The sequence below is a fragment of the Corapipo altera genome, unplaced genomic scaffold (assembly GCF_003945725.1).
Source record: "Corapipo altera isolate COAL_440 unplaced genomic scaffold, ASM394572v1 62, whole genome shotgun sequence".
Lineage (NCBI taxonomy): Eukaryota > Metazoa > Chordata > Aves > Passeriformes > Pipridae > Corapipo > Corapipo altera.
The window spans coordinates 5,381,198-5,523,165 of record NW_020884894.1 but is presented as its reverse complement, the minus strand read 5'-3'; the positions used below and the strand labels follow the sequence as shown (position 1 = coordinate 5,523,165).

The window sequence follows — 141,968 nt, the reverse complement described above, 5'->3', positions numbered from 1 at the left end:
GTATCCATAGATTTTCAGACGTGGAGGCTCTTTTCCACTTCGTATCAGCGTCACCCAGAAGAAGGCGAGCTGGGGTGCCCCTCCACCACACTTCCCATGCACAGGGCTCACATCACACAGGTCCCCAGCACCAGCAAAGCCTGCACAAGGGTGCAGATGCCTCTTACCTATGTAGTAGTAGGTGAAACACATGGTCATGAGGTTCTTGGCAGGGCTGAAATCATCCATCTGGTGACACCTGACATGGAGGGAGGATTCAGTGAAGACACCCAGTGATGGAAAATCAGCCTCATGGCTCTGATCTCAGGGGCTTTTGGTGGTTGCAACAAAGCCCCAGACTCTCCCCAGGACTTACTCAAACAGCACGAGGGCGAATGACTGCATCAGGCGGTAGAAGGTCTGCTCTGAGACACACTTGGAGTTGCAGCGCTGCAGAGACAGAGCCCAGGGATCAGCACAGCAGCAAGAACAGCCTCAGCCCACCCTGGGACCTCCACCATGGGACATGGGCAAAGAGTACACACAGCTTGGCTCCCCCTCAGAAACAGCAGTTTGCCTCTCTGGATGGTTCTTTTAGGGAATAGGGCATTTCCAAGTGCTGGTGGGATTCAATTTTAAATAAAACAAATCAGTTCTTTCCCACATTGCACTAAGTACGTATTCATCTGCCTTGAGATGCATTTATTCACTCCTGTACTCCTTGTGCTGAGGTTCCTCCCTTTCCTCAAGTTTCTGCCCTCCAAAAATACTGCTTTGGGGTACAGTAAATTCCCCTGGCCTGGTTTGATCCCTGTATGGGCCATTCACTTAAGAGTTGGACTCGATGATCCTTGTGGGTCCCTTTCAACTCAGAATATTCTGTGATTCTGTCTGTGATTCTATGATTCTGACCCTCCTGCCCAGGCTGTTCAACAGTCTAGTGAAGGATCCCTGCTCCCTCCCCCTCACTCCCCTTACCTGGGCGCTCACATATCTCGCGAACCACTCCCTGCCCTTCCCATTCTCGCTGCTGCAGAGCTCACCAAACCTGGCCTTCTCCTCTTGGTCCAAATCCTCTCTGAAATGAGGAAAAATTTAAAAAACACCATTGAAGCTAAGGATGTGACCGGCGTCCCCCAGCCAGCCAGCACAGCTGCGCTCCCCCACATCATCCCTCAGCAGCAACAACCTGGCACTGCGATGCCGGGAGGAAGGCAGAGGAAGAGGGGAATGGAAGCATCCATTTTGTCATCCCTCGGCTTACGCTGCTCTTTTATTCCTCCCTGGCAGGGAGGGAAACTAAAGGCAGAGGGAGAAGGGAAGAGCCAAGGACGGCGCGAGCAGAAACTGAGCTCCAGAGACAGGCGCGGTGCCCCAGAGCGAAAACAAGCCCTGTTGCTGCTCATCACGCTCCGTCTGCTCGATCCTGCTTGACGCGCTGAGACACCACGTTACAGAGACCACAGGGATGGGGACAGAGCCCAGAGGGGGTCCCGGGGCATGTGTGAGCCACCGGCATTTGCACGGGCATCAGCAGAGATGTGCAGTGTGGAGAGGAGATGGAGACCCCCGGCACGGTGAGCCCCCTGGCACAGCGAGCCCCTGGCATGGGAAAGGGGACAAAGAAGAGGGGAGGGAAGATGGGGGTGGAAGATGAGCTGGGATGTGCTCAGGAGAGGGGTGCAAGCCAAAGCCTGCATGCCCTCTTAGCTCTGATGCTGTGGAGCAACAAGGTGCATCAGCCAAGCCCAGGGAAGGACACAAACCGATGCTCTCGGAGTGGGAAAGCAGCCAGATCTCATTCCATGGGATGTTCCCTGGCAGCAGGCTCATCAGCACTCACTGGCCCTGCTTGCTTACCCCCCGGTGAAGATCTTCTCCACGTAGTGCCGCATGAACTCCCGGCGCTCGGCCATCGCCTCGTCCCGCGCCGACTCCGTGCTCTGGCTGGAGGAGAAGGACTCGTTGGAGGAGGAGCGGTGGTAGCCACTCCAGTGCCTGGGAGAGTCACCCATGTCATTCTCGCTGTCCGCCGACTCGGTGGCATCGCTCTCCTCCCCGGCCACGTCCCCTGTGTCCCCCAGGTGCCCGTTCCCTGCATCTCCCAGGTGCCCGTTGTCACTGGGGGCAGTGGGAGGAGCGGGCTCTGAGGGGTCGCAGGTGGGTGTTTCAGCATCAAAGTCAATGAGGTTCCCCACAGGCACATCTACAGGGGCCTCCATGGCTCTCCTGGGGGATGTGGTGGTGTTGGAGGGACTTGCTCCTTGTCCTTCTGCCCCTCACTGAGGTGTGAAGGCCATCGCAGGCAGGATGCTGGCTAAGGCAGGCAGGACCTTCTGAGGGGGCACAGGTTAGCACAGGACATCTGAAAGACAGAGGGAGGATGAGAGTGAGGACAGGTCCCCAGAGAACCACCACCATGGACCTTGGGGAAGGCCACCACCTACGATGTCCCCAGGATGTCCATCAGCAGTGGAGGGAAAGGACAGGGACACACCAGGCAGACAGGGCTGGCTGCTCTCCATCAGCCACGTGAATCAGCAAACCCATGCAGTGCTCATGTGCTTTCAGCACAGTTCAAGAGGGTTTTCCATCCTTTAGCCCAGAAAAGAGACAGTTTGAGTCCGAGCTCCATATGTCATATTTGGGATGTGACATCTCGTGGTCTGACGGGCAAAACTGGGCTGGCGTGAGCCAGCAGCTGGCAACACACTGGGGATTCTCCAGGGCAGCCCTGGAGAAACACCCTCCTCTCTCCTGCCTTCCTCTCTGCTCATGGGTCTGTCTGACCCCGTTTGGAAAGGGGATCATCTCCAGGGTGGAGCATCCCAGCGCTAAACACACATTGACTTAAATGGGGAATGGAAAGGAGATGCTGGACACAACAGAAACCGTAATGGGATGAGGACATAAGGTTCTGAACTGCAAATAATTACTTTTGGCATCCAACCCAAGTTGCAAAGGTCCTACAGAGGAGGTACAGAGGCCACAGGCAGCTCTGCTCCAGGAGCACCTGCTGGCAATGGACCACAATGCTCCAGCACATGCCCATCCCAGACAGCACCTCGGCAGCTGCTGTGCAGCAAAAAGGGCAAAGAAAGGGCTGCCCTGAAACTGCTTCTTCATCACAGAGTCACTCACGTCCTCTGTGAGAATGTTTCTGCCCCAGGAGGTGGCAAATGATGGCATCTGAGAAGGGACCCTGGTACAAGCAGCCCCACTGCAGCGTCCAGGCACGGGGCCAGTACAAGGTGGCACAGGAGCAGAGACAGCAGCACAGGTGACAGGTAACAGTGACAAACCTAGCACGACAGCAACATTGACACGGCCCCACTGCCTTCCAGGGAACTGAACCCAGGACACAGGCAACCAGCCTAGAGCAAAAGTACCCAGATTTATTAGCATACCCCAAAGGACAAATGTCCAGTTCATCAGACAAAAAAAGAGTTCAAAATAAAACCAAATCTGACGTGTTTCACTGAGCAGAACACAGTGTCCCTGGGAAAATAACCCCCGGGGTGCAGGAGGAGCACCTTCCTCCTCCTCCTTCTCATCCCCAGGGACCCCTTGGGGCAGTGGGGTGCTGAGACCCACAGGGGAATAAAACACTGCACCCTCTCTGAGCATCAGATAGCTGGGAAAGTCCCTTGTCCCACAGTCCCCAGGGCTGAGAAATGGCAGGGACAGAAAGTCAAGTCACCTCAGGTGGCAGAAATTTGGACACCAGCATGCACCCACCACAAGCAATCACCTCCCCCTCCACTGGCAGCCTGTTCTCCCTGCTTCCCTCACACCAAAGACACTCTCTCCTCACACACACCTGAACCTGCCTCCTGGGAGAGCCACGTGGACACTGCTGCGCTCAGGGAGCTGCCAAGGCCTCTCCCTCTGTCGGGAGAGGAGCAGCCCAGAGGCTGCGGCACAGCAGGGACTGGCGGGGTGCCCGTGGGGAGCCAGCCAGCTGCAGCCCAGCTCGGCATTCCCGGCAACCTGACACCTCCAACCACCCCGCGAGCTGCAGGGACCTCGCTGTGATCCATCCATCCATGTACCCACCCATCCATGCATCCATCCCTCTGTCCCCCACCCTTCCTGCTCCCAAGGCAGCTGCAAAGTCCCTTTTGGCACCGATGGAGAGAAGGCTCTGGGGAGACCTGAGAGCCCCTTCCAGTGCCTAAAGGTGCTCCAAGAAAGCTGGAGACGGACTTAGGACAAATCCTGGAGTGACAGGACAAGGGGGAATGGCTTCACACTGACAGGACAGGGTTAGATGGGATATTGGGAAGAAATGCTTCCCTGGGAGGGTGGGGAGGCCCTGGCACAGGTTGCCCAGAGAAGCTGTGGCTGCCCCATCCCTGGAAGTGTCCAAGGCCAGGCTGGATGGGGCTTGGAGCAGCCTGGGATAGTGGAAGGTGTCCCTGCCCATGGCAGAGGGTTGGAATGAGATGAGCTTTAAGGATCTCCCAGCACCCCTAAATCCTGCATGGTTTCCCTCTGGGGCTTTTTCCAGGTGTGCTGGACGCTGAGGTCAGGTTTGATGAGGGACCTCAGCAATTCACACCTGGGAAGTGGGGTCCAATCTCAGTTTGCTGTGATGGAAATCCCGGAGGGGAGCAGAATTTGACTAGTCTGAGGCCCAGCTCTCCTTACTTCCCAGCCACAAGGCTTGGATCCCCATGAGCTCCTTCCCACCCTGTCCCCAGAGCTGGATGACAAACTCAGATAATCCCTGTTATCAGCTCAGGCTGTGGGTGACATCCCACATAATGACAATGCTCGAACCCTCACTCACATCTGCATCCTACATGGAGACAGTGCTCCAGCCTGGAGCTGTCAGGATGATTAAAAACTGTAATTAAAGTGAAGAAACCTCTGGATGTCTTCTTGTAGCTGCAGGAGTCCATCCCTCCTGTCTCCTTGCTCCCTGGTTGCTGGATGGCACCTGGACACGTAGCTCAAGGGCTCTGAGAGCCCCAGGGACATTCAGCTCCAGGAAAGGGGGAAAGACACAATTAATATTCTCGCAGGACTCAGCTTGGCAGTCCAGAGGGGATGGCTCTGCTCCCTGGGACACTGTGCATGGACACAGGCACGAGCTCCGCAGAGATCTCCGGCAGTGCATCCATGCCCTGCCAAGGGATGTGGATGCCAAGGGCTGTGTTCATCCCGCTGCTGTGCGGGGGCAACAGATGCTCCTGCAGCACGTGGGCAGCATCTTGCCCTGACCAGGGCAGGGCTCGGGCTGCTCTGCAGCAGAGGTTGTTTAAACACATCCCATGTTTCTGTTTCTCAGCTGTGTCATGAGACAAGTCCTTCCTGACCTGCGGGAAGAGGGTCAGAGCATTGCTGCCTCCTCCCATCCCACATCCTGTTGCCCTGGGGAGGATGCAGCCCTGATGCAGAGGGATACACAGGGAGTCACCACTGCTGGAGGGACAGGGAAAAGTGCCATTTCCCAGTGCTGGCACTTTTCCACACTGCAGCCCACCATGGAGATCCACATTTGTCCGCTCGCCCTGTGCACAGCACACCCAAGTCCCAGGGGCTTGAGTTGCCCACCATGAAGCTGCTATGTGGAGTCTGACACGGGAATGCCACTTGCTCCCGCTGGGTACACCACACAACCATCCCCCTCACTGCACCCACGGGTCTGTCCCAGCCAAGCACGTGCCACGGCGGGCACTGAGCCAGCCTGTCAGGGCTCTGCAAAGGCACCGTGGGCAAAGCTGTGTGCCTGCCAAGGAAAACTCCCTGTGCCGTAAGGGAACAGCCTGTTTCCTCCCAGGGAACTGGTCAGTCTTGTTCCCCTGTGTCTCTCCCACAGGGAGAACAGCCCAGCCACAGGGTCATGGCTGAGGGACGCAGACCCATTGAGTGCCAGACCCCTCAAACCACCCTATATCCGGAGGTACCGCAGCTACCCCATCCCAAAGAGCCCCACAGATGTTCAAACACACAAACCTCCTTGCTCAAACACTGGGACTTTGGAAAGCTGGAACTCCCCCACGCTGGGTCTGCCTGTCCCTGCTGTGGATCCGCTCTGCTCCCTGCACTGGCAGCAGGGACACACTCCCTGTTTGTCAGGGCTCGAGCTGTGCCCTCGCTGAGGCGCAGCCGTGCTGCAGCACTGCCCAGGAATCACTGCTCTGCAACTTCATAAAAATAATTCCCCGAATGCCAGGGGGGCTCTGAGTTGTGACCGGTGCTCAGCTGCGCTGGCACAGGTGGAGCAGAGACCACACACACTCGGTGCATGTCAGGGTCAGCACCCAGCTCTGCCCTGAGCCTGCACTGGGGTCCCTGCCCCTGATGCAGGAGGATTTTTGGCACGTGATGTGTGTTGGCCGACTGGGTCTTTTCCCCAGCGGCATCTCCTCTCCTGACCCCAGTGTCAGGGCACTGCTGCCGGGTGGGCAGCACAGGCAGGATCTTTCCCCTTCCCAAAACCAACTTTAACCCACACGGGGCACTGTATTGAACCATCTCGCTCGTCCCTAATAACGGAGCCATTTCCAGGGAATCTGAAGCCCAGCAGCTCCCAGCTTGCTCCGCTTCCCAGAGAGCCCTTTCCCCCCGCTGCCATCAGACACCAGATGGCAGCTCCCCATTCGCCTGGACTTCAGAGGGGAATTAAATGTCTCTTGAATAGACCTGCGCTACGTAAGCCGGGCTTTTGTGCCGAGCAGCGGCTTCTCCTTTCACACTTGCAGCAGCACAGCCCTAACACCCCCCACGACACACACACACATCCCCAGGAGCCCCAAAACGCAGCTACTTATTGCACAATTCCCATTTTCACCAGCAAAATTCCATCCCGGGGGGCCAGGCTGTATTTTGGAAATGAGCTCCCCAAAAGGCACGGATGGTTTTCCCTGCCCTGAACACACTCGGTCCCCCACTCCCACGGCAGAAGCTGCCTCCAGCCCCTGTGGATGGGTTAAGGATGCAGTCGCCACGGCAGCACAGCTGAAGCCTTTTGCTGGTGGAGCCTGGGGACCCTCGGAGGACACGGGGACCCTCCATCCTTCCCAGGCAGGACGGATGGGTGCATCCAACCGATGTGCTGAGTTTAAAAGGAGGTGGGTGCTGACGGAAAAGCAGGTTACCACCACCCGGCGGGAGATGGGGAAAGAGGACGGATTAAACCCCAGCCGTGCCGAGGCCTGTCCTCGCGCGGGGTCACAGCGGAGCTGGTGTCCCCTGTCCCCGTCCTCCCTCCTTCCTTCCCTTCGCTTTTACCTGCACCCAGGAGCCTCGGAGCAGCCTGGCTCGCCGGTGGGTCAGCAGCATCCGGCAGGGCTGTGTCCGGCGTGGGCGCCGGCGGTGGATGCGGGGCAGGGACGATGCGATCCCTCCCTCCGGAGCCCCGGCGCATCGCGGGTGCCCACGCAGCACGCACGGCTGCGCGCACAGCTCGGCTGGCGGCTCCCGGGAAAGGCAAGGGAAAACCTCATTGTGTAATTTGGCCACGGCTTTCACGGCCGGCCGAGCGCCGATGTCTCTCCCGAGAGCCGCGCCGGCCCCTTTTCCTGCGGCAGCGGGCCAGCGCTCAGCCCCCGAGCGAGCAGGGCCCCCCGGGAGGATTCCCACACCGAGACCGTCACCCCCCAAAAACAGCCTGTGCAATGCCCTGTTCGCTCAGACATCCCAAATGTTAACCAGAATCAGGTGGTATCCCCCTCATGGAGGAATTCCCCAGCCCAAACCAGCCTGTGCACTCACATATCTGACATAGTAACCAAAATTAGGTGGGGTCCCCCTCAAAGAGTTCTCCAGACCAAAACATCCTGTGCAAGCCTCTGCACTTGCAGATATCCAAAATATTAACCAAAATTAGGTGGGTCCCCATCAAAAGGGAATTCTAACACTCAAAGCAGCCTGTGCAAGCCCCTGTGCATAATGACACCTGAAATATTAACCAAAATTAGGGGGAATCCCCATCAAAGGGGGGTTCTCCAGCCCTTTCCATCACCTTTAGCTGGTTTTTAAGCCTCCCCATCACTCGGACCCCTGAGGATTTTGAGTACCTGCTCTGCTCCTCCCAGGTGAGACACTATGGGGAAAAAAAATGCCAAATGAGATCAGAGGCGGGAAAGTTGCAGTGGGGAGGAGGAACTGGGTGGTGCAGCAACGGGACAAGGGCAATGCTCAGGGGAATTGCTGCCTGCTCGGAGGCAGCACCACTGGGGTCCAGCTTCGTTCCTGGCCCCCCAGAGAAAAAGCTCCAAGGTTTTCGTGGCAAAAGATGGGACAGAGGGAAAGGGTGAGAACTCTGGGAGGGATGTCCCAGAGGGGGTGTTACAAGCCTGAGTGGCAATTCTGGGGTGCTTTCAATGACGAGGAGTCTCTAATACAAAGAGAATTAAATGACTGTGTAGAGGAGGCCACCAACCCCTCCACTTCTGCCCTTGCCAGTATCTGTGCCAGGGCATCTCAGCCCTCCCAAAAGGACCCAGGCAATGCCTGCATTAGCCCAGCAGGTCTCTCTGAGGGTTGGGGGAGCAGCAGCCCCCGTCAGGCAGTGGAAGGCACTCCCTGACTGCAAGGGGAGGCTGGAACACCCCTCCCATTTGTGTCAGCCCAGTATCCTTAGTCCTGCTTTTCCTCCCTGCTCCAGCATCACCCCAACCCTGAGCAGAGTGCTTTTCCATGCATCAGAGCATCCCCCATGTACAGGGAAACATTGACTGCTGACCCAGCACACCCTGAAAGACTGGCAGCAGTAGCCAGTCCTGTTCTGATCCCCTTGGGGAGCAAAAACCAGGCTTGACTGTAAGAACAGCATCCTCCCCCTCTGGAGATTCCATGGGGGGATGGCCCATGGGCAGCAAACTGTATGAACAAAGGGAAATATTGCTGGGATGAGGATTGCAGCATCCCTGGCAAAGCCTGGCCAAACCCAGGTGCTGCCACATTAGGGCACCCTTGGAAGAGAGTCAAAGTCCTCCACGGGCATTTCAGTCCTCTGGAGCCAGGCAGGAGTGAGGGAGATGAGTGAGTCATTCCTGCCATGGATCATCCTCGTCAGGAGATCTCAGATGGTGCCAATTAGTGTGAAACTGCTCATTGCCCTCTTCAACCCCACACAGAGGGGATGCTGCCCCCCCCCCCCCATCATCATCACATCAGCCCACGGAGGAAACAAGGCGCTTGTGACACAACGTTTTAGCTCATCAGAAATCCGAGAGCATCACTAATCGACTGTCTGCCAGGGGTGATTATTATAATTAAGCCAGACTTCAGAAATTGCAAGTGACGTGTAAAAACACCTCCCAGATCCCCGATTTTTATATAACACAATGGGGAGGGTTTTAGTGCCTCCCCCTTGCCTGCTCTTGCTAGTTCGGTTTTCATGTGGATGCCTGATCTTTATTTATTTATTTTTATGTGCTCTGCTGTTGACCTAGGATTTGAAGCACAGGAGATGGAAACCCCAGCAGTGCACCAGCACACATCCTCCTGGCACCTGGAAGCGTTCAAGGCCAGGTTGGACAAGGCTTGGAGCAACATGGTCTAGTGAGTGTCCCTGCCTGTGGCAGGGGGTTGGAATGGGGTGATCTTCAAGATCTCTTTCAACCCAAACCATTCGATGGTTCTAGTAAGTTTTGTGCCTCTTCTCCCTGTTTCACCTCCACCTCCTCCACCTCAACTCACAGCCCTCCCCAGGAATTATTCCCCTTAACAAGGTGCTGGGAGATCATCTGCCCTGTTACTCTGCCATGGCTGGAAGCAGCCAAGGACCAGGGCAGCCCATTTCCACCAAGGGTCATGTTGGGTTATCAACCCTCCTGCACCCATATGAGATGTCCACGATTTTTTGAGCAGCTTGTGGAAACCTCTCCATGGTGGTTCCCCCAAAAACACTGTCACTCCTGGTAGGGCAACCCCTCTCCAAGCTCCATCCTCAGCCCAAAATTATCCCCCACAGCCTCCCTGTTTGGCAACCACATCTCTCCTCCAGCACCCTCCTCCCTCCTCAGTGCACTCAGAACCCATGGGCACCCACAGCCCCACCAGCGCCGGGGTTGCAGCTGCAGCGTTGGCACAGGGAGAGCTGCCTCTGACGTGGGTGTTCATCACTCCCTTCCCTCTCTGCAGACAAAGGCTCCGGGGGTGGCTGTGTCTGTCACACACGATAAGTGCCCTATTTTCCCTTCCCCATCACAACACGGCACGACTCCAGCAGCAGCAGTGACACAGCCGAGCTCGCATCTGCCAGGGATGGGTCTCCAGCACCAGGAGGGAGGCAGAGAGGAGGGTGGGTGCTGAGCAGAGAGTGACACCCCCACCTACTCGGCAGCTACAACAGGAAGCAGCTCTTTTGTGGAAGTTACTAAGGTATTGGGCAATTTTTTGCTTCACTCCCTTGTGCAGAGGGGCCAGGCACAAGGGCCAGGGGAAGAACAGCAGCTCTGAGAAGGAGCCAGGGTTTGGACAGCAGAGGGACCATAGAATAACAGAGTATCCTGAGTTGGAAGGGACCCACAAGGACCATCCAGCCCAAATCCTGGCCCTGCACAGGCCCAGCAATCCCACTCTGTCCCTCAGAGCGTTGTCCAAATACTCCTTGAGCTCTGTCAGCCTTGAGGCCGTGCCCACTGCCCTGGGGATCCTGGTCAGTGCCCAACCACCCTCTGGATGAGGAACCTTTACCCAATATCCAACCTAAACCTCCCCTAACACAACTTCATGTCATTCTCTCAGGTCCTGTCACAGAGAAGAGGTTTGTGCTGCCCCTCCACTTCCCCTCATGATGCAAAATCCCACTGTAAGGAATGGGGGCAGAGCAAGAGCAGGGAAAAACAAAATAAAAGCTCTGATAAAAGCCCCAAAGCCAAGGTCCTGTAACACCAATGGCCAGGCTGGCCCCACAGTGAGAGCTGAGTCTCCCAAAAGAGGGGCAACTGCTCTGGGTAGAGCTGTGCCACCAGCACAGCAGAGCTAAAGCACACAGAGAGGGACAAGGGCAACAGGATACTTCAACATCACCAAGTCTCTTGCACAAGGATAAATCAATTTGCATTAAAAAGACCCACAACAGGAAACCATCCAAGCCCCAAGGGATACTCACCCTCCTTGACCTCATGGGCTAAAAGATTTGGTTCCCAAGACAAGGAAGATATCAGGTTCCTGGTGCTGATCTGGACTCCAGAGCCTTCTCCCAGCCCAGACTCCCCTGCCCACCCCGCAAGCTCCAGGCCACTCCCTGAGCCTTCAAACCCAACACCCCAACACCAGCACAATGCAACAGAGTGTTGCCACACCATGTATGGTTGTGACACGGCTGCTAAAAACCTAAATAAGCTGCTCTTCCAGACTGGCCCTCTGCAAATCCCTCCTAATCCAATCTGGTTTATGGCATTAAGTTGGACCCTCCCGTACTGAACGCCCCTGTTTGCACAGCAGTTGGGAAAATCCTTCTGTTTCCTTATTCCTGGTTGACTCTCCAGTGCAGAAGTCACCAGAGCTTCCTTCTCATCATGTATGGAAGTGGCTAAGGACAGGGATATGCCTGCACTCCCAGCTTCACATCCCACTGGCACATCACCTGCATGTCACATCACTGGTCTGGGCATGGAAAACCTCCCTCTGTGCTGGTGTAAAGAGCCAGACAGAGCCAGGAGTTCTCCTTTGCTGAGATTTATGTGTTTTTAAAGAGTTTTCTCCACCTTATCCAAACACAGGGGAAGACCTGGACAAGCCCTGTGTTGACCTTCAGCTTCTCTCTAAATCTCAGCTGGGATCCAGGTTACAAACCAAGCCCCAGACCATGGCAATTTGGTGTGTTGTTCACACAGAAGATGCCAGAGCACACGGATAGGTTTTGGGGATGCCCTGCCCTCCCTGAGGCCATCCCACACCTGGATCCCATTCAGGAGGACATGGCTTACCCTTCTGCTGAGCAAAGCAGAGCTTGCCACAGGCTGTCAAAGCCACGCACCTCCATGATGCTAATTCCTTCAGGGAGGAAAAACCCTTCCCGTGTCTCCCCAGGGTCCTCTCAATGAGCAAACATCTGTCACAGCACGTGTGCTAGAGTTGCTCAGCAAGGCAGGCGAGTGAGGATGAAAGTGTTATAATTACCCTCAGCCTCCCTGGAATGTGCAGAGCACCAAAAAGTTATGCCACAGAAAAGGAAACCTATTTTTTCTTTCATAAAAGGAAAGCTGAGCCTATTTATAATGGGAAACACAGATGGCTGAGCTCACGCAGGCTTGAGCAGCAGGACTGGGGGGCTCCTCTCCCTCTGCTTCCCCTCCAGACACACCCAGATCATGTTTGGCTCCACCAAACTCTCAGTACAGGAATATCCAGGGCCTGTGTGGGCATTCGTGACTGGCATTCGTGACTACCATCACTTCCTGCAAGTCTGCATGGCCCTGGCAAAGAGCTCCAGGGGAATTCAATTCCCGGTAAACCAGTCCTTGGGAGCACGGAAAACCACACGTGGCGCACCAGCAGTGGCAGAGCTGGGAGGAAGGGGGTTGGTTTTGATCCCTCCCGCCCGTGCCAGGCAGCGGGATGGGTGAGGAGCGGGTGTGGGGCTGCTGGGAGGACAAAGGTTGCAGCTCAGTGTTCTGCTGTCCCAGTGTCACGGGGCTGGGGACCTCACCAGCATCATGCGGTGGCTCCCAGAGCTGCGTGAAAGGAGCCTTGGCATGGCAGGATATCCCTTGGTTCATGCAAACCAATGGGATTCACAGGAAAAGGCAGCCTGGAACTGCAGCTCAGCACTGGGCAAAACCCCACTGTGCCTCCACCAGCCTCCCCAAAACAAGCTGTTGGTGACACCTGCAGTGCTTGTGACACTTCAGCGCTTGCCCAGCACAGCACTTGTGTCCCATGTCCCCTCTCCCTTTCCCAGCTCAGTTACTAGAAGCCATGGATAAGCATCACCTCCAACTGCACCATGTTCCTCAGGCAGAGTGTGGTCCCTCACCACTACCCCACACACAGGAGAGGAGGTGGTGGGAGCCCCAGGATCCCCAGAGCATTTGGACATGAGCACAGGACGAGTGCAGGGGATGCTTAGGAGAGGGAGAGGCCACAGCACCAAAGGGAATGTCACCAGCTCAAGGGGACAGATGACTCGAGCCCAGGAATGCAGGTGTTAAGGGCGTGACATGCTGGCAGAGGACTGTTTCCCAATTTCCTGCTTTTATTTCCAAATTCTGACAAAGACTAGGATTCCTGAGAAAGCCACCTCACCCATCCTCTACTGAGCATCCTGTTCAGGTGTGACCTCCCTGCAGACCCCCCTGCTCTCCGTGTTCTCCTTCCCAACATCACCAGCACCTCTGCAATCCCCACCTTGCAACCCAGAGCATCAGCATTGCCATCGACTGCCCTGGTCAGCAGCAATGGGCAGGAACAGGGAGGACAAAAGAACCATTGCATTTCCAGAAAGGGAATCACTTTACCCCCAGGGAACTCCATCCCCAATTGTTTTGCATTAAGAGCTTCCAAATTCATGAGCAACATAACCAAGAAAAGGATAAAAGCAATTAAATTAACTCCAGGAGCCATGAGAGGCAACTTCACCTCACAGTCCTGCAGCTCTCTGTGATGCAGCATGTTCCTCCCAATGGGATCAGATGGGATAGGACAGGTTGAGATGGAATGGGATGAGATGCCAGCCAGCCAGTGCCAGTCACCTCCAAGTGATATTTCTTAACACAGACCAAATCTACCCAAACCAAACTCATTTCAAGTTGGAGTTGGAGCAAGTTGATCTTTAAGGTCCCTTCCAACCCAAACCATTCCATGATTCTATGATTTTACTAGCACCCTCCAAAGCTGCTTCCCCAGCACAACCCCCCATGCTCTCTGGAAGTGCCTTGTGCACTGTTATTTCCTTCCCAGCTCCAGCAGCCAGCAGTGACTCCCAGCTCTCTGTTTGTGTAAAGCTCCATCACATACCGGATAACAGCCCAACAAGGAATTTATAAATATCGTCTTTGGAGGCAGTAATTGTCACTCCAGCCATCTGTTAAACTGGGACCAGGCAGCAGTGGAGGGACAAATCCAGGGAATGGATATGTCACAGCGATGCTGTGGATGAGCCTCTGAGGGGGAGCAAGGGAAATACCACAATGTGGGGTCTCGTGGGAGCTGCACTTTGATCACTGACCCCTGGGGTCACCCTTCTCACCACCCGAAAAAATGCCCAGTTTTCAAACTACACCAAATACGCCAACTGTTACCATTCCACACCTCCTCCTTGCCATGGGAGGTGCAGGTCAGCACCCAGTATTTCCTCCCAGCAGACTCCACCAGCTTTGGCAGGTGGGATCAGCTGTGACACAGGGTGACACCCACCCTCCAGGCACCCCAAGGGGTCTCTCCAGGCCCAGCTCGCTCCCCAGGTTGCACCCCAGCCCCAAAATGCCCTTTACATTCAGCCCCAGCCCGCTCCCCAGGTTGCCCCTCAGCCCCCAAATACCCTTTACCTTCAGCCCCTGGACGGTGCCTCCTGGAGCTGCTCCTTCCCAAAGTGCCTGGCAGAGGCGATGCCCTGCGTGCCCAGTCCCGGGCAGACACAGCCTGGCGTGACAGGGGCAGTTCCGCCACCATTTACCGGTGTCCAATGATTAGTTAAAGCTGCAGCTGACAAAGTAAAGGCCAAACAAGGTGAGGCCGTGATGCACCTGGTGCTTTTCCCTCTCCCCGGGTGCCACCCCGACGTGCCGATGGAAGCTCCCGGAGGCACCGTGTGCTAAAACACAGCCACAGGCAGGACTGGAAAGACCTGTTGGTGCTCCTGCTGCCAGAGCCACGAGGACACAGGGCTGGGACAGGAGGTGTGGCAGAGGCCAGCAAAGCTGGTGTCACCACCCCTCCTGCCGTCACTGACACCCTGTGCTTGGCAAAGGGTTGGAGACACTTTAGCAGCCGGCTGGATGCATCCCACATCCCAGAGGGTGAGTCCAAACCTATTTAACCCCCTGTGAGGCTGTGCCCACTAAGGGAATACAACCATTTAATCTGTCTGGACGCCCCTGGCCTGTGGCTGGAACTCCCAAATGCTTGAGGAGTAACCCCTCATCCCAAATCCAGAGTGGATGGGATGCCCCAAGGCAGCTGCTTCCAATCCTCATCTCCCCTGCTCCAACTGCAGCACGAAGTGCCTGCAAACCAGAGCAGCCAGGGGGGAAAAAACCAGGAAAAAAAAGGAAAAAAAGGTAGCTTTATTTCTCCCTGACATTTAATAACCTTTATTGTCCTCTGAGCGGCAGTTTCCCATTCCAAGAGCCAGCAGCACGGCTGATCTTCCTCCAGGCTGGAAACTCTTTGGAGCCTGGCAGCTGCCCCATCTCCTCACCCTGCACTGACAGCCAGGAACCCCAAAGGGTTCAAAAGGCACAAAACAGAAGGAAACGCTGTGGGATGCTGGGATTGGGCTGTCTCTTCCGGAGCTCACTGTAAACCCTTCATCCCTGCTGCATCGCACAGCTCCGGGATTCACCCCACAGCATTCCCAGGCTGCTGGGGGTATTTTTCAGCACTGAGGTTGTACAAAAGATTCCAGGGACACAGCGGAGCATCCGACAACACGAATGAGGTATTTACCAGGCGAGGGGAAGAGTCCCTGACAACTCGCAGGAGGCAAAAGCAGGAATTAATGGTGCTGCAATTCCCACTGCCTCCGTCATTAGGGAAAGAAAATGCATTCGAGCAGCCTCACTCGAATGCACAAAGTAATTTGTTTTGAATTTAATGTCGTCCCGCTTCCTAGAGATGGGCTGAAGCTGGGAAAAGCCTCTGGTTGTATCAGCCATGCATCAGGGAAGATGGGAAGCAAAGGAGGGGATTTGAGGAGTTTTATAGAGGGGAAAACTCAGCTAAACCTGTTCCATGCTGGTGCTGCAAGAGGCTGTGGCTGCTAAAGTGTTACAGACATCATCACCCAGAGCTGCTGGCTAATAAAATTCCTAAAATCAGCTTAATATTGAATATAATTTTTTTATGAAGGGTGTCAGGAAGGTTTTCTCCTGATCACCAAACTCTGCACCACTAAACCAAACGTTGCAAGACAGCGGTGTCGCCTCACCTGAAAGCACAAGTTTTGGGGAGGACAGGAGAGGGAGGGGGGAAAACCCAGTTTTACCTGGGATTTAATCCTCTACTGGAGCCCTGAGCTTTGCACAAGGAGGTTGGGATTTTCCCCAGCATGACCTGCTGTGTTTCCTCCTCGGGGCCTCTTGTTTGCACAGGCGGCTGGAAACGTTTCCTCCTCCCGGCGCCATGAAAAACTCCGGGGGGAGCAGCCCGGATGGGCACCCACATCCCCGACTTCCCAGATCCCCAAAACACCACTAATTCAGGAATCAGATCGGCCCAGATCACACCCCCCCCCCTAAAACCTGCAGAGCTCCCCTGCACCTCCTGCTTCTGGCTTTTAATCCAAGAGCACGGCGGGGCCGTGTCAGGGTTGGTAATTCAAGTCAAATCTCCAGGTGCTGCTGGAATACAGAAATAATAAAATACAGACCTGGGGGTCCCACGGCAGCAAAATCGCTGGGTTTTTTCCTCCAGGGCTGGAACAAGGAAGAGATAAACCACGCTTGTTCCAGAGCACAGGCAAACAGCTGCTTATCACCACGTTTGCAGCCTCAAGGCTATTGAACAGTGTCAGGAAAAGTATTATTCCTCCCCGCTCGCGGGAAAGTTTCTATTTTTGGCCCCTCCGTCACAGGGAGCTGCTGCCTGCACCCGCTCTGGGCTGGGAGAGCAGCCAGCCCTGCATCCCCCAGGATCCCTGCAGAGCCCCTTCCTCCCCCCTGCCAAACAGCTCAATTTTGAGTAAAATAGAAACAGTTTTGGTTAAAACTTCAGTTCACTTTGATTTGATTTTTTTTTTGTTTGTCTTTTTGCCCTTGAAAGTGCATCTCTTCTGGGAGATCTCATTGGCATCCCAGGGGATGCTCGCCTGGCTCGGAGGTGTGACCCAGCCTAGAGAGGAGAAGGCTCTGGGGAGACCTTAGAGCTCCTTCCAGTGCCTAAAGGGGCTCCAAGAAGGCTGTAGAGGGACTTTGGACAAGGGCCTGGAGGGACAGGACAAAGGGGAATGGCTTCACACTTCAGGGAAGGGTTAGATGGGATATTGGGAAGAAATGCTTCCCTGGGAGGGTGGGGAGGCCCTGGCACAGGTTGCCCAGAGAAGCTGTGGCTGCCCCATCCCTGGAAGTGTCCAAGGCCAGGTTGGACAGAGTTTAAAGCAACCTGGTCTAGTGGAAGGTGTCCCTGCCCATGGCACGAGGTGGAACTGGATGGTTTTTAGGGTCCCTGCCAACCCAAACTGTTCTGGGATTGTATGATACCTGAAGGGCAGCTGCAAAAGGGCAGAGCCAGACCTCATGCTGGACTTTCCAGTGATGCTTCAGGGGGTTCAAGGTGGAAAATGGTGGATTCTGTGTCCTTGAGGGGAAGGAAAAAGACGCAGCTGATCAGAGCCAGTGCTGGTGACAGCCCTGCATGATGGGTAAGACACCGCCAAGTCCTTCTGCCAGCATATCTCTGACAGTCTCCTCCCTGCACAATTCCCTTGGCCAGAGGGAAGAGATCCATCCAATTCATCTCTCCAGTGGCTCTACTTCCCAGATCTCACCAGCTCACCTCAGCCACAGAGCTTCCACCAACCACTGCAGTGCCCAAATCCAAACCGTCAACACATGGAAAAAGCACAGTTTTGATGATTACGTTCTGTAGAACTGCGAGATCTCTAATTGAGGGTAAAATTCCATCCAGGGTGCATTTCAGCACTGAAAATAGCACAATAAATTAGCTCAGCTTTTTCCTGGTTGACTCAGCTAATCCTTCAGCCGCCGACAGACAGATTTGATTGTATCGTCTCTCCTTGGGCTCACTTAACGCCAAGGCCAAGTCGTGGCAGCTGCAGCAGATCTCTGCAGAGCTGCTGCCTGCAATATATAATCTGCCTTTATTTCTGGCTGCACCACGGCTCGGCAGCAGAGCTGAACAGAGGTCGCTCCCGCTCCTGGCTTGATTTATGAATATGGATTTTGTTGGTTAAGCCATTAGGAGCGGTGATGGAGCAATTCCGCCTACATCCTGCGTGCCTCATTTGGAGCCCGCTCCGCAGAACATTCCCCGTGTCTTCCCCCTGCAACGCTGTTCATGCAGGGAAGATTATATTAAGGCTTTGTCTGTAATGCTGTAATTCCACCTTGCCTCCCTGAGCCCTCTCCAGTGGGAAACAACCCAGCCGCAGGCAAGGAAGTGGTTGGGAAAGGAGATTGCAGGGGACTCGTGCCCAGCAGGAGAAGCTGATATCCCGCCCTAGAGGCTTAAAGGAAAGTGTTAAATCTGCTGAGACCCCAGCGGGGACCCTGCTCTGGCTGTTTGTGGTGCTGCCCCAGCGCCTCCATCCATCCCAGGGGACCTGGGGATGCCTCAGCTGGGGTAGCCGGAGTGGGGGGATCCATCTGGCTCTGCTCCGTGGGCAGCTCCCCTGAGAGCAGTACTTAAATCCCCCAGGCCAAAGCACGGGAGAGGAGAGTTACCATCGCAGCTCACTGAGCGGTCGAGCATCGCTCCCCGTGGAAGCCCAAACCGGTTAGATCCCTCTCCCAAGGTCGTATTCCCTGTTCCCGGGTCAGCACGTCCCAGCCCCAATCCAAAGAGCTTTGTACCAGCACGGGGTAAGAAACAGGCTGTGCCCGAGAGGCCTCGCTGTGCAATTAGAGAAAACAAAGAGGGAGAGGGGAATTGTACGTCCAACCCGGCAGGGGCCGGGGTACAGCTCCTGCTTCCTGGCTCCAAGCCGTGTTTTTCCCCAGCGCTGCCGTATCCACTTGTTTTGGAGAGGAAAAGGCTCCCCCCCAGCTGTCCCCATGTCAGGCACCGTGTGGTACAGGGCCAATTTGGCACCTTCTCCCTAACGAACGAGCACCAGCCAAGATGTGGTCATGGATGAAACAAGCACGTTATCCATGCGGGAGCCTTTGGGAAGGGTCCCAAGCGAGGGCAGGTTTCCCTTTTACAGCAGGCAAGATGCTTTGAAAGGTTCCCAAGGACTATCCAAGACCCCTCTTTTCCACAGCGGCAGAAAATTAAATTTCCGTGTTATTTATCCAGGCAACTCACAGAACTCCTAAATGGAGCAGATCCGTCACAGCCACCCAGCTCATCACTCAGCAGCCATCCCCTCCTCGTTTGTTTTTAATTAGCAGCAACACGCAGGGGCTGAGCCAGGCAGGTAACGGAGCTCGGCTGCTCCAGCCGGGATCACGGAACGTCAGGCAGCTGGTTGCAAATCACCCCACTAATAGGCTGGGAGCAGGGGTGGGATAAACACACTGGAGCTGGTAACAAGGTCACTGCCAAAAGGACACTTGCTCCGGGAGCTCAGGTGTTATGGAAATGAGGATTGAGGGACACGGGGTCAAACGAGAGTGTGGGAAGAGCTGTGACTGTGGGCACGGGGTGGGTGGGGAGATGTGTCCCAGGTCGTGACTAATTTTTGTTCCTGCGGGTGAGGCAAGGTATGAGAAAGCCCCAGGGAGAAGCCAGCCGCTGGGGAAAATGCTTCCAAGAGAGGTGAGACACAAAGGCTGAAAGGGAGAGGGAGAGGGGAGGGAATTTTGGGTTGTGCCCCAGGTACTGGAGCGACAGACCGAGACAGGATGATGGGAACTGGTTTGCTTGGGAGCGGGTGGGAAGGGGTGGGTGGTGTGACAGCACAGGGGGGGAGCAGGAAAGATGCTTCTCCCAGCCTGACCCCGGAGCAGCCCACATTCCTCACTGGGAGCCCCATCGGGTATGATTTTGCCCCCCCAGCTCCCTCCAGCAGCACCCTGCCCATGCTGGGGGGACACTGGGGACACCAACAGCCTGGACCGACAGACCAAGCGAGAGAGTGACCTGGGCTGACAGTGAGAGCCAGCACAGGGTGACAGGAACGGGGAAAGAGGGTCCCAAGTACCATAGGTGCCCTCATATGTCCCATCCAGGGGATGCCTTAGGGATCTCAAGTCCTATGGGTGCCCAGTCCTGAGAACCTAAAGGTGCCAGGGTGCAATGTCTCCGTGTGGATGAGTGTGGTCCCATGCATGTCTGTGTGGAACCCAATCCCATGTGGATCCTGGTCCCGTGTCCATGTCTGTGTGGATCCCAGACCCATGAGTGTCCATGTCTGTGAGGATACTGGTCCCATACGCGTCCGTGTCCATATGGATCCCGGTCCCACTCATGTTACTGTCCGTGTCCATGTGGATCCCGATCCCACAAGTGTCTGTGTCCATGTGGATCCTGGCCCCACTCACATCCCTGTCCGTGTCCATGTGGATCCCCATCCCACACGTGTCCCTGTCTGTGTCCATGTGGATCCCGATCCCACTCACGTCCCTGTCCGTGTCCATGTGGATCCCGATCCCACACGTGTCCCTGTCCGTGTCCATGTGGATCCCGATCCCACACGTGTCCCTGTCAGTATCCATGTGGATCCCGATCCCACACGTGTCCCTGTCCATGTGGATCCCGATCCCACACGTGTCCCTGTCCGTGTCCATGTGGATCCTGATCCCACACGTGTCCCTGTCCGTGTCCATGTGGATCCCGATCCCACGAGTGTCCGTGTCCGGTCTCCCGGCGCCCCCTGGCGGACACGGCGCGGCCTCGCAGCGCCCGCCGCGGCCCCGGGACCCTCGGTGTGACTCCAACGGGCTCTGAAAGGACGATGTGACATTAAACCCCAGTCCCACGGGCAGAGCCACACGCGTGGGGAGCCAGGAGCGGAGCCCATCACCCACAGAGGTTAATGACGGCAGGAATGTGGCAGCGGGCAAAGCGAGGGGAGACAGCTCTAAGGAACCGCAGAAGGATCTCAGGAGTCTTTAATTAGCCGTTAATTAACCTTTTGCACTGTGAAGAGGAGGAAGCAAAGCCCTGCTGGGAAGAACACGCACCAAGTTGCTCATTCTCCTCCAGGCGATGCGCTGGGATGATGCAGAGAGGGGAGGGCAGAACCCCGTGTGAACAGACCAACGTTCCCCCATTTAGGTGCCTTCCAAAGGCTTGGAAACTGGGAAATGCCAGCCCTCGGTTCACTGAGCAAGATGGGTAAGGTTCTTCCCTCTTCCCCTGGTCCCCAGATTCCACACAGGAACTTCCAGGCTCTGTCCCACTCCAACCCTCCTGCACTAGGAGGAAAGGCAGGTGATGCTCCCCTCTCAAGCAGGGAGGGAGCTCGGAGTAAAACACATGGCAGAGAAGCAGAGAACAGTGAAAAATTCCAACCCTCCCAAGCAGAAGTGCCCAGCATTGATCCCTCACACCTCCCAGCTCCTTTGGAAGGAGAGGGAAGGTTCCAAGCCAGCATTTGGGAGGTGCATGTGGTTGGTATTCAGCAATGCTGCCACTTGAGAAACTCCATTTGTGCTCCTCCAAGGCCAAACATATGGTAGGAGTTACTGCACACTTTGTGGGTGTGTTTTACTCTTCCCTTGCTAAGGCTGGAATGACTGTGTGATCATACATATAACACTCAGTCTAAAGGAGTGGGGTCAGATGAGCCTGTAGCACCAGAAAATTAAGGCATGGGATTAGGGGAAGGCATTGGAGGTATAAAAATATGTAAAAAAGGGGAAACGGAAGAGGCCAGACGTTCACAGAGGCACTGGGGAGCTCTAACAGTGCACTCAGCCTGGATTAACCACCAGCACTAAGGCAGAGCCATTTCCAGACTAGGAGTTCATGCCAAACTTGGGTAGTTTAGTGCTCCACAGCCAAGGTTTGCTCTCAGAAATAATCATCTGCCAAGTAACTTACCTGCAGAATGGGGCTGCAAAACTCAAAGCACAACATCCACTCCAGGAAAGGCAGGACAAGGGGAACTGGGGGCTCCAACTCACGTCCTGGCACAGGAGCATGAACGGCTCCATGGTGGCAGCTGAGCTCATGCCACAAATTCTCCCATTTCAACATAATCCCTCACTTGGAAAAGTAGTTCAGAGCTGAAGTGGGTGTGAATTTGAAGTGTAAGAAATACAGACGACTCTTAAGTCTGATGCCACGAAGAAGGGGGCTGACACCATCCCCCTCCTCATCCCTCGTGCTGGTTTTGTGCCAGCTGATCCCTTTCAGATCAAGTGGAAGGAAGAATGGAAAAAAGTAGTTCAGGATTACCTCATGCTGCCTTTCAGCAAGGGAAAGCTGTGGCTGGGAGGGCAGTGAGGGTTCAGGTCGTTAGTTCTGCCACCCCAGTCTCTGCTGCAGGAGGGGGTCGGGCACCACAGGCACCCCAGGGAAGATGCAGGAGAGAAGAACAGGAAACAGGGACAAAGGAAGAAGCAGGATTTCACAGCATGAGGTGTGTGTGGGACGTGCCTGACATTCTGAGGAAATCTTAACTGCTCACCAAGTACCAAAACGAGGGAAAATGAATTCCTATCACACACTGGAAGACAGGCAGCTGCATGTCAGAAGGGTGGAACCCACCCAACACCTTCCTTTGGGACAAAACAAAACAAAAAAACCAACCAACCAACCAAAAAAAAAAAAAAAGGAAGCAAACAGAAGTAAGTTCACAAAACATTGCTTTTTATTATTTGAAATTGGAAAAGGCTTCTCGGGTAACGATGGTCAGGTGTAAAAGTAACACACACGTTTCGCTCAGTTTTCCAAAACCCAGGATGGAGTAGGCCAAGTGTTGGGTTTATACATCCCATTCCTCTCAAACTCACCAAGAAAAGGACAGGCAAAACCCCTTCCCTTGAACAGGGGAGCAGACTGGGCAGGTGAGGTGTTTAAACCACAAGTTACCATGTTCCACAAGGATATTTGTGGCATGAAACCAAGGTGCTGGATGTCAAATGGTATTTTGGAATGAAAATCTCACCTTTTTGCTCCCACTGCCCTCTGTACAAAGCAGGGATCTGGTGTTTCACCTTCATTTTTAGTAAGTACCACGGGATTACTTTACAGAGACTTATTTACACTCAAGGCCTACAGGAGATGCCCAGATTAATCCATCAGTGTCATGTTAAAGTGGTGAGTGCAAAATACACACGGAAACAGGGAAGGAGGAGTAACAATCAATGAAAAAAAAGTGCAGAATGCTTTAATTAAGCTAATAAACACAGTTGATCTGAGTGCTCTTTGCCTCAAAAATTGAAAAGACTGCAATCCAAACAAAAACCAGAATCATACATTTTAATTCAGCACACAAAAACCCCAAAGGTCAGTGGCACTCACAGTTTGGTACCTTATCTTCCACTTCACATCTCAAATATTATTTTTCACTGTCCCACTGGTAAGTGATGCTGTCTGAGGGCAGCACAATCCTTTGGCAGCTGAACACAACGGAGGGTTATTGGCCACATGAGCAACCAGCTACAAGAGAGAGTTAATCCATTATCATTCCCTAAACTAGCAAATTGAGATTAGACAATCCATTTCCACACAACACTCAACACTCCCATTAAGTTCCACTAGTTTTAAATTAATAAAAAGCAATAAAAAGTCATTTGTTTAAAAGTAAACACTGAGCCAGCTGCAGTTTGGGTTTTTTCTGGTAGCTGACACCTCCAAGCACATTTGCACAGGAATTCCCTTTCTCCCCAGTACGTTTCCCAACAAACTGCCCTCTGACTACTGCTGTCCCATTCCAGACTCCTATGGCAGCATTGCTGTTCACTCCAGAATGAAGCTCACACCCAAACTTACAAGTAATTCCATCCTTTTTCCTCCTCCTCAGTAAAAACCAGCCTGACAAATCCCCGTGCACTGCAGAGTCTCCTACAACCACAACGCCGGAGCACAGCACATCCACAGCTCTGAAATCAGGCCCAAGGCAAACAAACTGGCTGCATGAGGAGCTTTGATGCTCCTGCTTTCCAGCTGGCCAAATCCATGTGTTTTGACAACACAGAGAGCAGGACTGAGGAGCACAAAACAGTCTGAGCACGTAAACCACTCACTTGTTCCTGAGCCAGAATTCAGCCCCAGGTCTTGCTGTGGCCATTGGGGCTCTGCAGCCTCGTTGCAAATGCTTTTGTTTAATGCAAAAGGCTTCTGCCAAGAGTATTCCTACCCCTGACAAGTTGTTTTCCATCTTCGCCAGCACTTTCCACCCATCTGGGATCAAGAAATCAAGCCAATTGTCCCCAAGATTTTCCACAGAGCCAACAGGACGAGGAGACGTCAGCACCAGGAATTTATCGCCATCTGCAAGGCCCCACCACACATTATCCCTGTCAACAGCTCACAGAAAGATCCCAACAAGCTGGAAAACTAGGGTTTGGGAAAGAAGCAGGGTATGCAGTGAAGACATGCTGTGCATGTGGTACAGCCTGTACTGAAGATGAACCAGCACAGCAAAAGCTTGTCCAGTCAGCACTGCTTCCCTCGAGGAAAGGCAGGATCAGGACACTGGTCACGTCCCCCTCAGTCATGGGTGATCCTCAGATCCAAACTGCCAGCCCCTAAATCTGTCCCCGCTCCCCTTGTTCGTTGCCCTTTCCCAAAGATTTCAGAGTTGTGAGTTTTAACTCCCCATCATGTTATCCTGCTTTGCTCTGAAAGCACTGACGCAGCCACGCGCAGAGGAACAGGCACAGGAGCACCCCCAGCACTTCTGCCAGTCTCCAAATTCACCATCTTCACAGCTTTACTCACTCCCAGCCAAATCAGGGGGAATTTTGTTCTGAAATGCCACAAAAAACTGAAAAACCTGCCAGGCTTGGAGCAGCAGAAGGTGAGAAAAGGTGTCAGAGGAGGAATATTAATACCAAACTTGCTATTTCCTTTGCTCTAGACAGAACAAAGCCAGGGGGTACCGGCAGTTTTGCCTTTAATCAGCCACATCCTGACATTTTGAGGCCAACCAGGTGAGTTATAAATAAAAAGATGCCACTACAGGGGCAAAGCTGAGCTGTGAAAAATTCCCACAAGGCATCAAGACTCCACAAAGCCCTTCACTCCAGCCAGCCAAGCAGGTCTTGCCTTTGGGAGACCCTTGATACTGACACTGGAAAGGTTCAGAAGCGACGAGCTACAACCTGTGCCAACAGCCAACCAACAAGTCCTTGCCCAGGTGACAAAGCAGACTCAGACTCAGCACGGAGCAAAACCCTCCTGACAACTGGTATCCATGGGTTTGCACTCCCCAGCAGCCTCCTGGGAAGCTGCAGGTAACAACTTTCATGACAGCAGTGGAACACACTTTACACACTCAGCCAAGCCATTGTAACAGGTTGCAAGGAGGTGGGAGGATACAGTCAGGTCAGTACTCAGGAGAGTGACTCAGGCCTCAGGCAAGTGCTTGCAGGGCATTCAATGCAGTCTGCACTTTAAAATCTCAATTTATAAAATTGTAATCTCAATTTTAAAATTTTTAATCTTAATTTAAAAACCGAATGCAAAAACTATCAAGTCAGTTGTGTAAAACTCTATGATTTTTATTTGTTTGTGGGGACGCTGAAGTGGGGGGGAATCTGCAATCAGAGCTATGGATCCAGCTGAAGAAAAGCTGGTTTTTGGGACAAGCAAAGGAAACAACTTCCAAAGGGGACATCTCTCATCCCTTTAGGCTGTTAAAGAGAACACAATGCAGCCAACATGCTGACTGCACCAGCCTAACAGCAAACTCCAAGATAAACTGGCCACCCAGCTACCAGAGTCCTAGTCATAAAATCATTTAGGTTGGAAAAGACCTCTGAGATCATCAAGTCCAACCCTTAACCCAGCACTGAACATCTTTAGGTGTCTCAGAAACCTGCATCAAACCTGGAAACCTCTGTCTGCAACATTAGGCACATGTTCTGCACAGAGCTCAGCAGCTACAGCAAAAGGCTGAGATGCCTGATTTTAGCTCCAGGTCAGTTCTCTGCCCACTCACCAAGGCACAGGAACTGCCACCTCCCTCTCTCCCAGCCCTGTGTGATCCGAACTGACTCTTCCTTCTGCTGATGCCCACAGGAACACCTCTGACAGGCTGCTCACAACCAACCTCCTTTTCACAGCTTATTCACCAGGACAGTAACAACACTTCAGCTCCTCACCTCTAACACTGAGGCAGCTTTTCCACTCCTGACAAAGCTGTAGGAAACAAAGAAAAAAGTGCCCTAAATCACCTTCAAATTCCCAGACGTTTGTAAAACTCTATCCAAAGAGACAGGAATTAATCCTGTGAGTGACATGACCTGCTGCTCAACATCTCTGCTGGAGCCTGGGTTCTCACACAGCTTGAGGGAACACACGACAGCCAGAAATGGCAAAAAGCCCTTGTGAGAGTGAGAATAAAACCTGCTCAAAGGCAGTGGAACCAGGCAGGGACTGAACTCCCAGCACATGTACAGACACATTTACAAACCTAAACCTGCAGAAGATGTAAAGGCAGAGGTTTTTTTTTTAGACACTGATCTGAGTAGAAGAGAAGGAACCTGGAGTTTGTCATCACAGCCAGAGGGAAACTGCAACAAAAGATCATGTTAATGCTGATGATCATGTTAATGCACAACTCAGAGTCTGTAGATGAGCACTGGCCAGGATTTCCTGTACAGAACAGTCTATAGGGAATCTACTTCCTTGCCTGCAGCCCACAATTCCCAGTGGAGCTCAGATCTGCCACAGAATGCAGGTATCACGGAAAGAAATCAAGCTCAAAAGCTTTCTGTGGAAGCAACAATCACCTGGGATGAGACAAGTACAACTAAAAAGGGAACAGAAGGGTGCTGTGAGTGGAGCAGCAGCACCCACCTGTCAGCACCCACTGCAAAAGGCGCCAGAAGGAGCCACAGCAACATGAGGAGAATCCCTCGTTGCTCCTTTGGACTGCAAAGGGCAACCTGATCCAGGAATGACACCCAGCTGGGGTCACACCAGTGACAGTGACACGTGGCACCTTCTGCTGCCCATCACAGATCAGAGCCAGCAGGCTCCAGCTGCCCTTATCTCATAGTTGGTTTTCTTTTTGCTCCTTCCTTTACGTTTTCAGACCCACTTTTACAAGACCTGAGGTGAATCTTTCAGACACAAAGCAGTTGGAACACATCAGCTTTTGCAGTTTACACCCATTTCCAGTTCCACACCCAGCTCCTGTAAGAAAAAAGAACCATCTCCTCTATGCTCAGGGAGACACACAGACCTGGAGCCTCAGGGACAGCACATCCATCAAGCTCCAGAAGCCAGGATAATGTTGCACACACTCATTTGCAGTGGGGATCCTCCCCTCGCTGCCAAGCTGAGGGTACTTCTCCAAAGGAAACCACACACTCCAATTCCCAAGCCAAGGATGAAGGCATCACACCACCCTCTCCTGGCCATGCTACACCCAGAGAAAAGTTTCTCTGGAGAGGAGGACATGCTTTGTCACTGCCTGTCCCTCTCATCTGGCATTATTTTTGTCCCAATACATTCTTTTTTTTGCAGCAAGAAAGATCTTTTTCCTCCTCTGCAGGATCCCTTCAGCTCTACAAAGCTATGCCACAGACTGGGTAACAAGGACTGCTGGGAAGCAGCGTGGAGTGGCAGGGAGGAAAGGGCAGTCATGGATATTTTAATTGGGGTGTGTACATTTGGGGTAAAAAGGCTTTTCATTAAAAGTGCATGCTTTTATCCAGAGGTACCGAGAGCAAGGAATCCCCCCCCAGCTCTGGCTGGGGGAGCGCAGCAGCCTTTGCAACCCCGAGCCCTGTCCGTCACAAACCACCCGTCAAGTCGCCAGGGACTGAATGTTCTTGAGCATTTCATCAAAGGCCTCACGGGAAGGCGCTTCTGCGTTCTGGAAGGAGACCTTGATCCTGCTGTAGAGGCTGAAGGATTTCAGCTCCAGCCAGATGAACCCAAAGCGGTCGTCGTCGAAGAGCACGAACACCCCCGGCGTCCGCTCGGGGCTGGTGAAGCCGTGGCCGGCGATGAGCCCCGTCCCGTAGAAACTGCCAGGAGAGGAGAGCAAAAGAGGGGTGAGAACAGCCAGGATCACCCAGTGTTTAGTAAAAAAACGAACAATGTAGAACTCTGATGAAGTCACTGTCAAACACGCCACAGAACAGCGAGTTTTACACTCGGTTTTTCCTCACATAAAACGCTGCCCACACACAGAAACAACAGGGTTGGAAAAGACCTCTGAGATCATCGAGTCCAACCTATGACCTAACTAGACATGGCACTAAGTGCCACATCCAGTCTTTTCTTAAACACCTGTTGATGCCATTTTAAGACAAGAAACTCTCCACTGCTATTTGCAGGTTGCTGCTTTGGGTTATTCTAATTAGCACCTGCACATCCTAATTATTCTGTAGTTCAGCCCAGAAGCCCATCTGAGATTTACTTCTGCAACTCAAGGATCAAGAGAGGCCCAGACAATCCTCACAGGAAATGAAAGGCATGTTGAGAGGGTGACTTGAGAGACAAACCTTGTGCAAAACTGAAGGGAAGGGACAGAAAAATCTAAAAAGCAGAAAAATCTACCATGATCTGAGGAGGAATAAAGGTCAGTCCCACCTCCGAGCAAGCAGCAGGTGGAGCAGGGTTTTATCCAAGCACAACTCAGTTGTGACAGCAGGAGCCTTCTGGGATTAACCAGTTATTGGTAGGTTTTTCCATGAGCACAGATGTGTGGCTGAATGTCACCTGCCTAAGCCTCAGCTTTTGGGCTCTTTTTCCACACTTCATTTAGTGTGATGCTTCACTGACTCCAGCTCCCATTCAACAAGGCTCTCTGCATGCCTGAACCTACTGTTTGGAGTGTTCAACACCTTCCAGGTCTGGCCCCAAGGCACCAGAGGCCAGGGAAGGGTGGGAGAGAGCAGTGTGTTCCCAGAGCCAAGGAACACAAATGACACACACAGGAACGGGAAGCAGCTTGAACAGAGTTCTAAATATATGAGCTGGGCAGCTCTGGGAAAAAAAACACCAAAAAAAAGGAGGTGTGTGGAACACAGGAGAGGTGCTGGCTTCAGAAGTAAGCAGGATAAGATCTAGCAAGGAAGTGGGATGGCAGATGGCAGTGTGGTGAAAAAGGGAGCAAACAAGAGTGTGGGAGATGGGTGGCAGAGGCAGAACCCAGAGAGGTGGTGAACTCCCCATCCCTGGAAGTGTTCAAGGCCAGGCTGGATGGGGCTTGGAGCAACCTGGTCTAGTGGAAAATGTCTCTGCCCATGGCAGGGGGTAAAGCAAGATGCGCTTTGAGGTCCCTTCCCACCTAAACCATTCTGGGATTCTGTGAAATCTCATCCCAAGGGACTGGGAATCTGCAGGCAGGTAAATGGCACACAAATACAGGACACACCTCAAAGACTCCCCCTTCCCTTTCAAAAAGTGATTGGCACAAATGGCACCAGCAGTCCCCATTACCAAATTCGGCAGGTCCGGGGATAGTCCTCATTCCTCGAAATGACTCCCATGGGCAGCACGAAGGGCTGGGAAGCTGGTGCCTTGTCCGGGGTCATCCCCTCTGCACCAGCTGCAGTCTCTTCCCCCTGGGCACCTTCTCCTCCCAGGGGACTGGCAGCAGGCTGGGAGGCAGCCTGCTGGGAACGCTCCTCTTCCTCCTGCCGCTGCTCCTGCTCCTGCTCCTCCCGCCGCACCTGCTCCTGCACCTCCAGGACGATGCGGGACAGCTCGCTGAAGTCACGCAGGTTTTCAATGTCAGGCAGCTGCAGAGGGTGTGCCAGGTCGATCTCCACAGTCTGCTGTCCAGCTGGGATGTTGGGATCTCCCTAGAGACAGGAAGCAACAGCACAGCTGCAGAGGCAGGGAGCTACAGAGTTCAGAGCTGTGTCTTCCCCACATCATCACCTGACTTCGACAGAGTTCACCCGATTCTACAATCAACGAGTTGGCAACAAAAAAGGGCCACTTGGACCTTGTTGTTCCCTGAGCTGTCAATTGTCATCTCTGCTTCCCCCTCTCCCAGAAACAGTTTTAAATCAAAAGCTACAAGCCAGGCTGTACTTCCAAGGGTGAAAGAAAGTCAAAGCTGTGGCTGCATTTTGCCAGAATCCTCCTTGCAGAGAGGAAGGAGCTCACTTGCCTGACTTCAGTGGAGAGATGCCAACATTTGGTACCTGCTCCTCAGACACATACAAGGGATCTCCGGTGACCTGCTACCAGCTGCTCACAGAAAGCAGCTGGAAGGGAGAGGAAGGGAAGGGGAAGCCAGGTGGAATCAGAAGAAACCTTGCAGATCAGGTTCTAGTTACTCTGCATGCGCTGAGATTCACCCAATGCCACCAATCCCCTCAGGGAACAGGGTTTGGGGTGGCAGCAACTGACTATCTCTGACACAGAGATCCCTCCTATTCATCCATGGCATTGAGAATACTTTAACAAGCACTTGAGAAAAAGGGAAATGCACTCACAGTGATTTTAGTCCCCTTGGCTTTCTTCCCATGAAAGCTCAGCATGACAATCTCCAGCCCGTGGCTCCCGTAGGTGCCTTTGAAGAGCCCTGGCCTGATGAGGTCGTCGGGGCTGCTGGGGGGGAGGTAGATGCGGCGGTAGGTCAAGCAGTTGCTGTGCAAAACAAAAACATTAGAGAGAGGTTAAGGGAGAATCCCTCACCATGAGAAATGTGTTGGCATTCTGCTCCTCCAGCAGCTTTAGGATGTCGCCAAGAGAGGTGGGATCTGTCTTTTCAGCAATACCAACAAGCTTAGTGGATTTTGCTTTACATCTCTGCAAGCACTTCCTCTCTCCCTCCCTTCACATCTCTCCAAATCCTCCTTAGCACACCAGGAAATTCCTGCAGCAAGGTCACAGTAAACTTCCTCACTCCCTGGAATTTCCAGAAAACCCAAGAGTGAAGCATATTTAAACATATGCTACAGTGAGGTGGCTGTACTCTGAACTATTCTGAGGTATTAGAAGCTTGGAGTGATGGTTAAACCCCCCCAATTTCTCAGGGACTGTATAATTTCTGCACTACAGAGGATATTGCTGACTAATATGGTAATAAGCAGACACTCCTTGGGACCACAGGTATTTGTCCTGTCTTCCAATTAAACACAGTTAAATGACTCAAAAGCACCTTACTGTGCATATTTGTTGTACAGAACTTGGAACCTTGTTCTTACTGCTGTAATTACACCCCTGGAAAGCACTGTGTATCCCTGCATGGAGCCCGCAGAGAGAGAGCATTCCTTTGGCTGTGAGAGCCCAAGGAAAACCCTTATCTTCAGGAGAAATGTTCCAATGTGCTTGTGAAATTGCAGCAGCCTCAATATCAAGAGCTGGAGCCCTTACTCATATTGGCTGGTGTAGATGAACTTCATCAAGATGAGCTCTTGCATGTGTTCATGGAAGATGTCTTCCAGAGTCCGACCCCACTCTTCCCTTAGCCACGTCCGGAATTCCTGCAGCACAAGGAGGAAAAGAGCAAGATAAGGATCTTTCAGTGATGTCCCCCAATATGACTTCACCCTGTCAGCATGTTTCACTGGCAGAGCCACAGACAGGGCATATGCTCTGCCAAAGACAGAGGATCAGGCTGGATTTGGGAACAAGCAAGTGTTGCTACAGAGCCGGCCTGGAAATAGGCTTAACAAATAGTGATAACGGTAACTATCAGTCACCACACAACAAACATGCCCCCCTTCAAATAAATCACAGGTAGAACCAATACACCTCCTCAGAATAAAACCACAAACATCACCTGTTACTGCAAAGTAGCTCATCTACTACTTCTTTACGTCCTGACGTATCTTGCACTAACTCATTTGTGTGCCCATCATCTGACTCCTGTGCCCTGTCCTGATGTGAAACATAAAACAGGAAGCTTTTGAAAGGCACTGAAGGTTTAGGAGGTTAAATCCTGCTGATTTAATACTGATGCATCTAAATCCAAAGGGTGCTTTGAAACCATCTCCTGAAGTACCTCAGCTCCAGCTCTGACAAGTTAATACCCCGCAATGAGTTAGTGTGATAATAGCTTACACTGAGATAGCAGCCTACAAAGTGATATTCCAAACCTTCCTGCTTTATCTCCCAAAGCCAGACCCTCCAATTACCATAATGCCACGCACACTTAACGCAGCGCTCTGAAAGTATTAAAGCATTTCTCATCTGCTACAGCACCAGAAAACACTTCACTAACCCTTTCACCCAGCTGCTTCCCATTAGCAGACAGGCATTTTACAGCATTCCTGAAGTTATCAGATCTGTCACGTGGAGCCAGCTGGCAGCAAACACCAGTACCTGGAACAGGTATTTATCCTGACATTGATACCTGCACCTTAACACAGGCACTTGAGTCAGGAATCTGCTTTGCTGGGTAGAGCTGACAGACACAGGATAAACAACCAAATGAAGCCTTTAATCCCTCGAGCAAGACAAGCAGTGGGAAGGTGCCTCTCTGACCAGCAGGTATTCAAATGCAGCTGGTACTCACTCCTAGGCCTTTGAAAGATCTTAATTACTCAGACAGCAATACCACAGAGATCAGTGCCTGGAGTGTTGTGTGATGTACAATATGTGCTGCTGACTCTCTTTGGACAGGTCTGCTACCAAACAGGAACGGTGTCACAGCAGGGGAAGGAGGAAGGTGCTGGGGCTCAAAGGGTACCTTGGCACAAAGAACTGCCTGAAACAGTAATTCAGCCAAAAGCCCCCAGCCTGGGTTTTCATGTATGTCCAAACACACAGAAGTTAGAAGGCAGGAGACCACCTCCCACCCCGACATCAGCTAAGAGCTTATGTTGAGAAAGGGGACACACAAACAGCCTCAGTGCAGACTCCTGGCAGAGCACTCTTACCTCCTGCCTTCCCCCTGACATCCGATGGTGATCCGTCTGGTTGCATTTCGTGGAGAACTCGTCCTTCTTTACAATCTGTAGTTACCATAGAGGAGAATTTAACAGGTTACTGACCTGTCCAGAGATACCTCAGATGAGGTAACTAAGACTGTTTACAGTAAATGCTTTACACAACAAATGTTACTGAATCTGATACAACAAAGAAATCATTAAGTGGTACCGAGAGCAGGAGCTGCAGAATAGAGAAATTAAAAAGAAATAAACCCTCAAAGCATTCTAATAAAAGATAATAGTTTTAAGCTGCCTCTCTATTTCAACTTCCTTTTTTAAAATAAAACAAGCAACCTCTCAGGAAGCTCTTCAAAGCATCCCACATGCTGACTGGATGCTACATCATCTTCTCAAGGCCTCACCTTGGAGAGAGCTGTAAAACAGGTCTGTCTGCCTGGACAAATTCACCAGCTGCCCAAGGCCATTTTACACATCCCTTCCCCCAGCCTGTGCACATCCTGGTGTTCCCACAGTGTCCCAGCCCAAGAGAAGACAGTACAACAGCCTCACTGTACTACTGCCAGGAAACAAACTGAGAGCAGGGAACAGCCCACACAACTTGTCAGACACATAATGAGTGTAAAACTGGCATCCACACACACAACAAGGTGGTGAAATCCACATCTCTGAAATCAAATTCTACCATTTTTTTGATGAATCCATATCCAGAGCCCAAGGGCACACACACACTGCACCCAGGACAGGTGATGCTGGCAGTGCCAGTGGAGCTCACCTGGATGTGGCCGTTATGAGGTCCCTTGTGACCATACATACACTCCACTGTTGCACATTTCCTCTCCATGAGGTGAATCCTGAAGAGAGGTTTGAATCTCATGGGATCATCAACATGAGGGTCGTGAGGTGGCAAGTACATCCATCCAATAATGAACAAACCATCTACCTGCAGAGGTAAAGGACACAAAGCCCACGAGATCAGCCTTGTGCGGTTTCTCAGGAGTTTGCAACAAACTCTGGAGGCTGTTCTGGCCCAGGTCAGGAGCTGCAAAACAGCTGCTGCATTTCCAAATGGCTTTCCAGCAATTAAACCAGACCATATGCACTCACAGCACACCCTGGGTGTGGGTTTCTTTACAAGGCTTCCTGCACCACTGGAAAATGGTCAGGACTTTATTGCTGCAAACGACTTTGTGACCGATGCCTGGAGCGCAGGATCCAGAGGGAGAGACCACACAGCAAGTCAAGCTCTAATTGGTTTGAGAGCTCATGCTGGCAGATATTCCAACAGATGAACTCTGCTTCCCGTGATTATCCCTTTTGGACAAGGAATTATTTGGCTCTATTCCTCACAGGCAGCACAGGAAGCAACGCTCTCCTCTGCTGAGAGGCACAAGTGCCAGCCCCTTTCCTGCACTAACAGAACCCTGCCCCTCAGGCCCTGCAATTCCAGAGGCAGGATATTTTCTAAATAGAGAAATCTGAGACCAGAGCAGTGCCACAGAGGCACTTGTCTTTATAAGGTCACAGTATCATGTAAGTATTGATGCACTTGGATGCATTTTTATACCAGTTCATGGAACAGAATCTTGCAAAACCCAAAGGCCTCGTGATTTGTTCCACTTCAACCTGGCAGTTATTGAACCCTGGTGCAAAGAACAAGGGCTTCAGGCAAACTCCTGGCTCAGCTCTTCCCAGTCAAATGTTGTTCATTAACTGCTCTCCCCAGCACCATCAGAGCTGCCAGATTCCATGGGTCTTGCACCAGTATCATGCTACATCTGATGCACAAGTCTTAGACATGGCTGGTGAAGTGTGGGAACTACAGGAAGGAGAGGTGTAAGAACACAACTGCAAAACCCTTTGCAAAATGTTCAGCTGCAGGCAAAGATAATGCCCTAAGTGATGGGCCACTGCTAAAACCTCTGCTGAACCTGTGCCAGCCAGTGGAATATCAGCATTAAACTCTAAATCGAGTCTTTCCCTTAAATATTGATCATGTTTTCTATGTGCTCCCAGGGCTGTTTGAGGTACAGCTGAAAAATAAAAGGACTTTCTGGAGAAAGGTGGTGATGATGAAAAGAATCCCAGAATCATTTAGGTTGGAAAATACCTCAGAGATCATTGGGTTCTGTGACCAATCCCCCCCACCTTGTCACCCAGCCCAGAGCACTGAGTGCCATGTCCAGCAATTCCTTGAACACCTGCAAGGATGGGGATTCCAGCACCTCCCTGGGCAGCCTCTTCCAATGTTTGACAACCCTTTCTGTGAAGAAATTCCTCCTGATGTCCAACGTAAAAGAAACCAAGAACGAACCCAGAACCTCTGGGTCCCAATCACTTGCTTGAGGGCTGATTGTTCAGACTTTGAGTGGTATGAAGATGGCCACCAAGCCTAGAAAGCATAAAAAAAGGCTCCTCAATCCTCAAAACCACAGCCCCTGGATAAGGTACTCACTCACCACCACGTTCAGCAGTCCCCCGTAGGGCCCAATGTCCGGCTGCCACAATCCCAGGATGTGCCGGTACCGGTGCAGCACTAGGGAACAGGGAGACACCCAAGGGAGCACATCAAGCTAAGGAATTGGGATTTTGGGAATGAAAATCAGACTGCACACAGCACTGACCAATACCACTCACAACTGCCTTTACTAAGGAAAACTGGTTGTGTCCAACCCCAGCCAGGCAGTTCTGGAACTGAGGCCTCGCACAAGCTCACACACATTTATGTTGTTCTCTGCTCCTGGGCCTGTGGAGGGGCAGAACCACCTACCTCGCCAGGAATTCCCAGAAAACTTATGCAACATGGTCCCATTAATGCAAATCACACGATATACCCAGAGCTAAAACCAAATCAAAATATCAGCTGTCTCCAGGTACCAAAAATGCACTCGATGCTTCAGACTGCAAAGCAACAGAAAATAAGGAAGGGCAGAAAGGCAGGAAGGAACAGGGAAATTTGAATGTTTTGAAAGCATTTCCCTGCCTTGTGTAGACAAACTTGTCTCCAGAGTTTAAGCATCCTTAAAACAGCCACTGAGAGCACGGGCAAAGCGCAGGGACCACGGCAGCTCAGGAGATCCTGTGGTGTGACCAAGTCAGCTACGGCCTGAAAAATTCTACATAAGCAGCTACATCTCAGCAGTGCCCAAAAGCTGCTTCCAACCCCCCTCAAAGCCTACAGCAGCAGGGGAGGCTCCTCTGTTTCTCATCCCAGAGCCAGGTGTCCCTTCAATCCCACCTAAATGAAGGACAAGTAGGAATGTTTTCAGCAAGCAGGAGAAAATGGCTGTTGCAGAATGATCTTAAACCTCCTCTCGTGAAGAAACCTTAACCTGCCTCCAGTCCTTACCCAGTCAGCCATTCCTTTTGTCCATATAATTCCCTGACATGACCGGTAACCTTCACGTGAAGACACTACACAGTCTGGCATTTTGGGCAGGAACAGCAGGATGCAGATTATTTCTCTAAAGATGGAAGGAAGATACTGCATTTGCCTTACAGTGATGTTCATGGCCAACTCAGGCGGCCACAATAACCCATTCTGGCCTCCAGGACTGGCTTGAAAAATGGTGTTTGCTTTGCATCCATTTAAAGGAAGAATTGTGTGTCAGTGCAGCTGTTCCACCAGCTTTGTTTCATTAACTAGTTCAGACAGCAAGAACTAAGGAGTATTTTTATTCCACCAAAGCAGAGAACTTCCACGGAAGTTTAGGACAGCAGGGAGTGACATCCAGAGATGCTGCCAACTGGCCTGGAGGAGCCTTTTTCCTGTGCAATAAACAATTTCAGACTGATGGCCTAGTTTCACCCAGGGAACCAAGTGCAACACAAACAGCACCAAGGCAAGCAGGCAAACCACATTCCCGGCTCAGGAATTACACATTAATAAATGGTTTGTGCATGAGCTGCTCCACCCACCACAGTCTGCCTTCTACCCTGTCTGGCACTGAGCTGATAAAAAACAGCTTTTTTTTATTTATTCTTATTTTTAGGACAGAACACTAAGCTGCCCAAGAGGGATGAGGATGTCCCTCCCACCTCAGCTCCTGTTGGAAACAATTTCAGGAAACACGGCTGAGTCCCAGACACAGCCTCCTTCACCATCCACCCCGACCACCCTGAAACCTGGAGCTGCAAAGTAGGGAGGAGGCCAAAAAAACTCCATTCACTTCCAGAAGTTACAGAGGAAAATGCTGGTACTTGGCCAAGGGTCCAAACCAGTCTCAAAGCAAAAAGCATGGCCCCATTTTCAAGCCTGGGGTGTCTCTGGGCCCCAATGAGCCAGCAGCTGTATCCTTTGCAGGGAAAAGCTGATGAATTCCAGCTCTGGCTCTTCCTAGCAGGAGACAGGATGGATTGACAGTTGTTTCCCTTCCTGCTCCTCGAAAGAAAATAGCACTTGGGTCTTCCTCCAAGGTTTTCCTCTGCTGTGCACGCTGCCTGTGCTAAATCCTGAAGAAGTTTCTTGCCTATCCAAATTTCTGAGTCCACATCCCGCCAAACTGAGCAAACCCACATCCACTGGATGTTTCAGTACAGCCTTCATCCAGCCTGGATATTATCCACGTTCTTCAAGCAGCCCTGCATGCTCTTCAGATGGGAAAGTGGCTTGAATCCAGCTGGGAATGGGCTTGGAAAAGCAGGGAATGGGGAGGGTCCTGACCAGGAAAAACCTGATCTACTGCAACTCTCCCAGACTCCCAGGATGCAGCAAGGTATCTATAAGTAAAATGAGCTGGAACAATGTAAGCAGTTGCTGTGCCCAGGTTGGTGATAACTGCCCTGCTCATGGAAAGAGCTCAGTGTCAGCCAGGTGGCTTTAAATCCCTGGGGAAAGCGATCTGAGCTCACCTGCGAGCATGAATAGGAATTAGGGAACACTTCCATGGTAAATCCTGGCAACATGGTCTTAATACACAGGAGGGGAAAAAGGGGGAAATGAGCAATCCCATCTTAAACTAGATGGACTTAGAACCAATAGAATCATTTAGGTTGGAAAAGACCTCTATGATCACCAAGTCCAACCATCCAAGCTTTCCCCAAGTGACACAAAACATCCCCAGAGAAAACGGGCACGAGATATCAGAAGTTTGGGGAAGCTCAAGAATTAACAACTGAGGGAAGAGCACTAAATGTCATTTGAGACATCATAAACAGCACATTTGGAGCAAATATCCAATCTCCAAAGGAATCCATCTTGCAGCTTGGATGCGTGTCTCCTTCCCATCGAGCTCTGGAATACAGCTGGTGTTGACAGGCAGGACTGCCAAACATAAAACTCTGTACCAATTCCTGCTCTAGTGCTGCTGTTTGTCTGTCCTGACTCACATTAAAGTTCCCATCCCCCTGCAAAGCCCATGCTCAGCTGCTTTCTTCAGCACAGGAAACTCTGCAGCATCCACTCCACACACTAATATGTGTGAAAACTTACATTCCAAGCACTAGTGAATTAGTAACTGGAGTCTGAAAAACTCTGCAGACCCAAAGGAGCATCAGAGACAGCTCAACATCCCCTCCAAATAAATACCAAACAGTACTGGCTTCCTTAATTGATGTAAACTGATCAATACTTCCCCCCTCAATTCCAGCTGAACACTGAGCCTTAAATTCCAAGGGTTTAACTATTCTTCCCCCAGCACAATATTAGGAAGGAAAGAACAGTTAATCCAGAGCAGCTTCTTGACTTAGAAAGGCAAATCACGATCTCTGAAACACCAGGAGGATGTTTCCTAGAGACAGAGATGGTGCTTAAAAGGATTCACTGTGCAGGGAGGGAATTACTATGGGAACGCTCAGCATTTTTCCCTGGGAAGGGCTGTGGATCTGTCTGCAGCTCACCTGGATCAACACAAAGCTCTTTACCAGTTCAAAGCTTATTTAGACTTGCTTTTGGGAGGCCTCAGCAGAGTATCTGAATACTTTCCTCTAAGAAAGGAGTAATTCACAGCAGAGTGAGTGCTCCTGTTCTGGGAACAGAGACCCTCCTTCTGGCACCTGGTCAGGGCAATATTCTTACTCAGGACAAGATTCTAACTCAGGACCCAGCCAGGACAATATTTTAACTGAAAGCATCTCAAAGGGAGACCAACACACCTCACTGCCTGCCCTGCTCCCAGTCACCCCAAAGGGTCAGAACACTCTAATGCACAACAGACAGAAGTGACTGATGGGAGCTCCCTGCTGTCCCAAGGTCCATCCCAAAGCCACTTGCTCCAAGCCACGCCACACTCCATGCAGCATGTCGTGCGTGCTCAGTGCAGGAAGCATCAGGCAGCAGGGGGTACGTACGGCAGGTGTAAACATCTCTGTACTCCATGTGCTCGTAGTCGGGAAGGATTTTCATAAAACGCCCCGACTTCACCCGTGGGTTTATACCTGAACAGACAGAGCAGGGTGAGTGCCAGCAAACTCTGCTCCACTGGAACCAGCACCAACCATTTCATGGATTTGGACCAACCATGAGGAAAGTCCAACTCTCTCTTCGTGTTTCCATCAGCCCCAGTCTCAGGCACAGCCGGTAGCAGGATTTCTCACACACAACTTCCACGTTCCAGATTCCCACACAATATTTACAAATGGCATCTAGTGAATTCCAAGTGGAATCAAGGTCCTCAAAGTCTGCATTGCTGCCTCAAGAAAATCAAGTAACTCCATGGACAGTAGCCCACGCCTTGGATTAGTTCTGCTTTCTAGCACTTGCGCTCAGTTCCCTATTTCCCACTTACAGAAGCACAGTCAGTGGGTGCAAAAGTCAGTGAGTCCTGCCAGTAGTCCCAAAATTACTTCCTCTGCAACTAAAAAGGTTTATGGGACAGTAGAGAAAATGGGGTGACGCCACCAGGAAACTGTTCCATCAAGTGTCTGGGACAGGGCAAGCTGATGGATCTGAGCAGGAATGCCGAGACAGTGGCTGGCTATCTTTCCTGAAAGCCAGAAACAACTGCCAGTCATTCCAACTTTGGAATAACCATCACTAGCTGGGATTGCTGGATGGATGTGGACATCGACCATCACAGAAGTGGTGCTAACACATCAAGTGTCACTCTGCTAACGGATTCTGAAACTACTTTGGTGCAAAGGGAGACTGAAAACATGTGTGAGACAGATCTGCTGAAGGTTATAAAATCAACAAACAGATTAGACTCTGGAAATCCCTCAACCTGTAAACAGTGAGAGCATTTAGGAAAGTGTTACATAGACTTTGCCCTCTTCTCATTCCCTAGGTGACTCTCACAGCTCAGCTTCTGCCTGCAGAAGGACAGGGAGGCAGCCTCTCCATGGATCCAGGCCTCCATCCAGCCCTTAGCCCACTCTGGTTTCCCTCATCCAATGATGGCCCCATCCCTCCTTCCTGCAAGACAGAAGATGTGCATCTACCTCAAGAAGGCACAGTGGGGCTAAGGAGTTGGGGTCCCACTCCCACAGACATTTCCAAAACACAGTGACAACTCCTGCCAGGCTCTTCTCCTTCAGGAGCAGCCCAGAGGAATGCTCATCCCTTTATTTACAGCACTTTCCCACTCTCCTATAACTGTGTCCTTTTACTGAGATCAAGGCTTAGAAAAAATACCCATTAATTCCTTAGCAAGACCCAAAAATGGCAAAACAGGATGAAAAACCCTCAATACACTTTATTATAAAATCAAATTACATGCTCTTTTCCCACCGAAGGACTGGGAGGCACAGAAATCCCAGCTCTTGGCATCTGCTTACTATTAAATGAGCCTCCAAATATGCCAACTTCCCAGACGAAACCCCTGCCAGTAGCAAGTCTGGCAACTTAAGCCATCAAAGTTTAATAAATATTCAGCATTTATATGCTCTCAAAACTGGTACTAAGCAAGGACATGCAGATTTATATCAGCTTTATCACTTACGTTTGGCGTAAACATCTCGACAGGACACTCCCGTGATCTCCAATTTCCTCAAGTTTTCACAGACTCCATATTCTGCAACAACATAGATTAAAAGTGTCAACTCTGGCACAAAGGGGTTTGTACCCAGGGTCTTGATATCCACAGCTTGAGCATAACTGGGATCTGATTAGGTGCTTTCTTGAAGCTGGCAAAGCAGACCAAAATCTTATTTCTGCTTTAAAAACAGAAACTAAACGTAATTCCACTGTGGAATTCAACACATTTTACAAGCAATGCCTGCAACAAACACACCATAAGGCACAAACAAACACAGCAAAGTCACAGCTGCTCACACCTCAACCAGAAAGAGTGTGAAATGTGGGAGACGGCCTCATTCCAGCTGGGATTGAATGCCTGTTTAGATCAAATCACGACTGTGTGTAGTAATTATCTACTCCCACTGAGGTACCCAACAGGGAAAACTGCTTATTAGGATCCTAAAGAAAAGGTCACAGACTTGAAAAAGAATGAAATGGAGACATAAAACAGGCATCAGCATGTACAAATATGGTTACACTTGAAAGCAGATCAGGTCGAGAAGGGGCTGTTGTACAGTGAAATGCCTTTGATTGTTACAGAACACCCCGAAAACAAAGCGAGTCGGAGACCTCGGAGCAGCTTTGAAGCAGAAAATGAGATTCTCTCCTTTCATTTTCAGGAAGTCAACGTTGAACTTCTAAGAAACTTCAAATAAAATAAAGGCAAGTACTAACATCTCGGTGCCAGAAATCCTCAGAAACCCAGAGGGAGGAGACGAGAGAAGGGAGATCCCAAAAAAATCATCAGCAACAAAAACTACCCTACTGCAGTGACCCTGATAGATCTCAGAATGGAAAACTGCCCTCATTGACATCAAAGACATCTATAGCACAGATCAAAAGCACCTTTCCTCAGCAGCACAAACATCTGCCAGATATTTGACACTTGTGTCTGTGGAAACCCTCATCAAAACATTAAATATGAAACTTATCCTGGGTCGAGCATCCTTGAATTAACAATCGACTGTGGCTGTCAAACACCACCTAATGCTGGAAATCTGCTGCAAGTGAGAATTCAGCTTTCGTATACAAGAAAAGCAGAAGTTTCCCTGAATTAATTCAACCTCCTCCCCCCTATAAATACACTTCCATGATGATAAAGCATGCACGAGGCTTCCTGCCAGCCTGCCTGTGGGGAATACACGTCCTGCACAACATCACTCTGGGTAAGCAGCAAGGTCAAGAAAGGTGAGAGTGGGCAGAAGGCACAGCAAACATGCTGCCCTTCATCAAAAGATGCAAAGGTCAGTGGCATAATTCCTGCTGATTTCCATGGCCAAAGCCAGAGGAGCTCTAAGTGTTATCAGACACAAGGTGGGATGAGGAAGCACAGTTAGCCTGAGAGCCCAGAGAGCTCGCAGGAAGAACAGCCCAGCACAAACAACAGCCAGTGCTGGGCCTCCGCCAGCTGAGTCAACAGAGACTCCTGGGAAACCAGAGCTCCAAGGGAGCCCAGGAATCCAGGCCCTCCCTGTGTGCCCTTCCTCCTGCCAGAGCTATCCAGGTTTTCCAGAGCTGCTCTGCACGTGCACACACGTGGGTACAACATCCAAGGGACGGAGGGAACAGAACGTGTCCTCAGCTGATCGGAAAGTGAGAGCTGTTTGGAAGAGGATGGGAACACTGCGGTCAGAGCCTGGAAACAGGCAACTCTTTCCATGTAAACAAACACTGCCCTGGCCCCAGGACAGGTAAAATGTGCCCTTTTTGCACTGCAGGCAGACTGAAGTCAGTCACTGAAGGTGTTTGTACTGCACTGGAAAGGGAGGAGACACACGGAGCATCCTGCCCAAACTGCATCTCTAACAGCACTATGAGCACACTGACGTTCCCTCTTCCTCCAGAAGGTGCTCATTTATCCCAGAATATTCTCCCCAGACCTGTAAAGCACTCCAAGCACAGGCTCAGTGCAGTGCCATGGCAGATCCACTACCAGCAGGTATTTCCAAACAACAGGGTGGGGTGGGAGGTAATTCGTTATCAAAGCTCTATCCCAGTTACACCCAACTGCCTCTGATAACCTGCAGCACAATTTTATGAAAGCCAAACCAGGACTAAAGTGGTTGTAATTCAAATCTTTCCTGGAAAGATTCAGATTTCTTCCAAGTAATACCAAACTCCTTTAAAAAAAAAATACAAAAATTTAGGATTTCTATATCGCCACACACTACTTGACATTACATATCCAAGGCTTATAAGGAACTATTATCCTGAAAAAAAACAATCTCATCTTAGTGTGCTTTAAGACTCATTTTATAACTAGTTCTTATCTTGTTTTGGTCAGCAAACAACTACAGAGAGTGAAAACGCCACAGTGATGGCTGAGCTCCACAAGTGCATCACTCCAGCTCTTCTGACCCAGGAGCTGTTCAGACCATTTGATGAGGAAAAATCAGTCTTTTGACTCACAGTGCCTAAAAAAACCCTCCAAATATCATAAGCAAGAAAGCTGGCTTTCTCTTTTTAACCCAGAAGAGGGACATAAATTAACAGTAAGGACAGCTTCAAAATAGCTACAGAAAAATAAAACTGGTAAAATTTTCTTTACAGAGAATAGAAATCCTTTTCCAAGAAAGCTCTGAAGGGCTCGAGCTGCCTGGAAAATTCCACTTCAGTACAATTAAATCTATTTTTAAGGAAATGTATCTCAGCGCAGCAGCTCACTGAGTAAAGTATTTTATGGAGTTAACAGTCACCAAAACTCACACATTAGAAAATGGCTACTTAATTCAGCTTCAAAAGCAAGGATGGAAATTGGTTTTCAAGTTCCCAGTTGACCAGCTGGAAAGCCTGCTGGAGTGGGACTGTGAGGAGTGCTTGACTGATTTACCAAACACAGGGACACGGTGCTGTTTCCATGGTCACATGCACTGGAATTTAAAGGACTTGGAAAAGCAGCCTCCATTCATTATGATCTGCACTAATACTCTGGAAGTGTCACATACCCTGCCCTGCTCCCAACACTTCCAAGCCTCACATTCCCTCCTCCTCCATACGAGAAGCTGTGTTATGCTGAAGTTTAAAAAAACAAGGCTCTTCCATCCCAGGCTGGGAAGAACCCCTGTGCTAATATTAGAGACCAAATTCCTGCTTTTTTCTCCACCTTTCTCAGCATGGCAATGCCAGGGAGCAGCTGCCATCTGTGTGTGGACATCCGCAATTCAGAGGAAATTGGGATGTCTGGTAGAGCTTGACAGCCTTTACCACTGCTGAACTTCCACTGTGTCCTGTCTAATCAAGTCCTCCAATTATTCCTAGATAAATGCATGTTCACAAGGCTGGACATGAAACAGAGAGCACAGAAACTCACTGGATTATTCCAGTGACCACTGGAATGGAAGGTTCTCAGGTTAGCACCTCTGAAACCAGGTAGATGAGTCTGGAAACCACCTTCTTGTTTCCAAAGATGAACCTTCAGATTAGGACAGATCAAGTTCCCTCCTAGACACTTCTCCCAGTGGAAGGCTTGTATTTACCACTCCTGTGTGGATGCCTCAGAGTCTTGTGAGAGCTGAACTCCATCCAACAGTCCCCTCAGGGTGTAAAAATCACATACCATTCTTCTCCACAGGCACCTCTTTCCATACAACCTGAAGGTCAGAAATTTTGGCTGACATTTTCCAGCAGGTGCAAAAGCCATTGGAAGTTGTTTTCACAAACAAAAGCCTTTTCATTCAGGCTCTAGAGGTGTTTATTCTGCATTACTGGTCTGCTCCCAGATGTTCTGCTGCACTTGCCCTGTTTTGGTTTAAGGTGAAGGCAGTTACCACATAAAATGGACTATCAGGTGTTAACCAAGGTAGGTCAGGCCACCAGCCAGGGTGAAACGGGCTTTAATTCTGCTCCCGCTGCAGAGATCAGCAATCTCCTATTTATAGAAAACATGGAAGTGACTGCAACCCTCTTCTTGCCAAGGAAGCAATTCAGAGACATTGTTTACCCCAAACAGTTGCAATGATAAAAGGACAACTGCCCAAACAGTCGTGTCAGTGTTACACAACTCCTGGTTACTCCCAGTGCTCTCCCAGTTCACAACCAGCAGCAAAAGCCACTCTGTTTTCAGGCAGACACTTGGAATAACCACAATGTGTTTTCAACACTAATCTACAGCTGAGTTGGCCCACTGCAGGGCAAGAACAACACACCAACACTCCATGGATCGAGGGCCCCATCCAACTTGGGACACAGCCAGGCTGTTCCTTACATCCAGCGCTGCTCCTGTCCAAGATGAAGGTAAAAAATGGCCAAAACAAAGCACTGCAACAACCAGCTTCTCTCAGAGAAGCTTCTCTCTGTTCTCTTTAATTTTAGCATTGTCCTTCCTGCCTCTTCACTGTTGTGCATTTCTGAAAACACATGTAGTTTTGCACATACAACGGACACCAAGTTCCAGTTACTTCTGGAACATCACAGTGGACTTTGATGATCCTTGTGGATCCCTTCCAACTCAGGATATTCTAGGATTCCATGATCATCAGCAGAGTGAATAAGGCACCAATACAAGGGGTATTCTTGGAGGGGCACAAGTGCTCTCACCCTGTTTTCAGAACATGCAGCCTCACAACAAGACTCAGGCAGATACAAACACACCCTTTAAGTACTGACCTCAGCTGGGAAGTGGCTTGTTTTTGAGAAAGATTACAAAAAGTGATTACATTTTATGTTTGACTATCACACAGCACCAGTGTATGGCTGCACAGGAACACAGCACAGGGTTTTCTAAATATTGTATGTGTATTTATACACTAACACCTGATATATACCTATAAAATAATGCCCATTTTGATACTCACCTACATCTACTCAACGTGACAGTCCTAACACAACAGAAATTACTTTCACTGCTGTGCAGAGCAATTCAAAGCACTACAAACAGCCTGAGAAGTCCAGATGAGGACGTGCTTGGAAAACCAGGACTGGCTGAAAGATTGCAGTAGCAGTTTTCACGCGTGTAGGAAGTTTTCTGCCCAGGAACCTGCCCCTCATCTGCTCAGCACAGCTCGGGTACCTGTGGCACATGATCTTCCTCAGTCCCACCAGCAGCCCCCCAGCGTGCTCCCTGACACTGCTTGGAATGGGTACGTTGGGAAACATGAGAAACAGTGTGCAAAAAGAATCAAAAATGGGTTTATGCACCTCTCACCTGGTTGTTAGCTAAGGGCCTTCAGACAAAAGTGTAGTCTCAATACCTTAATTTCCTACCCAGTTTAGTTTTAGCCATACAAAGCCCACTACTTCCCTACATTTTAGCTGAGCTGTTGAACATTGCTTTACATGCTGGCAAGAAAATCCAAGGAGCACTCATGATAAATAAATGCATTTCCCCATCAGGCCTAATTTAGTGGTTACTTTACAAGCCAACTTAGCTTATATTTAAAAGTTATATACATTTCTATATGACCATTTTGCCATGACAGTAATCTATTAAAATAATTAATCAGTGAAGTTTTGCAAACCATTCACCAAATATACAAATATCCATGAGGACTCTATGTCACTAGAGGAGTACAAGGAAAGAATTAACCCCATTTTATTAGCCTGTCTCCTAAAAACAATATTAATTTATGGGGCAATGCTGAACTAAGAAATAAAAATGCTTTGGTTTACATTTTCTAGGTACAGCCTTTGTATTGTCCAAAGGTTCTTGGATACTGCTGATAAGGCATAAATTCATTCCTGCAAGGCTTCATGGATTCCAACGGATCCCACTGCAGGCAGCCACTGACATACCCAAATCCTGCATCCCGATGCCCTCACTGGTATTAAAAACAGAAAACAAACAACGAGAAAATATACATGACTTCATGTGCTGGCAGCAGAAGCACCTGGCAGGATCACAGTGTTTGGAGAGATGAGCACAGCAAGGCAGACCTTGGAGGGTGGGACAGGCACTGGATTAACAAACAGGGGACAGAGAGCCACATGAGTGAGGATGAGGAGTAATGACTGAGATCTGCAGCCTCACAGAGCAGGGCTGAGGAAAAACCACCCCCAAAGCCTTCACGTTACTGCAGCACAGCATCCTTGCACCAGGCGCTCCCCGGGAAACGCACACACTAACCTGGGATTCCTCCACAATTCCCAAATGGATGCTCTCTCCCAGACCTGCCCTCCTCCGTGCACCCACCAGTGTACTCCCACGGCTCCAGGAATCCCAAGAGCCCCTTTTTTCCCTAGCGCAGGGACCGAGCATTCCCCGTTCTCGCTGCCTGCAACATCCCATACTCGGGATTCACCCAAGGACACCCCACATGGAGGCATCATCTCCCAGGTCTGCTCCCTTCCCATTCCTGCCCTCCAGCTGCCCCCGGGGCACAACCCCAGACCGACACCCTTCGCCACATGCCACCCTTTTGCAGCAAGTGCCACCACCAAGGGGCAGTGCCCACAGGACCCGAGCTGTGCCCTCTTCTCCGCCCTCCACACATGGAGCCCTGCGTGCCCCTGTCACGGCCCCACAGCCCGCATCCCCAGACCGTTCTGCATCCCTTAAGGACCCCACTCCACACTCTATCACCTTCTCGCACTCTCCCTGTCCTCCTGCATCCTCCAGGCCCCTGACCTCGTACTCCTGACCCCATCCCCTCCCTGCACCCCCGGGCTCGTCCATCCCCCCGGGGCGGGCGGTACCTTCGCGGCAGCGCCGCCGCCAGATCGTGTCGGTGCGGAGGATGCGGCGGAAGGTGGTGCAGACGCGGGCCAGGCTGGGCAGGTCGGTACCGGGCAGGGAGCCGAAGATCTGCACCAGGAGCTCCGGGGGCAGCTCCAGCAGGGACAGTGGGGCCCGCCCGGCAGGGCCGGCCTCGACGGGAGGCGGCGCGGGCCGCCCGCCCTCGATGCGCTCCGCCACCTCCTCGTCCTCCGTGACGCCGCCTCCGCCGCCCGCCTCCTCGGGGTCGGTGTCGGTGTCGGGCTCGCTGTCGGCGGCCCCGCGGCGCTGCTCCCTGGCCGCGCCGCGCCGGCGGCAGCCGCGGGCCGGCCCCACTCCGCACAGCCGCGCGCACACCGCCATGGCCGCAGCCGCTCTGACCGCTCCGCCGGGGCGCGCCACCGCCCACAGCCGCCGGCCCCGCCCACCGCGCCGCTCCGCCAATCAGAACCGCCCTTAGCCGCCGCCGGAACCGCCCACCGGCGCGGCGTCACCAATCAACGCCGCCTCACGCGGCCGCGCCACGCCCCCGCCGGCAGCGCACGGTGCGCGGCCGCTGTTCCCCGGCGCGACCCAACCAGCGCGGCCGCCCCCTGGCGTGCGGGAGGACCGAGCGCACGGCGGGGCCGGTGCCCGGTAACGGGCGTGCGCTGGGGCCCGTTCCGAGCCCGGGAGGCGCGTCCCCACCGCCCCGGTCCCGCCTCCTGCTGCAATTCCGTTAAAAAAAATACAAACACTTCCCTTCGCTTGGGAAAACCTTTCTGCCGGAGGAATAAGAAAACGAGGAAACCGTCTCTGCCCCGTGTGAGGATCGAACTCACGACCTTCAGATTATGAGACTGACGCGCTACCTACTGCGCTAACGAGGCTCCTCGGTGAAAGTCGCCCCGCGCACCGCTCTTCTCCCTGCTCCGCCCGGCTCCTCCCAGTGTTCTTGTTCTCGGGATACTGCCTGAGAAATCTCTCCTTACAAAACGTTCTTTCTCTGCAACAGGCACCTGTTTGGGTTGTTTTGTTACGTTTTCTTTTGCCTTTTTTTTTTTTTTCCAAATGCCAGACCTCACATTTTGTGCAAACGCCTCCTCTTTCCCATGCTGTTCCACAAAAAAGGTCTTGGGTTTTGGTTTTGGGTGTTCGGCTGGGGCTTTTTTTTGGAAATGGCTCCTTTATTTCTATGTTGTTCTGCAAAACAGCTGCAAAGTATCCTTTGGGGTTCCTAAGCATCCTCATCCAGCTCCACTGGCCAGGAACAGACTGAGACAGCTGCTCTGACAACATGCTCGCAAGGAAATCGAGTTGCTTCCACATAATTAACAAAATTTAGAGCCAACCTCGTTTGCCTCCCTGCTGTGAAGAGTCACTGTTTGACTGGGATTTCTGTGGTGCAATGAGCTCCCCGTGCTCAGGGAGTGCTCAGCAGAAGAGGGTCCTCAGCATTGCCGGCAGAAACGCTGCCCTGAATCCTAATGGAGAGGCCTCACCCCCAGTGAGGGTCCCACGGCAGCAGTCGCCATGACAATGGAGCCATGACAAATACCTAAATTGGCAGAAGACAGGAAAACAGACATTTAATTCATGCAGAAAGTCTGCGAACCTCACCCACGAGAATTGCTGCAGGGAGGGAGGCTGTTCATCTGCAGAGCGAGGAACTGACAGAGGATGAAGAAGGAACAGACCACTGGACATCGTAGAATCACGGAACTGTTTGGGTTGGAAGGGAGCTTAAAGCCCATCTCGTTTCACCCCCTGCCATGGGCAGGGACACCTTCCACTAGACCAGTTGTTCTAACCTGGCCTTGGACACTTCCAGGGATCCAGGGGCAGCCACAGTTTCTCTGGGCAACCTGTGCCAGGGCCTTACCACCCTCTCAGGGAATGATTTCTTCCCGATATCCCAGCTAACCCTGCCCTCTGGGAAGCCATTCCCCCTTGTCCTGTCCCTCCAGGCCCTTGTCCAAAGTCCCTCTCCAGCTCTCTTGGAGCCCCTTTAGGCACTGGAAGGGGCTCTCAGATCTATTCTCCAGACTGAACACCCCCAGTTCTCCCAGCCTGGAAACAGAGCAGAGGGGCTCCAGCCCTCAAAGCATCTCCATGGTCTCCTCTGGATTTGTTCAAGCAGCTCCATGTTCTTCTTACTTTGGGGAGCCCCAGAGCTGGACACAGAGCTCCAGGTTAGATTTTATGAGTGCAGAGAAAAGGGGAGAATCCCCTCCCACTGTTCACACTGCTTTTGAGTCCCACCAGACAAGATGAGACGTTTGAGTTGCGCTGGACAACCCAAGGATTTTGCCAAGGGTCTAGTGGGCAGCTCTGGCTGTCAGGGGGAGAATCCCCTGATTTCCAAGGATCTGGATAGCCGTGCATCCAGATCACATAATGAGTCTGGGTTTCCTGGCTCGTGGTACAAACAAAATTGCTACAACCCCGGGATGAGTAAATGCTTCTTACAGCCTGAACCTCTGCATTCCTCGCTCTGACACTGCCCACGTGCAGAATGACGATGTCATTTTTAGTAGTGTGCTAATCCTTTGGGGCCTCAGAGATGGACAAATTTAGTGCCCACATTTCTGATTAAGTTACAAAAAGCTGTTCCAAGCATCTAAAACAAGGCACATGGACCATGAGTCACCTAAACCAAACATCAACTCTTTGGAAATACATCTGTAGCTGTTTTCCACCTATATGGAATCACGTGGCTTTCCCCCCGTGTTACATTACACTCCATTGGTACTCAAAGGTTCTGACACAGCTCGAGAAGGCCTTGTCATGTCTGTTTGTTTAAGATCTGATGGATTCATGGAGAGGACAGGGAAAAGTACTGATGGCAAGGATTTTAGTGTGAATGAAACAAAAGATGTCCTTGGTGACATTGCCCCGAGCAGAAACTCAGCAGTCTAGAGCACACACAGGCTTTTCCCTAATCTTGGTTCTATTTTTATCTGAACCTTATTCTTTCTCCTTTTCTTCCGAATGTTCTTGCTGTGCCTAATCACCTTAAAGCCATGTCTCCTGTCCCTCACCCACCTGACCCCCATAACCTTATCCCACAGTCATGGCTCCGTAGATGCTGAGCCACTGCCCCATCTCTCATCAGTCAGACTTTCCCTTGGCCCACTGACCCCCTTTCCAGTCTACTCCAGCAGAAGGCAGGACAGTACACCACAAATCCATGCCAATTCCCACGGAGCTCCATCGCACCATGCCTATTTCCTCCAGATAAAGAAGGGGAAAATTCTGCCTGGCAGTGCCCATCTCAATCACACACTGATGTCACCCAGAGCCCAGCACAGCCTGAGGCAACGTGACAACTCTCTCAGGGTGACCACATTTTCCCTTCCTATGGAGCAGAGTGAGGGAATCCCAGCCTTTCATCACATCAGAGAGGAGAAACAATCACTGTCTCCACTCCAGGTTTCAAGTCCCAGACAGAAAAGGTTTCCACTGTTCTGGTGGAGCATCACACAATAATTTTGGAGGTTGGGGACAGCCAAGGTCCTCAGGGCCCAGAGGGCTGAAGAGCTGGTGCACAACAGGGTGGTTATAACTGAACAGAACTTTCAACTTCAGTGTCTACCATGCTGTCATCAAACTATAAAATTGGCACTTTCTTCTCTATGTTACTGAATCCATTATCTGAGTCAGCCAGCTTTGTTTGTGACAATAGAGAAAACAGGAAAAGTGCACTATCATCATCTCCCATCCTCTGTGGCACTGTCTGAGCACCTTCCTTTGAAAACACTCCCAGAGTAATAGCCCAGAGCTTTCCAGTGCTGCTGTCTCAGGCAGGCAGCTTGTGGCCATTACCACAGGGCTCTTGAAAAAGGATGTACCGAAAGGGGAAATGTTATTGTTTCATTTCCCTCCAGCAATTAAGGAGCTGATGCAGCTCTCGCTGTAGTCAATTAGTCCTCACGCTCACTAAAGGGCTTTGGATTGGTCCCAAAGTTAGTGTCCTCATTTTCTGTAATCCTGGAAGTGTTTACGCCTTCCCAGGCTCTGAGTGGGGATGAGCCAGCTGATGGCACATCCAGCCAATAATAACCTGAACAGCTAGGACAGAATTATTTATTTTCCATTTGGCAAGAGGGACAGAAAAGCATGGCAAGGCCCGCCGAGACAGATGAACAAACCCTCTCTGCAAGCCCTGTTTGCCACACAGAGTATTTGCAGCATGTTTTTTTGGCACAGGCCTGCACTGCAATTTCTGCTTCGTAATAAAAAACAAAAGGCTCCTCCTGCCTCCTAAAAAACTGCCTTCATCTTTGGAGGCAGGACACTTTGAAGAGAGAATATTTCAATAGAGGCCGAAGAATTTTGCTTTGGTTTTTGAAATTTTCATCTCAGATATTCTTTCTTTGCTATTTTAAGCTGGAAAACAGCTATTCTTGTTCTGAGTCTATGATTTCCCACCTTCTTACCTTCTGTCTGGACATTGATTTCAGCAGATTTTGCAGGATAAACAACAGTGGACAGGCTGGGCTCTTCAGGGGAAATCCAGAGCACTGCAGAAACACTGCTGATGACTCAGGAAGTGGTTTACAGCCTCCTGCTTTAGAGCAGAACTTGGTACCCTCTCTTTACTTGGCTACCCACTGCCAGAGGGCAGGGTTAGATGGGATATTGGGAGGAAATTCTTGGCTGAGAGGGTGGTAAAGCCCTGGCACAGGTTGCCCAGAGAAGCTGTGGCTGCCCCATCCCTGGAAGTGTCCAAGGCCAGGTTGGATGGGGCTTGGAGCAACCTGGGATAGTGGAATGTGTCCCTGCCCATGGCAGGGGGTGGAACAAGATGAGCTTTAAGATCCCTTCCAACCTTCCAACCCAAAACGACCCATGATTCTCTGATTTATGAAAGAGGGTATGATCCTTCTCCAACACACTGTCCTTGCAGTGAGGAATCAGTGGTTCTAATGGTCATGAATGCTTGGAGTCACCCACTTTTTCAGCACTTCTACCAGAAGCAGTTGTTGTGCTTCCAGCTTTGGCCACGGTCCAGCCTGAACAATTTAGCCCAACACCTTCAGCAGCTCCATTCACAGAAGCATTCCCCTGCTCTAAAGGGATCACAGGACAGGCAGTCAGGAGTTGGAGATGATACTACTGGGTCGGGTGCTGAGCAATGGTTGTGCAATCCCAGGCAGCTCATGGAACCTCTGCACGTGTCCTCCCACGTCAGTACGGAGGGTGTTTGCTGCAGCCACAGGCTACGTAGGACTCAGTTAATATTTGAACACGTGGGGAATTGCTTAAATCCTGGGAATATTAAAAAACAGCAGAAGACCTTGTTACATGCTGTGTTATTCCACAATTTCCCTGCTCTGCCTCCCCCGCCCATGCTGTTGTTGCTGCTGGCCAAGAGGTTAGTAGTACATAAACATGACTTATTGTTGCTTACACCAACTGATTTACTGTGTTCCCTCGTGAAACCAACGTCTCCCTTTTAGAACTTGATCCTGAAGCCAAGAACCGTTGGCTGGAATAGCAGGAACAGCAGGAGCTGATGTCAGAGTTATGGTACATGGCAATGCCTTGGGCAATACTTTGCGCAGGGGGAGTTCAATGAGTTTTTAGCCAAAAATTCTACGAAAATGATGTTTTTGTGATGACAGGGCACACATCTGTATGGTAGTTTGGATATATCACCTAAAAAAGTACGTCTAATAATCTAAAACATGTTATATTCCAAAAGGCTTGGGAAATATGTGGTCAGATAGAGGAGAGAAACTTCACTTTTCTCAAATTACACTTTTCTTTCCCAAAGTAGAGATATTCTGTCATTCTCACCACTTCTTCCTAGAGTTCTCCTAACTCAGGAGGTGAAATTTGAAATTTGGGAATTTGTTCATAGGGTAGCCACCACCTTAAGGTAAATATAAGATGAAAATTTCTCAGAAGAGTTAAGGCAATGACAATGAAAACAGTTCACAAAGACAATTGGATTCTGCCTGCAAATCTCCAATAGCAGCTGGGTAATGGCTGCACACTGTTAAAAAAAACAAACTCACATTAATCTTTAGCTGAGCTCAATCGATAAGAACAATTTGTGAGAAAATAACTTGAGGGGAGGTATTTTGATTCAGGTTGAAATGCAAGTTATTGTCAGCTCAGTGTCCTTCCTTTTACTTTATGGGGGGTTTCTCTCCATGTTTCTGGTGCATTTAATACTGCTGACAGCTGCTGAGCTCACAGCCCCAGCCACTGAGTGCTGTCTTCCAGAAAGGTGCAGCACTGCAGAGGAACAGCTTCATCTGTTCACTGAAAAACCCTCTTCAGTCCCGTTGTACCAGAGAAATGAGGGGATGGTTTATAATTCTGAATGTGAAATACACTCACTTCATTGTGAGGCAGCTGATGTGGGGAAAAAATAGGAAAAGTGGGAGTTTTTCCCCAGGGAAATGCTGTGAATATCATCTAAGGTTTGCAGTCACTGTTCATACTGGCTTTTTAACAAAAAACCACCCCAACCTTGTGGAAGATAGAACAGTTGGGAAATAGCCTGGTGTAGACAGGAGGATCTGAGCTGGAATCTGAACCCAGCCCGTGCTCTAACCTGCTTTGTAAGTTTGGGAAATCACATCTCCTTTGCTTCCTGAAAAACTAGGGCTGACAGGGATTGCAAGAGATTATTTATCCCATCCTTCTCCCTGAGATAAGAATGATTCTCCCTGAACTCTTCAGAACAGATGTTTTACTAATTTCTTATTAAATAAAAATATCCAAAGGTGATTATTCCATTTTTTTTCCTAGGGAATTTGTTCTGGTTCTCAATTATTCTTACCCTTAACCCAATGCCTAATTTCTATTGCCATTTCCAAGATGTGTAAGCTCATTATTTCTCATCCTAGTCCCACCACATGCAGAGAAGAGCTAATTCCCTCCTGCTCTGCAACAACCTTTTGCATATTTGAAGAAAATGCAATGTCCCCCTTCAGTTAAGTCTCCTCTTCTTCAGCCTAAATGCTTTGTAAATTGTTCTAAGGCCAGGATGAAAATGCTCTCTGGCTCAATTTTTAAAGGGCTCTGTTCCAGCGCAGTCACTGAGTCTGAAGCAAAAGCATTTTCCGAAGCAGCATTTTCTCACTAGGAATGGGGAACTGTGCTGATCCCAAAGGCTATGTCCATGCTGTCATTCCAACTGCTCCTAACACCTTCCTCAAATCCAGACTCGCCAACTGTCTGTGCTGTCGACACGCAGACATGGGTGAAGGCTGAGATGAGGAGGGAAAGGTCAAGCGGGTCTCGGTGTGGATCTAAGTTTCCTTCTCACAGTCTCTGCGGATTATTTATGAGAGGAACATGTGATAGCCCAGCCTGTCAGCAGATACTCTGATTGTGGCTCTCCCCAGGCACCATATGGATGCTTTCAGCCAGAGCTGCAGCCCTGCTAACAGGCGGTTTGTGGATGCAAGCCACCCGACACACAGAGCTCGGAATTGTCAGCCCTGGCACCAGGACTCACCTGTACACCCCAAAAAGAACACTACATGGTTTTTACCAGGGCTCATCCTCCTACCTTTAGCCCATAGAGATGATTCTGAGAGCATGGCAGAATTTCCTCAGCCTGGAAAATGTGGGGTTTTTTTAAAGGCAGACATTTAAATAAAGAAGAATCCTGTTAACACAGAAATTTGGGATTGCTAGTTTAAGTTGCAGATTTATCAGCCTTCTGCTGATCATCCACATGTCTCACCTGTTATCCCTGGACAGTGATGTGATGGATAGACCATTCATACACCTTAGGGCTCTTTTTCCTTGTTAGTCACATCTTTAATGGCCTCATAATTATACACCACCGGAACTGTATGACCCTGAATCACAAAATTAGGTAATGAACACTCATTCCTGCGTGGAGCGCAGCTTCACTCCAACTTCAGTGTTCATCATTCCACCCCAAAAATGCAAAATCACTGCTAATCTCCAAGATGGTTAGAAAACTGTCCTCCCTGTAGTCCTAAGGATATTACCAGCTGCAGCTTCCTGTCCCTTGGATTGTACAGGAAGATTGTGCGGTCCTATTGCTGCAAAGTCATCCTTAAATTTCAAAACATGGTGCCAGGAATGTATGTGAGAGAAAGAGGAAGAAAAAGAGATGCAGCTGAAAGGCTCCAGCCAACAGCTTGTGTCAGAAAGCTGCTAAGGAGGAAACAGTTGGGCAGTTTTAATCTCAACGCGGAATCTGCGACTGAAATTGTGATTTAATCAATTCCTCACAAACCGCACAAGACTGGGTGATGGCTTCCAAGAGAACTGAAACACCTGCTCCTAAAATGTTGTTCCCCAAATGTGAACTTTACCATACACTCATGTCAGTGCGATGGCAAACTGATGGCAAATCATTAAGAGCACATGTTGTTGAGGGGGGACATAGTGGGCTACTCCAAGGTGGTCGTGGCTGCGTGTTCATGGAATTGTGGACTAACAGAATACCAGGCTGGAGGGGACCTCAAGGTCCAACCTTTCTTGGCAAAAGCACAAAATTACTGTGCTAGACAAGATGGCTGAATCTGAAAAGTGTCCAACATTGGAGAATCCACCACTTTCCTGGGGAGATTATTCCTGTTTGTCACTGAGTGGGGACACTGTCAGGGGGGACACTGAGGCAGGCATGGCAGTGTGTCACTGAAGGGGTATGCTGTCAAGGTGCTCTGACGCGGCCATGGCTGCACGTTGCTGTGGGAATACACTGTCAGGGCACCGAGGCAGCCATGGCTGTCGGTTCCTGAGGGGGGACACTGTCAGGGCGCTCTGAGGTGCCCACAGCTGTTCATCACTGATGGGGTACCAGTGCTGGGACACTGTGAGGATGCCATGGCTGTGTGTTGCTGAGGAGGAACATGGCAGGGCACTGAGGTGGCCATGGCTGTATGTTGCTGAGAAGGGACATGGCAATGTACTAAGGAGAGGAGCTATCAGGGCACTGAGGCAGCCATGGCTATGTGTCGCTGAGAAGGGACACTGACAGGGCACTCTGAGGCAGCCACGGCTTGGTGTTGCCAAGGAGGCACATTGAGGTGGCCATGGCTGTGTGTCACTGAGCAGAGGGCATGCCAAAGGGTAGCCACGTTCCTGGTGCTCTGAGGTGGCCATGGCTGTGTGTCGCCAAGGAGGAACACGGCCCAACAGTGCGGTGGCCATGGCTGCGTATGTTGCTGAGGTGCGACGCTGCCAGGGCACTGTGAGGCAGCCATGGTTGTGTGTCACTGAGGAGGAACACGCCAGGGTGTTTCAAGGCAGCCATGGCTGTGTGATGCTGTGGGGATACGCTATCAGAGCACTCTGCCGTGGCCATGGCTGCGTGTCACTGAGAGGTGACATCGCGGGGCACCGGGGCGGCCATGGCTGTGTGTCACTGAGGGCGAACATCGCAGGGCACCGGGGCGGCCATAACCACTCACTCCGCAGCCCCGGCGGCCGTGCCCGGCCCCGCCACGCTCAAGATGCCGGCGGCGGCGAGGCGGGGCCCCGCGGTGACGCGCGGGTCAGCTGACGGCCGGGCGGCCGTGGCGGCGGCGGGGGGCGGGCGCCGGCACTCGGAGGTGTCGCTGCCGCCGCGCAGAGCCACCGCCGGGCCGCGCCGAGCCGAGCCGCCGCCGCCGCCATGCCCTCGGAGAAGAGCTTCAAGCAGCGCCGCACCTTCGGTGAGCGCCCCGGGGGAGGGACGCGGCGGGGAGCGCGGGGGGAAAGGCCCGCTCCGCTCCGGCCCGGCCGGGCTGCGGGGGCGGCGCTGGCTGCGGGAGGGGGGGAGCGGCGGGGCGGGCAGGGGGCTTGATGGCGGGGGGAGATCCCCGGGCAGCCCCTACTGACAGCGGGCCCGGTGCCGCCCCGGTGTCCCGGCCTGCTCGGGGCTGAGACGGAATCAAACCCCGGCCCAGCCTCCGCGGCTTGTTTACCCCGCGGACACCCCGGCAGTTGGGGCCGGGGGGGTTCGGGCTGTCGGGGGTTGAGCGGGGTGTGCGATGGCAGCATTGCCGTGCCGGGGTGAGCTCCGGGCTTGGCGTGGGGAGAGCTCCTCAGCACATCATCCACTATCGACTGCAAAACTCCCAGGAGCCTGGAAACATCCCTGGCGTGTGTGCCAGGAGCTGGGCCTGCCCTTCCCTCCGGTGTCTGCTCAGTGTCCGGCGGCCTCTGCGCCAGTGGCAGCGGAATTAAAGCTCCGCTCGCAGTCGGTGCTGGCGCGGGGTGAGGAATTCTGTACCCGGGGAGCTGCGAGGGGACTGGGGCGTGGGGCTCCTGTCTCTGCGTGGTTACTGAAAACCAGCAAGGCATCGAAAAGAGCTGTGTAATGATGGCTGGGAAAACGAGATTAGTCCCTTTCGAGAAGGAACAGCCTTGATTAGAGCGATCAAGGCTCGTGTGTGTGCTCGGGATGGGCCCAGAGCAGTCGGAGGGCTCGGTATTGCTCATGTGTGTCAGTAAGGTAGGCTGGAGCGCTCCGAGGGTAACAAGAACTGGCAGCGTAACCTATTTCTGCATCAACTACGAAATCCCGTACGTGAGATGGAATTGGTAGAAGTGATTGATCCAGATTTTCCTTTCTTTCTGCCTTTGGGTTAAAGTCAAGCTGCTTAAAAGAGCTTTGTGATGTGCCCACCCTTGCCCTTGCTGTGCTTTAAATGCAAGCATTCTCCCTGCATTGAAGCGGGGAGAATTTTGATCTAACAAAGTCTGCGTTTATGCTGCCCCCTTTTTTGGAGCTTTCCAAAACTGTTGTTGACCCCATCGCCTGTCAGCAGCCTCTGTGGCAGGTATTAAGTTCAGCTAGGATGGCAGCCAAGCAGTTGCCACTGCAACTAATGTCGTCAGAGAACAGTGTTTATCTGTGGCTGACTGAGGCCTGATTTTGAACATGCCGCATACAATAATCTCCATGATTTGTCCGGTTTATGTCCCTCCTCCTCCCAGGAGTTCTGCTAAATAACATTGCCAGGACCAAACCTGTTTCAGCTGGGAAGTTAGTCCGACCTCTCTGCGCTTGCCAGGTTGATGGTTGGTCTCACTCACTCCCCGTATCTCTTGTGTTTCTGGTTAATCTTAAAAAGTATTTTAATGAGGTAGAAATCTCTGCCCTTGAAATGTTCCTGCTGGGCTGTGGGAGGGTGGCTCCGAATGTGGGATGTGGGGCAGGGTGGCTTTCAGGTGAAGGCTTTGCATGCTCCTTGCCTTAGTTCTGCTTGATTCACCTCCACCTTCAAACCGTGATTCACATGAGTTGCATTTCCTCGTGAGCAGGCACACGGATGTATTCCATGGACACAAACATGGACTAATGGAGACTGAGTGATGTTATTGCTGAGTGACGGGACGGGCAGTGTCCTGCTATTAGCATTCCAGCAGGGAGCTGGGCTAAGTGCTTCTCTGCCCGGAGTGGCACCTCTCCCTAGGCAGGTGTGTGTTAGAGCCGTGATGCAACATTAAATCATTTCTCTGAGAGCTGTTTGTAACGTGGAGATGGCCTGGAAAGCCCCGTCCCTCTGAAAACAACTGAAGGGGTTAAAATTGAGTTCACTGAATCTGAAAGTAGGCAGAAGATATGCAGCAGCCTCTGAAAGCAACTGACCTGTTTACTCTGCCTGGTGTACTTTAGCCTGGTTCATGATATCTGTTCTATTAATATTTCTGTCTGAGAAGAGGTGAACTTTATCCTGAAAACTGGCACAGAGAGGGGCAAAACGTCCAGGTACCCCAGTACCTCCAGCAGCTCCTGCAACAATGGGTGTGGCACAGTCAAAATAAAACCTGGAATTCAGTAACAGGAGAGTACATGGTGAAAGCTGACCCAGCCAGGCTTCGGCCAGTCCTGGGACTCGGATAATTGTTGACCATTTCCTCTTCTGGGATCTCACAGAAATAGCACGGCGTATTTAGGCGTTAACTTGGGTGGTGTAATTTGAGGCCATAAATTTATGAGGTGAAATATCTGCCTCAGTAGGCAGAAAGTGAGGGGACTGGGGAGGAAACGACCTCTTTTAACACTTTCTAGGAGTGCCAGGCAGGTGCACACAAAGCTTGTCACTTTGGGTTAAAGAGCAGAGGATCAGCTGTCACAGGAGGGGTTGTACTCCTGACGGCACTGTCCCATTTGGAAACTGCTTTGCCTGAATTTCCTCTCCTGGGTTTTCCTGACATGCAGTCCTTCTCTTCAGTGATGAGGAAATAGGGAATAACAGCATTAACTGGATGCTTAAACAGATTTTTTTTTTTTTTTAAATCTCTTGCAGAGCAAAGAGTGGAAGATGTACGACTGATTCGAGATCAGCATCCAACTAAAATACCAGTAAGTTCAGTTCTTTCTATTTTTCCCTTCAGTTTCCAGTCTCATGTTCTTTTTAGCAGTTAGAAAAGGCTGTTCTGAGGAGACCAAATGAAAATGTGGCTGTTCAGGGTGGTTAAGCCTGGGTTTCAGGGACGTTCTCAGAGGAGTAAGCAGCAGTCAGTGTGGTGGAACAAGGTGCTCGCTGGGGAGGGGGGAAGGGGGTTTCCGGTGTGTTACAGTTTTGTGTTGCAGAAAACCACACCCCAGCTGAGTTCTGAAATCCTCCTGAGTGCTCAGCTCTTCTCTCTCAGTGGTTTTCTTCTCCAAAAGAAGAGTCTGCACAGATTCATCAAGAAGAATACACAGAAATATCAAGCCAGATATGGATTTGATCAGCAGTCTGTGTTGAGAAGGACAGAAATGCTTTTCTTCTGGGAAATGGAGCTGTGCTTGAGGTCTCCAGGAATGCTGCTGGGGTGTCAAACTGCTCCAGCTCTCCTCACATTGGACATCAGCTCTCACCTTGTCACTCTTTAGTTGGTCAGCTCCAAATGCTGACTGAATTTGTGTTTTCTTTATGGCATCCTCAAAGTTAAAAATGCAAAGCATATCATGAAGCAGAAGGCATGGATCGTGTTCTATTGCTGATGAGTTGTTCAGCAGAGAGAACTTTATTGGACCCTCAGCCTTTGGCTTTGTGGTGAGAGCTGGTGGATCCCTGTGTGTGGAAATCTCCTGTGAACCAACTGCTGCAAACTGTCCACAGTCCCTGAGCAAGTTCACTGACAGGAGCCGTTGTGGAAACAGAAACCAAAAGGTTCCCAGCTTTCCTTTGGCTCCAAAATCCTTGACTTCGGAGCTGTCGCTGCTGCTTTGCTGTGCACTTGGGCAGGGGAACAAGTAGTACTTTATAGCAGAGATTTTCTGACTTTTTTGGAATGTTTTATTTTCCCAAAAGGCACTTTCCTAACAAATCTGTTTCCTGACCAAAATTGCTTTTTCACTCACCTTTCACAGCCCACTTGGCCAAAGTCCCCAACTCTGACCACAGATTGAAAGCTGTTGATTTATGGCAAAACTCTCATTTTAGCTCAGCCACGGAGTTAAAATTGCACAGATTACAAGTTGCACAGATTACAAGCAAAAATTCCAAGGTACCTGAGGAACTTGCTGGAGATGTGGTGATGCCAACTCCCAGCTATCCCAGGGGCCTGCTGGCATCCCTGGAGCCTTGCTGGGCCAGTCACTGCCTCGTTATTGTCATTAGCAGTTCTGGATGAGATAAGATGGCAATGTCACCCTAGATAGTAAATCCTTCCTGTGCTGTCAACATCCTTCATTCTGCTGTTGAAAATATCTATTGGTTATGGTCTAACTTCTTAAAAATAGTGTGGTTTTGTTTTCCAGAATGAGCCAGCATTTATTTAAACTGATGTAAGGATCTTTCTCTGATATAATTAAATTGGCTCAATGTCTCTTCACCTGTGCAACTTTTTAATATCAACACAGCCAGACCCCATGAGCATGGAAAGGGTCCAAAGGACTGGTGTCACGTAGCTGCTGTTGATTTAAAACCAACAAACCCCACGTGGCTGTGGAAACAGGAGCACACGAATCCTGAGATCATTTTTCAAAAGCAGGAACTACATTCAGTTGCTGGGCAGGGTGTTCCTTAAATTGGGAAATCTGCAGTTTCTCTGAATTAAGTGGTTACTGCATCACAATCCTGACAGAATTACTGGTTCCTAAACATGCTCTCTTGAGGAAATTTTCTCCCTGATTTGGAGATTTGAGGGTTTATACCCTTCAAAAGTAGCTTTTTCTCGTGCATTAGAGTAACCATGGAAGGTGAATGGAATAGCAGAGTCATCTGGAGGTGCAGTTCTTAGACATGGCCTGAAACTGGAGAAATCCTGGGGAAAACTGCTTCAGCTGGCAGACTTCCCCTGATCAGCCACTGCATTGTGTTAGAGCAAAGTGGGCTTGATCTCTCCTTGGATTTCCTTGTTGCTGGGTAATTCAGTGCTGGATTAAATGATTCCAGGAAAGGAACTGTTCTAAAGCTGCACTGAGGCTGAGGAAGTGTGCTGTAAAATGCCTGTGTGCTACCCCTCCATGCAGTGACTCTTGCAAACAGAACAGAGGAGCACGTGAAGATAATTTAATTATCATAGGAACATAAATTGTTTACATTAGAAAAGACCTTTAAGATCATGGAGTCTAACTGTTAATTGTTCCTTTTCAGATTTGAGATGCTGCATTCACAAATGAAGGGAGATGGAGCTTGGAGGGGGGAGATGAGGGCACCAGACACTGTTCCTGCCTTTCACATCTGCTCCTTTCTTTCTGTGTTTCCTCTTAGGTGATCATTGAAAGGTACAAGGGAGAAAAGCAGCTTCCAGTTTTGGATAAGACCAAGTTCCTGGTGCCGGATCATGTCAACATGAGCGAGCTAATCAAAATTATCAGGTAGTATGCTGGGATTTCAGTGGGAACTGCACTGGGATGCTCTGTGAATTCCCCACCAGGTGTATGCACTTGGGAACACTAAATGGAAAATTCATCTACTGAGCACTAGGACAAATCCAGGAGAAGGTGCTTTTCCTTTAGCTTTGCTGGAAAAAACCCACTCTGAAAAGAGCTGAGCTGTTAGTCTGCTTCCAAGAGAAATAACTGGTTCCCAGAGCTGTAGGAGGGAGTCTGGGGCTGTGAATCCCTCTCTAACATGGGTGCTTCTGGCCCAGGGCTCCAGCACTTCCTGCTTGGCTATTTTGGGATGTTTTCTCAGTGTTCTGCCATGGAGACCCCTCTGGAGTGCCTGCCTCTTCCCACCCACTGGGAAGGGGAGTTTGGGCTCGTAGCCAAAGCTGCTTAGGGATGCTGTTGGCATCCTTTGGGAAAGGAGGCTTCCCTCAGGGACAGCGCTGAGGCCTGGAAAACACCCACTGAGGCCAGTCTTTCTGCCCTGGCTGTTTGCACAGAGTGGCTTGAGTTCAGCTTACAGGAAAGGCAAAGGGAAACAGCCTCGATGTGGAAGTTGTGTGGTCAGAATTGTGGTCAGAAGTTCTGGTAAAGTGCATTTCTGCTGGCTCAGCAGGACTGTTGGATCAGGAGTTCTCCAGTGGTAACTAGGAAGTGAGGAGAAAACCAGGGTTTTTATGTTGGTCATGGTATAGCAGGAGCTGGTTTGTGGAGGCCACAGGCTAGGAAAACTGGGAGTTGTCCAAGGTGTCCAAACACAAACTGTCACAAGCAAATCCCAGCTCCTACATGAGTAAGAAAGGGAGATGGGGTTTTGGAGGCAGGAACCAGGTTGCTCGAGTTTTCCACAATTTCTCAGGAACGTGAAAGGCCCTGGGCAAAGAGGTTAACTGCAAGCTGAAGGATTTTCCCACCTTTTTTTTTTTGGCTTTACTGTTAATAGATAACTTGGTACCAGCTAGACTTGGGCCTCAGCCAGCTCCAGTGGTGCACAGCAAAGCCTGTCCTTCCCAGCCCTTGGAAAGCTGCTGCCTTTCCTCAGCCTGCTGTCTCTGGAGTGATTAGAGCCTGGTTTTGGAAGAGTCCCTGTCCAAGGCTGTGGCTGGAAGCTAAATCCTTGTTTCCAGCTGCTGCTGCCTCTCAGCAGCGAGTGGAAGCAGCAGGAAGCTCTTTTGATCTGTTCTTTCCTCCTTTCTTTGGTTGCAGCTCCACATACCCTATTTCCTCTTGCTCACTGGGTTAATCAAGTGGTAAGAGAGCCCCTCTCTGCAAACCTGCTCTCCAGGAGGCAGTTTAGCAGAAATACTCATTTCCCCCCAGCTGGAATGATCAATCCAAGGGAAACCCAGAAATGAGCTGCTCGCTGTGCCAGGCAGTCTGTGCAGCCTGTTGCTCTCTGCCCTTCCCACGATGCTTCTCCTGGGAGGGAGGAGAAGAGGGAGCAAGATGCTCCAAGGTTAAACTCAGGCTGTTCCAGAGCTGGTGGCAAAGTGAGTTAATTTAAAAGTTTCCCAGGGTTTTGCAAGGAAGCTCTGCCCATCCTCCATCCCCATCTTCCCACGGATCTCTGGGTTTCATCCCAGTGAGATGCTGTTGAGCTGCAAGCCAGAGGTCCTGCAGCGTGTTTGCTGGTTGTACTGGGATCACCTGGGTCAGGAGTGCCTGTTCCTCGTCCCTCCAGTTCAGTGCCCTTGTGGAACATCACTTTTCCCATGAGTAAGGGCTCTGTCAGTGGATACGCCTGACTGGATTTAGCGGATGAATTTAGTAGAGCTTTGGGGTGGGCAGCAAATGCCTCCTGCAGGGGCAGGGCTGGGTGGGACATCTAGGGAAAAGTGTGGAAGGGTAGAACCAGATGAGCTTTAAGGTCGTTCCAACTCAAAGCATTCCCTGAATCTACGGTTCCGTGGGATGATCCTGCCGCTGTCAGTGTCAGAGGACTGTCCTTTGTTAAGGCGAGTGGAAGTGCTCACTGTCCCGCTCCTTCCCCCTCATCCCCCTTTCCCAGGCGACGCCTGCAGCTGAACTCCAACCAGGCCTTCTTCCTGCTGGTGAACGGACACAGCATGGTGAGCGTCTCCACGCCCATCTCCGAGGTGTACGAGAGCGAGAAGGACGAGGACGGGTTCCTGTACATGGTGTACGCCTCCCAGGAGACCTTCGGAGCGCGACCTTCCGCCTAGGACACGCCTAGGAGCGGCTGCTAGCCTAGGAGTTTGGTTGACCCTTGGCCATCACCCCCACTCTTCCCCACACACCCCCCAGGGAAAGAACCGGATGTCACCTACGCTCTCAGTCCTTTAGCATAGTCTTGCTTTAGCAGGTGTCTCATCTCACCTTGCCTTGTTTGTGACTATTAAACAGTACAGACGAGCACCTCCAGCTTTGAAACCTGCTGTTAATAATATTCCACACAGGCACATTTCCATTTCCGGACCTGCCGAAAGGAGCCCAATTGTGCATGTGACAATTGCAGAGAAAGGGACACTCGATTGACTTTTAACAAGCAAACAGGCACCAGGGAGGAGCTAAAGTGTTTCCTGGGAGTTTGCTGCAAAATCTCCCTATGATTCCTTAAATTTATTTTTTTTTTCAAATGGGAAGGTTTCTCATGAGAGCAAATGCATTTTAATGTTCCAAAGGGGAGCTTTGTCTTCTGCAGCTCCATCAGACTCGTGCTGCAGGGAGTTGAGGCAAGTGCTTGGGGTGAGCTGGGGGAGGACAACTCTTTGTGTCTCCGGTTTTTAGGCACCGCACGCTTGGGGCGGTGCCTGTTTCTGGAATATTCATACCAAACACCACAGCTTTATTGTAGTTTTAGGAAGTGTCTAATTGTAAAATACACAGCTGGACAGGTAACTTTGAAATAAACTCCAGTCTGTTACAAATTTCCAATCCCTGTGTGTTCAGTGAACCACCACTGTTCATCTGAGCTGGCTTCCAGTGATCCATATGATCATTCCCCCCCCCACAGCCTGGAGGTTTGCCATTCCCTTGCCTGGGGGTCAGGGAGAAGCAGCTCAGGCCCGGGAGTCACTGTTGAGAGCTGAACAAATGAATCTGGGCATCACTGGAGCCTCCTGCCACTTGCACAGGGTTGGGAAGCTCTGGGTGTTCCTCGAGCAGGGAGCAGGCTGTGCAGAGGAGAGTTATCCCGTAGGACAAACCTGTGTTTTCCTCTAGTCGTTGTCAAGTGAAGCGTAGCGGGATGAGATTCCCGGTGTATCCGGTGTGTGTGCACTAACTCGTGTGTCACTGGGAGCTCACGTACTCTAACGGGGGAGAGAAGCAATACTACTGCGTCTGGCACTCACCAAGTGTACACGTTGTACCTACTACACGTTGTACCTACTCCACCTCTTTGCATGCATCTCCTTCCCAGGGCCTACTGCCCATTTTTTATTGTCCTTTGTGTTTTTACTCCGACGTAAACTTTTCGATGCAGCTTGTTCTCTGTTTAGTTCTGTTCGTGTAAGAACTTGTTTAACTCATAACTGACCGTACTTGTAATTACGACGTGATCGACTGATATTCCTGTACAAATGTTGCTTTTTTAAAATTAATACAGTGCTGATATGGATGGATTACATCCCAACTTAATTATGGCTTGCGTGGTTATTCCTAGAACTTTCTGAAATGCAGGGACAGCAAAATAATAAAAGGAATGAAAAATAATTCCCTAATCGCCAAGCTGGAGAAGCCCCCACACAGCTGAATCCCCTCCAAATGAAAACCAATGCCAAGGGATTCTGTTTAACTCTTTATTTTCCATACATTAAATTTACTCAGATAAAAACATTCTAAAAATGTACAATTTAACTTTTAACAAAGTATAATAAAACATAAAAATCCCAATACCAGAATACTGGACATTTACAATTCAAAATCAAATTAGCTGAATATTAAATATTTACAAAACTATTTAAAATATTTATAAAGTTACATGCAGAATTTTGTAATACTAGAAGTGATCGAAGTAAAAGAAATGGCTCAAATGGAGCAGGAATTTCCTTCATTCCTAATGGAAAGTTATGTCCAAGAGAAGCTGTTAATCTGCACTTGAAAACACACGGGATTTGCTTTCTGCTTCAGTACCAACACGGTTCTTGCGTACAACAGGAAAATTTAAGGGAGCAAACGGGTAATTCCAAGAGTTTATTACAAGAGCTGCGGGGCCTCAACCAGCCAAAGTGATTTCTACTCTCACAAAAGCTCCGTTACGTGGATTTTTGTCCAGATTTGCCCACATTCCTCCCATTTAACAGGTGTTCAGACTACCCCGGGCCCTCCAGCACACACACAGCTCGCACAGCTGAGGGCAGTTGGATTTTGGGGAGGAGCATTGCTCTGCCAGTACCACAGCCCAGTTCATCCCAGGGCAACTCCACACGGAACTGGCCAGCGAGGAATCGGAATTTGGGGGGACAGCCAAAGTCTGGTGCTGGACTGATATTTTCAGAAGTCTGGCGCTTCATTTGCCAAGATTTAATGACCGTGGTATGAAAAGGTTTCACAAAAAGCTGAGTGTGACAGAGCTGGTTTGAATAAAACCAGTTCTGATAAACACAGAAATTTCAGTAACAGTTTAAATGTAATTTTAAATAAAAGAAGGGTGGAACCCTCTGACCGATACCTCAGTTCCCTCCTTCCTCTCCCGCTGCTGGGGCAGAGCCTGGCATATTCATCAATGCTTCATTTGCAGGGTGGGGAGGAGCTTGCTGAAAATTCCATCCTATTTCGAGTCCTTCCATCAGCAAATGGAAAATGCAGCTGAAACTGCACTGCACGCTGCTCTCTCCCCTGGGAAAGGCTCCTCGCTGACTTCTCACCTCCCTGCAGGGAGATGACTGGGGATTCCTTTCCCTCTCACACTGAAAAATCATTCCTATTCCACAGTTCTCCATTTGGAGAACTAATTCTTTTTATATATGTAGGACAAAGATAGGACTAAGTAACATTCTTTGAAATCACCATCTTTCAATGTACAAAAATAGGGTTTAAGAACTGGTTCCTTCAGGCAGGGCAGCTGGAACTACTATTCCAAACCAAACTGCCTTGCTTTTTAGGGTAAAAAAGATGGATTTGTGCCTTTTAAGAACAGATTAGGGATTATTTTATGGAACTAAGGTGCTCTGTTCAGACTTACCAACTTTGGTTGTTCTGGGTACAAAGTGAAGGGTGTTCACTGGCAGGTCTGAAGCCACAACTCGCTGGGATTTAGGGAAGGCTCTGAGGTTGCTGCTGGCTCACCAAACTTCTCCCTCTGACACTCGTGTTGCCTCCAGGTACTTCTGGATTTGAATTTACTCTAAAACCAGACCCAACCGTTCCAAAGCGTAACCCAAACACACCCACGAGCCATTTGAAGAAACATCAGCCTTAACTTTACACAAAGGAAACAATCCCAAAGGAAGGAATGAAACAGTTTGCTGGAAACATCAGCCTTAACTCTACACAAAGGAAATGAACCTAAAAAAAGCTCTGGAGAAAGGAATGAAACAGTTTGCTGGACAGAAGTTCAGTTCTACAGTCCTTTTGATATGATTTCAACTCTGTGATGAATCTCAGACACGACTGTGCCCGGCCTTGGGCAGTAAAACAAAACACAACTGGTACAGAAATGACCTTTTTCCTTTTTTGCTGTTGTTTTTTTGCTGTTTCAAGAGGGTTTTTAACACTCACATGTGTGTTGAAATACAGTTTCTTTAAATACAATTTTAAAATACTGTTTAAAAAAAGTGAAAAAAAATAATAACAACGTTAAGTTTGGCTTTCAGCACATGTTCCAGGCCACTGGAGAGACCCTCAAAGCTGCACATCGTAAACATGGAACTGCACATTTCCTCAGGCGTGATGCAGTGGGACAGACTGTTCCTACCATTGTCTCGAGCTCATTAAGGCAAAGTAAATTGCATTGTCAGTTTTCATCCCTTTAGTGTTGTAGGTCTGAAGGTTGTTCAGGGGAACACAGGGAACGTCCTCGAACGCAGGCAGAGCCAACAGGGAGCATGAGCTGGGCTGGGAATACATAAATCAGGGGGTTTTCATTGCATAGCAATAACAATTAACTTTTGTTTTTGTTTAAACCAACTGTTCTGCAAATTTAGGTTTTGGGTTCCCCCAAGCTGTGAGCTGCAGGTCCCTCTCTGGGCCAAGTTCTGCCCACCCCACGTTCCCTTGCCTCTCCTGACGCTCATGATCCCACCTGCCTTCCCGGCGAGGCTGAGACCACCCTCAGAGAGAGTGGGACACAAGGATGGCTCAGAACGTTCCTTTCCTATGACCATGGCCCAGGGAGGTCTGAACTCTCACCCCCTCACACAGCCCCGTCTCTGCACCGCTCCAAACCCTCCTGCTCCGAGAGGACTTCCCGAGTGAGAGTCACTGCGCCACTACAAATCCTATGGATTCATCCTGCTGTGGTTTAGAAGAGTGTAAGGAATACCTCCAAGTGTAAACAAGGCTTCAGACTTTAAAGGTGTCTCCCAAATTACAGGATGCAAATATCTCTGTCAGGCATTTTTAAAGAGAAGGCCTCACCCATTTAATGCCATCAAATTCCCGGCGGGAGCCATGAGGATTAGGATCTTCTTTCAACCAGACAGGACCAAAGTGTTTCAAATTAGCAGTTCGAGATGGGTTTGGCTTCCTCTCGAGTCCTAATTTAGATTTGTCACCCACAAATGATGGACTAAGTAGTTTAACACCAAAGCTACTCATCTACAACCTACTGCAATGAAGGAGGCCGACAAGAAATCCTTCCAAGTCTTGATAATAATGAAGTTTTACTACCTTTTACATGTTTGACTCCCACCTCTCCTGAATCCTGGGGTAGGAGTCAAAGGGTATTTTTATATAAAGTAAAGCAAAAGCTTATAAACTCTGCTGCCAGAGTTCTTGGTTTGTTTTTTTTTTAGGATGGTTTAAAATTCATTTACAAAAGCAGAATAATAAGGTTTCTGTGAAAGAGACCTATATACAGTAACAGGACGTAAAGGTTTTGTGTATTACAGGAAAATATCCTTGAAGCCTTTATGACTCTGGAGTCTCTGGGACTTGGACCCTTGGAAACTAAGTTTATTCCAGTGCTGGGAACCCAGCACTAGATGGTAATAGGTGAGACAATGAAGCACAAGTTTGTTTCCAGAAGGAACCGAAACTGTCGTGTGTGTTCTTTTGGAAGGGAAAGGAGATATTTTTTAGGATTTTTATTGTGGAATTAAGTCCCATAAGCCTGCTGGTGCCAATTTGTAAAGGTTGGAACTTCTTTGCCTCTTGCACTGGTCTCAGAGTGACACTGTCTGCTAAAAGTGCAGAAAGCTTGAAGAGTTTTACATTCTTCTGTAGTGCAATCCTTAAAAATCCCAGAGATTAGTGCCTGATCACTTTTGAAAAAAAGTAGACATTTTACCTAGCCCAGGGGTGCCAAAGTCCTTCTGGCCACTCCTACCTTCCGCCTCCAAACGGAGCTGCCCTGGAAAAGTTTCACCTCAGAAATTCCACATATGGCAACATTCTCCAGCTAAAAAATGTACATTGGATGTTGTACTTGCAACAGAAATGCAGCTGGACAGCTCCACCATCCATCCACCCGTCCATCTGTCCCTCCGTCAGGAACGCATCGGTCCGAGGACACGTAGTCAGGAGTTCCAACGAGATCCAAGCTCGAATTTGGCAATAAAAACTGGGTTGGATGCACCCCTAAGCTAGATTTTCTACCTAGTCTAATAAAGTAAAGCACCTTTGGATTAAAAAATACATTAAGCTTAACAGCAACTGGACGTCTCAGTTTTGCAGTTCAATCTCCGTCGTTCTCCATGGCTTTTGGCATCTTTGTGCCAGGTGGGAAAACATCAGTCTGTGGAGTCCAGACTTTCGGAGGGAGGAGCATATTTCAGCCTGAACGTACCTGGGGAGAGGAACAGAGGAATTAAACATCAACCTTTCACATCTGTTACCTCTCAGAACTTCCCAAACCAACCTGCTGCTTATTAGCCATGGAATGTGGTACTGGAGCAGAACACGGCTTGGATGGAGTTCTAGGGCTGGCAAAAATTTGTTTCATGGAAACACAGAATCACAGGATGGTTTGGGATGAAGGGACCTTAAAGATTACCCAGTTCCACCCCCTGCCATGGGCAGGGACACCTTCCACTATCCCAGGTTGCTCCAAGCCCTGTCCAACCTGGCCTTGGACACTTCCAGGGATCCAGGGGCAGCCACAGCTTCTCTGGGCAACCTGTGCCAGGGCCTCCCCACCCTCACAGGGAAGGTTTTCCTCCCAATATCCCATCTAACCCTGCCTTCTGGCAGTGGGAAGCCATTCCCCTTTGTCCTGTCCCTCCAGGCCCTTGTGTGAAGTTTGAGAAAGTTAAATGGAAATTTAATTAATGAAATTAAATCCAGCTTAAAAAGACATCAGAGTCTGCTGCATTTCTGGAGTTGTCCCAGTCAGGACTGACAAGGCAGCAGCTCTGCTTCCCCCTGGCCACTATCAAAATATTCACCACAGGAATTCCACTCATTATTTACCTTTTAGTGCTGCTGTAAATTGCTGCCCCAACACCTGACACTTCAGTTAATTTATAGTGTTCAAATGCTTGAGATCATCTAAAAGTTAATCCAGGCAAAGGCTACAGACAAGACATGATGTCACATGGAATCTCAGTGCTGCTCACTCCCCTCAAAGTTCCTATTTCATTTTTTAAGGCCACACCACTTGCAAATTATCTCAACATGGTATGACAATCAAAATCAAGAAGAAAAATGGGACTAAAAAGCGCTCTTGGCAAAGCAGCATTTCTGTTTCAGTTGTTTCCCACCTGGAATTAAGGATTCAGCTCTCTCCTGGGGAACCCTGTGTGGTAACTGTGGAACCAACATGCACTATAAAATAATTATAGCAGCAAACAGGACCTTCAGGAGTATCTGAACAGTAATTGTTCAGATAAGTTATTATTTTGGGGAAGAAGGGAAAAGGAACAGAGGTTTCAGTTTGTAAAATTCCAGGGGAACTTGCAATTATAACCAAAGCTGACCTGGGGATGACAGGAGCAACAATTCTGCTGCAACCTGTCCACAGCAGCTCCCTCCCTCCTCCTCCCTGGATGCTTCTCTCCTTCCCAAAAACGGGTGGAACCCCCCCACAGTACCCGGGGTTTTAACAAGCCCTGATGGGTCTGCCCAAAATTCAGTCGCACCTTTAGCAAGTACAGCTCAGATCATCATCAGCTTTCAATAACAACATTTTTTTACTCAAGTCAGAAATTTCAAGGTGCCATCAGAACCCCTCACGCCCCACTCCTATGGCCAAATCCCCCTCTCTGTGCGACCCACACCCTGCCTTCACCTTGTCTGTTGAAATCCATGGGCGGCTGTTTGCAGTCCTGAGCTCTGTGCCCACTGGCCCCGCAGTTGTAACAGGAGAGGTTCCCGTTTTTTTTGTGGCTCGAACCATTGCCGTTGCCCATCATTCCCTGTGCCTGGTACACCCCGGCCGTCCCCGCCATAAAGTTCTGCATGGGGGGCACGGCGAAGGTGGACTGTCCGGCCATGACGGAGTCGGGGGCCAGGCCGCTGTTGTAGGCCGTGTGCACCACGGGGAACGTGGTGCTGCTGTTGTACTGCTGCGTGTTGATGTAGCCGTTGCTACACAGGGGGTTGAAGGGCAGGAAGGGGAAAGTAAACATGGAAGGTCCTGAAAAGGGGTGCTGGAAGTAGTTGGCGTAGCTGACGGTCATGCCGCTGGAGCCGCAGTTGCCGCTGCAGCCGCAGGAGCTGCACACCATGCACCCGGGCGGCTGCGGCGGCGGCTGCTGGTGGTGGTGGTGGTGGTGGTTCTGGTTGGGGACCGGGATGCTTCCCGCAGATCCGCTGCTGCTGCTGCTGCTGCTGCTACTGCTGCTGCTGCTGCTGTAGAAGTTGTTGTCGGCGACGGAGGAGAGCGTGGGGCTGGAGCTGGGCGCGGGGCAGCTGGGCAGGTTGGCCATGGTGGCGAAGGACGGGGACGGGTGGCTGTTGGAGGAGGCCGCGTTGCTGTTGGCGCAGAAGCTGCCCTGCATGGGCGCCACGGGCACGCTGCTCATGGCAGAAAAGGCAACTTTGGTGTTGGCTGTGTACAGAGCAGTCCGGGGGTTGATTATTGCAGGGGACACCGTGATTTGCATATTACTGGAGCAGGAAGTCTGTCCAGCCATGGCAGAGTCGGTAGGAAGAGACGAAGACACCAGGAGTTTGATGGGTGGACGAGCCACGTGGAAGACTGTGCTGGATGTTACCGTGGCAGCAGTGCTCGTTTCCACTATGAGTCCTGGCTGCTGAGCTGGTTTGATCACTCTGTCCAGACTGGAAGCGTGGACGACTTTGGTTCGAGGCCCAAAGTTCATGGTGGAGGTGGGTGAGCTGCTCTCAGTGGCCCCTGACAGCACCTGCAGGGGCTGGTGGGGAGAAGACGCAGACATGACATCGACCACTGTATTCCCAAAGCTCTTTTCCATCTTTATGCTGCCCCTCGATCCAGAAGGAACTTTATTCCTTTCTTCCAAAGACAAAAGCGAGTGCACAGATGACGACAGCAGCTTCATGTCTGAGCTGCCACGGTCAGATTTGTGCACGGAGCTGAGCATTCGGATGGGTGGGATGTGTGTGGGGGCCGCTGCCATCATCTGCATGGGCAGGGCGTGGTGGCTGGACGGGCTGGAGCCGGCGTCGTTCTGCACGGGCAGGACCTGGGCCGTGGGGCGGGCGGAGCTCGAGGGGAAATGGTTCAGCAGCATCACCGGCTTCTCCTTCTCAGAGCCGTCCAGGTGGATCTCCAGCCCTGGGGACACAAGAGCTGTGAGAGCAGCCCTGGGCAGGGCACGGGCACCGCGCTGGGGGGCTCTGCTTACGTCTCTCGTTCTCCTCGGCGCTGTCCGAGCTCTCCTCCCGCGTCTGGATCCCCATGGGGCTGGAGGAGGAGCTGGAGTACTCGGAGGAGCTGCCCTCCCGGGGCAGGGGGTGGGCTGGTTGGTCCACATCCACTCGCAGCTCTGCAGGGAAAGGGAGTGGGAACACGAGGGGTAACACCCACTGGAGAGGACCTCGTGACAGCTGTCCCGGGACACCAACACAGAGGGATGCTCAGGATTTACAGGGACACACAGGGAGGCAGAACAGTCTGACCAGAGCATTGGCCATTCCCACAGGAGCCATGAAGAGGGAACTACTTTTTATTGCCCTCCATATTCATGAAAACCGGACTTTTTGCTTGCTCCCTATTAAGCCAAAGGCATTTTGGAAGGTACAGCTCGGTGGAAAAGCAGCACAAGAAGGAGCTTGATCTTGTGCATGGACAGCTGAGCCCCGAGAGCACAGCAGTGTCCTCTACTCCTCTTACCTGCAGCATGGTTGCCTCGGATACTCTGGATAGGCCCCACGTGGGAAGTGGGGGGAACCCTTGCCACCCCACTGCTGGTCACTGACGAAGGTGTTGAGGGGTTTAGGCACCGTTTCTCAGATTTTTCTCTATGGGGAGATGGAGAAAAGTATGAAGAAAAAGAAACTGGCTAAAGCACAACGATAAATAAATCCATTTCTGAATGAAAACGAAGCCCACAGAGCTCATTAAACAATCCACTGAATGTTATGCTCATTTCAAATGGAAACATTTGGAAATCACATCAATCCTCATCATAACTGCCAGCAGTGTGGTTTGGACTATCTGCCATCTGATTACAACAATAATGCTCTTATTTGTACAGGGTAAAACATCACCAAAGGGTGACTAAATTCTAAAATTCCATCACATGTTATATCAGCACATCCCAAACCCAGCCGTGCACACCAAACCCAAAGAGAAGCCAAACACAGTCCCAAGTTTTCATTTTCCAAACACACTCTGAAAAAACTAAAGACTGCTGAAAAATGCTGTCACAGAGCTTTGATAAACAGGCCTGGATTTGGATTTGTAATTGCTTTTTAAGAAACTGTGGTAGCTTCAGAATAAACACCTCCCTCTAAGTGGAGTTGTAGAAACCAGGACAAGTTGTTGTATCGGTTTCCCCAAAGGGCTGTGACAGCTGCCAGAGGTCACTGTGGGACACTGAGGCAGCTCCCAAAGTAGCTGTGCTCCATCCACATCAGTTCCTATGAGCAAAAAGTCCTGCTGGGCACCCTGATTTTGACTGTGCATCCCCTGGGATTGCAAATCCTACAGCTCCCATCAGCCTCAGGTGGATGGGAAGCCCAAAATCTACGTGGCCTTTACAATATCTGTGATACAAGTTTAAAAAAACCTAACCAACAATATATATCTTTTGTAGATTATTTAAACAACTGGTTATCCTTATCACAACCCTGAAGAGGCAGCAGTACAACAGGAAGTACTAAATATTATCTCTTAAGTTCCCTTTTCAAGAGTTTTTCAAAGTAACTGCATAGGAAGGAAGATAAAAGCATCCATATCAACATGTGGGGATCCTGGTGGTTTTGTGGTCTGTAAAACAGTAAAACTTGCATTCAATATTTTATGTCCTTAAAAAGAGGGTTCCCCCAGCCCTCACTTACTTCTCCAACTCCAACTGGGTCTTGAGCTTCTTCTTTGCTCCCATGGTGAGGGACTCAAACTTATTCAGATCTTCCTCAGTAAGACTCAGAAACTTGGAAAGAAAAAACATGTGCTTAGTTTTACAGCCTGAAATATTCGTATTTTCAATGAGAAGTAATTCCAAAAGGCAACTTTAAAGCCATTTTTAAACATAGTTAACTCAAAGCAACCCTCTACTCCAGTTTTCAATTATAGAATCTGTGTAAAATAAAAGTGTGGGGGACTGGCATGAAAAAAAGAACATCTGTAGATGAAATGTAATTAGGTATGTGCTTCTATGAACCAGTCACAATAAAGATGAACCAGTCACAATACATACACTCGTGTATGTATTAAAAGAGAATTAAATTAAAATAGACCTTTGTGCTATCTATGCATTTAAGCATCTGTTTCTCTTAGAAAATCACTTCAGTTTTCCTAGTTGTGTCACTTACCACAAAGTACAGTTGTCTCATCAGTCTATTTGGAAAATTTACTCCAAAAGATTTAATAATTTATAATACTCCAATAAATTTTATAATAACATATAGAGACAGAATATGAAAACAAAATATAGACATTTGTATTGTAATGGAATTAAAACCAAAAGCTAGGAAAGCATGGATAATAATAACAATAATAGTTTTTTAAAAACATACTAGAATATGCAGTTTTGCTACTTTATTAAAGAAAAAACCCCTATATATTCCCCTTCATATAATGAAGAAAATCAAATCAGAAGACTCTGGGAAGAGATCAGAATTAAATGCATAAAATATCCTATAACCAGCACAAAGCCCTCCCTGGCTCAAGCCAAGCCACTGGAGGGCGCTCGAGGCAAAAAAACCAGAGGACAAGGAATTTCCCCGATGGAGCTGAGGAAATGCTGTAAAATACTCTGTTTAGATGAAACCCAGCACACACAAGTATTATTTTTGATTCCTACAATGCAAATACATAAGAGACGATTTTTCCACGAGAATTTCTGCAGCAAACAAAACCCACTCTCACACACACACACACACACATTCACGCCACAAGTCTGTGTGAATCTATTTTTTAGAATTAAGGATAACCAAATATTTTGGGAGAAAAATCAATCAAGAAGCAGAAATAAAAATAATCAACAAATTTAGCTGTCTCCTGCACATCAAAGGGATGACCAGGGAGCCCCAGCAGAACTCCTAAGGAAGCATCCAAGCTGGATCTCCACGCATTCAGTGTGGGATCCTGGAACGGGCGGCAGCTGTCGGACAACCCCAGCCCAGATACAACACAGTGAAAACAGAAAGAAGGTTTTCATCAATTGCTTTAAGGGAGTGAAAACCTTCTCAGCACGTGCCAAAAACTCAAGTGATTCTCAATGCAGATGTTTCCAGCCTAGAGAACCTCAGGATAATTTAAAAGCTGGCTGCCTTTCCCTGATTTCCTGCCCTACCTTCTCCATGGTGAGCTGTTTGAAGACAGGATAATACTTGTGCAAGCGCAGTTTCCTGAGCCAGTCTAGGATCCCGTTTTGCTCCTGTGTCTGGGGGGTCTGTGGGCTGGAAGACATCAGCATGGATGAGGAGGAGGTGTCCATCTGGGAGCGATAGGCCAGCGAGGAGCCGGCGCCTCCGGAGTGGGAGCAGTGGGGCAGAGCAACAGGAGCAGCGGCCGAGTGCTGGACGTGGTTCTGTGAGGACTGAATTCCAGCTACTCCACAGATAGGTCTGAAAAACGGGAACAGGACTGGATTTAGCACTTTGGATAATCTGTGTCACCCAGAGTTCAGCTGCTGCGGTCACAGGAATAGGGATTCTGGTAAAAACTGCCCCTTGGGATCCAAGGTTTGCACCCACCCTGTTCCATGGCACACTAAAAACACGGCAGGTCTGGCAGAGCAAAGCTGATCTTCAGCTTCAGCAGTTTTCCTTCAATAATCACAGATATTTTATATTCTTTTACCTCTCTGTGATTTAACAAATATTTAGAGAGAATGGTGTGGTTCAGCTTTGCATTATTAAAAAGAAGTAAAGGAGCCCAAATATAATCCTGTGGAAATTTTTAGTTTTTCCATGTGGAAGCGGCAAAAGAAGCCACAATATTGGTTCCTTGCAGGGGTCTGGATTAAAATTTTTTGGGTGTCTTGGTTGGAGAAAATGAAAATTGCCTCTTGAGAGAATGAGTGTGGTAAACAAGATAAATATTTCACCTTCCAGATGTTCCCAGTGTAGTTCCTACTTTATACAGGGAGGAGTTGCCAGGATCTAGAGACAAGGACCAGAGTTACAAATGGCATCAGTTCATGAAAGGCACAGCAGTACAAAAAACTCATTTTAAAAAAACTTTATTTAAACTCACTTGAGCTCTGGAGTTGCTGGGAGGGAGATGAAGTGCTGAAGAACTTCCTGACGTGGTCGTTTTTCACCACATGGGAAGGGAATGGTGCCAAGTACCTGCGTGGGCAAAAAAAGCAAACAAACCCCCCTGTTCTGTGAGATCTGACTGGCAGCTGCCTCACAAATCCATCAGGATTGCACACTGGACAGGACATTTTGAAACTGGATTTGAAATTTAGAAGCTAAAACACCCCATGAACTTCTGAGTCAAAGTAGACTGGAAACTTATGGATACTCTTATCCTTAATACCAACCATGTTATCTTCGTGCTGCTTTCACTCTGTTTAGTGTTTCCTCATTTAGGAACCCTGAACACTTTCAAGGCAGAAAATGTTCATATATAAACTTGAAAATTTCCTTTCAAATTCATGTAGAATATAAAATATAAATGGATCTGTTATTGAATTTTCTCCTCTTGGAGATAAACAGCAGATGCAGAGTCTGGCAATGTAGGGAAAAACTTATGTCACATTTTCCCTGGGATTGCTGGGCCTCTTTTGAGGGAAAAGAGACCTTATAGCAGCATTTCAGTGCCCAATCCCGCTCCAGGAGAGCTGGAGAGGGATTGTGGACAAGAGGGAATGGCTTCCCACTGAAGGACAGCATGTTTAGATTGGATAGTAGGAAGAAATCCTTCCCTGTGAGGGTGGGGAGGCCCTGGCACAGGTTGCCCAGAGAAGCCGTGGCTCCCCCTGGATCCCTGGAAGTGTCCAAGGCCAGGTTGGACAGGGCTTGGAGCAACCTGGGATAGTGGAAGGTGTCCCTGCCCATGGCAGGGCTGTTGGAATTAGATGAGCTTTGAGGTCCCTTCTGACCCAAACCAGTCCACGATTCTATGAAAAAATGCCAATCCCCTGAATCTTTGCAACTACACACCCACAGGTGCTTTCAGCTTGAAAAACCACAGTCGATTCCTGAATTTTACAAAAATTCAGCACTTCAGGGCAGCTTCTTTCCCTGCTCCAAAGCTGCAGCCTGTGCTGCAGGAATGCAGGATCTGCTCCATTAACCCAGATTTGTAGAGACTGTTGCTGCCTAAACAGCAGCCACACACATTCCCTCTCTCTCTCCCAAATTTCCCCTCAGCAGGCTCTGATCCTCAGAGCACAGTAAGGACTGCTGGAAATGGGAACACTATTTGCCATGAAAAATAATCCAGGCATGCACCTGCTGGCTGCTGACTATGGAAAACCAATATCCACTGTGGACTGCCAGCAGTCTGCCTTGGCTTAGGGAAAAGAGGTGTTAAGTAGAAGCTCTAATAAAGTTAATTAATATTTTAAAATGTCACTTATTACTATAATAATATTAATATTACAATAATCTCATTTTGCGTAGGTACATGCAGCAGTAGCTGAAAATAATTTAAGTCCCTCCAATTTTCCCAGGAAAATCATGCTAGTATTTAGAAAGAGAACTGATGTGATCTGTCACAGATTATGATATTTAAAATACTGTTTTACGTTAGATAATGGCCAGGTGGTTTGTGATAATTTGAGAAGGTACAAGTCAAGGATTCAAAAAAACTGTGAAAGGCTTCCAAAAATTCAATGACTATAATATATAAATATATATCCACCTTTTTTAAATTAAAGTAAAATAAACATGACAACCTAAACCAACTGAAACAATAAAAAGCTCCGTGAAAGGGTAATGGGGGAAAATCCCCACAATCAATCCCTCAACACAGATGGATGAATATTCAGGCTACTATTTCTTCCTTATTTTTGTGAGGGTTTTTTTAAGCAATTCTGGTTATTTTTGAGTCCAAACCAAACTTTTTGCAAAGCCAATGATCCTCTATTTGTTTTTAACAAGGAACGAGGAAATATCAATTCTCCAGGAAACTTAATACAGAATATTACTACCATCTGTACTTCTGAAGAAAGAATTCCTGAAAAATTGCTGTGTGCTGGAATTAACAGCAAGAAATTAAGCTTAGAATCAGGCTCTAATTTCTTGAGAGTAATTTAAAATATGAAGATAATATTTCTATTTCCTGTTTTTTTTGGTGAAAGAAGCCAAGTACCAAGATAAAAACCCCTCAGCAATAAATATCCCAGCATACCTCAGGTCCGATTCCAGGTCCATGTGGTTCCGTTCCAGGTAAAATGAATCTGGACCAGCTAGGCAAGGAATAAATTTCTCCAAGTTTTCTTCTGGATACAGCTGAGACAGCTGAAGATAGAGGATATTACAAATAATAAGTGAAAAGAAGACCTGTTATTTCTGTGAGATCCAAGGAACAGCAAATATTTGATAAAACTCAATCTGTATTATCTCGGTACATTTTGAAAAATGTCATTAAACAAAATTCCATACAGGGATAAAACATCTATTTTTGAAGTACTTTCCATCTCATCTTTACCTTTGAAATAAATTCAGTCACTTCAGCAGAAGATTTGGTTACCAACGTCACTGAAGAATCAGACCACAGGACCTTGGGGAGCAAGAAGGACTTGGTTTAGTAATTGATTTAAGTTTGGTTCCAAAACATCAATAATTGGTATAAAACATCCCCCAGAGCCTGAAGAAAGTTTTTAAGGGGTGACATCAATAAGGAAACTCTTTTTTTGTGCACAAGGAACTTTTATCAGCCCTCCCTCTTGCCATTGTTACACTTAACAACTACTGTGAATGCTTGGAAAAGCACCTCATAGTTTACTCAGCCCTTACACACTGCAGACATGCAGCATTAAGCAACAGACCACTAAGTAATGGAATTTTTTTTCCTCATTATTGTTAAAGAAAACAGCTGGTTTTTAGAATCTGCTGTGCAACAGGAACGACTCCCCACAGCACAACGCTGCCTATTCCTAATTAATCAACTCCATATGCCATGGGAAGCTGGAAATGGCAGCATATCCCTGCAAAAAAAGGCAAAACCTTAGAAATGAAACCTGGAGCTCCTGCTCCATACTCCATCTTGTCCATGCCCTAGAGAAAGGGAATATTCAGCATCTCTTCCCATACATACAACTCACGATATCCTTGGATGAAGAGGCATTTATTTCTTGGGAGATGGAGTTTAGCTGAGCTAAAACTCAGGATTTCTTGGCGTGAAAAATATCAATGTGAGACAGGCCAGTGATAAGTCCCTTCAGACTCAAAATATCCATTGGAGGCATCTGGATCCTCAGCAGTTCCATAGGGGATGGAGCAGGGTGTAAGTGTTTCGGGATCACAGACCATCCTCTCACATGACATTAGTTTCAATGACAACTGAAAACATACACAAAGTTTTTCCAGCCATCAGAAAAGCTGCCAAAATGACTGGTGAGAGGAGAGGATTTCAAAATATATTACATAAGGGAGGAATTTCCTCTCGGCAGAGCTGTTACACCAAAAAAAAAGAGGAAAAAAAGAAAAGAAGAAAGAAAACTTGAGCACTGTCTGATTTTACAGAGTTTGTGGGCTGTTTGTTTTCTTAAAGCTTGTGATAAATGAATATTTTTTCAAATCCATGAGACATTTCAAAAATATGGAGAAATTTCTCTTTCTTTTGAAGGTTTTGTAATAACTCAACATTTCTTATGACTTATGTATTGCTAACTTGAATTTTCAATGTTTATAAAACAATAATGTGAACTGTAAATGCAGGGAACAATAGCAGTGCAAACACTACACTGCTCTATCCATTGACCTCATATTCCCAAGAACAAAACATTTAATAGTTGGGTTTTTAACCCAGCAAACTGTAATTTATTAGCTCAGCTGAACCCTGTGCTGTTCTTTCAGTGACCAGCTGTGGAGTGAAACACTGGTTACAGTAAATTCTGGTATTTTTAGAAAAATTTGTAATAGGAAAAGAACTTTCACGAGATCCTAACTGGAGTGGAGACAACTGCAGACTTCATAGAGATTTTGAAAACCCCTTGGAAAAATCCTTTCTAATATCGATGACATTTGGAACAATTGTGGGATTCAGGAAATCCAAGACATTCTCCATGAATCAAGTCCTGCAGAGGTTAATGCTGTCAACATCCCAACAGATGCTGAGCTGATGTTCTGTCTTGGCTGGGAGTGAGTAACTTGTTCTTTTTGGTGAAAGGTGGGGATAACTGAGGTTCTCCTGCTTGGTTCCTTTCGGGTTCTCCTTTTCTCACCCACCGTTTGGCTCCGGTGCCTCATTAAACAAAGCAAAAATGTTTTCTGGGCTGTGCATTCTGAATTTTGGAATATGTAATTCCAAGTGGATGGGGAAAACAGCACCCAGACACCATCCCTGCCCTTTCCACAAGGTTCCATGGGGTGAAGTCATCCCTGCACCGGAACTGGGAGCAGTGACAGACCCTCCAAAAGCTGCGTCAAACCGGGGGGAAGCCACTTCTGCTCGCGGCGTGTGGTGAACCACACTCATTCCACAGGCACTGCTCTCACTTCCACTCGGAATTAGTCTGGCTTCAGTTTTCAGACAACAGTTCCTGTCATGCCTTTTGTGCTGCATTAACGTCCCCCTTGCTGCAAAGTATTTTTATTCCCTTTGAAAAGGCTTTTATGCGATACTGAAAGTCACCTTCCAGTCAAGTTCTTTATCTCTCCTGCTACACAACATTTTCCTCAAGCCCTGAAGAATTTCCAAAGCCTTTCTGTACTCTCCAGCACCTCTTTTGGAACCCACAAGGCCCAAACCATGTGCCAAAGGCTCCCATCCTGCCACTTTCCATGTGTGCAACTGTGCCCTAAGAGCCTACGTTCTCCTTTGTCCAGATTAAGACCTAAATTCTCTCTAATTTCTGCATTCCAGCAGAAGAATGGATATGGATAACCATTCTGTAAGTGTGATATTTCTCTCTAAATATACACTTTGCCACAACCTGCTGCATTGAGAGTGAATATTTTTTTACCAGTCTCCACCTACCAATCTTGGCATCATCCATAATGCTCATAAACAGCCATTTATAACTTTCAACTAATGGATTAAAAACTCCCAAGGGAGCAATTTCTGGGATCTAACAATAAAATCTGAGAATTTCCTTAACTCCTCCTTAAATATTATCCTCCCTTCTTTCATAGCAAAGAAAACCAAACTCACCTCAAAGGAATACTCAACATTTCTCTCATTCTTCTTGTGTGCCAGTCCCTTTAATTCCACTTTTTCAACACTCACTACGAAAAAACAAAGAGAGAAGAAGAATGAGGAGGATATTCCCAAATGCAGGCAGGAGTGATGGCTCTTGGGCAGTGCCAGGGCTTGCTTTGAGAGCATCTGATGACCTATGATGGTGCTCTGGGTGCCCAGCTCCAGCCTCCTCCCTTGGACAGGGAGGTTGGTCCCACCATTCCATGCTGCTTCCACTTCCAGCCTTGGCAAAGCTTCACTTCAACCAGTTACAACCCAAATAATACAGTCAATGCAAAGTTATGTCCTCATGGCATTATCACAACACCCACTGCTGTAATAACAAACTGCACACACACATAGAATTATCTCAGGAACATCCCGGAGCAAACAACATCCCTCCGAGGGAAATGAAGGAAAAGCCTCCATGTCCTCAGGGCCGGGTTTTGCAAGTTCAGTGTGGTTTCATTGCTGTGTTGACATCCTGACTCCTCCCTGCCCGCAGCTCCACGGAAAATTTCTGCCTCAATTACCATGACTGGAGTAAGTTGTAAGTAAAAATGGGATCTGACTGAAAGGACGGACAGGTCATGTGACACACAGCCTTTAAAGACAATCTTATCCGTCGGATCTCTGACAGATGGGATTCTTGGAGACTCTCACTTCCCAAGATGCTCAGATCAGGAATTCCACCACGAAAAACATTATGAAGATTATTTCGCCAACTTTCTATTTCCCTTATAAATTTCTCCTGCCTTTTTACTGCATGCTTGGGGATAGACACACGGAATTTTTCTAATAAAAAGCCAATTGGAATGGGTTTAAAAAATTCAAAAGTAAAATTATACCAAAACAAAGTCACCAGAACTTTACCTGTGAGCAACCAGTGCCTGAAGAGACACATGCTGGGTATACTGTGCTTTCACTGAGCAGTTCTAACAAGCCAAGCCCAGAACTTTGTCATTTTGTTTCTGGGAGTCACTGTTTACAAGCTGTTTACCTGTTTTCAAGACTATTTATACTCCCTGTTACCTGTAAGACTCAAACTGATGTTCATCCCATGGAACTTCCTTGTATCTACAGGACAAAACCCTGCAGTGCAAAAGTCACAGTGACAACACTGCAATGGGGAACTGCTTGATCCACCTCCCATCTCCTGTTCCCCAGTGAGGCTCCACCCAGAGCCACCCTCTTGCCCATGTGGGGCTTGATTTCCCTCTGCTTCCACACAATCCTGGCCTGAAGGTTTTATTGTGGCCTTTTAAATGTTTTATTGTGTCCTCAGAGAATCATGGAGTGGTTTGGATAGGAAGGGATCTCAAAGCTCATCCAGTTCCATGGGCTAGGACACCTTCCACTATCCTAAGTTGCTCCAAGCCCCATCCAACCTGGCCTTGGACACTTCAAGGGATGGGGTAGCCACAGCTTCTCTGCCCAACATGTGCCAGGGCCTCACCACCTTCACAGGGAAGAACTTCTTCCCAATATCCCATCTAACTCTGCACTCTGGCAGTGGGAAGCCATTCCCCCTTGTCCTGTCCCTCCAGGCCCTTGTTCAAAGTCCCTCTCCATCTCTCCTGGAGTCCCTTTAGGCACTGGAAGGGGCTCTAACAACTCCCTGGATCCTTCTCTTCTTCAGGCTGGACACCTCCAGCTCTCCCAGCCTGGCTCCAGAGCAGAGGGGCTCCAGCTCTTGGTTCATATCCATGGCCTCCTCTGGACTCGTTCCAGCAGCATCATGTCCTTTCTATGCTGGGAATTCCCAGAGCTGGAGGCAGCACTGCAGGTGAGGTCTCACCTAAGCGAAGTAGGTCCTATTCATTTAAAAATGTTACTGCCTGGGTCTTGGCTGCTTAAAAATCTCTTTGAGTCTATTTATTCACAGTCAAAATTCTTAGACCCTCCAAATTCTAAACAAATCTATGCCTGTCTTTACATTTCCAGAATTAACTTCCCTCTTCTGATCACCTCAAACGTTCCTCCTCCATGTAATTCCCAATTACAATTACAGAAATCCCTGAGCTTATGAATAATGGCAATTCATTACTTACTACTTTCTCCTGCATATTCTGCATTTTGTAGAGACTTGTTCCTCTTAAACATTTCAGTGGGTTCCTCTCACGCTTCTGAAATGATTTTACACCACATGCTGAGCACCACAGGAGTAAATCTGCACACCACATACTGCTGAGCCATCTACACAATGTGCCATGAAGACTTTAACATGAAGATTTTAACATCCATAAGGCTCATTTAAAGAAAAAAATCTACCTCAGTGCTCTTATTTAAGAGAATTCACAATCCCCTTTAATGTGATCACAGCTAAAATATATTGAATACTGCTCATAATGAGAAAGAACGTGCAAAGTGGGTATTGAGAGAGGGAATGTTGGTGAAACAGCTGAAGGATGAGCAAATAACTTGCAGAAAGCCCAGTGTCAACTGATGCAACATCTGGTTTTGAAAAACACAGCAAGTGTTACACAACATTTGTTGTTTATAACAAATCCAGCACCACTTCTCTGCAACTGTTCTTATCATTTGGCATTTCTACAGGATTCAAATCCCATCTCTTCCAGTCATTCATTTTTCCTCTCCAGTAATTCGAGCAAAACTGGATTAGCCATGGACATAAAATAAAGCTATTCCTGTTTTACTCTGCGGGTTAATAACAAACCTTAAATCACCTCATGGATTTTGTGGTGTTACAGTTACACGACCTTTTCATGCTCAACTTCTGGCCTGAACTTGCCCAGTTAATAAAATCCCCTGCAGTGGATTTATCCATGGAAAATCATGGTAATTAGCAAAGTGAACCATTAGGTGGATAATTCTGAATCTTGTAAGATTAGGTCTGTTCGAGAGCATGAAACAGAGCTCACTGTGCTGCAGAAACAGTGACAGCTTTAGGGACAATGCACTGGATAATTCCTAATATTATACAAAGTGCTCCAGGAATTTTCTCCCAGCTGGCTAATACTGTGAAAAATACCATCTGCTTAACCAAATCTACAGTTCTTGTTTAATTTTGCAAGTTGTATGTTTTTGTTATGTGGTCTCTCACATAATCTTTGTGTTACTTAACTTCTGGTTCATTTTGTTAGAATAATAAACCTCATCATGAAGCTTAACTTTATTCAGAGTAATCTATCCTCAAAACTCTGGAAGAAGGTGCCATCCACCAAGCACAACTGAGTGGATATTAAACCTGCTGTCTAAAATATTATAAAGAAAATAAAAAAGATTTTTTATTTACTGTTTTTACTCTCAAAAGCATGGAAAAGTGTTTAAAGTATCTGCCCGATATCCCAATAAATGAGTCCATGAGCAGAAAACCTTTGTACAGAATTAAGGACACCTGATACTGATGTCTTTTCAGGATGCTGAATTCAGCAAAACTCAAACTTCTCAACCCAGGGGATCAAAAAAAAAAAGTTAATGTTTCTAATTCAGGAGATTCCCAGAACAACATATTTGTGCTACTTTAAATCTGAACTTTAGATCTGGAAGTAATCAATGGGAACTTGCAGCCAGGCTCTCCATGGGAGGGGCTGTTGTGCATGGAGCAGGATCCAATCCCAGCAGCCTGACAAGGTATTGGACATGACACGAGATCTCTGAGCCTAAGACCCTTTTTGTCTGCTCCTCTCTCCCAGAACTTCCCTGGAAAACAATCCAGGAGCAGTGCTTGGCTGTCTGTGTGTGACTCCCTCACTGCTGGGCTTCCTGAACTGCACTGTCAAAGGGGCAGACATGGAGATTTTCCATAAATATCTAGGAAATTCCAGCAGGTAAGTGAAACAGCTGGATGAGATCACCTAGGAAAGGGAGAGATGGATACAAAAGGGGTTCTAGAAGCTCAGTGCTGTAGGAGACGCTCCAGTGAGACTGTGACACCCCGTGCTCCAAGTGTCTTACATCATCCCTTAAGATTTTGTTGTTATTATTATTTGCTGCTTTCTTTTAAACACCAGAGAAGGATTTTTTTGATGCAGTTTTTAACTGTACATAGTCCAGTATCAAGCATGGAAGCCTGTATGTGGAATACTCCAGTCCAAGGCACAGCCAGCAATCACAGCCATGAGCAGCTACCACTCTGTCTCCTTTTCAAATAGTGCCTCCCCCACCCCCTTCCAAAGCATGCAGGGAAAACAGATCCAGTGAGTCTGAAGACATTTGATTCAGGTCTGTTTTCCTATTCTAGCCTGGGATTTTCACCCATTTGGCTGATATTAGTGCATTTGTCATCTGATCACTTGAGTGCTTCTGTGAAAGGACGCACAACTCCTTCCGTCTGCTCATGACCCTCTGGATTTCTTGCCTCTCCCTCCAAAAAAGCAGTGCCTTGGATCTACTCCTCTTCCCAAAAGGAGTCAGCAGCTACATAAAGCAAAAGACTGATTCAAACCCTTAGGGTTTGGTACTCCTGGCCAATCAGGTAGAACATGCACTGGATGTGGGCAAGAGCAGAAGAGACATTTTTGGAAGCCTCCTTAATATCCCATTGGATGCTGTGTTTTTTATACCCCCCTTTTAACAACTTCTGGGTCAATCCTAATGAAAGGATTACATAGAATCAGTCTCTCAATCCACACTGAGAATTTTGTGTTCCTCCTGAAAAAAGTAAAATGATGCAAGATAATCAGGAGTGTTGGTTGTAGCCCAGCCCTCTTCCCTAATATCCAATATTTCAGCACAAACACCACCCTACACCCAGCTAGTTGTTCTCCTTAATTAGCTCCCTGGATGCAGGTTTAGTTTGTGTGGGGTGGAGCATGGAAATACCAATCTCCAGCATTCAAGTGGTAAAATCTGAGCATTCTGAGACTGGGTTGAACATCTTGGTTCACAATACTTGACCAAAACCAGCAGAAATGCAGCAATTTATTTTTAATCTGGAAAAAACCATAAGCAAAATCTTTTACTTTGTGTTCTATAGGAAGCCATAATCATAAATGATGCTTTAATTTATTAATTTTCATTCCTGAAGTTGTGCCTTCATGCAAGCAGGCACCAAACACAGCTACAGTAACTGAGTTTTTGCAGGAAAGGTCAAACAAAAGGAACTAATAAAATCCTTTCCACATCCTTGTTTACACAGAAGTGGTAAGAAATGCAGCACCAACACTTTCAATGCCACCTCCTCTTGCTTTGCTAAAGAAATGCTTCAAAAGGAACATTACCCAATTACTGTTGTCCATTGGACAGCAAAGGTGATGCCAAAAATTGAGAACAAAAACCCTCAAAGTCTCTCAGTGAACCCCCCAGTATTTATATTCCCATACATACAGGCAGAAGGGAAGGAAAACAAAAACCAGTCCATTTGCTACATGCAAAACATATTCATGGCAACAAAACACAAGAAATTAAAGGGGGTTTGTGGTTTTTTTGGTTCGTTGGTTTTTCAACTGCTTATAAGCATCAGCTTAAGAGGGGTTTTTGGCTGTTTTGCAGAAAACTTCCTGCTTTCACTTTTCTAATCTTTCTAAAGCTTTTTATCCAGGCTGTGATGGGGAATGAAAAAAACAGATAGCCTCTTCTTCCTGGCACACATATTGAACCTCTTCTGTACAAACACATAAGGACTAAGTTTTCTCATCAACTAAATTTCATTTCCCTGTCTCCTAATTTTCAAAACTGAAATTTAACTGGAATACTGAAGGCTTGAAGAAAACTTGAATCAAATACTAGGTTTTCAGTCTGTAAGATAAGCAGATTAGTGAGAACTGAGATCTAAATTACTCAGGTATTGAGCAGCACCTTTCAGGGTGCCAGGAGCTTGGTGTTAGTGCTGTCACAGGATCACTGAGGTTGGAAAAGACCTCCAAGCTCATGGAGTCTAACTGTGCCTGATCCCCACCTTGTCACCCAGCCCAGGGCACTGAGTGCCACGTCCAGTTGTTCCTTGGACACCTCCAAGGATGATGTCCCAGGACCTCAAATCAAGTCAGCCTCACGTTTATTTACTAAAACTCCTTTCAACAAGCCACAGAATGACAGTATTTTGTAATAGTTTTGTCATTAAAGCCAAGGCACTGTTGATCTGTCCCTGAGATCACTTCAGAGAAAGATTTCACTGACTGTCCCAAAGCCTCCCTTCGAACTTCCAAACTCGGACCCAGCAGGTTCTGAATCACCAAATTCTGACAGGATGACACTGAAACCATTCAACTTGAACTCTGCTCTATTCCACAACCAACAAAAACACACCTTGGCTTGTTTCATGACACATTAACTCCTGCACAAACGACTCCCTTTTCAGTGGTATCTAATCTGCATCAAAATATCGATGGGCCAGAGTTCAAATGGTGGAAAACAGGAGGTACTCTGGTGTGGGATGTTTGTAGGTACAGAAACTGCTGGGAGGGGGGAAGAGAACATCAAATACATTCTTAAATTTAAGTGCATCAATTAAAAGGTTATCAGAGGCAAACTGAACTTTATTTACAAGCTGTGAGCTTGTCTACAGAGATACTAAAGGGGAAAATGCTCCCACTCAAGAGCATCAAGAACTACTTTGAATATTCCCTTAAAAGTGAGGGAAAACAGGTAAAGAAATAAGTGTTTCTTTTTGAAAATCATCTTATTTTACTACTTCTAGAAAAGGTGAAGTATAGGAAAGGATGAAGCAATTCTCTCTGCAGTTCAGTGCATTGAGTTGTCATGTAAGAATGACCTTTAGTTATTTTATGAGTAGTGAGGAGAAGTGACATCTCAGAACTCTCCAGACACAGCAGGGTAATTTATTAAGATATTAACCTGTTTTCACATAGTACAGTGTTTATGGATTGAGAAAACATTGTGTGAACAGGCATAATTAGGACATTTAAGTGATCCCAAATCGTTTATGCAAATATAAACCCGCTGCTCATTAAGAAATACTTAAATTGAATCTTTAAATTAAAAAAAAAATATTTAGATGTAAAAATATTTAAGTTATACTGCATTTACCTCCCCCTCCCAACAAAAGTGGGAAAGGTGGTTGCTATGAAAGCACAGTAAGATCTTTGCTTATTCTTGCTTATACCACATCAGATATCTTCAAATACTCCCCAAATCCTGATCCATCCAGGAAATCAAAGGATTGCTACACTTATGAAACTTAGCAATGACCACAGCAGGACAAAAATCCTGGGAACACACTTGCAAAGAAGCCACACATGCACTGGAGAGTCATTTTCTGATTACTGAACTCCTTAAGCCAAGTGTCCTGCAGGAACTCATCCTGCCTGGCTGACACAGACACAGGAGACAGGACTAATCCCCATCACAGTTCTCATTTAGAGAAACAAAGGAGGGGAAATTTAGCAGAGGACACAAAGGGGCCTCAGTTCTCCCCCACTCCTGTGCCTGAAGCTGATGGAACAGGGTCTGTCACAGGACATAACCCAGGAACCACTGGCTGGAAGTCACCAAGCACTTGCTGCTCCCTGCATTCCCACTTTTTGACCTTTAGCTCTCTTAAGAGTTTGCCAAGTTGATCATCTTCTCTCTTTTTTTCTTTTTTGTGGTGAAAAAGGAAGACAACTCAAGTTTAAGGTATATTTGACTCATTCAGACTCAGTTCAGCCTCATAACAGAATCCACCATCCAGTTTTCTGCTGGTATCTCTTAAAACTAGAAGTGGACGAGCAGACAACAGCTTTTCCATGGTGTCTGCTGGAAAAGGAAGCTACAGATATAGGAAAAAACTTGTAACTAAACAGAACAGTTTTACTGGTTAACAAGGAAGTCTGGCTGGCTGTTGCCATTACAGGAGGACTCTGGAAATTAAAGCTTCATGGACATAATGAAAAATTCCTGTTAGCAGAGAAAAGCCCTTAGAACTGTCATTTTTCCCGTGTAAGAAATAAGGGTTCTTCCAATGCAGAGAATATTTAAGATCAAAACCAACACATACTTACAACACGAGCTGAAGTGACAAGTCAATCCTGCTTTAATTTAAAAGCAAGGCTGGAGCCTATGAACTGCAATATTCCACAGGAAATAATTACACAGCTTTTTTAAAAATCAAGGACACGAGCTTACTTTTGGCAGCACACAGGAAGCAATAACATGCTGGGATTGTACCGCTCACCCCAATCAAATGAGTAGTTTTCATGTCCCTGCTATTTCCTCAGTTTGGCTCATTTAACTTGCCAACAAAGTGACCTTCTTCTGTTTCTCCAAAACAGACAGATATTAAAAAAAAAAAAAAAGCCTGTATATCTCAGCTTTTGGGATGTTAATTGAATTCATGCATTTTTTGAGTAATCTTGAATGACACTGTCAGCACTTCAGCCAACCACAAAGTCAATCAACCTAAAGAAGGGTTTCGCAACTTCACTGGATTCAAAAGCTTAACTAAATCCAAAGGCTGCCTGTGCTGGAGGCTGGAGAGAATTCCCATCTGGACAGGAAAATGTAAAACCCTGAAGAACCATCAGCTGCTTTCAAAAATTGAGATACAGCTTCAAACACTGTTTTGAAGGGTTTTCCTCCCAAATCCTTGAGGCCAAGAGCACTTTGCATCCCTGCTCCCGCCTGCCATCGCCTCTGAGCACAACAACTGCCTCACAAGTTGCCTTTTTTCATTTCTAAGGCCAGAAAAAGCTTTTACAGAATAAATTATCCACAGAGGGCTGCTGGATTGGACATATTTGTGGAGCAGCTCCACTGCCTTCCTAAATCTGAGCACCAACACATGTCACTGAACAGGTGCTGGGCCTTGAAACATCCAACTTCCCAAGGATCTGCTGCTGAAATATATGATAATGGGTGGAAATCTTTCTTGGTGGAAAGACTTACGACATAGAGCCAAGAAAGGCTGTGAGAGTTTGATATCAGAGACAACTCAGCAACATATTCCTTAATTCAAGCAGCTCTAATCAAAGATGTATCTCTATCAGGCAGAACACAGCCAAAACAGAATCCGGAAGGATGTATTTTAACACCATGGAAACACTTCAGCACTTTCAAGCACAATTTTAGGTAAACATGTAGAACACTGAAGGTTTAAAGGTATCCTACAACAAATTCAGAGGCATCAGTGGCACTGAGATTAAACATGTGCTCAGATTGTGTAGCCTGAGCACCGCATTTTTAAAGGACTCCAGAATTTAATTTGTACAATACATTTACTGCCTAATTCCCCAAGCTGGCTAATTCCACATGGAGCTGCAGCTAATGAACTATTTGCAACAAGTGAGAAGAGCACGTGCAAGTTTTGAACGCAGCTGTGGACTTCAGTTGCTCAGAGATCCAGCCCAGTGACTCATCTTCCTTCTCCCAGTAGCTGGAGCAGACGGCTCGTTTGGAGAAATATTCCTGCAGAAGTGACCAAAACCCCAAACTCTCAGGGTGAAGGGCAGCTTCAGTAATCACAAACACACATCTTTGTACAGGCAATTAAAAGCAGGCTGCCTGTGTGCAATTTGTCTGGTAAAAATATCTCTGCAATCAAGAGAGATGTTCAACTTTGTATATAAATACTTTTACTTGCTGGGTAAGTAAGATGCACTTGTATATTTAGTCTAGTTTTATCTGATCAAGTGCTTATTTTATTTACTATTCTTAGAGCACTTTTAAAGAAAATATTGGCTTTGTTTCACATTCTTCAGAGAAGGTTTGCTCATCCTAGAGAAGGCTCCTGCTCTCTTAGAAAGGATTTGCTCTGGCACATAATTCCCTGAGCCCCTGCAAACCCAAGGTGAGCCAGATGATTAGTTCCAAGCTGGATGTTGTGTTCACCTGCAAAACTACACATGCAAAGTCAGTTTTCCATGGAAAACTTTTCCCTAGTGACAGTTTTTGTGCTAAAGTGCACCAAAGCCCAGACACCCCAGGCTTCACTAAATCCCAAACACGACCAGAGGAACAAACCCAGTTCCTGCTGGAGCCTTTGAAGCTCTAGGTCTGCACAGAGCAGCCGCTTTCCCTGAGTTTAGAAAGAGGATTCAAACCACTGAAAGGGAACAGACTGGGGAAAACGTGACACATTCAGGTGCTCCCCTCAGCTGGGAATCTGAGCTGGCATTTGCTTTGAAGTTTGGAGCAATGTCCTAAATCCTGATGGACAAATCAAGTCTCACAGCACCCCAGCAGTGAAACAATGCCCCAAACCACTTCTGGGTGCAGTTTGAACTCGCTACAAACCACCTTGTTTGGAGGTGAGTTAAGGCTGCTACTACCCATTAATTTTCCTTCATCATACAAGATCTGAGTCATTTAATGAATGAATAAAGCTAATTTAAGACCACTTAGATAATCATAACCCGCTGTTACTCTATTAAAAAGCCCCAGTCCCCACTGCATAAAAGCAATTGTAATCAATCCCAACTGCATCCAGTGAGGATTTGCCCAGCACAGTTTAAAAGTCACCAAGTCAGGACCTGACAAGTTACATATATAAATATACATGAACATATGGGTGTTTTGTATCCGACAGCACAGGCAAACATGGGTTGTGGGTGCAGCATGTAACCATATATCGGCATGGAGGGAGCCTGGAGGGACGTGACAAGGCAGCAGCTGCTCAGCCAATGTGCCCTGGCTTGAAGGACAACCTGGAGCTCAAACACCAGAGCCCTGGGATCAGATGGCCGGTGGCTCCAACCCTGGCCATAGGATTCCTGCACCTACCCAAAGGAGTTAAGAGATTCCAAGTCCCAAGGCGAAAACGCAGCAGAAATGTGCATTTCAAGCTCTAAGCAGCTGGTCTGGTTTGGAAGGGCTGCTCCAGGCCAGCAGAGTTCAATGCTCGTGTCAATAAGCACGTGCTGTTTGCTGCATTTTTGAGACCAGTATCAGCATCATGAAACTCGGGACTAAAGCTGCAATAACATGCAGGAGCAGCGAGGGCAAAGGCATTTTATAGCAGCTTCAATTTTGATTTTCTAAGGAATTGTAGCCTTGCTAACAACAAAAAAATATTCTGCTAGCGTGCTATGTGAAAACACCAGACTAAGAGACTCATCTGGAATAGAAAAATCCTTGAGTACAGACAGTCTTGCCAAGAGCTACAAATGCATTCAAGTGCTCAGCTCAGTGAGAGACAAATATCCCCTGCACAGCCACTTCTGTGAGTTCCTCTTTTGTGGCAAAAAAGTCCTTGTACATTTTCGGGCCCTTTTGTGGCAATAAAGTCCTTGTACATTTTCAAGTCTCTGCTCTCAGGCTTGAATATTCTTTTTCCCTTTTCTACTTCTGTAGAAATAATTGTTCCTCCATTCTGGATCCCAGACAAGATTTGACCAGTAATTCAAAGAGACAGAAAAAAAGTTCTAATTCAGCATTTAAGCTGATTTTGAGACACTGCACAACTATTAGACAAGTGTCTCTGTAACACATCTATGAAGCAAATGCAAGAGGGAAAAGAACAAAGTAGATTTTATTAATATTTGCCAGGGCAGTGAGAATGCCCAGAAACCGAGGTAAAAAGAACAGAAACAAAACCAAACCCCATCCACTAAAAACCTCTAAGTCCTGAAGCTCTGAATCCCCACAGTCTCTTCAGCAGGGATTACAGAATGAAACCAAACACACTTCCAGCAACAACTAGAGTTTAAAGCTCTTGTTCCCCACTTTTTTTAGCAATATTTGGATATCCGGCAAATTCTTGAACTATTTAGTAAAAGGGACAGCAAGGAACACAAACTTTGAGCTCCCCAAGCCACTAATACCTATTTCATACCTGCTGGTTTTGCAGACAAATTCACTTATTGCACTTTTCCTCGGGTCTGTTTACAAGAAAACAAAGTCTGATTTGTAAACACGGTGGGTCAACTGCATCTCTGCTGGAATGATACACCTGGAATAATTCACCCACAAAACTGGAAAACACAAGAAGGAGAAACTTCGAAGGCCCTGTTGTGTTTTATGCCATTTCCCTTCAGCTGTGTGTATTAATGATGTAATTTTAGCAGGGCTGCTCTGAGTTACTGTTAAAAATAGCACCCACACCCTGCACTGATGAAATGCATCCACTCCAGGCAGAGAAGTTGTGCAGCACAGCAAGTCCTCTCTTTTTTTTTTCTTTTCCAGGAGATAAAAGAACAAGTCAGAAAGCAAATGAAACATTAACCTTTTAACTCAGCATTTCTGTGCACCTTAGAAATAAAATTGACTTTAATCAAAACCATTGCTTTGCATAATTACAGCCTGTCACTTCCCAGCATAAAAGAACAAGAGAAAATGAAATCAGAAATGAAAACTCAAAGCACCTCAATGATGCCAAAGTGGACTATTTGTCCGCTCTACTTGTGTGGCACAAAGTAACAAGAGATCTCCCATATGGATAAGAGCCACAGTTCCATCAAATGCTGAAGGGAAGTACAAGAGACGCTGCTCACACAGGTTTAGGGCAGTGTCACTGCTCAAACCTCTCCCAGTTCCCACTATCTGCAATCCTCAAATGAGATTTCACTCTCAACTTACTCCTTAGAATGAACCCATGAACAACTCCATATGCTTTCCTTCTACCTACAGCTGTCCAGTCTCTTCATCCAGCTCTCAGGATTGGGCTCTGCTCTGGAATTTTTCAACAGATGCAGTTTATAAAAGCTACATTAAGACAGCATTAAACAGAAGAATCCAACTTTCTTTAAACAACCCCAAAAGAACTGAATTAATGGACAGAATCCCACTGCTTTATTTTTTGGTAGAACAGAATCATGGAATCATGGAATGGTTTGGGTTGGAAGGGGCCTTAAAGCTCATCTCGTTCCACCCCCTGCCATGGGCAGGGACACTATCCCAGGTTGCTCCAAGCCCTGTCCAACCTGGCCTTGGACACTTCCAGGGATGGTGCAGCTATGACATAAAATTTAAGAAATAACATCTAACTATTTAAATAAAAAAAGGGGAGGGACTTTCTTCTGTCAACAAAGAGCAACCAAAGAACCTTTCTGACCAGAAATTAGGAAAAATCCCTAATATTCTGGCAGGGAGATCGGAACGAGATGATCATTAAAGTCCCTTCCAACTCAAACCATTCCATGATTCCATGATTCTGACATAAACCTGAGTTTTTCACAGAGCTGTACAACCATAGCCAGCCCTGATGCGAACCAAGAGCTCCCCCAGATTGATGGATACATAAATAAGACCCTTGTTAATCACAGCAAAGCCAGATCTAGAACACAAGAATCCAGAGCTCTTGCCCAGTGAAAGACGCAAGGCATCGATTCCTTCCAAGCTGGAATCTGCAGTCTGAAATCCAATAATGAAATCTCCTGATCTGGGAATCAAGGTGGCATCAGGTGGCAGCCAAAGCACAGGAGAACATGGTTTAAAAAGTACCAATTCCCTCCCCCCACTAATTCCACACTGGAATAGTGTCCTGGAGGCAGAGTCACCAGTTCCCATTTGCAAAAGGTCTCTCTCACCCATGTAAGTGTTATGACATTCATGTTTCTTCTCCTCAGTCCATCTGTTCCCTTGTGCCAGAGACTGAATGTGAGAAATCACAAGCACTTCCACGGAAATGAAGTGTTGTCCTTTACTCAATAGGGTCCCTTCCACATTAGATGGAACGGAAGCAGACTAAAGAAATATTTCTTGTTGTAGTAGATGGGAAAGCAAAGGAAAGTGCTGGCAAGTAAACAACTTTCTTTCTGTGTCATGTTCTCATCCTTCCTCTCCACCCACCCCCTCATTTTCATGACTAGTGTGTCGTGTCAGTACTGAGGGTAACAAACCTCCTCCTGTGACTTACTGCCCTACTAGGAACTAGAATTATTGATTATTCCCAGTATCACCCCTTTCTCTGATGTCACCTCCAGTCCTACAACGTCTGGGATCTTTTCCCTGCTGCAGTCTGATTCTTTCCAAAATTACAGCCTTCCATGTCTGCACAGAAAAGCCCCACTGTGCAAATTCTAACGCTGACATCGAAAGTCAAGTAAAAACCCCAAGATTTACTATAAATATTCATGAATTTTCAGGTCTGGGCCCAAAAATCTGTGAGGAATGACACCATTTTTAACTTGTATATGCAGCTGCCTGTAAGAACTCCAGGCACCTATTCATAAAATTATTGTACTTTAAGCCTATTACCCTCAGCTTTTGGAGGCGAGAATTCATCTCAGTGTAAAGGTATATGGAAATGAAAAATGTGCTTTGGAAAATGAGGGATTTAGTAATAAAATGAGGGAAAGAACATTTACCAGCTAACAACTAACCCGCTATAAAAGCTTCTCAAGCACAACATACACCAGAAAATTGCCATTTAGTCATTGGTACACTGGTGACAGTCTGGAAAATGGGCAAGGACATGCTGGTTTTCTAGGAATACATGTGAATCACTCCTATTTTCTTCTTTAAAGTGGCAATTTTTGTCCAATTTACTTTAAGGGATATGTGGGCCTAGCTAGGAGAAGCAAGCCATTTATTTCAAATTCTTTTTAAAATTCTTGCATCCCTGTTTAACATGGCAGCAAAACGGGCTCTTTCAGAACAGACATTCCCAGATGTTCCAGGGTGTTAAGTTTTAAAGATGCAAGGAACAGCTGAGCATTTCTGAGCCTTTCCCACATCCCTTAATGTGCAGGCAGCAGACACAGGAATATCCAGCCCTACTGAGCCATTTGCAACCAGGTTGCAGCAGGAACTTGCCAGGAGACAAGAATCAGCAGTTAATATTCACCTTTTTTTTTTTTGGAGTCCTGTACGACATGTTTTCTAGCCCTCAGTAAGTTTAAATTTCAAATTTTCTCTTGTAGCCCCTGCCTTTAATGAAAGATTTTCAGTAAAAATGCAGGTTTAAGGATTAGTTCCACCATGAGGTACATGAGGTAAAGTTCTCACAACTCATTTCATCCTGTCTCAGAAGATGGGCTGCATTAAGTCATTACCTACAGAGCTGAGAAAAACTGTTTTTCACCATTTAATGCAAGTTTAATTAAAAGCTTAAGTTGTTATATTGTTTCCATTACCAGCAGGAGGTCATGCTGTTGATTCCAGAGCTGTTGAGGTAATGGCCATTACTTTCATCTCCATTAAAAACTCATTGCCACAACAGGCATTGCCAGGACTTCACAGACATGGACTGGCAAACAGGAGAGTCCTTCTAGGAATGCACATGCTATGTTGTTTCCTATGCTTTTGAAGAGCCATGGAAAAAGGCAAATGGTATGAGTTTATAATCTCACATTAGACATTGATGACTACATTCTCATTATCCAAGATCAGGAATGTGCCTGTGGATTGCATTGCAGTGAGGTAAAACTCCTTGGCATGGCTGAATTTACCAGCATCCTATTCACAGAATTTATATTTTTCAGAGTAGTTTGATTCAAATTAATTATAAACAGGACTACCATCCAACTCCCACTGAAGCCAAATCAAACAGGCTTCAGAGGACTCAAAATCAAGTGTTCACTGTCAAACCTTACATCAGCAGAAACCTGGTCATTTCCTACTGTGTAATACAGAAAATATATTGCCCAGTACACAAATCTTTACAAAACATAAGAATAAATAAAAGCAAGATGAATGATGGGGCTCCGAGCATCCTGCTCCAGTGGAAGGTGTCCCTGCCCAGGGTAGGGGGATGGAAGGAGATGAGTTTTAAGATCACCTCCAACCCAAACCAATCAATGATTCCATGAACTAAGGAGCAAAATGAAGCCTGATTTCCCATGGATCTATGCTGCATTTAAACTGTTCTTACCTCTCCTCTTCTATTCAGACACCACTGTAAATAAAAACTCTAAATAGCTCTGTCAAATTTGCATGAATTTAATCAACAGGCTCAGCAGTTAATAAGATAGGGACTGACAGCTGCTCAGAGTGATTCCATCATCTTACTGAGGACAAACAAGCAGGAAGTCCAAAGAGGACTAAAGTTAAAGAATCGTTCAGCAGCTTCAAGACAGGGCCCTCGGGTAAATGCTTGATATCCATCATTTTAGGTGAATACGTGATCAAGGACACAATTAAAACTGCTCATAGGAAATTAAAGAGTCTTCTGTTGTATAAGCTTGAAAAAGAGTCACTCAAACATGCACAGTATGACTTTCCACTGAAGCCAACTCACTGCAGCTCTTGGCCAGGGGGTGACCTTTGGGTCTTCCCACGGAGTACAAAGGTCTGGCCTCTGCAAGGAATCGAGGCCATGGATTACAAACCCCAGCAAGGAGCATCTTTCACATTTGCACAAAAGGTTTATGACAGTTATTGCATGAGTAGACAGTCAGAATTTCTCATCCAGTTGGAGGAGTGAGTCTCCCTGCTGCTCCCTCCTCCTCTCCCTTGGTATCTTGTCACAGCAATCCCAGATCTCTCCTGACAAGGCTTATTATGTGGAAAAGGAGGTAACGAGGATGACAAAGAAATACTGACTTCAACCTCTAAAGAGTATAAAAGTTGACTTAGTTAACAACATAAATTTGCCAAAGTCCAAGTGCAGCCCCAGGAGTTTGGAACTCCACTCCCACTCTACAGGAGCCCAAAGATGAGCTATTCACCCTGGCTTTGGGGACATACAGTGGGCTTCCATGCAACTGCTCTGTCAGCAAAAAACTGAGGTAAAATGCAATGTTTCTGAATTTTTTATATTCTACATTCAAGTATTGTCTTTATTGCAAAATTAAACCTCCAACCCTAATTGAACTCCCAGCTCCAGAAGACCACGACATGATTTATGCAACAAACAAGCTTCCAGAAATTCCTTAATATCCAATAATCTTCTAGCACGGGGGGAAAATATGCAACATCAAAACATGTTTTTTTGAAGCACACTAATCCTTGGATTTGACTTCTAGAATTAACTCTAAATACTTGATACTCCTAAACCAGCTCGTGTATGGGAGACAGCAGGTCAGGAACGCAATGCCTCGAGTGTGATCTCAGCCTACGTTGCTCAAGTTTAGAAGCAGAGTTCCCTGTTGGAGATAAAATCAACAAGGACATACACAAACAGCTGAAAAATTATATACAGTTGGTAGAGGGAGATTTTTCCTGAAGGATTATCATAGCCTAAATATTTCTTTAAGCCCTACCCTAACGGTAGTTGACCCAATATCGTTGGAGATGATGTAGTTACTTAAAAATAGAATAATCCAGCTATACAACTGATGCAGAATAAGGCACTATAAAGTCTGGATGCTGAACCAAAAGGATTTCAGAGCTTTTTTTTCCTCCCCCTGTATTTTCTCCCCGCCTTCAGCAGCCTGAACAACTGGTGTCAAACATTTCAGGAGAAAAAGACTGTTGTTCGCCACTAACTAGGAGAGCTCCTGCAGTTTACTTTCTTATGGAAAAAGAATGAGTCAAGGAAGTGGGAGACAAAAAAAGGTGCAAGACCATACAAACACATTTTGCCAAGGAAAACAGAGTAGCAAAAATAGTGGTGAGAAGTTCTGGAAGGTTTACATCATACATTTCTGCTAACTATTGTAATGAAATAATTAAGATACCAAAGCTTGCTGCCCATAACAACCAGCTCAACTCACCCCCAGCTCATCCTACCTGAGGCCAACAGGAATACTGCAAACAAGGATCTATTTTACATCCTAATATTGATTCAAAATTAAATCAATATATTATTGAGATGCATTTAAAGTTTGGTTTATCCATGTCCACAGACTGCAGCTCTTTCTGGGCAGTCACATGCTATTCCATGTATTTATTCCAGCCTGGGACACGTCGAGGCTTTGCAGGACCCTGTGCATGGACTCAGAATGTTCCTTCAATTAAGCAATTAGTTTTACTGGGCTCAGCAGGAGAACTAATGGAGAGGAGATCATAGAACAAAGCCTCCTGCACCCATTTTCCACTTAAAAGCTTTACTCCTCACACTCCAGCAGCAGTTTGTGTCTATCCTTAGATCCATGTGTGGCAAGAATTGTGATTCAGCTTCACTCTCTAAGGATCATATTTCAACAGTTGCCTCATTTGAAATCAGGCTGGCACTGAGACAATTTGAGGTTTTTGTGTGGCAACAGCGGAAAGGCAAGATAAATATACAGGAAACACAAGAATAGCAGAACTTCTGTCACTTTGCAAAAAAAGAGTCTTGTTCAGTCGAGGAAATCATGGTCCAGGCTGCTCTGGGGAGGAACACGGGGTAAAATGCCACCTGTAAACCTCAGAGCAACCACGGGCAACTTCTAACCTCCAACACAGAACCTCCACTGCAGAAAACTGAGCCCAGGGGCTGTAACAAATCAGAATTTTCCTCAGCATTATGAGAAATTACAGGATGAAGCTGCGCAGTCTCTGCACTGGGATGTTTGCAACTTACACTGCCTTTATTATAAAGATTCTTTTGTTCTGCACTTCAACATCTGGTCTAATGTACTTCATTCCGCTGCGCTTTTGGAAAATATGCTGTGGTCACTGAGCATGTTTAATACATCGCTAAAATATGTCACATGCAGAGAGCAGGACTTGCCTCCAGTGCTATCCCACCTAATGGCCAAATCCTTGGAACCTTGCAGGAAGAGTAATTAGTAACATCTCTGGAGCACGGAAAATTCCTATTGCTTTTTTTAACAAATACAAAATAAGCTGAGTTTTTCATTCAGCTGTGATAACCATAACTACTCTCTTTTGGGAATTACCACAAAAGGTCAGAACAACTCTACATCCACAGGCTTGTTCAAAATTAGCTCTGGGAAGCCCCATAGGTCAGATACCTCCTTCTGGACTTCGGAATAATAATGGAGTTTCCTGAATTTCCCCTAGCTACCAGCAGAGGATTGCCTGCAAAACAAAAGTTGTAAAGTAGTAAATCAGGGTTCTTTAACCACCTTGCTACTGGGAAAGGTTCAGGATACATAAAATGTCCAAACTACGTTTGAATTTGTTTTGTTCAATCAGTGTTAAAACTGTAATTAAAGCATTCTGTAAACAGTGGGAAAAGAGATAGAAAGCAACACATTCTTCCTGGAATTTTCATTATATGTAACACAAGAATCTCTCTGTATTTATCTGTGTTCTCCTTGACCAGTGAGATCTGTCAATACCTTAAAACCTGTGAACAACCCTGTCTGCAGCTTTCAGCACAACAATAGGCAGTTCCTGAGAACAGGGAAAGTCTCCACTTCCCAAAGTTACCTCCAGTTAAAATAACTTCAACATCTGTGAAAACAGGTCTGAACAATCCTAAATCTCTGATCAAACCAGGAGTGAAAAGCACAATTTATTCTGCATGTTACAGCCAATGGACTTCACAAGAGCTCCCCATTCTTCGGTGGAAACCCATCTGTATTTTTTTCTCAACTTGCACAGGCAAAATTTTTAAACTTCACTTTACAAAAGAAAAGCCCAGCTAGAGCACAGACACCCAAAATGCTTGTCAACTTGTACAGGAGCTTCCTAATGCCACAACTTGCACTTTGCAGAGATGTCCATCTGATTTATCCTGTTCTAGCAGCGATACGTGCACAGGGAGAAGGGGCTTTAGCCACAACTGAAGAATCACTATAGAAAAATTGATTAATTTTGTTAAATATGTGCAAATCATGATTGCTCCCAGCTTGTCACCACTCCCAACAAGTTGGGCATTGCAGCGTGGATCCAGCACCTGGTTTAGTGGAAGGTGTTGGCAGGGGGTACAATGAGATGAGCTTTAAGGTCCCTTCCAACCCAAAGCATTCCATGATTCTACTTGTCAGTGTCTGACAGTGCTCCCATAGTTATCTGGGTCTCTGAGGCAAAGGAAAAGATTTGTGCACTTCTCAGGCTGACACCCATGTTATAAATTCATTTCCTGAGGCAGCACTATTCTGTGCAGACAGGCTGGTGAAATTATTCCCAAGTATTTGACAAGTCTCTGCATGAAGGACGTACAAACGTTCCCAGCTACCACTTACTGCAAACACAAGACTGCCACCACTGCCTGTTAGAGTATCCAGCAGAATACTCTATCCCTGTTTCTTTCCCATGTAGAAACTTAAATATTTTATGCTAGAAGTGGTGGATTAAGGAAAACACAGTCACCGAGAGCTTTCAGGTCCAAGCCTACTACAAACCCATTCACTGTTCAACTATAGGAAGTTAAATTACTGACATTTCTCCAAATCAGGATTAAAACCATTCACTGGATTAATACAAATTGTCTCTAATCCAACTAAGCACAACAAATACTCCACTTTTCATGAGATTTCTCATTTTTCTTCTGTTTCAGCTACAGCCTTTTTAACTGAGACACTGCCAGCTCCAGGACTTTGCTAAAACAGGAATGATGACCTTGGGCAGCTCACTACTTCTGAAGAGAAATCCTGGCCTGTCCAGCTGTCTGAAAACAGACTCACTAAAAAATATCACTACAAGAATCAAGCATCCTATCCATCCCATACTTTCATGACAATTTTATGCGCTCTAGGTTATAAAGTTAGCAAGTCCTGCTAAATTAAGAGCTGTGTTTGCTACGAGAACAAGGAATCTGTAAGTGAACAACGGTGGCTCCAGGCTGGCAAATAATCCTCAGCTGTACTCCAGACTGAAAAGACACAACTCCCAGACACATCATCAAATATCAGGGAGAATTCAGCACAGTCTTTGCTGCTGGTGAACCAGAAAGCAGAGTATCAGTGAGTATTTGTTCCACACCCACTTCTCCCAGCTACCACTGAGGCAGCCTGTAAATTAAACTGAAAACGAAGCAGGTATCCTATAAGAGAAAAACAGATCAGAGGAAAACCTAATTAATTTTCACAGCGTACCATGACTAATCTTAGCATATATGGTACTGGAATAGCAATCACTGAGTACAAATGAAAACAGTGTTGAACCCTGGCCTATTTTTAATCAGATGAAAGCCACAAACCCCGCCATGCTTCTGCTTAGTGCTGCGTTTTCTTCTACCCTGATGGTTTTTACAGCTGGAGAAATGGCTACTTAGAGCATTACTCTGCTATAAAAAAATTACTACTCCTTACACTGCTGGGATTACAGTCACAGAAAAGGAGGTCTGGTGGGGGCAAGTTCACATTTTCTTGGGACATTTAACCCTTTCTAATCTGTGTAAGGTCCTCTGAGTGAAAACGTACTTTGAAATTCTTCGTCACCGTTTATATTAAACTGTATCTGCCAAGTTATGCAGGAAGCCCACAGCAGAGAAGAAAACAGAGCTCAGAAGGCAAATTCCAAATTAAAAAAACTTAGATGGTGCATGACAATACCTTTAATGATATCTGAAGGCAACACACAATGGTAATATTTCCCCTGCATTAGTTGTGCCCTACTGAGTGATTTTTTAAATACCACAGAGCTCAGAAAAGCTGTTCTGCACAAAGAGCAGCTCCCAGTTCAAAGCCCTCCCTTACTTAACAGTGCTTTCTTATGCATTAAACAAAACACTGTTAGTCACATTTTAACCTGGCCATTTTCATATTTGCAATCAGAGCCTGGAGTGTGGAAATGGAATCATTAACTCCGATTTGATAAGCCCAGTTTTTAGCCAGGTCAGATGCAATACAGCATTACAAAAATCAGATTTATTTTGTAACAATATACAGGGTGCTGAGAAAGGTGTAAGTTCTTTCTCCTATCTTCCACTCCTCTTCCCTCTATTTCTCACTTACATCCTTAGGAACCAAGACAAAGGTGTAATTCTAACTGTTTAAATGCCTTCTCCCCAGTAAAGCAACATTCACCATGTGCTTAATCCAAGAAATAACCTGCTAATACAAGGATGAGAGATGTAATGTCCAAGATACTCACTCTTGGAGGATATTTGATGAGAGTTAAGCTGGTCTTTCAACTCATAAGGAATTTTCTTGCTTATTTCCCAATGGAAAAATAAGGATACTCGTCTCTCACTGACCATTTCTCACTGACCCACTCCCACTTATTACAAACCCTTCCGTGACTTCCTTTGGTCAACCCAACCCAGAAGTAAAGCAGCAGAATCCCAGTCTCCAACCCCAATTAAAATAAAGCTGATCACCACCAAGAGATCCGAGCTGGTTCCCCCACTGGAAGCACACACACGGATAAGGACACACCTTTGGAGTGTTTCCCCGAAGGCCTCTTGGGTAATGACTCCTCCATGGAATGTGTTGATGTGTGGAGTACGTTTTCCAAGCTGTTACTGACACTGTTGATGGGGGTCTCGGACCTTGGAGTGACCTGGAAAGAAAAAAAAATACAGAACTCCATTAAAATAAACTGAGGGAATACACAAACATCACACCTTCCTCTGGAGTGAGAGAGCCACTTGGAGAAGTTGGGAGAAGCTTCCTTCTTTTAAAACCAAGGGTGTTACTACTGATATTCCCCAAGTAACAGTTCAGGGAAGTTGTTTTAGTCAGCAGCTATTCACAAGTCAAGATTATCTTGGCTAATCTATAAAGCTACTTACAGTATAATTCTTTTTTAAACAATAGTCACACAGCAGTCAATTGGAGAGATATTGCAAGACCTTTCACCCCTCGACATTACAGTTTTTAACTTTTCAACAAGAAAACTAAGGGAAAAGGGCTCTTGGAAAATCTCAGTTTTATGTTATGTCACTGTGCTGGTTTTGGCTGGGATAGAGTTAATTTTCTTCACAGTAGCTGGTGTGGGGCTGGTTTGGATTTGTGCTGGAAACTGGTGATAATTCAGGGATGTTTCAGTTACTGCTGAGCGGGGTTTACACTGAGTCAAGGCCTTTTTGAGTCCTCAGCCCACCCCCATCAGTGAGGAGGGTGGAGGGCACAAGGATTTGGGATGGGACACAGCTGCCCACAGCTGATCCAAGGGCTATTCCAGACCATGTGGGATCAGTGTATAAAGCTGGGGGAAGGAGGAGGCAGCTGGGGTTGTTCGGTGAGGCTGTTTGTCTTCCCAAACCACTGTGATGGAGCCCTGCCTGCCCATGGGAAGTGGGGCATCAATTCCTTGGTCTGCCTTGCTTGCATGTGTGGCTTTTGCTTTACTCATAAACTGTCTTTATTTTAACCCACGAGTTTTCTCACTTTTCCTTTTCCTTCTCTCTCCCCATCCCAACCAGGGGGAGCGAGGGCTCAGCTGCTGGTTGGGGTCACACCACAACAATCACCTCCACACAGCTGCAGGCTCAAGGCATTTCCAAATATTCCCACATAGATTACAATGAAAAATTCCAGTTTGCAAAAACACGTTGTCTTTATTGTCTTTGCCACTAAAAAGCCTGTTATCATGATCACATTTCAATGAAAAATTGTACACTACAAATGCCCCAGCAGAAAGCTGCAGCATTGAAACAGATTTCATGGCCTAATATGTACCTTCTAAACTGTATTTAGAGTGAGAAAACTTATTTTCACCACGCTTAAATCCACAGAAACAAACAAAAGTCATTAGAAAGGGCAGAACTGGACACTGCCCATTTCAGCTGCCTGCCACAGAGCATTCCCAGTTATGCAGCAACACAAAAACATCTATTACTTGTAACATAACATTCACTTGTCTCTAAGTAAGGTCGTTCCTCTTGTTTTCTAGGTAATGAGAAGCAGAAGTGGATGAACACTTGCATTTGCAGTACTGAACACAAGGGTTTAAGTACCTTGAAGAGGAAAGGGTGCTTTAAAGAGGGAGTTCAGACTAACAGAAGTACTCTTAGTAACTCATCATAGTAACTACATTACTTGAAATTCAATTGTCATACTCTGAATCAACCTGAAATCCCGGAATGGAGAGCTGTAATTAGAATTTGACGTGGATTTCAGCCTTGCAACAAATCACAGGAGAAAATGTGCACCTCAAAATAACAGAATCAGTTACCCTTCAGTCATGGCAACTAAATACCAGCAACCTCAGGTCCCTGTGAGGGAAGAGGCTCCCTCAGACCCTGTGCACTTGACACAGTGCCATGAGTTAGGACAATTTATGCTGGAAACAATACTTTGCACACCCTACCATTACATGTTGCCGTCAGTCAGCACACAAATGTAAGTCAGAAATAGCACATCCCCACTCCATACAATTACCTATTGTAAGCTCCATTTTAAGACTGACATTTATAGATTTATATGCAGTTTTAGGCAGTAGCACCAGGGAAAGACTCTGTATACCTGACATCTATAAAAAGCTTCCATGTGTAAAGAAGTCACACCAGAAAGGCAGAGGGACGTCAGAAAATAGAGGGTTACAGGTACCTACTTTTCAGCCCTTATGACAAAAAAATAAAGCTTATTTTATAGATAAATACATAAATATAATTATATACTGTTTCTTCAGCACAGCTTCCCACCACTAACGAAACTTAACATCAAGCTTTCACTTAGACCAGCCATTACACTTCAAGCTCAGGGGGAGGGTGGGGAACAGTTTAAATTTCCTTGCCAAAGTCATTCTCTACCAATGCTTATCTCACACAGTCTCCCTCCTGGAGCTCATTAAACTCTCACTCCAGCCCAGTGCTGCTGAGAGGAAGTTCCAGAGGGCTGAGCACCATCCTCCTGGCAAAGGGAGAGCGCAGAGGAGAGAGCTGGGAAATGAGATTCATGCAGGACTATGTTATCCTGAACAACCAGGCTTCAAATATTCAGAACAATCAGAAATATAAACACTTACAGCATTTGAAACTGAGTAAGAACAGCCACAGAGCTCCAGAAAATCTCTGAACAAGCAGTTTGTTACAATTTATTGCCTCTTATCTCGTATTCCCTCCTCTCCACTCTCCTTACAACAAGCATCGCGTGCAGTTTATAATTTGCATTTTGTTTACACATAACCTCCATTTTTTCCCCCCATAAAGATTTAATTTTTACATACTTGGTAAAGATTAATTTAGCCCATATGTCTTGTCTGACTGAGCTCATACTATCTGATTCCGTCGCACATCAAAGCAGTTCCAAATTGGCCTAGAAAAATCACAAAGCTCTGATTAGTTCCAAATGGAGCACTTTGTTAGGGAGCTGAATGGTGTTATAACCACTGAATCCGACTGCTTCAAGCTTCCATTCCAAATTTTAAATAATTTTTTCCACTGACTTAAACATACCAATACTGCAAAGGTTTGGATTTGTTTAGGGAAAGTAAAATAATGAGAAACGGTTTGCAAGTCAAAGTTTTAGTTCCAAAATAGTAACAGCATTTTTTTATTCCTCTTTCTTTTTTTTTTTTTTTGTTAAATTTGAGCCCAAGCCAAACAGAGGAACAATAACCCGTCAGCTTGGAACTGCAGGAGATATTGTCCTGGGAGGGTTGGGAGAAACACTGGGAAAAGCTTCACAGGAGATGCCCAGGAAGGACCTCTTCAAACTCAGGGTCAGGTAAATTCTGGGAGGAATATTCCCTGTCTACATATGAACACTCCTATATTCCCTACTCTGGGCTCAGCACAAACAACTACAAGGAGTCTCTGGATTCTGAATAAAGAACAAGGCATTCCAGGGAGACGAAGATTTGAAGCATTAAGCAAATTGCTCTAGACCTTTTAGGATCGAGAGCATCTCAGGGAAAGCCAAGATGCCATTAAGGAACGAACATGTGCTGCTCAAGAACTGTTAAAGGCTTGTCTGGTGAAGCAGGAACAGTCCACAGTAAAGGGGGATAAGCTGGCATCAAGGAACCAGGAATGTTCAGGCCATACATCATAACAAACCACAGGAGTGACATTTTATAAATGCTGGAAAAAAATCATGAATCATTCAAGGTTTAAGAGGAAGCAGCATCAGACATTTAAAGAGCAGACTTTGGATTTTACAACTGAAATTGAGAACATCAGCAAAAACAGTCCAAGGAAACCAACCAAATACAGCAGCAAGTCCAGAGTTAAATATTCTACACTGCCTAATCTTACCCTCAGCACAGTATTCTCCAGAGGGCCAGGGAGAAGGATGCACCTATCCATAGTTTCATCACATTATTCATAAATTACTTTAATATCAGAGTGGCCTGCAGGCTTTTCAATCACTCTGAAAGCTGCAACACTCAACTGGGTGCAGAAGAGATTCTTAAAACTATTTTTATTGTATTCCAGAGTTACATCTTTGCTTAGAGCAGCCTGGTCTAGTGGAATGTGTCTCTGCCCATGGCAGGGGCTGGAACAAGATGAGCTTTAAGGTCTTTTCCAACCTGGATAATTCTGTGATTCTTTAACCTGCTCCCACCACAGCAAAGCATCTGGCTCACAGACGGACTTCTGGTTTTCCAGATCCAAACCCTGCCCATCTCTTGCATTTCAAGTTAAAGCAGTGGCCATAACTGAGAATAACAAAGAAAATGGATCACTGCCCAATGACTGAGGCTCAGCCTGAATCATCCTGTGCCTCATTCTCCACAGTAATGATGGATCAGAACTGGTATCAGCTACTATCAGTGGATACTTCCCAACATGGATTAGACAGAAGGATCAAAAATGCTGATCCCTCCACCTCCACCCCCAGGAGTCAACAGGGAAAGAAACAATTGCCTCAACTCAGAGGTTGAAGACAAATGTGTCAAGGGAACAGAAGTCATTGCTAGAATTTTGCCATTATCATGTTTTTCCCGTTTTCACCAGCCATCCAACAACATCCTTATTTCCATCACAGCAGTGATTTCCTTCCCAGCATCAGAGAGGTCCTACAGGCTCAGACCTCCTTGGACAGCAAAAGCAGCTCTAGAAAACTCTCCAAAACCCTTGATCCATCAAAGGGTACACAAGGAAAAAAAGCCAATTACTTCCACAGGAGGTGCTTCTCTGTCAGGCCTGAAGTGGCTCTGTGACTGCAAGACAGTGGAAGACACCATGGAAAAGGGTAAATCTGGGAAGCTGGATTCAGTAACTCTTAGCTTTGCTCCCAGGGGACAATGCCTAACATTTAATACTGCAAAAGCTTTCATAAGAATAACAGGACTGATAGGAGTCAAACTTAATGTGGTAAGAGTTTGACCAAAACAGCAATTATCTGTTCCTTTTAAAAATAACTAAACAGAGCACAGAAAATACATGGTTTAATAGCAAAGTATTTGCTGACTTAGTTTGAAGTGGAGCCAATACTAAAAAATCAACATAGCCACTACCCAAAGCACCATGTATATATGGAATAATGATATAAGATCCCAGAGAACAGAATATGGATTTCTGTGCCTGACTAGGTATGAAATTCAGGCAAGAAAAGTGAACAAAACATAGGAGCAATGAGCCAGTTCAGTGAGATCCTGGGGCTGCAGCTCCAAGTGACACAAACATCTTCTCCCATTCAGGAAACTTTCCACGTGACATTCAGTTTTCAACACTGGCCAATGATATTCTAGGAAAGTCTCACAGATAAATGCTGCTGTCCATACTGGCTTTGGAATTCTCCATTAAAGAAAAGGTTTTCATAGCCATAAATTGACCTTCAGGCTTGAGGCTGGAGCAGGTAACACATGCAAGTGCACTCAGAAACTGAGCACTGGGGGGGGGAAACACAACTTCTCTCCTGCCAGATTCATATTAGTGAGCATTAACAGCAGCTTATTTTGAGGTTAACACCAAGGTCTTTAACACTGTGCAATCCTGATGGCAAAAATGCTCCAGCAGAAGCCTGATGGGAAGGACACAGCCCATCCATGCTCAGACTGATAAGCTGCTGTTTTCCCAGCACAGGGACAGAACTCAGGTTTTATATAATTTGGAAAAATTGCATTGCTGACACTCAGCTGTCAGTCTGTTGATGCATGACAGGGCTAAATCCGAGCCAGAGACAGAGCAACCAGTGCAAGGACCCAGAACTCAAAACCCACTGAGACAACACCAGGAGGAGCAGGAATGAGCAAACATCTTCCTCTTGGTAGTAACAAGACATTAGTCTGCCCAGCTGCTTGAGAAATCATAGCCTCAGGCACCAGTTCTGCATTTATGACATATACAAATACCTGACTGTTCTCCCACTACAAGAAGAAAATTACAACCTACTCCTGTGGAAGATTCAGGCTCTTCCACAAGGATGTTTAAGAAGTGCTCACAAACACACCCAACTTTCCACACATCCAGTAAAGTCCTCAACACTTAAATTTACACACATTTAGTTGCTTTGTTGGACTGGGGCATGGATACAACTGAAAGTGTTATGGTTTGTGCTAGAAATTCAAGCGGTTCCAACAACCAGGGGCTACCAAATAGATGTAAACACCAGGTGCATCCATGTTTGAACAGCTACCAAATACACCTGTTCTCAGGAAGTTGGTAAGAAGGGATCCATCTTGGAACACAAAGGGTGAAGAGGGTTCCCATTTCCAAGGGAAAATGGGAAAATGGATAATAGATCAAATGGTTTTGTCCTGTGAGACTCTGCAATGAAATGAGCCATGTGGTACTTAAACGCTGCGGGACAATCACACACCTGCTCCAAGGCTCCTTAGAAATTCTGGAGAACAGATGGACCCAAATTAGTCTGGGTTGTATTTTATAAACTAATTTCCACTAAAACTCCTTTGCTTAAAGAATTGTGAACATTGTTAATGCAAGGAACATAAATCTAACATAGAGTTATTGGACTCATCAAGTCTGAGTTTTACAAACCAATCATTAAAACCACCTCAAAATCAAAACAGAGACCTGCTAATAACCAGACCTTGGAACAAACACTGCTGCTCTCTATCCCAGCACTGATGTACAAGTGTGTCCCTGTTCCTTCACCTGATGCCACCAAAAGCTAAAACCACAGGCACCAAAAGAGAAGATTACCTTACACTTCCCAAGAGAATTCCAAGTGTAGCACAGTCCTATCTGCTATACAAGCCTTTAGCCCTTAATGACATCTGCCTTTAAAATGTTAATATTATGTTGACTTCAGAGCTACCATATTCATTTTGCCAGCACTGGGGTGGAAAGTTGCCCCCATGGGGCTGGAATATATATTTGGGAGGTAAATGGAGAGTCAAAGAAGCAATTTGAAAACCTGCTGAAGTCTAAGCCAAGCAATGATCCCAGGAGCCTTCCCCTGGTTAAAGGGTTCATTGCCACCCTGGGCTCTTCTGCAACAATTCATAAAGAAATTATCTGATGAGTCACAAATCCACCAAATTGTATTTTTCCCTCCTTCCCCTCCCCGACATCCACTTAACTAATGGCTTGAGTGTAATAAAACTACTTTGAATCATAAAATCACAGAGTCATTAAGGTTGGAAAGGACCTCTAAGGTCATCAAGTCCAACCAACACCAGTTTGGTTGCACTTAATGACCTTAGAGGTCCTTTAGTGATGGTTCATCACTAAACCATGTCCCCAAGTGCCACATCCACACATTTTTTCTTCCAGGGATGGTGATTCTGCCACTTCCCTGAGCAGCCCCTTCCAATGCTGGAACACCCCTTCAATGAAGAAATCTTTTCTAATATCCAAGCTGAACCTCCCCTGGCACAGCTGGAGGCCGTTTCCTCTTGTCCTGTCCCTTGTTCCCTGGGAGCAGAGCCCGACCCTCACCTGGCTCCACTCTCCTGTCAGGGAGTTGCAGAGAGAGAGAAGGTCCCCCCTGAGCCTCCTTTTTTCCAGGCTGAGCCCCCCCAGCTCCCTCAGCTGCTCCTGGTGCTCCAGACCCTTCCCCAGATCCATTCCCTTCTCTGGACATGTTCCAGAACCTCAATGCCCTTTTTTCTTTCACTTAGGGTGAAAAAAAGACACTGGTGAAGGATTCACAATACACACGAAAAGTGTTCACTTCCACTGTTTACCACCATGACTTGGCAGGTCTTTAATTAAAATTAAGATCTTACTCTTAAGTAACTGATCTGCTTATTTCTGGATCACTTCATCTATTTACAAAAACCCTGAAACCTTACACTGGCCTGAACACCTGTTAAAAGGTGCATCCCTCCCAATGCTGATTGTTGGATAATCATACCAATGGGAGTGATGGAAAAATTCTGCTTTGAGCAAGGAATTTGGATGTTTGCTCATTACAAAACCCATGCAAAGAAATACAGATCTGGACCATATCAACATCTCTTTGCTCGATTTAATACCCATTTCAAATCTCAATGGACAACAACTTCAACTTGCTCCAATTCTTTTGCCAAAGAGTCAAGTCAAATTCTAGTTTAAGTGTGACAGTGGTTCTCATTTCAAAAGACAAATTAGATCCAGCACTTCTGTAATAAGATTCTGTGGATTCAGAGAAATCTTATCTATATTCTTGGGACTCTATTTGCTTTCTTTAAGGATAAAAAGCACTCCAGAGCAAGCAGTAAAATGGACACGAGAGTGAATATGTAAGATACAGAAGACTCCCAGCTCTGCCCTGCCAGAAAGGGGCAGTGCTGCATCCACCATCCAGCCTGAAGTTGACAGGATCTCAGTTTTAGCCACACAAACATTTAAAAAAAACACCAAACCAAATGGTTAAACACTCCCAAACAAGGCTGCTGTTCAGCACCTTTGAAGTCAGACACTGGAATGCCTGTGAGGTGTGGTGAACTCCTGCTGGCTCTGCTTCTCCAGCACAAGGGTCATGCACGGATTCAATTAAAACAGTTCAGAGTCTGGGACAGTTCAAAACATCCAGCACCTTAAAACAGGCACTTTTATTCCACAAGAGATGAGGCCTTCAGTGTTGCTCCAGTGACAACCAGCAGTTACGAGGCAATTAGCAGGAAAAAAGAGTAAATTTAAAAAGCAAAGCAGAATGTGCTCTTAAAACAAAAACTTCATTCAGCCAAAAAGGGAAAACAGTTCATGGAAAAAACATCATCATTATTAGCTCAACACAGATTTTTTTGGCTGCTCTGTCCCTGATGTTTGGATGTACAGTGTATTTCCCAAGCAAAGACATTTAGGTTTGTAAACTCAAAGTTCATCACGTAACATATGATTAAGCAAAGTGAATTTTGTGGTAATTAATACTGCTACTACTACGAGACCATTGTCTTCCAAATATTCCTTCATGTGTTAAAGCTCATTTCTGAAAATACTGCGGGTTTGAGATTGAACTATTTTATCAAAGCCACAAAAAACATTTTAAACAAGAACTTCAGTAAGAAAAGAGCCAGAACTCCAAGCCTCACATTTCTCAACTTGAATATCAAGAGACCTGTGCAATTCATGTTGCCTCAAGTGCTCGGAATTCTAAAAGGACATGCAAAGGCCACGCAGAGATTGGCACATGTCACCAGCTGGAAGCTACAAGACCTGCCCCTACAGCTCCTGAGGTTGGTTTCATGTGGTTTTGAAAGTGAGATCACTCCAAGATAGCAACTCCTCATATCAGTGAGTAAACACCTCTAATCCCAGCCAGCAACAGCTATGATAATCTGCTAAAGCCAGGAAATACCCTCAGTGGGTTAAGAGGCTAAAAATTAAGTTTGTTGTGATTTATTCTATCCCTACAGAGCTCACATAAAAGCCATAAGGGCAGCTGACACAGATCATTTAATATGAGGTTGCTTTCTCTGTGAGGGCTTAAGGACTGAGTTTCAACCCAACAAGTGATAGTTTTTTATAACTCATCACTCCACAGGTGATAAAAAATAAAAATAGAAATCTGAATATTTCTGAATGGGGTTATGTCCATTCAATCCCCTGAGGCAAACAGTGCAGACAGATGAAGGTATTTCAGGACCCCTCAGAAGATCAGCTCTCCACTGCTCCCAATATACAGTCTTTAGTTATTTGGAATTTTAGATGAGCCTATGGAATGAACATGAGTGAAAAATAGTCCCTTATGCTATAAACTGGAAATAGCCACTGGTGCAGTATTTGGAAGCTGACTAGGCAAGAACCCTTTTCCCCCACTCACAAGATACCAACCCGAAACAGCCACATAACTACAGAGTCACTGACTCCTGTTCCCTCTCAGCAGCAAACGAGCTGCAGCCAGAGAGACTATTTCTGACCCTGCTCTGCAGCTGAAGACACAACCAGATCACAGAATCATCATCACAGAGTCATGCAAGGGCCTGGGCTGGAAAGGATTTTAAAGCTCACCCTGTTCCAACCCCTGCCATGGGCAGGGACACCTTCCACTATCCCAGGTGGCTCCAAGCCCTGTCCAACTTGGCCCCAAACATTTCCAGGGATGGGGACTCTACCACTTCCCTGGGCAGTTCCTTCCAATGCTTAACAACCCTTTCCATGAAGAAGTTCCTCCTCATGTCCAACCTGAACCTCCCTGGTGCAGCTGGAGGTCGTTTCCTCTTGTCCTGTCCCTTGTTCCCTGGGAGCAGAGCCCGACCCTCACCTGGCTCCTCCCTCCTGTCAGGGAGTTGCAGAGAGCGAGAAGGTTCCCCCTGAGCCTCCTTTTCTCCAGGCTAAACACCCCCAGGAAACATTAAGGTTGGAAAACACCTTTAAGATCATCAAGTCCGACCATCAACCAAGACTGAATAAAACCAGTAAGTTTTCTCAACTCTTGCCAAAAGAGATGTTTCATCATCACAAGTCATCCACAACACAAGTCAGAATGGGAGGTTCAAGGTGCTGGGAGAGAGCTGAGTCATTTCTCCCTTCTCCGTGGGTCACAAATGCAGAAGTGGTAATTCACCTTCACAGTAGGAGATATTTGGCTACTGGTTTTCATGTGCCCTGATGCTTTCAGCTCCCCTCCTTTAGGAGAGCAGCAGTTTGCACTCTAAGCACTATACACACAGCCTGCAGGTCCAGGCTCCAAGTGCCAGCCAGAAAACCATCCCATCTCCTTTGTGGCAGAGGTAGAAAACACATCTGAATGGGCATCTCAGGGTGCACAACCAGCCCAAACACTCAGTTGCATCATTTCCAGTTAAAAACAAGCCCATTACTGTTCACACCAGGAAAAAACCTTTTTAAGACGTGATTCTTAAGACACTTATGCCTGGGCTTCATTCGAAGACAACCGGCATTGTTTCAATTTTCAAAAACCATACAACCACCTTAGATTTCGTGCCTGCAAGGAAAAGGTTTGAGGAATCCACAACTCTAGTGCTCCAAGTGTTGGCACCATTCAAAACCAGAAGAAAATACAGGACAGGACAAGAATAAGCTTTCTCCAGAGGGGCAGGGAATGGCTGGAGCTGTGTCAGGGCAGGGTTAGGTTGGATATCAGGGAAAGGTTCTTCCCCCAGAGGGTGGTTGGGCACTGACCAGGCTCCCCAGGGCAGTGGTCACGGCCCCAAGGCTGCCAGAGCTCAAGGAGACTTTGGACAATGCTCTGAGGGACAGGGTGGGATTGTTGGGATGTCCTGCACAGGGCCAGTAGTTGGACTCAATAATCCATGTGTGTCCCTCCCAGCTCAGGATATTCATGATTCCATCTCCACAGAGACTAAACCAATGTAGAGAGGGCAGCATTTTCCCTACTTAGGGCAAGGAACTTAATGTTCATTTTATACTATCAGGTAGAAACCATGAATCTTATAATTACTGACCTACTTAAAGCCAGCCAGAGCCACCTTTTCCTGCAAAGTTCAGATTCACATAAGCCATGAAGCATCTTAAAAAGCACAAATTAAAGCAAAAAAAAAAATACATGGGCAGCTGTTTGGAGCTTCCACATAGTCAAAAACTGCAGACAGTAACAGAAAACAGGAATAAGCAGCTGTTTGCATCACGGACCAACTTCAGATGTGTTCACCTACCCCAAAGCAACTTGAAGAATCATGAAATATTTACAGTGATTTTGTATTAACAGTTCAGCATCTTCACTACTGAACACAATTTATTTTTGAGAGATTTCACTGTAAAATGGCAAAGAGATAGGAGATGGAAAAAAGGCTGGCAAGCTCCAATCCTTTGGAAAAAAATTATAGCTAATATCAAGTTGGGTCGTATTTTAACAGGACTGGCTAAGCAGCAGCAGCACATTCACATTTGTTTCTGCAAAGAGAACAAAGAGCACTGGTCGAGTTTTTTGTTGCATCTCCCCGAAAAAACAAATTAAAGATAAATCATAAACTGTAACAGTAAAACAGGTAAACACTGTTACTCCCTATTCCCACACTCACAAGGAAAAGCTGAAGGATAATGCACCCTGTTCACAAAGAGCTCCCTATTTGCACTCAACCACATATGCACACCATCCCAGCTTCCCAGAGCTCCTCAGGATCTCAAATGGTGACCATTTCTCCATCTCCTTAAGGATGAGCTCAGGGGGGTTTGTGCTGAGGACTGAGGAGCAGCATCCACCCCATTCAAAACACAGCCTCACGCCCCAGCTCAGCGTGGCTCAAGCTGTAGTAAAGCAACAGGAGCCACAAGAAAGTGCTGGCACCAGGGAGGAAATTCTCCTCCAGTTCCAAGGAGGAAGAGGAGCGCAGGACTCTTGGCAGGCAGCAGCTCAGGGCACTCACTTTCTCTCCACAAGCACCGTGTTTTATGTAGGTGATGTTACAACACAAGTATTGTCACAACATAACTTGGTAACATCACGAGATCTAAGGCCTCCGTGTTGGAATTTATTTGTGCATATTTAAACGGGGCTGAATGGAGAAAGACATTGGTTTTTCCACTTGCTTCATCCAACTCCTGCTTTAAGCCAACTGCTTACACTAAAAGTAGCAAAATTACCAGTTAACAACGAAAAAAATTAACAGGCTGAAGGAAATCTGCTTCAGTTCAAACAAAATGCACATTCAGAGGCTGGGAAGGCAAAGTCACCTTTGTGTTCCCTCTCACCTACTTTGCCCTTAGCCAACCAGGAGTCCTCAACACCAATTTTTATAAAAACATATTTTTTAAGGAGACAGTCCTTCAATGAGCTCAGAAGAAAAAAAAAACCCAATGACCATCCTGGATGCCTTTATTACTGGCAGGAAAAATGGCAGGATGGATTCTCCGTCCATCTTAGATTGACAGAAATAGTGCCAGAGTTTCTCAGCTCCACGGATGCTGCAGCTCCAAAAGCAGACTCTAAAAAACCATTCCTGCCTGCCTGATTTTGTCATTTTTTGGGAAAACTTGTCTATGATCTGCAGTGTTTCCTTTCAAACCCAGGGTCGGTACAGCTTTTGAATAAGGGAAGCTGCAAGTAGTTAAGTATCTGAAAAGAAGCTCTTTCTGGTTTTAATTACACCCTCCTACATCCTGTGTGAAATATCCTTTCCAGATATACTTTATTCACACAGAGGTTTGAACTGACTGAAGAGGCTTTGCCATACCTTGTTCTTTCCCCTCAGTACAAAAGGTTGGGAACAAGCACAAAACACAGGAAGAGAAGAGTAAGAAAAATACAAAGTTTAACACTTCTCAGGCAAATTTTACAATGCAGAGGTGCTCATGCAAACAAGAAATCGGAAGGACATTTGTATTCAGGGGAAGACTCTGCAGAGACTTCTGTCTCAGTCTGAAATTCAACATTCAAAATAATGGAATCTCTACTGAGCCCTCAGCAGGAGCTCTGTTTAGGATTACCCCAATACAGGGGTTTTCAGAGCCTTTAGGGATTCTTTCCCAAGAGAAGGGTAACACTGAGTTCCAGCATCCTCAGGAGCCTGTTAACTGCTCACATGCCCTCACTAAGCTGGTGCTTAGTTTGAACTTTCAAGCGGGTTAAAATCAGGCAGAAAGACAGTTTGACTCCTTAATTTGTAGCAGGCTGAGGGCAATTAAGCAGTCACACATCTAATTACTAACAGCACATCTTAAAATGTTTCTGTGTAGCTTGACTGCTGCAACTGAATGAAAGAACAGCAAGTTAATGACGGTGAACCCCGACACCAGGATCGATACCCGAAGGGTGACAAGAAATGACAACGCTTCTTTTAGTTTAGCATCAGAAACTCCAAATGTTTGTCATCACATCCCCTAAACAAAACCCACACGCACCAAGACGCCTTTGCCACTGGACAGCTACTCCCAAAGCTGAACCTCCTCTCCAACTTCTTCCAGGGAAACTTTTAAAAACAGATGCTTGCTCCTGAACGTAGAGACACGTTTGTTTCCCTTCCTAAATCACTGCTTTTCCATGCAGCTGGCAGGAAAGTCCCCTCAGCACATGCACTGAGAAGAAAACAGGGAAGGCTTACATCGGTGCTGTTAATCAGCTCGTGAAGCCCTTCTCACTTAATGTCACAAGCCCCTAAAAACTCCGTGTAACCTCTTTCTGCTTTCAGCCGACCACCTCCATCATCAACCAAGCAACCCTGCCAGCCTCTTCAGCTGCCGTTTAGCACTAAAATGCTAACGCGAGGTTTAAAACCTTGTGCCCTGCAGCAGTGCCACTCCCGCGTGGAAAAGCAGGATACCCACCTTATGGCAGCCAGGATAGGTTGCCATGGTGTTGAGGGTAGAGGTGCTGGGATTCTTGCTGGTGCTGGCCATGATGTTCTGGATCTGGGTGAGCTCCTGCCTCAGCACCTGCTTCTGGTGGAAGCTGAACGCCGGGTGGTTGGATGCCATGGTGAAGAGCAACAGGAACTCATCCCCCGTGCGGCCCTCGTTGAGCTGCAGCCCGTAGTTGTTGATGACCGAGTCGATGTGTGTGAGGGTGCGGAACAGGACCCCGGCGGCCTCGCGGTGGGCAGAGCCGAGCAGCGCCAGCGACACGAGCAGCTTGCTGCGCACCACCTCGTCCGTCAGGTTGGTGAGGCTGCCCAGGTCCGCGGGGTTGTTGGCCTTGATCTCGGAGTCGCGCAGGGAGTGGTAATCCTTGCGGGCCAGGTCCTCCAGGCAGGCGCCGAGGAAGCGCAGCTCCAGCGGGATGCACAGGTCCAGGAGGCCGCAGAGGAACTCCACGCGCTGCGGGGAGGGCAGCTCGGAGAACCAGCGGTACACGCCGTCCCGCTGCAGCCGCGGGCACCGCTTCTCCACCATCGTGCCCCGCGCCCCGGCGGGGGCTCGCACACCCGGCCTGGGGCAGCCCCGGGCGGGCAGGGCCGGGCCGGGCCCCGCTGAGGGCGGCGCAGGCCCGAGCGCTGAGGCGCGGCCTGGCCGCGGGGTCCCCGCCCGCCGGCGGCCCCGAGGAGGCCGCTGCGCTCCCGTTCCTTCCTCACGGGGCGGCTCCTCCGTCCCTCCGCCGGGCGCCCGGTGCCTCCATCGCACAGGGGCCCCGCTGGGGCCGCCCCGCCGCCGCGGGAAATAATCCCTTCACGGGGCGGAGGGGGACGGAGCGGCGCGCACACACCGCCGGCCGCTGCGCGCAGGGCGGAGGGATCCCACGGTGAGGAGGCTCGGCCGCGAGCGGAGCGCGAGGAACAGGGAGCGACGGGCGCCTTCGCTCCCGGCCTGACCCCGCGGCGGGACACGCCCACCGCCACGCTGATTGGCCAGGCCGGAGGCTTGCGGCTGCGGATTGGCTGGCGGCACCCTTCGCCCCGCCCCCTGCCTTGCGCACGGGAGTGGGGTCTGGGGGCTCGTCAATTCCCCCTTAGCCCCGCCCCTGACGCTGATTGGTGGACAGGGCCGTTAAATAGGAGAGGGGCGGGAATAGCGATCTTTTGTGTGTGGCCGCCCGCGGGGAGCGGGAGCGGTGGGCCTGGGGAGGCATCCGCCCTCAGTGGGCTCTGGGGGCGGCGACCCCTCTCAGGGCAGGGCTGTGCCTTGCTGACCCCGCAGAGGGGCTGTGGTGAAGAATTTGGGCCTGGGGCTCCTGTCCACCCTCTCAGGGTTGTCCCTGTACCTTGTAGTGGTGCCTCAGGGCACATCCTGACTGACCCCAAGTCGTTTTTGGCCACTTTCCTCCTCTTCTTCACGGCAGGTGCATTTCCAGTCTGTCACTGACTCACAGTGCTGCCCGTGCTCTTTGCTGGCTCCAGTGTGGGGCAGTGTGGTTTCCCCTGACTTTTCAGTCAAAACCACTCATTCCAGCCATGAGGAGACTTATGGAGTAGAAGAGGGAATGGCTACGATGCCCTGCCCTGCTTCCTCAGCCGTTGTTTTAGGACGGCAAAGATCCTCAGGGATGGAGCTGCTGCTGGGGGTGTGATGCCAAAACCCCGATAAAGCTTTTGGCACCAGCATTTGCCTGAGCCACCATGAACCCAACCCGTGCTCTGCCAATTTGGCCGTTGACTTCAGATTGTCTTTAAATACAGTGTGGAAACAAAAGAGACACTAAAGACCTCTTAAAATGGTAATTTTTTCACCCCCCCGCATTCCCACTCTCCGTTCTAAACTGGGATTCTGGCTGACTGCGACATAGCAATGCACATTTTGTAGCAGCTTTATCAGCTTCAGATTTGCTTGTGGATTGCATGGATGGCATCCAGCAGCCAAGAGGCGGGAACACAATTCCTGTTTTCCATAGTGTTTTTCTGTTTGGCTGTTGTAGCCCAGTAGCCAGACTGCACATCAGCTGGATAAATGACACGGCTGAAGATCTTTAAGTGGGACAAGCCAGGAATAACATTTTTAAATGCAGCCCCAGGCAGGCAACAAATGAGTCCGGACTTGATTTTTATATGAGTCTAATCTTCTTGGAAGATGGACCGTGTGTTTTATTTTCACAAGTGCAATTTTGTTGCACCGCAGATAAACAAAAGACCCAACATTGATGTTTTCAGAGGCAAAATTGCATTTTGTCTTGAGTTGACCTTTATGGGATGCACAGATGTCCAAATGTGGGCAATGAGTTGTGTGACCACTTGTGTTGGTATTGCAGAAGAGAGAAAGGCTCATTCCTTTGGGTGATGGTTTATTGGAAATCTCATTATACACCTTGCTAAGACGAACTGCTACACCACAAAAAATTCCAAATGCTGGTAGTTTATCCATTTTTATTTCCCTGTGGAATATCACAGACCATCGACTGCATTTATTGAAGTCACACTGAAATGCAAGAGTAAGCAGCTGAAGGACACTTACTGGGGCTGCATAATGTCATATATTGTAAAGAGACACAACCCTGCTTCTGTTGCAGACTCCTGCTGTGAGAGGGTCCTTGAAAATCCCACAGTCTCTCTGTGTCCTTTCCTTGTAGTGATCCGTCATCGAGTGCAAACCATATGTGCTTCCTTTTCCTGCCATGCCCAGTATTGTCCATTGGAGGAAGGGATATGTGGAAAACAGAGGAAGTGCTGTCAGTCCCTTAGGAAAGGTTTGCATTGAATTCTAGCACGAGCCAGGCAGTTGGTGTGGGGATGACGAGTTCTTTGGTGGCCTTTCTGCTTATATTGATGTCTTTATCCATCCTGAAAGCACATCCTTTATCCACTAATCCATCCTGAAAGCACCACGCTGTGCTCAAAGTCAGGTTTCTGTAGCAAGGTGAATGTTTAAACTTTTCTGCCTGGGAACTAGGTCTAAGCCTGAGCCTAAATAAAAGTTTGAATGACAATTTTGCTGCTAGAGAGCAATTCTGTGGTTTACAGCCAGAAATTCTTTGTCTTCAATGCCAGATAGCAAGACAAACTAATCTGAAGTGTAATATATGAACTGGGAGCCTTTTCTCTGATTAGAAGTGGCTTTGGGTGAAGTCTGAGGAAACCAAAAGGAGCGTGACATATAATTCTGTCACCAAGAATTCCTGGTGAGCCAGCGGGCAAAGCAAGGAACCGCCCTCAGCAAGATAAATCAACTGTGTAAGAGCTCATGTTACCAAGACAGCGGGTGGGGAGTGAAGGTCGTCCTGGGCTGTCTGTTCAGCCGCCTTCCCTGTACAAGCACAGCTCTCGGGACCCCAAACTGGCTCCTTGTTTCATCCCCAGATCATCCTATTTCCTGCATGTTCTCCCTGAAAATTCTCTTTGTGCACGTTTGAGACAAATGGGGAAGTTTCCTTGCTGGAATAATCAGTAAACAATAAATAAGAGTGAAGAGATTTTCCTTTTTTTTGTATTTTCACAGCGTGCAGAAGCTGTTACTGGGTGTCTCAGTCAGGCGAAGGGAGAGGGTCCAGTTCTTCAACACTGGAAGCATCTGCTTCAGTTCTCACCTGCTGTTTTAAAGGTCTGACTTCTCCTACTTAGATTTCCTCAGTCCTGTTAAACCAAGAAGCCTGGCTGAAGTACTTCTTTTCCTTCAAACAGCATCTGAGACCTAGTGTAGTCAAATCCACCCAGATAATTTCTTCTTCATGTGAGTGTGACTTGAATGTCAAATAAAAATTAACTGAAATAATTCAGGGTGACTGAGTCCAATGTGAAAGGAGATAGTTCACTTCTGTATCCACCCACTGAGTCAATGGAGATGAGAATCTCTACCATGGAAAAGAGATGGGATCTTTGTTTGGGAGGCTGCTGGTTAAAAGACCAATGGCGTTACCCAAATCCATCTCATGCCTAATGCTCCCAGCCCACAGGACTCCTCCACTGGGACCTTTTCAGAGCTTTTTCCCATCACATTTAGGAGCTTTTAGGAGGCTGCTCAGCACTTAAAAAAATTCTGCCCATTTAATGACACGTATGACATTTTAAACCTCCTAAATGTGGCTTAAATCTTAGCGCTTCTGCCAGAAATTCAGCCTGGAAATTCCAAGTCTCCTACCAAAACGACCTCCAAAGCCATAGATGAACCCACTGCTGTCTTGGGTATGAGTCAGCTGTGGTGGGCATCCTTCCCTGGTATGGGTTCCAACCAAGCCAGCTCTCCCTCTTTTGGGGATTGAATGCTTTCCCAGGACAATCTGCTGGGAGAAAGCCCACTTTTGTACATGGATGTACATAAAACCTGACAAACCAGTTGTTTGGAGTGGGAGCTCTGTGGACTGTCACTCTGGAGCTGCTGGCTCCTTTTGTGCTACGTCCTTGCATTCCCTCTGCTCTATCCCACCTCTCCCAAATTTCCCACTGCTGATCATCCCCCACCTCTCCCCACTACCCCTTCCTAGCTGCCCTCTTCCAAAACCTTTCTCCTCATTGCCATTCTGACCTGCCCTCCATCCAGCTCTCCCGTTCCTCTTCAGCCCCACTGGAATCCTTTGATCCCGCAGCTCCACCCTAACCTCCCCCGCCTCCTTTCCTGCCGGGATGCAGTGAGTGACAGGAGCAATAGCATTTCGTGCCTCTGCGCCGCTCCACGGAAGGGAAAGATAAATATTGCTATTGCATGTTCGCTCAACTACTTCTGTAATCACGGGTTATTTCCTGCAGGGTTTCGCGCAGATGCTGGAATTGGAGCTCTTGGGTTTGAAAAAACAAACAAACCCCGGCTTTGAAGCACATAGAAAAATATCACGTGGACTTTGGGAAGAGGGATTAAAAAAAAGAAAAAAAAAGGCCCAAAAAGCGGCCAGATGTCGGGCCTGCAGCGTCCCTTGCAGTTTGTCTTTCAAGTGCTAAACCGAGTGGGTTTGGTTTGGGCAGGGTGGAGGAAAGGTGTCCTTGCTGTGACAGCAGGAAGAGCAGGATGGATTAAAGGCTGGCAGGGATATGTGTGTGAGACTGTCACTGCCCTCTGCCGATAGACTCCGGCAGGTACAGAATGTCTTTAAACAGGAATTTTCCAGGGTTTTTTCCAGCTGAAGGCATAAGGGGTAGGCTCACCTCTCCCTGAGCAAAGATCTCCCCTCAGTCACCACCCTGTCACCTCTCAAAATTCAAAGTGCGAGTCACCCTTGCCCTGTGTCCCCTGGGTCCCTTCCCCATTGGAATAGCACTGGCACATCCCTCCTTGGCCCCAGAAGCCAGGCAGACCTTCTGGCTTTGCACAGTTCCCTGTAGGACTTTTTTCAGCATGAAAATCCACAATCCCTGCCTGCCAAAACCACTTTCCCAGCTCCTTTCCCTTACTCCCTGCATCCATCTCGGAAACTGCTGCAGAAGAAACACTCTTGGTTTTCCCCATCTGTCCTGCCTGTACTTTGGCCTGTCCCTGTCTCTCCTGCTCTTCATGGCTGCAAAGACAAGGATGTCTCAGCCTCTGCTGAAGCTGCAGCCTCCCTGTCCACACCATCCCAGTCACAGGGCAGCTATTTCCTTTGGATTCCTGGCTCTGAATATTTCCTTACTTAAATCTTACCTCAGGAAAGTCACGTTATGGTGACTCTACCAAACAAGGGATGTGCAACAACCCAGTGTGGAGTTGTCCTCTCCAATCCATGGGCTGACTCCAACCCTCATCCATTACACAATGTTAATTTACTCTTTGCTAAAGCCAAAACACTTTAGAGCTGGAAAGGAAAATCTGGAAGTATTTTCTTGATTACTCCAGTGACATTCCTTGGGGTGTTTTCACATAATTTCCCTCCTCTCGCTGCCTTTGGTCAGTATTCCAATAACCAGCTAGATCCATTTAAAATGCTTGAGGAGAAAGTACCAGGAAGAAAAGGAAAGTGCCCCTGTATTTACTGAATATGAATGTAAAGTTCAGTGTTTCTTTGCAACATTTGAAATTCCTGCTGCACTTGGCTATAGAAATATCAACTTGGGCAAGAGTCTGGAATGGTTTGGCTTGGAAGAGACCTTAAAGACCATCTCGTTCCACCCCCTGCCATGGGCAGGGACACCTTCCACTATCCCAGGTTGCTCCAAGCCCCGTCCAACCTGGCCTTGGACACTTCCAGGGATGGAGCAGCCACAGCTTCTCTGGGCAGCCTGTGCCAGGGCCTCCCCACCCTCACAGGGAACAATTTCTTCTCAAGATCCCATCTAAGCCTACCCCCTTTCAATTAAAAGCCATTCCCCTTTGTCCTGTCCCTCCAGGCCCTCACCCAAAGTCCCTCTCCATCTCTCTTGGAGCCCCTTTAGGCACGGGAAGGGGTTTTAAGGTCTCCCTGGAGCCTTTTCTTCTTCTCCAGGTTGAGCAGCCCCAGCTCTCCCAGCCTGTCATGAGAGAGCTGATGTCACCTGTCCCACCTGCAGGTCCTACACTCAAACCCTTCTGTGCAAACTCCCAATATTTACATGTTTTGATGCTGGAATTGCACACTGGGGATGATTTCCTCAAGAAATCTACAAATAACTTCTGAATGACAACCCAAATGAGAAAATTGGGATTGGTTCGCGGGCAAGTCATGAATAGAAAAAGAGATGAAATTAGCTGAATGAACTGTTCATTATGCATTATTCAGCCAGCTGTGCTAATTAGTGCCCTAAGGACTGTTCCTGTTCCCGCTGCAGCCAACTCCAAAACTCCTTTTGATTTAAGTGGGAGCAGGACAGAGCCTTCAGAGAACAGGCCTGGTGCCTGCTCCCTCTGCAATGCCTTACATTTTCTTTTTCTTTTACTATTTCTTACTGATTCCAACTTTGTGTGTCTTCTATTAAAAAGGCTTCTAAAATGTCCTGTGTGATGATCAGTTAATTGCAGGAAAAGAGTCATCTCATCAGTCCCAGAGCGTGTGTTTTATGCCTGATGTGTTCTCTGAAGGGGAAGGTTTTTCATGTCTTCCTTTGCTTTGCTTTTATCCAGACTAAATGGTACCAAGGAGGAGAGAAGCTTAAAAGCCCTTTGGAAAACACAATCAATCCAGAAATGTCACCAGGGCAGAACGTGCTGGAATTATATGTTTGCACTCTGAGCCCAGAAATTGCAGCTGGGCATTTAATTTTTTTTTTTTTCTGTATATAGATAATGTTTGTGATATTTCTTCCCCACCAAAAATTCCTACAGCTCTGAGTGTGGCAATATTAGAAAAAGACACCAAAGTGGTGCCTTTGTCAGAGCTGCCTCATACAAGACTCGCATCAATAGCAGATCTCCACCAGACCACTTGTTAGGGACTAAAAGAACATGTTTTATGTCTTTCTTTCCTCACCATGACCAAGCCAACGCCTTCAAGAGAACCAAAACCTGACTGTGGTGTGGCTCATGAGAGACTCCAGTGTCCTTCTGCTTCCTGCTTTATTCAGGTTGCAAAGCCAGTTTGGAGAGGCACAACTGCTGACCATCACCACATAATTTTTCCAGCTGCTGATGAGGCCAGAGAGAACCCAGATGGACATTTAGAACCCAGGATGAACTTGAAGGGATCATATTTAAATGAGTTATTCCAGTCTTCCTGAGAAGTCCTCTGTCTCTCCAACCCAAGGCAGAGGTGTCTTCCCTGGGGACTGTATGGGGAATTGCTGGCCAGAGAGCAGCTTCCCATTTCCACATAGTTTTGCTGCATTTTTTTCCCAGACAGGTTTTGCTGGATTTTGCCTATCCATGTTGTACAAGACATTATTTTTCTCCCAGTTCTTTGTATCCGTGGTGAGCAGCAGCAATCCAGCTCCATGGTGCTGCTGGTGGGTTTCCGCCCCAGCCTGACCCGATGTGGAGCTGCTGGTGGGATTCCTTCCCAGCCATTCAGTGAAATTCCCTCCTGAGGAGAGAGCAGAGGATGTACCACCAGCCTGGAGGAATTTCCACAGCCCCACTCTGGGCTTCTCTCCACAGACTGCCAAAAATGGATATAAAGGAGCCTCGGCGTGGAATTTATTTTCTTCCTAAGCCCATCCTTAAAATAACAAACACCAGCAAACTGGTGACATGCAGTACATCTGTTTGAATAACATGGGCCTTCTGTTTGTAATAGAGGAAACTCCAAATAACTCTTTGATTTGTGTTTCCTTTCTTCTCCTTCCTCATCTCCTCCTCCTCACTACTGTATACAAATCTGTTCTGCAAGCTCAAAACCACCAGCTCTCCCTCCCCTCACGAGCTTGTTTTTACGCCATGTGATAGTTATTTAATTTCCTCTTTGCTTCTAACACAGCTAATATTTATCTTTCCTTATGGGATTGTGCCTTTGTTTATACGCTGATGTCAAGGGGTAAGGACGGCGCTTCTTTGGATCCAAGACCGAATTCCTGCCCTCTGACTGCGTCTCGTGGAATAGCATCTTCCCTGCAGGCGGTCCTGCCGCAGCCAACGGTCCCGGATCAGAGGAGCAATTAGGATTAAAGGATGTGTTTAAAGTTAGCACACGCAGACATCCTTTTCCAAAGGCGGGATGCGGAGCCAGCGGAGCCGCTGGTGTGGCAGGAAAGGTTCAATCTGCATAAGGCTGTTCAAACCTGGCTCAGTGTTGCCTCCTTAACTGCTTCCCCAGAATGAGCAACAACAGCTAATTGCCGTTTCTCCTGCTTTTTTAAGGCAAAGCAGAGTTTAAACATAGGTAAAAAGTGAGATTGCAAGGCACCATTCCCAACAATCCGACTGAAAAGGCAGGATCTTACCAGGCGCCGTTTTCCTTTGTTCAAAGCCATACTCTAAACTGAGTTAGGAACCATCTTTTCCTCATTAAATTTGTTTCCTTTCAGTGCTGCTCCTTTCCCTTCATTACCACATGCAATTTTTTTTTTAAAAGCCCTCATAGCTAATATCACAACTATAGATCTCGGGGTTATTTATAGCCCTAAACTCTGCAGAGATCTGTGTGTCTTGTTGCTGTGGAAACTGGGATTCTAAAAGTAAAAGGGTGTTAAAGGGATTTTAGAAGAGACCTGCTGAATTTCAGTACTAGCTTTCACTTCCAGAGGTCTGTGTTCAACTGTGCCTTAAACTTATGGGTAAAATACATCCCGGGGTTTCAGCTGCCCCTTGGGGAATACTGGGGAACACTGGTCCTCTGTATTTTTTATGATCTGGCACATCACAGCCTGGTTTTTACTCTTTATTGTGAGGCAAAAGATGCACAGATAGTTCTGGGGGTGTTAAACTCTTGGTGTCAGCAACGGCACATTTCCCAGGCTCAGGCCAGTCTGCTTTTTATATTTTAATTTCATTGTCTTAGGGAGCTTTTTGCCAAGGAAAATACCACCTGGTATTTTGCTTATTGCTGGTAAGTTTGCAAACATCCTACATGTTGCAGCCAATCATGATTTGGGCTGTAAAGGAACTTAAAGACCATCTCATTCCACCCCTGCCATGGGCAGGGACACCTTCCACTATCCCAGGTTGCTCCAAGCCCTGTCCAACCTGGCCTTGGTCATTTCCAGGGATGGGGCAGCCACAGCTTCTCTGGGCAGCCTTTGCCAGGGCCTCACCATCCTCCTAGGGAATAATTTTTCCCCAACATCCTGTCTAATCATAGTCTGTTTCAATTTGAAGCCATTCCCACTTGTCCTGTCACTACAGTTCGTGATGAAGTGTCCCTCTCTGAGGACTCCAAGCTCCTCCCCAGAGCTTGGAGACTGCCATGGATCAGCATTTCCTGGAAATTAGATTTTATTGTATTAAACAGCTATTTAAATGATTTTCTTTATCTCTTGTGTAAAGGACAAGAGTGTCGTTTATGAGCTGGGTCCTACTTCATACCCTGTTCCTCCTCTGGCAGGTCAGCAGTGGGCAGACTCTCACTTGGCAGAAGTGCCATGTTTTAGCTGGGTCAGGGATCTCACTGGGCCGCCCATGGAAAAGCCAGTCCTTCCCCATGATCCATCCAGGGATCCTCAGACCGAAGCCAAGCTCCCGATGAAATGCCAGAAGCCACCAGGGTGCCACCCCCTCCACCTGGCCGTGGGCTGCCTGAGCCTGCCAGATCCTCACAGGAATGCTGTGCTTGCCACCACCCAGGCTTTTTCCGTGCTTCTAAATGTCAGGTGTCCCCCATCACCCGGGGACAAATCCTTGGAGAGCTCTGCCAAAGGGCTGCATGCTTCACTGGCTATGGGTCTCACTTTCTAGCAAGAGCTAAGCTTCCAAAACACCTTATAATTCAACTAGGAATTCTGTATATGAACCAGCCCCAAAGCCAAGTCCAACCTGGGCAGAGATTTGAGATGCTTCCAGGGCACCAAATTTGGAAAAATATCCTAGACAATGCCACCCTATTGATGTGTCTGAGGGAGAAAGGGAAGGACAGGCGATGTAACACGACCATCCCACTAGCATGTGTCTTAAATTCACAAACAAGGCACAAATGTCAGAGCTGATTAGCTCTTGCCTTGCATTTCCATAAGTAAAGCAGCAATCCCTGTGTGCAGTGGCTTCCCGGGTTTGGGGGGCGATCACCAGGCAGCCTCTCCTTCCCCAGAGCAGCCCTGACATTTGTTCAGCACGTTCTCCAGGTCTGTGCTGGCACGGCATGTGTCCTGCCTGGCTGGAAGTTATTACTGGGAGATTACATTAAAAATAGAAGTGCAGGAGCCAAGACTCACAGACCGAGGAGACGGTAATTCAGTGACTGAGCTTTTCCATTAGAGGGTGCCAGGAACCTACTGTTGCTGCAGACCCCAGGAATCATGGAAAACGGAACTTTGTCCTGTACATTTTGGGACCTGATGAATCCATACCCATTTTTGGAACAATTCTTGTCCTGCCCAACCAGGCCAACTAAAGTAGAATCACAGAATCATAGAATACCCTGAGTTGGGAGGGACCCACAAGGATCATCAAGTCCAACTCCTGGCCCTGCACAGGACACTCCAAGAATCCCACCATGTGCCTGAGAGCATTTTCCAAATGCTTCTTGTTTAAAATATCTTGCTGAAATGTGTGTGGGGAAGGGTTGATGTGGCAGCTGTAAATCAAAAGCACATCAGCAGGTGACAGCCCACAGCCAGCTCAAGGAGACAAAGCCCAAGGAGACACTGCTGTGTGTGAAGGGTCATCAGCTGGGGGTGGGAGAGGTCTTTACTGGGCTTCATGTGATGCTGATGAAATTTCGGTGAAGTCCAGCATTCCTCGATTTAGGTTGTTCCTGTGGTGTGCAAAAAGCCTTTGCTCAGCCTGGAAATGAGAGTTGTTGGACCCAAACCACAGACCTGCAGGTTGGGGCATCCTTTTGGGTCCTTGTAAAAAAAAGGGGTGACTGACCCTTGCCAGGGGTGTCCTTTGTGTCATCAGTCTCTCCTCAGAAAATGGAAACATTCCTGCAAATGTTCCCAGCCCTTCAAATGGGAAATGGGTCTCTCCTGGATCTCATCTGCACTCTGTGTGTTTTACAGCCAGAGATGTGTTTTGAAGAAGTGAATGTGGAGAACATGTTATCTCAACACTACTAGGGAATTCTGGGCACTGTTTGAAAGTGGGTAGGAAATGCTCATTAAAAAAAAAAAAAGTATAACCCACAAAAATGGTAATTCTAATGGGAAAAAGCAGTTTGTATGGCTGTCACTTGTGCTCTTCATCTGGTGGTAAGGACTGGGAGTAAAGGATGGGCCCCACCTCCTAGTCTGAGTCTGCCCCAAATCACCTGCCTCGGGTACAACATGAGCTGCCCAGTCATCAAATGGGTTTGCTTCTCTATCCTGGAGAAGCTACTTTGGAGGAGCAGAATAGCCTCAGGTCTGTGCTGCATACAGACACACAGCAGTGTTTTAACCCTTCCTTGGTTGGAGGGGTGTGCACAGCTCCCAGCTCTCTAAATATCCTGTATTTGGCCACCAAAACAGGAATTTTTAAAAGAGAAGGCAACCCAGTCATCCCAATTAAGGCTTTTATAAAGAAATTAATCTGGAAGAGAGCAAGGCAGAGGAGGATGAAAATGTCCTGTTTGGTTTTGAACTTTTGGAAAAATAATTTGAAGATCTACAATTTTTTGGAAGAAGAGTTAGTGAAACTATTTGGATCAGTCATAGAACCCCAGAATGGTTTGGGTTGGAAGGGACTTTAAACCTCATCTTGTTCCACCCCTGCCACGGGCAGGGACACCTTCCACTAGACCAGGTTGCTCCAAGCCCTGTCCAACCTGGCCTTGAACACTTCTAGGGATGGGGCAGCCACAGCTTCTCTGGGCAACCTGTGCCAGGGCCTCACCACACTCACAAGGAAGAATTTCTCCTTAATATCCATCCATCCAACCCTGCTCTCTGTCAGTGGGAAGCCATTCCCCCTTGTCCTGACACTCCTGGTAGTGTGGAGACCCTGGGTGTTCCTCCTGCCCTCAAGGCCACCAACAGAAAGGGCTCACATGGGACACTGCTTCTTCTTGGTGGTGCAGCTGCAGGGGGACAGACACTGCTGGTAACAATTGGGAAAAGCAAGATGAAGCCTTACTCCAGGAGATACCTTTGTCCTTGCCCTGCCTCTTGCAGATCCTGAGCCACTTGCCTGTCCAGCACGGGGCTCTTCTGGAGCACATGGATTTCTGGAGGGCAAGTTAATGAGGGGACAGGAACCTTCCTGGGATCAGTGGCTGGAAAGCTACAGGTGATCGTGGTGAGGAGAAGGGGAAGGGAAAGGTATCCAGATCCCAAAGCCCAGCACTGCTTGTCTGTCTGTCTGTCACACACTGACAGCTTTTCCTTCAGCCAGCATGGCTCTGGGTTTGGAGCTGTCTGCTCCTGTGTCAGGGAGTGGGTGATTCAGAGCAGATGGGATGAAGGGCCAACTCTGAGCCCCACCAACAAGACTGGTCCTTGCTTTCCTGACTGGCATTTCAGTGTAAAGCAGAAGCAGCGGCGTCACGACCACGTGGGTGAGGGCTGTGTCAGCAGCCAGCACACAGCCTGTTTTTTCCCTCATTTTTGGAGGAATCTGGTCCTTCTGAACCCAAAAATTAGCATCATGTGTCGGTGATCTGTAGCACTCTGATTTCATGGGATAGGAATAGCAGGATCCCAGTGCAGGCACATCCTCGTGGGAAGAGCCACCGACGGATGGGGTCATCTTACATTGCTGGAGTGTCTTTCTTCCCAAAACGACCCTGAAACATTTTGTGGAGTAAATATACACCAGAGGTATTTGTGAAGGAGGCTGGGGTGGGATTCATGGCTTGGAGAAGCCCAGCTCAGCAGTTTGGGATAGGAAGGGAAGAAACGACATCTGACTCCATGGGAGGGAGTGCAGGCCAGCAGAGTGTACAGTGCAGCAACTGGCAAACCTGGGGCTTGGCCAAGAAAATAAACATAGGAAATACTTGAGACTGATGAGAACCATGGGCAGCCTGCTCTTGTTTAAAGAGGTTTTTTTGGGACACTGGAACAGACGCCTGTTGCAGACAGAGCAAGATCCCAGCCCAGTTCAAACCTTCATTGACTTCAGCTGGGCCAGGATTTCATTTCAGATGGTTCTGTTTTTTCCCAGGATGTTATTTCCCCTTTTTGGGACAAAGCCCTTTACCACCCTCTGCCCAGCAAGGAAAGCAGGCTGGGGTGATTTTGGAGGCTTCTACAGTGATTTAGGGATGGATCCTATTGGGGCTGAATGCTGCCAGCACGTCACTAGGAGCAGAGGCTGCTCTGCAGCACTCCAGAGCTGTGTGTAAGCATTTAGGATCAATAAATCCAGAACTGAAGTCCAAATCTGAGTGCTCAGCAGCTCTGCTAATCAGTTGGGTGCCTGCATGCGGACAGAAAGCCAGTTTCTTCCAAATTTTCACTTCCAACAAATAACTTGGAAGCTTTTCACTCCAGAGTTTGACTTGGGCCCCTTACTTTAAAAATTCAGACCCCTGTATGCTCTCCAGTTTCCTGATGAAGATGGCAGAGCCTGGGGCATTCGAGGTAAATGACAAATTGAAGCAGGTCTTCATTTGGCACACACTTTCAGCCTGAGATCTCCAGAATTAACCATCCAAAATTCACAGGGTTTTGAAAATCCTGGTAATCATGAAGGAAGTTTGGAGGGAAAGCTCAAGTAATGCTGGTGAATATGAGCAGAGGGTAAAGGAGGAGCTTGGGGTGTTTGTGAGAAGAAGAGCATTTGTAGGAGGCGGAAGCCCAAGGGAGATTGTATTCTTGGCTGGGAACGAAGCTGAATAAGAAGTGAATGAGATGGAGGACAGGGAAGGGAGCTTCTAGCTCTGCTCCATTCATCCCACCGTGTCTGGGATGAGCAGTGGAGTTTCAGTCCAAATCCAGATATTCCCCCTCTTCAGAAGAGTTCCCGGCTGGGATTTATCAGTACCATGTGCTCCTGGGCTCCTGCGTTTCGGCAGGACCAAGGTGTGCATTCCATCACCGTGGAAATTCCAGCACCCTCGTGTTGCCCATCCCTGCTGCTCCCCTGCTCTGTGCCCGCGGTGTCTCTGACAGTGACAGCTCAGTTAATCTGGTTTAGAATTCTCGGGGCTTGATTTCTGAAAGTCCCGCTGTTCCGGGGCGATGTTCCCTTATCCCTCGCCCTTTCTTTTCCTGCTGGATTATCCCATGTTAATAGGTACCATGTAATGCAGTCTGTTATTAACTACTCCTGAATCCTGCTTGCTGATTCCTTAAGCAGATCTTGAAACCCTGTGAATCTGACTTTGAGTTTTGTGGAGGTTTGTTTTGTGCTTTGCTTTTTTTTTTTCCCTTTAAACGCGACGCATGAAATGTGTAGGGTGACTTTCTACTCTGGCTTTTGGGAAGCAAAGGAATTTCACGTGTTTAGACAGCCCAGACATGCTATTCCAGACTGCAGAGTGCATCTGTTTAAATCCCTACAAAACAGGCTGTAAGAAAGAAACCTTGTTTGAAAACCTACATCAAATATGGAATAAATCCTTCCATAGCTATTTATCTGCCCAGAAAAAAGGGTGCTTGTACACCCATGTGTGACAGTATTTTGTAAGAAAAGGATGTGAGTAATGTCAACTTTTTTACATCGCTGTTTCTTCTCGCTTCACTGAGAGGCATTTCTTCTTTGTTATGAATTATAAATCTCTATTACTACAGTCCAAACAATTCTGGGAACTCCTGCCACTGGCTTTCTGAACACAGGGAAATTCACTGTCCTTCCCATTTACAGGGCTCAAAGCATTTCCAAACATTCATTATTCACATAGGAATTCATACATCAGCATCTCTGTTAAACTGAGAGCCTGATCCCTTCTTTCTAATCAGATGCCAAAATACTTGGCTGAGCCTTATATCTTCCATCAAGAGCAAATCCCAAGGTTCAGAGCAGCAGCTTTTCCAAAGGGTTAGACCAGAGGGAGTGAGTGTTTCTTTCTGACCATGGCTGGGTGACAGCAGCAGTGCTGCCTTTCTGTGCCACCTCTGGCATTGGTGATGTCAGATATTAGGATTCGGCCCACTGGGAGCTTGAGGAGAAAAAAAAATCATTTTGGCTAATGCTTACAACCCTCAACTTCCACAGTCCTGGAGTTGGAGTTTTTATGAATCACAGAATCATGGAATGGTGTGGGTTGGAAGGGACCTTAAAGCTCATCCCATGTCGCTACCATGGGCAGAGACACCTTCCACTATCCCAGGTTGCTCCAAGCCCCATCCAACTTGGCCTTGAACACTTCCAGGGACGGGGCAGCCAGAACTTCAACTTCTCTGGGTTGTGAGAATTTTCAGAATTAAAAACAAAGTGACTTTCTGTAGCTGTTAAGAAAAGCCAGAAAAAATCAATCCCCCAAATGCCCCCAAAGCAAAAAATACCCTCTGTGTTACTTATTTTTTTTAATCTCATGCAGGTTAAAACTCATCTGAAGATTGAGGTGGGACAGAGGGAGCAGACATGGCTTTTGCTACCAGGTTTGGCAAAGGTTTGGGATATGACCCTTCCCAGGTGGGCAGGATGAACCCCACATCACCCCCTCCAGCCCTTCCCATCATCAGGAGGAGCAGCTTTGCCCGTAGCATGATGGAGGTGGAATCCAGCATCCCAGCATGCCAAACCATCCTCCAAAGCAGGTTTCTTCTCCTCACATTATGTCAGCCGCATTTCCTGACAAACCCAGCAGGAGCACACGGGGTGACAGATGTCCCTTAATTATCGGCACCGTTCCAGCTCCTCGGTCTCAGACAGAAAATTCAGAGGCTTGAAATTAAAGCTGTGTTTTGTTTGGTTAAGACTGGCTACCTCGGGTTTATTCACAGGCATCTTTCAGCTCTGGAAAATTGGTCACCCTGGGTTTTCTGCCCTGCCAAGGGGTATCCCAGACCTCCACGAGAGTGATGGGAAAGGTGATCAAGGGGGAAAATACAGGGAGATGTGGGTGGCTAGGGAAGCCAAGTGACTTCAAATAAGGGGATTCGCCACCTGGGATGAGAAGGGCAAAGAAGGGCCTCTCCATGTGGCAGGCTGTGTCTTGCTTGAGAAGGATCTGGGGTTTATCATGAACAAAAAGCTCAACACACATTTATTGTAGCATGATCCAGTAGAATAAAAGGGCAAACGAGACATCCTGGGGGTAAATCACATTGTTTTCCCTTGGTTTTATTTTTCAGTTTCCAAGATCACAATAGGCAAAAACTACCTCTGTCCTTCAGCAAACATCACAGAGGGATGGAAGAGGGAAGGAGGATCAGATGCTATCACCTGCAGAGCCATGTAGTGCTCCTTTTCTCTTTATATGATACTTCCTTTGTTGGCCTTTACATGGGATTGCAGGATGATTTTACTGGATACTCTTGCTGGGTATGTTCCATAACACACAGGAACTCAAATCTGGTCATCATTCATTGCCATCCATCCATCACCATGGAATGGCTTTTTTGAAAGAGACTAGGTTTAGATTGGATATTAGGAAGGAATTCTTCCCTGTGAGGGTGGTGAGGCCCTGGCGCAGGTTGCCCAGAGAAGCTGTGGCTGCCCCATCCCTGGAAGTGTCCAAGGCCAGATTGGACAGGGCTTGGAGCAACCTGGTCTAGTGGAAGGTGTCCCTGCACATGGCAGGGGGTGGGACTGGATGGGCTTTAGGTCCCTTCCAACCCAAACCATTCTGGAATTCTATTCTATGATCCATTTACCAGATTATCTAAACCTGCAGCAATATGTGTTTTCCCCCAGCCCAAAAGCCAAATGACCTGAATTACCTGCTCATCTTTCTTTGCCTTTACTGCAAAATACCTCGTGTACACCCCTGCCCCCTCTGCATCAGCTTCCCCTTTTTTGTCCCTTCCAGTTGATTCCCACCCTATTCCTTCATTCCTGAAAGCTCATGGAATATATCCATGCTTGGAGGAGCTCTCTGCCTCCCTGTGGTTCCCACACTCCCCAGCTCCTTCCTCCAGGCTGCCTGATGGGTGCTGGGGAAAATCCAGGCCTGGGGGAAAAGATCCACCTGCCCACAAGGAAAAAAGCATCATAACACATTTCAGGCTCCCAGCGCTGCGAGTCTTCCCTCCCATGTGCTCAGTTGATCAGGATCAGCTTCTTTGCTGCTGTTTTTGTGCCTCTTGATTTCCACATGGAAACTGGCTCTATTTTTACCCGGCTAAAGCTGATTAGATTTGCAGTAATTGGCAGGATAAACAGACACGTCCTGTATGCAGCAGGTTAATGCGATACAGTCAGTGACCACTAAATGCACTCAGCCCATGCCCAGCACAGAGAAGACAATCAAGGTAATTTATTGTACACATGCCTGTAACATGCCCATTAGCCAGCCCTGTCCTTCCTCTCTCTGCAAACCCATTTCCCCTCTGAGGGTTTCTGCACAGTGCCAAGCATTTCATCCTTTTCTCCTCAGCTCTTCACAAACCCGCATTAAACCCAAGGACACGCAGGAGTTTCTCTTTCTGGTTAACCCAGGTCTTGACTTTTGTTGACCTGTGAGATTATGAGCATCGAAGCAGCCACATATTAAAAAAGAAAAATGCTACTTACAACTCGAAGGCTGACCTCCTCCAAGGAATGTAATTTCCCACCATTTCAATCACTTTCATAAGTTACAATCTACGGGAAGATCAGCAGCAGTCCTGCTGCTGCCATATCATTCTGCTCTTTAATTGGTTTTGGGGGTAATTTAGCTAGAGATCAAGTAGAGAAGAGAAAACTTGGGGACAACATCAGGTGATGGCACACTCCTGGAATTCAATTAACTGGGGGAAGGAATGAGCAGGAAACAAAAATGAAAATCATTCCTGTTTCCAAAGCTGCATATTTAGATCTAATACTGTGAGAGCTCAGGAATACTCTGGTGGTTGTGCTTCGTGGTGGCTGCAGCACCTGCTTAATCCAGGAGAGACACGGAAAGTGAGCAATCCTCAAAAAGGAAGGGAGGTGCCTGTTTGTTTAAAAACATTTATATCAAGCTTGATCTCATCCCAGAGGGCTTCTCATCCCTCCAGCTGCTGTAGGATCCTACAGCAGCCCCTGACTCCTTCCCATGCTGCCAGAGATGTGTTTCTTAGAGAGTCTCATGCAGAGCTCTGAGCTGGTGATAGAGAATAAAACTCTCCTCTTCCTTCATTCCAGATTGCTCTGAAGCCCTGCATTTACCTCCATGCTGGTGCCACAGACAGGATATTCAGACCACCTCAGTCACAGATTGGGTTGTCCAACTCAATTCCAGAATGGTTTGGGTTGGAAGGGATCTTAAATATCTTCTAGTTCCAACCCCCTGCCATGGGCAGGGACACCTTCCACTAGCCCAGGTTGTTCTGAGCCCTGTCCACCCTCTTGGACGCTTCCAGGGATGGGGCAGCCACAGCCTCTCTGGGCAGCCTGTGCCAGGGCCTCATCACCCTCACAGGGAAGAATTTCTTCTTAATATCCAGTCTAAATCTCTCCTCTTTTGGTTCAAAACCATTCCCCCTTGTCCTATCTCCACTATGGACATGCACTTGCTCGCCGCTCACTCCTCGTGTACAGCTGTATTTTGAGCCCTCTCAGTTATGCAGTTTTAATCTTTTTAATGCAAGCCCTGTTGATTTCGTAATTTTTCCTGATCAATCCAAGGCAGGGACCAAGCCAAGGGCTGTGTGGAAGGCTGAGGACATTCCATTGGCACGATTATCTCTGCCTCACACCATCATCACCCCATCAGCGAAAGGCGGTGAGCTCCCCACTGCCTGTATCCCTCAAACTCCTGTTTGCCACCCATTACACCACCCTATTTAATTACCATTTTTTACCATCACACCACCCTCTTTTAATCATTCAGTCCAGTGCTTGTGGTTCTATTAATTGTCTAAGACCCCTTCCATCCTTAAGCACTTAAAATCAGCGGTGTCCTGGTCACTCCTTGGAGTGTGGGTGAGATGCTGGCTTTTTCACAGTCCTCCAGGGCTTCCTATTGCTGTTCCAAGACTTATTGAAAACCACCATTAACTATCCAAACAGCTCCTTGGTCACCTCCTTTACAACTCTCACAAGTTGTTCCGATCTGCTGGTTTAAAAATACTGAACTCCATCAGCTGGATGCTCCTGGGCACTCCTGGAAAGTATTTCATTAGAATGTCTTTTTTCCCACCAAATACCAGGACAAAACCCTCACTAAGCATTTCTGCCTTTTCTGTGTTATTGATAAATCTTCAATTTCTGGGTAGTATCACCCACCTGCTAATGCAAAGCTCCTTTTCTTGAAAATCTTGGAAAATATCCTTCTGCCTTTAATTTCTCCAGCTTCTGCAGTCTATTAATTACAACCAGTTTCCCTTTTCTTCTTTCTGTGTGTTTATATTTTGTGTGTTAGTTTTGGCGTCTCTTTCACTTCCTTTCCAAGTAGTGTTGGTTATTTTAACAAAGATTTCTGTCTGTGTTGCTGCTTTTTGGGTAAAATATTCTGAAAGGCTTCTCCCTTTTCAACACATTTTTCATTTTAAGTCCTTCTCCAAATTGATCTGACTCGTAATTATTTTCTGATATGGGAAACAAGACCTTTTAAAGTGGCAAGTAAATATATATATATATTTATATTTATTTATATATATTACTGCTTTGAGCTTTACTTCATTTGCACATAACAAATGCAATCAATCCATGATGGCCTGTGCCTGGCACAGTAAGAAATCCATCTTCACCTCCAGAGTGAGGATGAATGTGGAATTCCCTCATGTTGGAGGCAATATTTTTTTGCATTAGGAAATTATCTTTTTTATTTCCCCCTGAAATTCTGAGGATATTTTAATACTGGTAGCTCAGGACCTCCAGCATCCATCACTCACTCTGCATTCCCCAGTGATTCCAAGGTTTTTATTAGATATTATGGATGTGGCTGCTTAAAGAAGCAGAGTGTGTCGAGTCCCTGCTGCTGAGTGGTAGTCTGCTGCAGACCCTTCTTGCCTCATGCTTTATTTCCTGGGATATTGATCCAGAAACCCTCTGGATCATTTATTTCCATGTTGCTAATGACTCAGAACCAGACAGTGCTTGGGAGAAGGAGATAATCTGCTCCCAAACCATCCCAGTGGGATGCCAATCAGGACTGGCAGATCAAGACCTCCAAGCATGAGTGGAAATCAAATGGAGAGAGTGGTTATAAACACAGGGCTGTGATATTCCAGTCAGGAAAAACCTCTGTCACCCCACAGCATTTGGAGTGGAATTGTGGTGTGCACTTAATGGTTGGACTCTTGGATCATAGAGGTGTATGGAGAAGGACTTTTTGCAAGAGCATGGAGTGACAGGATAAGGGAGGAATGGCTTCCCACTGAAGGACAGCATGTTTAGATTGGATAGTAGGAAGAAATTCTTCCCTATGAGGGTGATGAGGCCCTGGCACAGGTTGCCCAGAGAAGCTGTGGCCACCTCGTCCCTGGAAGTGTCCAAGGCCAGGCTGGATAGGACTTGGAGCAACCTGGGATAGTGGAAGGTGTCCCTGCCCATGGCAGGGGGTGGAACTGGGTGATCTTTAGGGTCCCTTCCAACTCGTTCCAGTGCTTTTTGTTGCTGCATTTACTTTTCTTTGCATTCTGTCATTTCCTAATTGCATGTTTTTTGGAGTAAGTGTGGATAGGTGCCATCATTCCTCCTCCTTTCCTTTACCAGCCTGACGTGTTCCTGGCTTGGCTGGCCATGGTATCCCCAGGAGCTTTTCCCTTTACTCCCTTTGGAGCTCTACAACCCCACCATGGATGGCCTCACCCTTGGAAAACACAAACCTCCCTACACCACCTGAACAACCTGGTATTGAATTCCACACTTAGCTGCCTTTCCCCCTTCTTTCCCTGGGAAACAGGGGTGATGTTTTTAAGACCACTTGGATGTGCTTCCCATTCAGCATCACTTGGGCATCCCCAGGAGCTGCTGGCAGTTTGGCAGTTTGCTGCAAAGCACTGTTGCCAGTGCCAAAAACCTCCTCCCCCATGGATGGTGGCCCACCAAGATGTCTTCAAATGTCCCCTCATAGCCAGGCTCAGGGAGGTGACCACGCCATCCCTCCTCCTCCTCTCCCCATCCTCCATTGTGCTTCACAGGATCAAATTCCTCCTCAAAAAAAGCTGCCTGCCTTCCTGGGATGCTGAAGATGTGTTTCTGGGCAGCTGGACTTTTGGAGATACATCCTGCTGCTCTCATGCTGAGGATGCAGCAGCAGCATGGATTCCTCCAGCTAATCCCTTGCTCTGTGGCAGGTATTTTTCCTTCTTAAGCACAGCCAAACTTCCCAGCAGGATTTCTGTGAAGGCTGGGTCTCCCCAATGCCCTGCACTTGTCTTTCTGAACCATTTGGTACATCAAAACCAGTTGCCTGCCTTCATCCCAATCCTTCCCTGCATCCCCATCCCTCCCTGAGCTGCTCCTTGGACTGGGCCCCTGTTCAGCTGGGATTCTGCACACCAGGTGGGATGGGACTGGAAATCTGTGCCTTTCCACCAGCTTTTTCTTCTGCAAGACACACCAGGAACAGGCAGGAACTAATTTTATTCTCTGTATTTTGCATCACTCCCTCTGCCCAATCCTATTTTTTCTTCCCCCATCCACGCTCAGTGACTTATCATAAGCTGATTTGCTTTTCATTGTATTTTTTCATCATTATTCTTTTATCCCAAACTTCGTCTCACTCATCCCCTCATCCACATCTGCACCAGGTATTTAAAGAAACAATTTTTCAACCCTATCTAATACTGCCTGTACCTTTTGGGGAAAAAGTCTCTGGAATTAGGCAAATGTACTGGAGAAATCCAGCAGCCCAGTTAAAGACCCGACATGGCAGCATAATTGGAAGTAAACTTGGCACTCACTGGTGGCAGGAGCATCTTCCAGAGGGAAAAACCTGCTGGCATTCAGGGTGTGAAATCTAATCTGGAATTTCCTCTCAGCCTCCTGCACATCAGCAGCACCAAGGAAATATGAACTGGTCTGGAAAGGACTCCCCAGGGCAGCAAAAATTGCAGCTGACTGGTGCACGAGTTTTTATTTTAAACTAAATCCTGACCTTTGGATAAAGTCAGGGAAAATAAGGTTTATTTGGGGATAGACTCGGGGACACCAACGTGGCTGTGTCGTGGTTGGCCACCACTGCAAGATCACCCTGGCATCTGTAATTGTCCATCCAGCCCCTTCATCTGGTGTTCCCACAATCATAGAGTCGTGGAATCATGGAATGGTTTGGGTTGGAAGGGACTTTAAAGGTCATCTCGTTCCACCCCCTGCCATGGGCAGGGACACCTTCCACTAGCCCAGGTTGCTCCAAGAGCCGTCCAACCTGGCCTTGGACACTTCCAATCTGCTTTGTTTGGCTTCCAAGATGGCTTTTAGCAATTTTTGGAGCCTCCTGAAGCCCATCTTAAACCCTTTAAGAAACAAAATGGCCCTTTCTGAGCAAACCCTCCACTCCAGCCACTGGACACCACTACAACCTATGGACACGCCACAAAACCTAAATCAGGTCATGAACAGAAGATGTAACACGTGGCTTCATTTTCAGTGTAGGACCTGCCCATTCATCAGACACAAAGGTACCGTTTCCAAAATAACATTCATTTTAAAGCCCTGCACCATCCTTATAATGCTTGTCACTAATAGATCCCATTCTCCCTTTCCTGAGCAGATTATTAGGAATTTCTTTTTCACCAGGTACTATTAAACGTGGTGTTATTTTAAACACCTGTTTTATGAGGAGCAGCATCCCATGTTGGTCAGAGGGGTGTCACACCTTGGTGCCTGCACAGCTGTTTGCCTCTGATCCCTACATTCCATGAAATCCCCCCCAAGGAATAGCTGGCCAATAATTAGTGGGCTAATTACCATGTAAAATGACTGTAACTGTCTAAAACTACTGAGAAAGCAACAGAAGGGGACTGGAATTTCTTTTTTTCCCTGCCAAAATTTTTATATGCATTTAAGCAACTTCAGTTTTAGTGTTTTTCTTGGAAAGTTTGGGGGTTTCCACCCAAATTCTCCCTCCATGAAAAAAAAAATGGGAGTTTGCTGTTGTCAAAAAATGCAGTACCTGAAGTGCAGGATTTTTAGGGAAGAAAACAACAACAACAACTTCACAATGTATAATGAGTACAGCTCCTGCCATTCACAAAGGACTCGGCGTAGTTTGAAAAGCCATTTTCAACTGGAAAAAAATGCTTCAGTGGGAAAATTTTCACCCACTCTGGTTGCATCTTTTCCCTCCAGCTCCAAGAGAGAGGAAGGTTTTCTTCCAGAGGAGGGTGGTGATGTGTTTCCATGGATGGACAAGAACATGCATCGATAGAGAAAAAAAACAATTGAGTGGGAAGACACAGCCTGAAACTTCCTCCTGGGTGGGCAATGTGGCAGGGACTGAGCACAACCAGCCCTTCCAGGGGGAGTG

The 141,968-nt window shown here is 47.6% G+C and overlaps 4 protein-coding genes and 1 non-coding gene across 11 annotated transcripts in view; 1 reads left to right on the top strand and 4 right to left on the bottom strand.

Moving 5' to 3' along the window:
* Positions 1-16,605, bottom strand: part of KIAA0513 (KIAA0513 ortholog) — a 25,526-nt gene extending 8,921 nt beyond the window's left edge. For 2 of the 4 annotated variants that reach the window (XM_027646905.1, XM_027646908.1), the window contains exons 1-5: positions 7,219-7,351; positions 1,840-2,344; positions 958-1,057; positions 356-429; positions 168-238 (exon numbers count right to left, since the gene is read on the bottom strand). In XM_027646905.1, the coding sequence (XP_027502706.1) occupies positions 168-238; positions 356-429; positions 958-1,057; positions 1,840-2,201 (607 nt within the window). In that variant the 5' untranslated portion in view covers positions 2,202-2,344; positions 7,219-7,351. Of the gene's footprint in view, positions 1-167; positions 239-355; positions 430-957; positions 1,058-1,839; positions 2,345-7,218; positions 7,352-14,429; positions 14,748-16,471 lie in introns of those variants that run through there. The other 2 variants (XM_027646906.1, XM_027646907.1) reach the window with 2 other exon arrangements.
* Positions 16,606-22,518: 5,913 nt separating this feature from the next.
* On the bottom strand, positions 22,519-47,668 carry FBXO31 (F-box protein 31). Of its 2 annotated transcripts, XM_027646448.1 has the most exons (10): positions 47,287-47,668; positions 40,580-40,651; positions 38,991-39,077; positions 35,162-35,238; positions 33,478-33,645; positions 32,694-32,768; positions 31,186-31,295; positions 30,303-30,456; positions 29,296-29,660; positions 22,519-27,875 (listed from the first exon to the last, which is right to left on the bottom strand). In XM_027646448.1, the coding sequence occupies exons 1-10, from the start codon at positions 47,666-47,668 to the stop codon at positions 27,653-27,655; spliced, it is 1,713 nt and encodes a 570-aa protein (XP_027502249.1). In that variant the 3' UTR covers positions 22,519-27,652. The 2 variants fall into 2 exon arrangements, with proteins under 2 accessions (XP_027502249.1, XP_027502250.1); XM_027646449.1 differs by lacking the exon at positions 38,991-39,077.
* A 433-nt stretch (positions 47,669-48,101) lies between these two features.
* TRNAM-CAU lies at positions 48,102-48,174 on the bottom strand. The gene has a single exon. It is a non-coding gene; the product is annotated as a tRNA-Met (tRNA).
* Positions 48,175-56,788: 8,614 nt separating this feature from the next.
* MAP1LC3B (microtubule associated protein 1 light chain 3 beta) lies at positions 56,789-65,639 on the top strand. 2 transcript variants are annotated; one of them, XM_027646434.1, is made up of 4 exons: positions 56,789-56,940; positions 59,524-59,579; positions 61,921-62,027; positions 64,048-65,639. In XM_027646434.1, exons 1-4 carry the CDS (start codon positions 56,901-56,903, stop codon positions 64,220-64,222), a joined length of 378 nt encoding a protein of 125 aa, XP_027502235.1. In that variant the 5' UTR covers positions 56,789-56,900; the 3' UTR covers positions 64,223-65,639. The 2 variants fall into 2 exon arrangements, with proteins under 2 accessions (XP_027502235.1, XP_027502236.1); XM_027646435.1 differs by lacking the exon at positions 56,789-56,940 and adding an exon at positions 57,238-57,280.
* Positions 65,640-65,786: 147 nt separating this feature from the next.
* Positions 65,787-119,003, bottom strand: ZCCHC14 (zinc finger CCHC-type containing 14). 2 transcript variants are annotated; one of them, XM_027646431.1, is made up of 13 exons: positions 118,067-119,003; positions 103,980-104,103; positions 82,021-82,094; positions 79,354-79,425; positions 79,054-79,163; positions 76,948-77,042; positions 76,799-76,853; positions 76,043-76,316; positions 74,586-74,677; positions 73,417-73,544; positions 72,929-73,069; positions 71,389-72,858; positions 65,787-69,948 (listed from the first exon to the last, which is right to left on the bottom strand). In XM_027646431.1, the coding sequence occupies exons 1-13, from the start codon at positions 118,628-118,630 to the stop codon at positions 69,893-69,895; spliced, it is 3,255 nt and encodes a 1,084-aa protein (XP_027502232.1). In that variant the 5' UTR covers positions 118,631-119,003; the 3' UTR covers positions 65,787-69,892. The 2 variants fall into 2 exon arrangements, with proteins under 2 accessions (XP_027502232.1, XP_027502233.1); XM_027646432.1 differs by lacking the exons at positions 103,980-104,103; positions 118,067-119,003 and adding an exon at positions 84,099-84,377.
* Positions 119,004-141,968: the final 22,965 nt, after the last annotated feature.

What these genes read in the sequence shown, in the direction of transcription:
- FBXO31 (XM_027646448.1), bottom strand. Translation starts at nt 47,668, where the DNA reads ATGGCGGTGTGCGCGCGGCTGTGCGGAGTGGGGCCGGCCCGCGGCTGC. An exon ending in TCGAGATGTTTACGCCAAAC is followed by an intron (nt 39,078 to 40,579) that starts GTAAGTGATAAA and finishes CTGTCTGTTCAG; the next exon opens with GTATAAACCCACGGGTGAAG. An exon ending in CTCATAACGGCCACATCCAG is followed by an intron (nt 32,769 to 33,477) that starts GTGAGCTCCACT and finishes TGGTAACTACAG; the next exon opens with ATTGTAAAGAAGGACGAGTT.
- MAP1LC3B (XM_027646434.1), top strand. Translation starts at nt 56,901, where the DNA reads ATGCCCTCGGAGAAGAGCTTCAAGCAGCGCCGCACCTTCG. An exon ending in CAAGCAGCGCCGCACCTTCG is followed by an intron (nt 56,941 to 59,523) that starts GTGAGCGCCCCG and finishes AATCTCTTGCAG; the next exon opens with AGCAAAGAGTGGAAGATGTA. An exon ending in GAGCTAATCAAAATTATCAG is followed by an intron (nt 62,028 to 64,047) that starts GTAGTATGCTGG and finishes CCCCTTTCCCAG; the next exon opens with GCGACGCCTGCAGCTGAACT.
- ZCCHC14 (XM_027646431.1), bottom strand. Translation starts at nt 118,630, where the DNA reads ATGGTGGAGAAGCGGTGCCCGCGGCTGCAGCGGGACGGCGTGTACCGC. An exon ending in ATGTTGAGTATTCCTTTGAG is followed by an intron (nt 79,426 to 82,020) that starts GTGAGTTTGGTT and finishes TTGCTCCCCAAG; the next exon opens with GTCCTGTGGTCTGATTCTTC. An exon ending in TGACTGAATTTATTTCAAAG is followed by an intron (nt 79,164 to 79,353) that starts GTAAAGATGAGA and finishes CTCTATCTTCAG; the next exon opens with CTGTCTCAGCTGTATCCAGA.